This window comes from Xiphophorus maculatus, chromosome 9, assembly GCF_002775205.1.
Source record: "Xiphophorus maculatus strain JP 163 A chromosome 9, X_maculatus-5.0-male, whole genome shotgun sequence".
Taxonomy (NCBI): Eukaryota; Metazoa; Chordata; class Actinopteri; order Cyprinodontiformes; family Poeciliidae; genus Xiphophorus; species Xiphophorus maculatus.
Window position 1 is genome coordinate 2,189,311 of NC_036451.1, and position 107,153 is coordinate 2,296,463.

Sequence of the window (107,153 nt, forward strand, 5' to 3'; positions counted from 1 at the left end):
TGTTCCTGTAAAAATTCCCCTCAGGTTATTTTGTTGTTCTGTTTCCCCCACAGAGCCAACCATAAGGAGCTGAATTACTCCCTCTGAGAACAGAAAATACCTGGAGACCCTCTGATCACAGCTTTCTGCTGCATCTAAATAGGTCTGGAGGGAGAGCTGCTGCATGCTGATGACAAGAGACACAATAAACAAGGGGAGAGAGAACATGCAGGAAGAGAGGGCGTTAAATCTGAGCCACGTTTCAACAGGACGATCTTTCAGGAGCCCTTAGAGTCCAACATGAACCCACGACTTTAGACGGCAGGAAGAGGAAGCGTAGCTCCTGGCAGATGTCATGACCCATTTCATACTGATTTATTTTTACACAACTTCTTACAGGACTCATGTGTGTGAAGTAATTCTTACAGAGAAAACCTGTCGTTTAAAGGGGACCGATTTTGCAAAATTTTAATTTTTTGACATATTTGTTCTTCCACTTTCCTCTACAAACAGTTCACGTGCTTAAGAAAAACAAAAACACCCAGCTGTTTTATTTTATAGGTAAATGTTTTGTTCTTTTTGAGCAGCTACAAAAACCTACGGAATTATCCGTTACCTAGCAACCCCAACAGAACTCCGCCCATCACCTAGCAACCCCAACAGAACTCCGCCCATCACCTAGCAACCCCAACAGAACTCCGCCCATCACCTAGCAACCCCAACAGAACTCCGCCCATCACCTAGCAACCCAAGCTGAGTGCCTAACATTTTTTCTAAAATAAATTGTGTACATTATTTGTGTTTAAATACTGACTGAATTGTCAAAGTTTCAACATTTCCAGACATTTTAACTGCATCTCAAACCACGACTAGTTCAACATGTTGGCCTACATAAGTTGTAATTTTCCTGTTAACCCAGGAAACACGTAAAAACTCATAATTACTTCAATAATTGTACATTGAGTCTATGAAATTATTATGGATCCGATCACTTTGCAGAATAATCTTGAATTAACATCACATTTGTGTTGCTGCTGAAAGGAAAGAAGAATTTCTTCCAGGTGTCTTCCCAGGCGAGAGCATTTTTCTTTTACTTTTTGTTACTCTAGTAGAAGAAAAACTGCTAAACAAGACAGCAGACTTTTAGAGTTGAAATGGTAGGTCATTTCTTTTAAAAGAGCACAGAGGATAAAAATAAAATAGAAATGCTTTATAAGCTCACATCATGAAAATCCCTTACTTCAACTGAGAGCTTTGCACAATATGGACTCTAAAAGTAAACTGGAGTGTCTCAAATCCTCCATTAGGCAGAGATGGATAAGGACCTCAGCAAAAACCATGAAGTGTCTACAAAGCGAAAAAGGTGAAAGAGAGTTATGTTTTATGGTCCGTGCTGCTTCAAGCTGCTTCTGAAAGCGTTCTGATGTTGGCTGATCGCTGCAGGTGGTGCATTAAAACCCAGAGCTGGAAAAAGAAATTCCTTAAGTTTTTCATCACAAAGTAGAGAGAAAAGCAAAGAGAAGCTTTCCAAGCAACTCAACGATAAAGTTTTAGACTGACTTTAATTTGGTATTCATATATACAGCACATTTTGGAACAATTCTTACCTGTAACAGATGGATTTTATTTGATTCTGAGATCGTGCTTTGGCAGGGTTGTTCCATGTAAACCTGGCATAATCCATACTTTCATCTCCACATCTTTTTTTGGTTCTGGCGTCTCAGATTTACCAGACTCGTCTTAGAAAACTTTTTATGAATCTCCCCAAGCTCAAAAGTTTTCACTGCACACTGCAAAAACACAAAATCTTACCAAATAATTTTGGTCTAGTTTCTAGTGAAAATACTTTAGCACATTTAAATAAGACAAACGTAAAAGTAACTTTTCAGAAAGAAATAGAGGCTTGTTTTAAGTCAATAATTCCTTAATATTGATGAAAACGTACTAGTTTCATTGGCAGATAAATTAACTTACAACATAGAAAAAGTATCTTGTTACAAGTGAAATAATCTGAACTTTTAAGTAGCAAAATTTCATGTTTTTGTTTGCTTGTTCCTTAACTATTAAAATATTTCTGTGTGATTTTTAGTAGTTTATTTACTGATTATTTTTAGGTGGATTATTTCACTTGTAAAAAGAAATGTTTCTAATGTTATAAGTGAAATAATCTTCCAGTGAACTAGATATTTTTCATCATTAATTATTGACTTAAAGCAAGCTAAAAAGTTCATTGCAAGTTAATATTGATGAAAAAGTTACATTTTCACTTGCAGATTATTTCATTTATATCAAGACATTTTTCCATGTGAAATAATCTTAAAGTGGAACTAGAACTGGGTTGCTAGGTAACGGCCTGGACTTGGCTGGGGTTGCTAGGTAACGGTGTTTTTGCAGTGCAATGTTTATCGTTGTCTTTCAATTTGATAGAAAACTTCCGAAATGGATCTAAATAAGCACACAAATCACTACGAACTGTACAAGTTCAAATATAAATAATAAATTGAGTCCAATATCTCGGCCAGTCCGTATTTACAAAAATAAATAAATAAAACAAAAGGGGAAGAATGGGTAAAGCACTGTTTGGTAATTTATCCAGCTCAGTCCTTCGAGGTTATTTTGTGCTAAATGAAAAACTCCTTCTGGTTTTCACTTTGAACGCTCAGAGAGTCTGGCTGGCCGCTGAACGCGAACGCGCGGCCGTCACCGGGCTGCGCCGCTTTCACTTCCTGGTTCCGATACGTCTCCTTCCTGATGCAGATGAACCGAGCCAAGATGGCTGCCGCGCACGCCACGATAAATATGACCACTGCAATCACACCTGAGAACCACAAAACACACAGAGGTTTCATTCTTTTCTTTTCTGACTTAAATATTGAAATATTAATTTTTTTAAATTTTTTAAAAAATTAATATTTCAATATTTAAGTCAGAAAAGAAAAGAATGAAACTCAAGCATATATAAATTAATAACGCTATTTATACTTTTAGTGCTTTTTTCTGTTGGGTGTTATGACCAGAAAACAGAAATTTGGATTATCGGAAAATGTAAATATTGTATTAGAAAAAAATACCAATAAACAAATGTAGTTCTGTATGTACAACTGCGCATTGTAGATTTTATAAAAGGGAGACGTAAAAACTCAGAAATGTGATTAAGCTCAGAACCTTTCTAGAAAAAAAAAAAATAATAATTTTGTGTTTGAAAAGTAAAAAATTTGATAGAAAAAAACTCAGAAATTTTCAGGGGTACAAATTTGGACACCACTTATGTAGAGCTTAAGATTTTTGTCTTGAAAACTTTAAATTGGTATTTTAAAATATTTAAATCACAAATTTTGATTTTGATTAGTTGTGACCGATAGTAATCCATATTATCTCAGGAATCTTTAAGACAGAGTTTCACTATTAGAACTTAATTGCTAGAATAAATTGAATTATTGGTGGTATTCTAATTTATTAAGAAGGATTTGTGGAAGTAATTGGGTTTGTGCACCAAGCTGAAGGTTACTCTCTCTGGCTTGAAAATGTCTCAGCATCACATTAATGGTGGACATAATTGCAGTGGAGAAGTTTGATTTCCCCAGACAGATTTCAGCTTTTCTGACCAACCATCAGGTTTCTAATTGACATTTTTAGGGAAGCTCATGCATGACAAAAAGCTTTTCAGATGGGAGCATCAGAAAATGTTTCAAATCTGCTAAAAAAAAAAAAAATACAAAGAAATATTTGAGATGAACTGTTGTCATTACAGATCTGACTGTTTTACCTCCAACTAGAGCTGAATCAGTCCGAATGGTGTTGACTAAAGGCTGGCCAGGATCCACAGAGTGAGGCTGGTCTACAGAAAAAATAAAAACATTTAATATTAAGAAGCCAACAAAACCAAAGAAAGGAGATCAAAATACCTTGAAATAAAGATTTAGTGTGTTTTCACACTTAGTAGTTCGGTGGATTTGGTTCAATTTGGGACCAAAATTGTAACATTTGTTACATTTTCAGCTGCTGTGGTTCAATTTCACACTGCAGTGTGTTAAACAAACCAAACTAATGAAAAACCTGTTCACCTGCTCGCCTGTGGGGGCGCTGCACCAAGAACCACTGAAGAAAATGACATGTAAACCACTGAAGAAGACACTGAGCACACACTGCTAAAAACACAAAACCTTACCAAATAACTTCTGAGGAAGATACAGGAACTTCTTTTTAACTCAATAATTCTTAATATTGACATAAAAAGTTCTAGTTTCACTGCCGGATTATTTCTGTGGCGGCGTATTAGGGCCATTATAGATAAAAAACCCCAAAAAGTTCAATTTTAAATTTTTTTTAGATTAATTGCAGAAATTGTCTAGAAAAAAAACTTGAAACTTTCTGAGTTCAAAAGTAAAAAAAATTTCCAAGTTTCTTCTAACAAATTTCTGATTTTTCAAGCTTAGAATTTTTTTTCTAAAAGCTGGAAGTGGAACTAGAGCTTTTAAAACAAATTAATATTAAGGAATTATTGATTGAAAAGAAGCTCTGTTTTGTCTCATTTCAAATATTGTACAAGAAACTCGACCAGAATAATTCAGTAAGATTTGGTGTTTTTGCAGTGAACAAGCCTGAAAATTACAGTCACCTTGTTTATTTTTTGGATTTTGACAATCTTTTATGCTGATGACGGTGTTAATTAGTATTTTCTTTTTTTGGGATTAAGTGCACTTTCACACCTCAACAAATGAACCAAGATAAACTAGAGTTTGATTAATCTGGATTAAACATGGCGGGTGTGAAAGCAGCCTAAATGTAAATCTGTTTTAAAACAGGAGGAGTGAAAGTAGTTCCTGCATAAAGGTATTTCCAAAAGGCTGAAGAGATTTCCCCAGAGCTGCTTGACGACTCATCTGTCGCTGTGCCGACTCTCTGCCTGCTTACGGAGATGAATGCTTAATGAGCCATAAAAAACTTAAATCCTAATGGATCTCCATAGGTATAATTTTAAAAACACAGCAGACCAGGAAACACTGCTGTCGTACTGTTTTTACCTGATAGCGAATGTGTCGTTTCTGCTGCGTAGGAATCGGCCTGAGCCGGCGCGGCGCAGCTCGACCCGACGACGGCGCCGGTGACAGAAACGCGGCCGTCGGGTCGCAGCAGAGCAGCTTTCAGAGGACAGATGGAGCCGCAGCGAACGGCCGACAGACAACCGGTGAAACCGGCGGACGCCAAGCCGGCGAGATCCGCGCTCAGGCCTTCAGACTCTGAGCAAAAACAAATTACAGCGTTAAAATACAGAAACAATACAGCTCACTGTTTGTTCTCATGAGCTAATCGCTAATAAATGGCCTCAACAATTATGCTTTTATTACCAGATGGTGAAAAGCAAAACTAACAAAAAAGAAAACGTGTTTTTTTAGTGCTGAATGTTTGGCAACAAAAATGATGTGATAGCCAACAAAATAACAATAAAATAAAACGTCCAGCGTCCACCATGTAACTTTTTACTGCAGGATTTATCAACAGTAAATGTGAACAAAAATTAATAATTCTTAGCCATTGTTAGTTTAAACTGGTTTATGGGCACTGGAGTAAATTTCCATCACAAAATCACCAGAAAAAAAAGGAAATGTCCGAGTTTTAAAAGTCAAAAACATTGTTAGAAAAAAACAGAAACTTTGAAAATTTTAAACTTTTCAAACTCAAAAATTCCCAAGTTTGTTGTAGAAAATTTCTGAGAATAATCTCAAAATTCTTGCTTTTTTTCTAGCAAATTTTCAAACTCTAATGTTCATGTTTTTCCCCCTCAAGTTTCTGAAAATAATCTTAAAACTTCAGAATTTTTTCTAACAAATGTTTGACTTTTCAAACTCAGAAATGTCCATGTTTTTTCTAGAAATTGTCTGTTGGTGGAAATTTATTATTATTTTTTTAAATCTACAATGGCTCTGTCTGACATTTTAGTTGAACTAGAACGTTAGTTAAATTAATATTAATGAATTATTTATTTAAAACAAACTCCTACATCTAAAAAGTTACTTTTCAGTTAAGTTTGTCTTATTTCAAATGTTCTAACATATCTGCACTAGAAACTAGCATAAAAATACTTGTTAAGATTTTGTGTTTTTGCAGTGTAAGAACATTTTAACTGATTTCACTTAAATGGCCAGAAAAACATATTATTAATCAGTTTTTTTAGGACAAAATCATGATTTATTAGCAAAATCTCCTGCTATATACAAAGTCATGGTGGAAATTAATATATAATTTCAGCAATTAGCTGATGAAAAGTTACTAATTTTCAATTAAAAATGTAGATTTGGTATATTAAGACAATAAAAAAGTAAAATCTAGTCACGGAGGCTGATCCATTAATCCTTTGGCTGATTTCCTGTCAAAAGTTGTAAAACTGCTTCGACTGTTAAACGGGGGAGTCATTATTCATGAGGCTAAACAGCAGAAGCCAGGTTATGCTTTATTGCAGAACGGCTCGGCCATAAATACTAAAAGGTGACAGCTTGTCTTATCTGTAATATTAATACTTTAGGAAACACAAAAGGAATAATGAAATCACGATGATGAACTAAGTTCGGCGCATTAATCAGAAGAAGAAAACGTATTCTCATCTTTTCTGCTGCTGTGGATCTAAAGGGGGAAAAAAAGAAGTTTGTGGCTTTAAGTGAAGGAGATAAAAAATGTCACCAAGTTTAATTTTGTTAAAAATAATCAGATAAACAAATTGAAATATTATGCATCTGGTAACAGAATGTTAAATTTTTAATTAGAAAACAGGTGCTGAACATTAACTCCAGCAGCTTCTGCAGATATAAATATCAGAATAAAACACATTTATTCCTGCTGAGGTACCTGATTACGCAGCACAACGCTGCCAGCAAGCTAACTTATAACCAGAGGGGGAAAATATTCCATACATAAATATGACACGGCAGCATAACGTGGCTGGAGCGAGCATTTTATCAGCTGCTTGCTTAATCAGGTTTAGGGTTTTAAATTGCAGATGAGTGGCAGGACGTAATCCCCCACATCCAATCTGTAGGTTTTATTGCTGTTAGCAGCTCCTGCAGAGATGATTTATCAGGTTATAAAATCATATTTATTTCTGGTTTACTGTCAATATTTCTTGTTTAGTTGTTGCTCCAATTTGCTCTATAATAAACGGTGGAAATATCCTTTTGTCCTATAGTGGAGCAGAAAGCTGGAATAAATCAAAATAAGGTCAAAGTAAGTTTCTGAGAGAGTTTAGAATCACAGATTTGATTTCATGGTCAAAAATATACAGTTTGATGCCAGAATCAACTATGCTGTGGAAGTACGTATTTATGGCTAGATGTAATAATTCTATCCCTGATATGGCGGCCATCTTGAAAATAGGCAGCCATCTTGAATTTTAAGCGGTTTTTCAAAAGAGGAACATCTAAGGACCATCTAAGCCAAATCTGGTGCTTGTATCACCATGTTAAAGAATCTAGTAAAATATTATGTTACCTGCTGCATGATAACAGAAGAAATATGGAAAACAATCACGAAAATACAGACGACGATTAAAATCACTGAAAAAAAGGTATTCAAATTTAATCTTCAAATTCTAACTTTTTTTCAGAACTCTCACTTTTTTCCTCAGAATTCTGAGTTTTATCGCAGATTTCTGATTTTTTTTCTCAGACTTCAGACTTTTTCATAAAATTTTGACATTTTTCAAGATTATGACTTTTATATTACAATTTTTTTTGCCTTTTTTCCTCAGAGTTCTATCCTTTTCTCAAAATTCTGACATTTTTCTCAGAATTTGGAATTTAGTCTCAAAATTCAGATTTTTTTTCTCTCAGGAATTTTACTTTTTTTCTTCGACAGACTTTTTCAGAATTATTACTAATTTCAGAAATCTGACTTCTTTTAATTTGTACTTTATCTCCGAATTTAAAATTTTCTCCCCAGAATTATGATTTTAATCTCATTCTGACTTTTTTTTCTTCTTCTCAGAATTTAGACTTTTTCTCTGAATCCTGACTTTTGATCTTAAAAGAATGAAGTCAGACTTCTGAGCGGTACCTTTTCCCCTTTGGCCTTCAGGTTAGTTTTTTGGACAGTTTCAGATGATTCTGCTTAACAATCAGTGACTGATCAGTGACTGATCGTTGAGCAGAATCAGGTCAGTCACTTTGGCAGAAATGGAGCTGAAAGTGAAACTGAACAGTTCACTTTGAGCTGAGATTTACTGATTTATTTTCTGTTGACTCCAATCCTCTGAACATTTCCTGGTGTTTCAGCCGCCTTCGTCACAAACAGAAAACATCTGAAACCCTGAAAACGTTTTACTGCTTGGTGTTGAGCTGGATAAAAAACTTTATTTACCTGGAACTCTCCCCAGAATGATCGATTTAACGTTAAACTCCCTGTCAGCCGTCACGTTGAATTCCTCTCTGGCATTCTGGTCGATCTGAAAGATTATTGATTAGAAACAAAATCTAAAAGCAATAACAATCTGCTCAGAAAGGATCCTTTGTTATCCATTAAGAAGGATTAAATGAGGAAAGTAATTAAAGCACTTTGCAAAAGTTTTCATACGACTTTATCTCATTTTTGTTTTTTTAGTTTGTCATGGTACAACAAGACACTTTAATGGATTTCATTAAGATTTTAATATTTGCAAACACAATGCAGTGCAAATAGGCCTATCACAATAAATTTTACTATAAATTGTTTCTGTAATTATTGTGATAAATGAAAATATCATTGTTTTGAGACCATTTTCATGTAACATATTGATAATGGGATAATATTGCAAGTTTGCCCTCATAAAGCTAAACTTTGATTTTGTACCTCTAATTTTCTGTTTGCATTAAATTAGGACATGAAGTAAACACACATTCATCAAATAAAATGACTTAAACACAACACTTCTTCTGCATGAAGTCAACCTGTAAATTGATTAGTTTGAAATTGGATATAAATATAAATACAGTTTGAAATATTAAAGGGAATCTTTGTCATGCCCGTCGCTACCGGCAACAGCTTGGCTTGTCAACGAATCTAAAAACAGCTCTGGCCTGTCAGGTAGATGGGAAGGTGTGTGTGTGTGTGTGTGTGTGTGGGGGGGGGGGGGGGGGGGGGGTGAGCGGGCGTGTGTGTGTGTGTGTGTGTGTCTCTACCTGCATTGCCACAGTGTCTGCCTGCCGCCTGATGGTCACAGTGTGCAGACGGCCGTCAGCTAAGTTCATGACTCGGCTGCTCAACACTTCCTCGTCTCTGTTGCTGTGCAACTTGTACCTCACTTCCAACTCATCTACAAAAAAACAAACAAACAAGCAAACAAACAAAAAAGGTCGATGGAGACTTAAAGGTAAACGCACAAAATAAAAATTACAACAAGCAAATCTACCTTTTTGATCCTGAAAAAGGAACTATAACTACACAGGCACATCTAAAATAAGTTTAATATTCAGGAAAAAGTTCAATATTTTGGTCAAAATGTCAAACTCATAGTTTCATTAAACTCAGAGTGAAGTATTTAAAGTATATGTCTGCTGTAATTGTGAAGATTATGGCGTGAAGATTAAGAAAACCTTAAATTTAGGGTCTTGGAAAATTTGAAAATTGAGAACAAATAAAATATGGAAATTCACGGTGCCACCAGGTAATCAACTAATTAACTCAAAACACCTGATAAGATTCATGAGCTTACCTTTAATGTCAAAATTTTGACTTTTTTCTCAAAATTCTGAATTTTATTTTCTCAGAATTTTTTTTTTCCAGAATTCTTTCATTTTTCTCAGAAAAACCTGAAATTAAGAAAATCTTAAATTCAGTGTCTCGTAAAATTTTAATACTGTGAAAAAGTTAAATATGAAAACTCTCGGTGTCACCAAGTAATCAACTCATTAACTCAAAACACCTTAAATTTCTGACTTCTTTTCTCAGAAACATTTTGATTGAATCTCAAAATTCTGACTTTAATATCAGAATTCTGAGGCTTATCTCAAAAGTCTGACTTTTTTCCCTCAAATTTATGAAGTGAATGTCATAATTCAGACTTTAATATAAGAATACTGACTTTTTTCAGAAAATTCGGAGTTTTTTCCCCTCAAAATTCTGACTTTAGACCTCTGAAATAAAAGCCAATATTTTGAGGGAAAAAAAAGTTTTTTTTTTCCACCGGCCCTAATCTTCTGTAAAAATCCCACCATCCTTTACATAAGTGTATCAGTAAGAGAAGCTGCTGTGCTTCCAGATTGTAACAACTGCTGTTCTTTCAGAAAATACTTTTCATGTGTGAAAAGAATAAAACAAAGGAAAGTTTGAGTGATTGCTGCTAATATTTGAATATTCCTCCAAACATTTCTTAAACCTTTCTGAACTGATGTATGCGTGTTGAAATGGCTTTAGACAAGCTAGTAAACTGTGACAGAGCAAATCCATAAAACAGAGAAAAGTAGCTGAACAAACAAAAGGGCTATAAGTTATAAGAACTGAAAATCTTTGACAAAAGTCCTCACCATGTTTATTGATGAGCAGGATCAAGTATTGCCTGTAAAAAGAGCTGACATAGAGCAGCGGCGCGGGGCTTTGACTGGTCCTAAAGCTCAGGGAGACGTCTTCTCCTCTCAGTGTGATATCCGAGTAGATGGATGAGTGCAGAGAGCTGCTGTTCTTGCTCGCCTCATATGGCTCCTTTACGATATATGTGATGGATGTTGTCGGCTCAAAGCTGCCTGAAACTTCTGGAAGATAAAAAAGTCGGAGGCAGTTATCAGTGGGCAGGCTGACGGGAATCCTGCTAAAATGTAGCCACAAACTCCACAGGAGTTGGCGTTTCAACCGGGTTAGCATTAGCATTTTTTTCATCACAGCGACAACACACGACATGCATACGAAATGCAGTGTTGACGTGAAACATTTCAGCTCCTGAATTTTGATGGGTTTCTCCTTCTGAAAGTAAATGGTTTAATTGCACTAACAAGTTAATTTAACATAAATGGTTGCTAGGATTACATGTACAGCTGTAGATTTCTTACAAATATTTCTAAATCAACACCACAAAATCACAAAAACAATCAACGTGAAAAGATGCTCAATATGGTTTAATTTACCAAATTATTCTGGTCTAATTTCTAGTGCAAATATCTTAGTATACTTGAAATAAGGCAAAAATAACTTACAAGTATTAAGCAAGAAATAGGAGCTTATTTTAGGTTAATAATCATCTAATATTGAAAGTTCTAGTTACATTGGCAGATTATTTCAGTCATAAAATGTTTCCCCTGTTTTAAGTGAAACAATCTGCCAAAGTTACAAACATTCACCTAGTGACCCCAGCCTGTTACCTAGCAACTTCAGCAGAGTTCTGGCCGTTACCTAGCAACCAGTGCCAGCACGGTTAGTCGGCTGGGTTTATTGCTGTAATATGGCTGCTAGGAAAGACAATTGCTTCAAAGTCAACAGCTTTATTTAACAGTCTGGGTTTCCTCAATTTTTAGCCAGCTAGATTTGCACAAATAACACATTTTCTGTTTAGACGCTTAAGTCAGATTAAAAGTATCTTATAATTATATTCATTAAGTCAAGATTTATGTATTATGTCAATCTTAAAAGTTGTGTTTTTATTAGATGTGAGGAAAAAAATCTTCATTATTAGCAGAAATAAAGGCTTGAAAACAATATTTGTGTAATTAATTTATGGTAGGGAGGGATGTCCAAAGTGTGGCCTGGGGGCCATTTACAGCCGTTCAAATGATTCTGTCTGGCCCTTGTCCTCAATTTAAGAAAAGCACAGATATATTTCACCAGACTCTTCATGGTATTACCATTACAGCAAATTAAAGGAAAAAGAATAATGTGGACAAATTAAAATAGTGTTCAAATGGAAAACTTTAGGAACAACAAACTATTCAAGTTAACCTCATTTTTTGCTCTCATTTTCATTTAATAAAACGTAGCACCAGAAACACAAATTTCAGATTCTTTCCATATAGAAACCAGGTCATTAGATTTTATTAAAATATAAAGAATTTAGTTTGTTTTTACAGTAGAATTTTTTATTTTTACATTTTTCATAACAAAATAGATATTTGGTGACCCACAACTTATTTTAGCCTGACAGATGTGACCTCTTTTGGAAAAGGTTTGGTCTCCTCTGACCTGTATAATACACATCTCTAATTATATTCAGCTTTCCAAAAACATTCCTATTATTGAGTAATTTATGAGTTGGACTGCTATAGCAACTGGAACTGGTGCCTGGAGATGCCATTGATTTGAACTGGAACTTCAGAAAAACATGAACTGAATTATTGGGAATGTAACATTTCCAAACATAATAAACTCATAATGTTAATGTCCCGTGCTACTTTAACCACACAGCAGGCATGCTACTGAATTTATGGGATGTAGAAATCCTTTAAAGGTCATAAACCAATAAGACATACAGTAAATAAACACAAGTTCCCTGTGTTTTCTGTTGCCATTGTGCCAGTATGTTAAGATTAAATCTTAAACCGACAATATTTTCCGCTCTCTGTATTACATTTTAAGATTAAAAATAAAGATATCATTAATAAGATCTGTTAATATGTTCATAGAAACATGTGAAGTACCTCAGCTCATCATCTAATGTATAACAACTTTGAAAGAAGTAAAACAAAACCCAGCTGAATGCTGTGAGTGTGCCAGGATGTCGCTTTCCAGTGGAATAAAGTGGCTGTCAAATTCCTCTGAGAAGCTGGCTTATGTCGCTGCCTGTCACCACGTTATGAAACCGGCAAACAACAAATATTATTTTGGAGGGCCTCTGGAAAACATGTGAGGACTGAGCTGTCAAGATAAAATGCAATAAAATGCAGTAACATAGGTTGCTGTTCAAACACAGACTCATATCCGGCTATATGAGAGGAGCAAAGTGGCTTCTGAAAATAAAACAAGCCGGCGTAATAACAAAAGATGAAGACAACAGGAGGAGGAAACTTCTCAGGTGTGAAGTTTATCTTATGGAAGGTGACAAAGTAAAGAAAAACACGCAGGATATGCTTCTTTGAGTTCTATGGCCTATACAAAACATGTTTGCACAAAATCATCCTTAGATAATGAGATTCTTAGTTTGTTTGAGCTTCTTTCAGAATGAGCTGTTTTAGGGAGTCCTGTCTCTTTAAATCCAAATACGCTGCTGCTCTTGGCCAAGGCCCCAACTCAACATTTACACTCGCAAGTGAAAATGGATGCGCAATTGTACATCCATACAACTTTGAAAAGCAGAAATGGAACCTCCTGAACAACTAACAAGAATGCAGCAAGTTGTTTTCTAGATGGTAATTCAAAAAGAAAACACTTGTCTTTTCCAGCAGTCGTTGTAGAAGCGCATACAGCGGTAAAACCAGCTGACCAAACATTCTGGAGCATTGGTTGCTCGGTAACGGGCGGAACTCTGCCGGGGTTGCTCGGTAACGGGCGGAACTCTGCCGGGGTTGCTCGGTAACGGGCGGAACTCTGCCGGGGTTGCTCGGTAACGGTGCACTGCGACTCAACAATTGGGAGGGTTTCAAAACGGCTCGTTTTTCAGACACCAAAAAACAAATTTATTGCTAAAAAATGGCTGGATGTTTTTTTTAAGTGCTTGAGCTGTTTCAAGAAGCAGTTGAGACACAAATGGAAGTAGGAAAAAAAGAGTAAAATATAAATCTTTTTGGAATCTTATTTTCATAGGAATCTTAATAACTGCGTTTTATTGAAGTTTCTACTGTAACTATGAGACAATCAAATGTTCCCATTTTGCATATTCAGTTTTTCTTCCCCCTTGTGATAATTTGTGCCAGCAGGAGATGTGCTGCCCTACTTTAAGTCTTACAAACCTATATTGAACTACATGCTGAAATTATAAATGATCTCATATATCCAAGAGAATTAAATTGTCAAAGCAGCTGTAGAGATTAGAAACTCCAACAACCCCATTTTAAACTCTCAGTGGAGATTTTCTTTTAATTTCTTGAAGATATTAGACCATGTTTCCCCAAGGCTTTCTTTCTTTTGCTGCAGTTTGTGATCTGTCAATTAACATCCTGCCAATCTTCATATAGGAATATCTAGTGGATATAAATCTACAAACGTGTGAAAAACCCAATTCTCAATGTAGAAAGTTTTTAAAGCCTTCAGGGTTTTTTTTCTTATGAATTTCCTGGCAGAGTTGTCAGTGTGTCTGTACCTTTGTGACAGAAGGCTCCAGTGTAGGCAGAGTGGCTGCAGTCACAGGAGAACCCGCTGGCCCTTTCCACACATCGGCCCTGGTTCTGGCAGAGCGCTGCGTAGCTGCTGCAGTGCCCGGGGCAGCCGGGTCGGACGCCAGGTGTGATCCTTGCCCTCTCCTCCAGGTCCAGTGTTATGCCGTTCAGCTGCAGGGAGCGGATGCAGCCCAGAAAGCCTTTCTGCCGTGACGCGGTGCCTCCTGCCAAGAAAAAAAAGAACAGTGCTGCAGGTACACAAGCTCTTTTTTTCATGTTCCTTGTTAAATTTGAATGAAGAAAGCCAAAACCTGATTTGTACTCTCACTCAGTCTGTTGTAAACTTGCTTCCTTGAACAGGTTATTATAGATCAATGAGCTACAAAACATGGTGATTGGATGTTTTGGCACAAAAAAATGCAGATTTTGGTGTGCATGTTTGCAAACAGATGAGATATTATACACACATAGATCTTTGAAAAGCAGAAGTAGAGCCTCCTGCACAAAGAATAATTACGATTTTTTTTTAAACTTTGAAAATCTGACATTTTACATTTTTAGTTTGTAAAATTCTTCATGAAATTGCTGTTCCACGTCTAAGAAAACGTTTCTCTTTGAGATCAGATAACATGGCTAAAGCCATAAAGGCGACCTTCAGAGGTGAATGCAGCATCCCGAAATGTAGAACTGCCTTTAATAAAACTGTCGCAATTAAATAGTTTGCCAAATGAGATTATAGCATGTTTTAGTTATAAAGTGTTATTCTAATTAGAGATTTGTACTCTAGTAATTCTTCTTTCTTTTTTAATTGCCAGTTAGTTTGAAGTTTGATTGGTTTGCTTAGCTGTAGTGACACTTTATTTATGTAATTAATTACCAAACTGGCTTTTCACCAAGTTGTAATCTGTTAAATCATACTTGATCACCTGAACCTGCAGGTGGAAATTAGTTTTTTTTTTTTGGTATAACCTGGTACCATGCACCTCTTGGTTAAAAGGTTAATTAAATGTTGTACATTGTTTCTGTGAAATGAATATAAATTATAAGGCAGCAAGTTGTTCCTGTGTGGTAACTTAATGACAAAACACTTGTCTTTTCCAGCAGCCATTGTACAGTCCACACGGCGATAAAACCAGCTGACCAAACGTGATGGAACTGAGTTTGGGTTGCTAGGTAACGGGTGGAATATCAGGGGTTGCTAGGTAACGGGCTGGGCTTCACAGGGCGCTACATTATGGAGGTTTTTAAAACTGCTAATTTTCCAGACGCCAAAAATCATGAACTTTTTTTCCAAAAAACATCTGGGTTTGTTTTTAGAAGCAGTTAAGACCCGAATAAAAGTACAAAAATCTACTAAATAGAATTTTTTGCATAATAGGCCCCCTTAGTTCTCCTCCTTTCATGCTAATATGTTTACAAATCATTGCCTTTTTCTGTAGCATTATTTTTTGGCTTTTTATTGATTAACTACTTGGCTGATGGGCCATCTGCTGTGTGATAATAAGCCTGTACTCTGACAAGCGAAAGGAAAACTGACTCTCCTTCCACATGACAATTAACATTCAACGAAGCAACCAAACGCAGAGACTTGGCAAAATGACATTTTTCCTCCAGGTCCAACCTGCCCACCCTAATCTATGCATCACAGACTGGAGTTGGCTTCCGGTTTGAATTTGAAAAAGCTCGATATGCTCAGTTCAAACTTTCCGGCACCATTACTTTAAAAAATAAATATTGGAAGATCTAAATCTAGTGAATCTACTTCAGGTTTTGCTGTAAAGATTAGGAAGAAATAACAGTGTGTGTTGGAGAAAAGACATTTCCTAAGGGATGCAAATAAATGACGACTAAATGAGGGAAAAGGACTGAAGCTGCCTGGAAGACAGAAATGCTGTGAGTCAGACCCAAAATCCTGCATGACAGCAACAATTTCAGCCATTTAAGCTGTTTTACTTTCCTACCACACTTTGTTAGAGCATAAACCGGTTGAAACCGGTTGAAGGGCCTGTTCTGACTGAACAGATAGAGAAACAATTTACCATCGACTAGCATATGGGCTCTAAACTTTAGACAAAAACAACTTTTAAAGCAGAATAGCTGGAAATGAAGAAGAAAAACACAACACAGCCAAACCAGGCTAACAATTGGTCGATTCATATTTCTCTTAAAGTTTAAACTTTCTCCTGCTTACCTGGAAAATTTTTGACTTTTGAAACTCAGAAATTTCAACTTTTTCCCCCAAAATTTCTGAGAATAATTTTAAAAATGTCTTATTTTCTCTGCACTCCAACTTTTGTTTCTCAGAATTCAGAATTTTGATCCCTGAAGATTAAAGCCAGAATTCTGAGATTAAATAAAAAATTATTTTTTGTTCGCGTCCCTAATCCTCTCCCGTATAAATCCCGCTGTTTGCGGTCGAACATTCACGCCTTGAAGGAAACCGTTTGGTCTCTTAGAGTTGTGTAATTTCCACAGGTTGCAGAATCTCATCTCAGTATTTCTCTGCTTTGGTGAGAATCCACCCGACATCGTTGCGTTGCTTCCTCCAAAAGATGTTTGGGACAGGTGGACACGATTTTTGGGTTTTTCACCCAACTATACTGCTAAACTCAAAAATGTATTTTCTTTACAAGTGGGACACAATTTAAAGGAAAATAAACAACTTGCCCAACAAACACCCACTGTAATCTTTACACCAGTGCACTAAGCCATTTATCAAAGCATGAAATACTTTTGCTGTTTAGTGAGTTTTCTTTTCACACACGGATAAAACAACAATTCTACAGGAATAGAACTGTGATTCCTCAAATCCACCTTGAATAAGATCTTTGTCGACAGCACAATCGACGGCTCAGAAAGCTGTGGATCTCATAATCCCCACATTCCCACTTCCATTCAAACGTCCCATCAACGTGCCGGTAGTCGGCGATCAGACCAGTGGATTCTGATGAGTCTCTTCTTCATGGCTGCTGTCAGAGGATTATGAGATTAACCCTGTCAGCCAGTCAGTTCTGCATCTTTCCAGCTTCATCAATATTCAGCGTTGCTTTTATTTCATTCAACGTTCATGTGTGTAAATGTTCATAATATTTGCAGAGATAAATCCCTAAAACCAAGGATGGATTTCTTTCTTCTGTTAAATTATTGAGGAAAACCTCAACAGACAGTCAGTTTCCTAAAAGCACTTTGCTGATGATTCAAGGGAAAATTAAATCATCATCATTTATTAAAATAAAGGTTCAAGACGAAACCTGTGACATACTTGTAAAGAGTACAAAAACGTCGAAAATTCCCTTTTTCCACATCTTTTGAGCTTTCATTTGGGTTTCTACTGCTTCTAAAAACAGACCAAACACTTAAAAAAACACCCAACATTTCTTTTTGGCAATAAGTAAAAAAGTTAATGTTTTGTGGTATCTAGAAAATAAGCTGTTTCAAAAAACATTCAAAATGTAACGTCATTTTAGCAACTCCAGCCAAGCCCAGCCACCAAGCAGAGCTGCAGCACATTTGAGCAGCTGGTTTTACTGCTGTATGCACTGTACAATGGCTGCTGGAAAAGACAAGTGTTTAGTTGTTGACTTACCATCCAGAAACCACTTGCTTCTGCTTTTCACAAAAGTAAGGTTGTGTAAATGCAGCAATTTTCACATGTGAGTGTAAACATTGAGTTTACACTCACATGTGTGTAAACTCACACACCAATGTCTGTGCTGCTCGCTTCTCCTCTTAGGTCCATGCTTGTACATTTGAATTTTACAAGCATGGACCTAAGAGGAGCCACCACCCACCACTTGGATTTCAAGTGACCAGGCGGCCTACAACAAAATAATCAGTAGACTGAGAAGACTAAAATATCATTATCTAAGCATAATTTTGTGCAAAACAAATATAATAAATATGTTTTGTATTCCCCATAGACCTATTTTAACCTTAATAGGTCATCCTTAAATAAAAAAACAGTCTTTTCAGACGCTCGTAGTTTGCAGAAACCTTCCAAGATGATAAACAATCTCAAAATCATCTTTTTGCTTATAATGTGATCTGCTCAGATTTGATGAGAAACTGTTTATTTAAACTTCTGTTCACCTTGTTAAAGTGCAATGTTCTGCTGAAAGCTCGTCTCCACCTAAAGTGAGCATCACGGTTCGTTCTGTTGTCAACTCATACGGAAAAACTCCCACCTTTGCTTCTCACCTATAAATAGCTGGCTGTTGAGCTGCAGATGAATAAACCCATCAGCTGGAGCTTCTCGTACGGCAGCAGGCAGGTCGTCGACGCGCAGCGACGCCTCCTTCACGTTTCGCTCAGCTCTCACGCTGTGCCACCGGTTATCATTTAGCGGGAGGTCGGAGCGCACTTTGACCTCCAGAGGTCCGTTCCCCACATCCAAAGAGAAGACGACCTCTGTGGAAGCTGACGAAGAGGAAACAAAACCATAAAATAAACATTTATGCTTATAATTATTATGCCTTTTGACAAGTAAGAAATTAGCTGTATCTATTTTCCTCAAATTGTAATGTAGTAAACAGACACAAAAATAAGTAAAATCCTTTTTTCATAAAAAATAAAGACACTGTTTGTGAAAGTTGGTTAATTTCATTTGTGCAAAACAATTTCTCTCACAGTTTGATGCTGAGAAAAACAAGTAAATGTTCAAACAGCTCGGTGGATGAAATGTAATAATTTACTCTAAAAAGAAGCTTCACAATAATTTGAAAATAGTTTTTGTTCTTCTTGGACTCAAAGCTGTAAAATGAGAGCATGATGTGTGTGAAGTAGAAATACTGTGAATGTTTCCATCATACAAACATACAACGGAGAAAATAATATAAAATACAATTAAATTATGAGTAAAAAAGTAATAAAAGTAGAAAAACAAAGTCATAATATTATGGGAATAAACTCGTATGATAATGAAGTCATGATAATATGAAAATAGCCATAATATTTGAAGAATAAAGTCATAATATTAAGAGAATAAACTTGAATAAACAGAATAAATCCAAAACAATGAGTATAGTCAAACTATTATAATATTTATGAGAAAAACATTGAGATAATAATAAAAGGGTAGAATTATGAGGATAAAGCCAGAATATTATAACTCGTAATATTTCAACTTTATTTTTTTACAACTTTATTCTCTTAATTTTATGACTTTATTCTTGTAACACTGTAATGTTATTCTTTCTTCTTGTAATAATCAAGTTTTATTAAGCAGCACATTTTGCTTTTTAAACATTTATTATCATATTTCTTTGCACTAGTTTAACTTTTTAGTGAATTTTAAGGACAGTTTTCTCTAATCTGACTCCAGATTGCACCATTTTTAATAAACGTTTTGGTTGGTTGTGTTCCTCCATCATGACATGGCGAACTGCCCGTCTGCTGACAGTACAGACGGACAGCTGGACTCAGATCTGTGGGCAGGAAGCAAAGAGACGCTGCTACCAACATGTTTCTGTGTGGATGAGGATCTGTGCATCAGCCAGTTCTAATTTAAATAAATCCAGTTCATTTATATTACGCTGCTTCACAACAGACGTCTGAAGGAACTTGCCAAGACGAACAGATTTAGTTTAACACTGAAACGTAAAGTCACTTTAATTTAATCATATAGAAAGACTGAAATGCTTTCCACATTTTAATGTAGTTAAAAAACTTTGTTAGATTGCATTCCTATGACGGAGTACTAGAGCCATGCAAAGAAAGTAAAACATTTAACACAAGAATAAAGTTATAGTATTATGACTTTATTCTCGTAATTTTGTTTACTTTATTCTCATAATAGTGACTTTATTCTAAAAATATTGACATTAAATAATAATTTAAATAATAACTAATTTAATCATTTAAATAATGACTTCATTCTTTCTTTTTTACTATATTCTCATAATAATATCTTTCTCATATTTACTAATTACAATAATAATTGAATAATTTATTAACTTAAATGATTTTATTCTCCTAATATTATTACTTTATTCTTGTAATTTTCTTTTCTCTTAGTATGGCCCTAAGACTCCATAATACATTCAAAATATACAAACATATGAGACTAATAAACATATTTAATGCTGACTTTTTATCATTGTCCAAGACAAAAACCGATTATCTTGCCTAAGTGCAGGATTTCCTTATATAAAACTACATTTATGATTGTGATTTTCATTAAATATGTCCTAGAGAAACAAAAATAAAAAAACATTTTTTTAGATGGGATGGAAAAGCCATATGCACTTAAAACACAAAGTAGAAAGCTTTTGATTTAGCTCCATTTTTCATGGATGAAAACTGTTTTTCTCTTCATGTTTATTCATGAAGTATCACATAAGTACTGTTCTCACAGCCGGTGAAGGCGGATGGATTGATTTGTTGATGCCGTTTTATCCGTCTGCTCTCTGCATTGCAGTTAAAGTCCCACATTCACTAATTTTGCCTCCTCAACCCGAGCGACAGGCCAGGACTCCTGGAGCATTTCGGATCCGTCCTTCTCTGCATGAAGAACTATTTCTGTTGTGGATCCCAGACTTTTAATACTGATCATTACTTCACTTATATGATGCAAAATTCACATTTTGCACATTTTTGTAATTCGGTTTGGGTTTTTACTGCTTTTAAAAAAAACATGCTGCCGTATTTTGGCAATAAATTAATGTTTTTTGGTGTCTGGAATCATGAATCATTTCAAAAACCTTCCAAATGTAACATCACCAATCAGCAGCCACTGTGACCCTTCACCTAGTAACCCCGGAGCCGCTCAGCCCGTTACCTAGCAACCCCAGCGGAACTCTGCCTGTCGCCTAGCAACCCAAGCAGAGCTCCAGCACATTTGGTCTGCTAGTTTTATCACAGTCTGTTCTGGTTTGCTCTGCTTCCACAGAACCAGAACCAAACATGGAGAAACAGCATTCAGCTTCTATTCACCATAAATCTGGAACAAACCTCCAGAAAACTGCAAATAAATAATGAAATCACAATATTACGAGAATAAAATCATAATATTGCAAGAATAAAGACATATGTGAATAAAATCAAAATTATACGAGAAAAAAGTCGTAATAATATGAGAATAGTCGTAATAAAGTCAAAATAATGAGAATAAAGTTGAAATATGACATTATTCTGATATTATTTTGACTTTAGTCTCAATATTATGACGATAAAGTTGAAATAATACGAGAATAAAGTCACATTATGACTTTTTTACAGTTGCCTTTGATTAATGCAAATTGAACGCTGATCAATATAATTGACGGACATTTGCTTGATGATTATAATAAAGAAATTTGACAAAAAGTCATGTTTATTGCTTGTTTCATAACAAGCAATAAACTTGTTATGAAAGTTTACAGTGAACATAAAAATGACTTTTTTATGTTTTCATGACAGAAAATAAATCCTCTGATCTGCCTTGTTGTGGTTGAAATGTGCTACATAAATAAACATAACTTGACTTACAATGGCTGCTGGAAAAGACTAGTGTTTTGTTGTTGACTTAACATCCAGAAGCCACTTGCTGCATTCTGGTTAGTTGTGCAGGAGGCTCCACTTCTGCTTTTCACAAACGCAAAGTTGTATAATTGCACAACTGTTTGCAGCCATTTTCAAATGTGAAAGATGTAACCAGCAGCAGTTTATTTGGATTTAAAGTGACAGACTCCCTAAAACATCTTATTCTGAAAGAATCTCAAAATTAGCAGAAATGATAAAACTAAAATCTCAATATGTAAGAATGACTTTGTGGAGAAAACTGTAATGAACATGTTTTGTATAGACCTATCTTATACTCCCATCACTTGGGGAAACAAAAGCCGAGAGTTAAAAAACTGCCACTCTCTTGTTCTAGTTGAGAAACCATAGGCTGCTGTAGGACTGAGATAAGAATGAAAACACGCACAAGCAAGCACTCTCAAGGAATCATAACCTCATTTGGAAACAGCTGTCTGGCTCCAGTCATGTTATGAGTAATAATGATTCAGAGACATCTTAACTCCAGCTGTCACGATAACAACGCAGTGCAACGAAAACCTGCGTGCTCTGAGTTAACAATGAGTCTTCTTCATGGAGCAGCAGCAGCGTTCGACTCAATCTGTCTATTTCTGCAAGCCAGCTGCACTTTTGCTCACATGCCGAGTGAATTTCCAAGATTTAAGATCAACACATGAAGAAGTTTATATACAACTTAATGCATCCAGTATGGGGTGAAACACTCATTTTTTGTTTAGGCCCATATCCAAATCAGGTGGTGTTTTTTTGTAAATAATGATAAATAATGATTTATTTCCCAAGAAAAAAAAAAAATTGTAAATAATATAATACATATGTGTATTACATATGTAATACATATGTAATCGTGGGAGGAATTACATGTATTACATGTGTTACATATAATACAGATTATATGTAATGTGTTTTTTATGTAACATAATACCTATTATATTACATATAATATATGTATTATATACATTATATATATACAGTATATACATTATATATATACACATATATATATATATATACATACTGTGTATATATATATATATATATATATATATATATATATATATATATATATATATATATATATACAGGGGTTGGACAATGAAACTGAAACACCTCTCATTTTAGTATATACAGTATATATATACATATATATATATATGTGTGTGTGTGTATTATATGTAATATAATATCTATTATATTACATATAATGCAGAAATTATATGTAATACAATTTATTTGTTGGTTCTGGAGCTCCATATATTCATATGAATACCATAACATAGTTTTAATGACAAATTTCTGATAATTATTGAGTCGGTAAACAATATATTTCATTGAACTGAGAAAAGGAGTAGGATTAAATTAAAGTGTTCACTTCTTCCTGCTCCTTTTCCAACAGGAATGTTTTGTTAAGCTACATTGGTTTTGGTTATGTGTGAAAGATTTTTTGTTTTTTAAAAAACTGAATGAAATAAATAACTGAATGAATGAAAATGGAATCCGGCGATCAGTAGATATCAGATTTAAAACACAGCCTTACATATATCTGACTGTGGGGAACAGAAGAGAGTTTTTTGCTGGGATCGGTATGAAATTACAGAATGGGTCCCCGACTGTGGGGACTCCTGCGTCTTTTACGATCCAATACATCATCTACGAGCTCTGCAGAAAAATTCCACCATGAGTTTATCCTGGGGCCAACAAAAACCCCAAAACGAGTCAAGAATGCGGAGCAGAACGGCAAGAAAAGGAAAGACAAAACCACAAATGCAGCAAAATCTGCTATGCACACTTTAAATATCCAATGGTTTATTGAGAAGGGGATGTGTGCAGCTAAACGCTTCATGAGAGGGAGTTTCTGCATTTATAGCATGTTTTGTCAGCAAAAAGCTAACTATCCCCCGGAGTCAGAGCTCTTCAGTTTTATCTTTTGCAATTAGGGATCTTTGGTTTCAGCTAAATCAATTGAAACGTGACACGGAGGCCTCAGGCATGACATAATCAGCTGCTTCTTTTCCCTAAATGCTCCAATAAAAAAGCTTAAAACAGGACAAATATTTTTGGTAGTTTGGGAGGATGTTCTGTATTTGTGAACTCCAAGCTGTGGCATTTTAGAGTCCACAATATTCAAATCACAAGATATCAGAAATGTATGACTGTTTTTCAATGTGTACATACAGTACCAAAACTGCTGCATCTACACTGCAAAAATAGAAAATATTACCAAATATTTTTGGTCCAGTTTCTACACTCTCAGACAACTTACAAGTAATTTTTCAGCAAGATACAAGAACTTGTTTTATATGGAGCTAAATTGGAACCATAAAATTTGGTCAAAAGAAAAAACCCACTTGAATCTGAAAAGTAGGTTTGACCATTTTTTTCAGTTTTGAACTTTATTTTTCAGTTTTATTTATCTTTTCTTTTGAACAAACCTTATGGTTGCTATTTAATTACAAAGTTTTATGTCAATAATTTGCCCATCTGGCAGATGATTTTACTCTTTACTTTTGTCTTGTTTGAAGTGAAAAAATCTATTCTCTGCTGTTTACACTGCAAAAATGCAAAAAAGTTTATAGTGCAAATATCTTAGTACACTTGAAATAAGACAAAACTAATTTACAAATAACTTTTCGGCAAGAAATAGGCGCTTGTATCATATGGAGCTAAATTGAGGCCAAAAGAAAAAATCTTGAATCGCAAAAGTAGTTTTGAACATTTCTTTTCCCCTTTTCAAATGTTTGTTCACTTTCAATTCTTTTTTTTTTAGTTTTAAAATAAATTCTCATTGTTTTTTCTTCTGAACAACGTTTATGGCCTCAATTTAGCTCCATAGTTTGACGTCAACAATTCCTTTTTATTTATGAAAATTCCTAGTTCCACTGGCAAGAAGATCATATATTTTAGTAAAAAGTTGGTTTTGCCTTATTTCAAGTGTACTAAGATATTTGAACTACAAACTAAACCAAAAATATTTGGTAAGATTTTGTGTTTTTGCAGTGCAGAGCCTTTTGAATACTGAATATTGCACTGACAGCACTGTCTGCCTTATTTTATAAATTTTCATTGTTAACTCTAGAAAAAAATCAGAAAAAAGGAAGAAAGCAGCAAATACTTATGTAACTGAGGACATTTTGGTGAGTCAACACGGGTGGCTCAAGTTTTCTTTCTTCAACTTGTGCGTTGAACTTTAACTCAGAAGAAAGTAAGCAAGCAGAGAAGACCTTTCCTCCTCTGCAGTTCGATATTAAAACACCTGATTGCGAATCCTCTCAAGGGTTGAGCTCCAGAATAACGATCAGAGCTGCAGACTGTGTTCAGATGGAAAACAACACAAACCCTTTTGCAGAACAAGACAGCAAAAACATTGAGACGTCACTTACACCTGAGCTCTATTCGAATGAAGTCCTTGATGCCGAGGTTTTCAAGGAAAAGCCCAGAGGAAGACGTGGTCTTAAACAGATAGGAGATGTCTGCGTTCAGCTCTCCATGAAAGGTGGGGAAGTGAAGGTACGACGTCTCCTTGTCAAAAAACGCAGCATTCCAGAAGTTTTCTGCAAGAAACAAACAGTTTTCTGTTCCCATCTAGAAAAACTGAGGTACAACTTTCTTTTTTTTTTTACACGAGTGTCGCATATATCACATTGGAATAAAGCTCATTAAAGAGAAAACTCATTATGAGGGGTGTGTAATGGAAACCATGTAGTAAACAAATGAACCAACTGTTCGGCTAATTAGGCGAGGAAAAAAGGCACAACAGCAGCTATGCTATCCCATTTATGTTGATTTATCTTTAGGCATTTATTTACTAACTCATTAAACTTAATGGAGAAATTATAAGTATTCATCACAAGTAAAATATATCACCTAGTTTAATTTATTTTACATTTTCTATTGATAGTTATTATTATGTAGCATAAGGGAGCCATATTTTAGCGGGCTGTCTGCTAATTAGCAAGTTTAATTTGCTGCAGTGGAAAAAAAAATGGAACATGGAAAAAAGAAAGAAGAGAAGATGAAAAAAAAACACATAAAAAGAGGGAAAGAAGAAAAAAGAAAGGAAAATTAGGAGAAAGATAGAAATTCAAACAAAAAAAAGATAAAAAAAGAGAAAAGATAGAAAAACACTTTTACTGGAGTTAAAATATGTTGAAGTAGTTACTAAGTATAATGTTTGGGTCCCGCCTCTGCCCGCGCCCCAGCCAGTTCTGAGGCCACGCCCCTGGACTTACTGTCTCCATGGCAACGGAGAGCCCCCACCCTGTAGGCAGCCTCTGAACCCGGACGGTGAATGTCTCCCAGCACCAGCGACCGGACTGGGAGGCTCTCCTTATGGGTCAGAAGGTCAGAGTCCTCAGTCCTGACAAGGAAGAAGAGAAACAGAGAGCAGCAATCAGAAGTACACTGCAAAAACAGAAAGACTTAACAAGTAATTTTAGTCTAGTTTTAGTGCAAATATCTACACTTGAATTAAGACAAAACTTACAAGTAACACATAGGAGCTTGTTTTAAGTAAATAATTTCTTAATATTGATGAAAAAGTAATATTATTTCACTATTGAACTGCAGAGGAGGAAAGTAAGTACACTAAGTACAAGTTGAAGAAAGAAAACTTTAACCAGTTGGGCCAACTCAACAAAAATGTCCTCAGTATTTAAGAGTTTTCTGTTTTCCTCCTTTTTCCTGCTCTTTTTTGTACAGTTAACCACTATAATTATTGAATAAGGAAGCCATTGCTGTGTCTGTGCAATATTCAATATTCAAAAGGTTCTACACTGCAAAAACAGAACATTTTACCAAGTAGTTTTTGTCTAATTTTGAGTGAAAATATCTCAGCACACTTGAAACAAGATCAAATTAACTGACAACTTTTCAGCAAAATATAGGAGTTTGTTTTAGTAAATAATTGCTGAAGGTTGAAGAAAAAGTAGTACACTGCAAAAACACAAACACTTACTAAGTATTTTTGGTCTATTTTAGTGCAAATATCTTAGTACAGTTGAAATAAGACAAAACTAACTTACATGATATATAGAGTAGCACGTTTTATGCCAATAATTCCTTAATATTGATAAAAAGTACTGGCTCTATTGGGAGATTATTTCACTTATAACAGGGGAAAAATCTCTTGTTATAAGTGAAAAAATCTGCCAATGGAACTAGAATGTTTTTTAAATAAATATTGAAAAATTATTCACTTAAAACAAGCTCATACGTCTTCTTGAAAAGTCACTTGTGAGTTAGTTTTGTCTTATTTCAATATCTGCACTGGAAACTAAAACAAATATATTTGGTAACAAACTTTGTGTTTTTGCAGTGTAATAAGAAAAGGTAAAAGTTTTCCCACAGAAAGTCAAACTAAGCTAAAAAAGTGGAAGAAATTACGTTTGGAAAGCAAAAACTCTGCTTTGACTAGTCATTTGTTCTCACAGGGTTAGTTGAGGATGTGCTGACTGAAAAAAAAAAAATTTCAGCTGACACAACGTCTTATGATGTTATGTTATGTGTTAGCTTAGTGATTCATTTGCACATCCAAGCCAACTGTTCTGTTGCTGCAAAACACAAGAATGAAATAATGTGGGATTTGATCTGATAATATACTGGCAGCAACAAAGTGAAGCAAAATTTAACAACAGGAGATAATCTGGGATGAGATTATTGTTCCTGGAATAGAAGAATCCTCAAATCAGAAAGTAATTTATGAGTTTAAAAGTTTCAGGAAACACTTTTGTTATCAAAACTGTTTCTGTTTGGGCAGAACATTAAGATTAAACAATGAAGTTACTGAAATGGTTTCATCCAGTAGTGGGCAAACAGCAAAATCTGCGGAGGCGTTAATAATGGAGCCATTTTTTCTGTTTAGCAATTTAGCTAACTTTAGCACATTTCATATCTGCTAATTACATACATACCGGTTAAATTCTAAGGTGGTAATTATTTGTCTGTTTTGTAAGTTAAGTAAGTTTTGATTAATATTTCTTCTGTTCAAGTAGACATTTATATTCATGCTTTTATTTTGAAGGACATGAAAGCTGTTCATTCGTCTCTTTTTTCCCCAATAACTTTATTTAAAACAAGAAACTGATAATATAAAACATAAACTAAAGAGAACAATATATAAACATAAATGCAATGTCTAAATGTATTTTATAACATTTAGATTTTAATGTCAAAGTTCAATTAATTCTTGAGCGGTTGCAGTCTGGTGATTAGCTTCTGCTATGTGTTGACCATATAAGTGTGAAATTTTACATTTTGAAAATAAATTTGTCTTAATGGAAACTAAATAACCTTGAAAAATGTCAAGTTTTTTGATAAAAAGTTGTTTTCTCGGTTGTGTCAAAATTGGTTTATTTCAAAAACTGCAACGGAAACACTTTTTTTTTTACATCACGAGTCACATGATCTACAACTGGCTGTTACTACTTGAGGAAACCACAAAGAAGATGACAGGAAGTAGTTGGGGGATGATGATATGTCATGTTTTTAATAATTTATTGCGTGAAGAAACTTATTCACGTGTGATTTTAATTGAGTTTCTTATTCAATGGAATCACTGCAAAAGCAAAATTAGTTTTTTTCAACATTGGGGCACATTTGTAATGGAAACACAGCTACTGTAATGCTTTACCATTATCAGAACTAATGTTAATAATTAGTGCCTTGGAGTTAGCTGACTCTGTAGTTAGCAGTACCCACCACTGGTTTTACTTTAAAAAAACCTTCAAGAGAAACTCTTACAGGTCTAAAGACAACTTTTAAGGAGCTGCATTTCCTACGTGTACAAAACTTTGTCAATATTCCGCTAATGCCAAAAAACCACACAATTTTGCAATTATGATGTTTGCATTAAATAAGAAACGCAACTAAAATCACATGTGAATACGTTAGTTCACGAGATAAGTATTCAAAAAGCCTGCTCTGCCATCATCCCCTAACCACTTCCTGTCGTCTTCTTCGTTGTTTCTGCCAGTAGTAACATCTGGCTTTTGATTATGTGATTCATGTGAAGCAAAAAAGTATTTTCATAGCAGTTTTGGAAACATAAACCAATTCTGATTACCAAAAAAACCACATCATCCCAGCACAAAAATATTTTATCAAAAAGTCAGAATATAATTTTTAATTGGCATGTTCCTATTAAGTGAATTTAATTCCAAAATGTCTTATGATCAATAGAAATGCAGCTGCAGAATAATTCGGCGTACCATAGGTCATAGTCAGCATCACAGTTGCAGTAGAAGCTCGAGTCGAGGCAGTTGTCCTGCAGACCACATGCGCACTGCTGGCTGCCGGGCAAAGCTCTGCCCCAAAAGTTCTGGATCTGACCCGAAGCCGGGCCGCCGACCCACCAGCTGAAAGGAGTCCCATCTAAAACAAAAACAAAGCAGACATCACTGGTTCACATGCAGAAAAATAATGGAATAATTTACATTTATTTAATAGTTTAACATTTTTAAATACAGATAAAAGATATTAATTTAAAAAATTGTGATTTGATAAAAAAAAAAAAAAATTGTGATAGGAGTAAATTTTTTATAGGAAGAGGCAAAAGCCCAATGTTTGAAACAGAAAAAAATATGTGAAAACTTCTTTTTTCAGTTACAAAATAATTTGACAGTTTCAAATTTATTCTTTCCAGGTTATTTTTTTTCTTTTGAACAAACTTTATGGCCCCAAAGCAACTCCATATAGCTCCCCTGTATGAAGTAAGAATTAAACTGCGCTTTTGATTTAAGGTAGTGACTACAATGCATTGTTTCAACTTCTAGATTGTCATAAAACATTGTAGACTCTTAAACAGAGAAGACTAATAAACATTTTATATAAATTCCTTTGGAAGGTAGAAATGATGCAACTTTATTCCCCTAACGGATTAACGGATTCTGTTTTTAAGTTCACAGAGTTGGAAATTAAAGCAAATGAGCTCAGAAGACATCTGTTAGCAAGAAATGAGTTAAGTCACAGTAAAAACTCAGCTTCTCCCAACAAACACACACACACACACACACACACACACACACACACACACACACACACACACACACACACACACACACACACACACACACACACACACACACACACACACACACACACACACACACACCCTCTGATGCAATGCTTTTTGAACAACTAAAAAGAAACAAAGAGATTTACAAGGACATTTTCTTGGCATCAATGTAGTGCCACTGCTGTGTGAAAAGAGTCAATCAGTGACATAACATTTTCATTAATTCATGTTTTTTTAATTCTCCCCTAATTAACAGATTTAGCAAATGAATCTCTCCAATATGCATAAAATATTTACCCAAAGCAGCTTCTACTTGTCTTGTCTGCCAACACATGCAAGTCTTTAAGATTTCTGGCATTATTGGATTGCCTGCACTTCAAAAACAAAAAGTATTTCTAGTGTAAATATCTTAGTACATATGAAATCAGATAAGATTAACTTATAGGTAACTTTTTAGAAAGATAAAGGCACTTGTTTTAAGTTGATAATTCTTCAGTATTGTTACAAATTTTGAGTTTTCACTTATAAAATGACACTTTCTCAAGTTTTAGGTGAAAATATCTGCCAATGGAACTAAGTTTTAATTAATATACAAAATTTATTGCCTCAAATCAAGCGCCCATGTCTGGTTAAAATGTTACTTGTAAGATTTTATCTTATTTCCAGTGTGCTAAGATATAAAGACTAAAAAAAATAAGAAGCAAAATGGAGTAAATTTTTGCCAAAATACTCAGGAATTTGTTTGAGAAACCTTGGAGATTTCTAAACGTGAAAAGCTGAAAATCTGCTAAAAAAAAAAAACAAATAAAATTTTAAGATTAATCTCAGAAACTTTCTAGAAAAAAAATTCTGAGTTTGAAAAAAGAAATTAAATTACTTTAAACAATGTTCTGAGTTTCAAAAAATTATTCTCTAAATTAAATTTTTTTCTCACAATTTTTTGACTTTTCAAACTCAGAAATTTCAGTTTGTTTCCAGAAAGTTTCTGAGATTATTCTGAAATGGAGGTTTTGGTGAAAATTTACTCCCTTTTCATTTTTTGTTTCTTGAATAGAGGCCCTAACATTCTGCCGTAGATATCTGCATTATAAACTGGTCTAACCATATTGTGTAGGATTTGGTGTTTTTGCAGTGCATTTGAACCTCGACAGGAAATAAGTGCCGTTTTCTCCCCCTCAAGCTGATAAGAAGCATTTTGAGAAGAAGTTCATCAGACTCTGTGCTCTTTAATTCCTTCCAACAGCCTTCAGCTGTGTATTTAAATCCTCGTTTAATAAAAGAATAAAATCTGATGATTTCCAAAACAAGTAGGTGCTGTAAAGCGGCGGAGATAATAAGGAAGTGAAATTTAATTAATGTTTTAAATAGTAACTTAACGGACTAAATCAGCAGTTCCCTATACTCTGTCCTGGTTTCAGATATAGAAAAGCTTACTTTGCAAAGATGTTGCCTCCAGACATCTCTTTATTTTTTACTTTTCCAGATCTTACCCAGGCTGTTGGAGAGGCGGGACTTCCTGCAGTGATAGGAAAGCTCCTGCTCGCAGTGCTCTGATTGGCTGATGATGGCGGAAAGCTGCTTCTCTTCAGACGGATACAGGAAGCTGACGAAGTGTTGGTTAGTGTCAGCGGAGGCCTGGACTGGAGTCAGCTCTGTGTTATTATGCTGGATTATAATCCACGTCTGGTCCTCTGGAGGACACAAACCAGGAATAACGCAGCTTATTAAACGTTTGTGTGAAATGAAAAGAAATCTACATTTTTAATTATGTTTTTTTTACCTGTCATGTTGCAGTAAACGAGCTGGGGTTTGATTGGTCCGCTGCCGTCCACGTCGATGTGAAAGTGACCCGATGGGTCGCCTTTGTGTTTGTAGACCTCACACGACTGTTCGTATTTTGCTACGGAGAAAACATAACATAACGTTACAGAAAGGGATAAGGAACACTGAAAGGAAATTCTCACTTTTCTTAATATTCTAATCTTTTTTTATATACCACAATTTTGACTTTTTTTCTCCAAATTCTAACTTTTTTGCCCAAAATTTTTTACTTTTTCTTAGAATTATGACTTTTTTTTCGCAGAATTATTACTTTCTTCCCCAAATTCTGACTTTGTTTCCCCTCTCAAAATTCTGAGATTAAAGTCAAAATTGCAAACAAAGTTAATTTTATAACAGCTGTTATAATTTAGAGAAGTAAAATTTCTTCAAATCACTTTCTTTCAGTATAAAATTCATAAAGCTAACAAAATTTTGTTAAAACAAGTTTGTTCTTCATCCACTGAAGTTACTGAAAGTTTGCACAAGTAAAAGCACACTGCAAAAACAGAAAATCTTAGTATTTTCGGTCTAGTTTATAGTACAAATATCTCAATGTATTTAAAATAAGATAAAACTGACCTAGAAGTAGCTTTTCAGCAAATATAAAAGGTTGTTTTAAGTCAATAAATTCTTAATATTGATGAAATAGTTTCAGTTCCACTGGCAAATTATCTCATTTACAACACTGGATGCATGTTTTGTTATAAGTAAAATTAGTTTCCAATGGAATGAGTCATTTTTCCTCAATATAAATAACTTATTTACTTAAAACAAGCTTATCCTGCTGAAAAGTTATTTGTGAGTTAGTTTTGTCTCATTTCAAGTGTACTAAGACATTTGCACTAGAAACTAAACCAATAATACATGATACGATTTTGTTTTTGCAGTGCAGTAAAAAATACTCCTAAAAGTCTTTTATTGAAGAAAATTTAACTTTTTTCCCTAAGACTTGCTATCTGACTCTAAATGTGAATTTTTCCTCCTGCAACTTCCTGAAAAATCAGTACAATGCCCTTTCTGTGCCTACATGTGTATATTTAGTGCATTTTTTAGTTATAATTTAAATGTAAAAAAATTACCATCCAGTATTTTTTTCTCATGTTGTAATTTTACCTTTACATTTACAGTTTCTTATTGAGTGTTTTGAGTTTTGTTTGTAACTTTGTGTAACCCTGCCTGGTCACATTGCTGCTGTTACACCTGAATTTCTCTGAAAAATGGACAATAAATAATATTTCTGTTCTATTCTACACATTTGTTTTTCTGTTTCAAAGCTTCGCAGATACAGAAGGAACATTTAGCCCACTGTACTTCGATCCGTCTGTGACTTCAACACCGTCAAAACTACAATCCTGTAGATAAAAATATTAAATAAATATGATCGGTTTTGTTCTTTCAATGGGGAAAAAAAAGTATTTAAAGATATTCTTAGCACTTGAAAGTCTTTGGTACTTAAAAATATTATGAAAAAAGAAGCAGCATTTAGGAGCTGGGAATTGACACGGAGCTTTTCGGAGCGCTTTGAAGACAGAAGTGGGAGAAAATTGTGGCTTTCATCTCCAGCAGGATGCCGTCCCTTTGTTCTCTCCTCCGCTATCCCCCCGTGGAAAGGTGACATTTCATTCCTGCATTATGTATCACCAAGGATGATGCTATTTTTTGCTAAGAAGCAAAGTATAAAATTTAGAGCAAACTTATCTAAAAGTCTCCAAAGACCTGCAGGTAATGCATCACTATCGGTAGGTTTGCAAATGCATTTGTAAATAAAACATATATTTAAAACAAAATTATTTAACTATTCTGTAGAGTAAAGCAGTACAGAAACTCAATAAATCGATTTGTACTAATTATTTACAGTAGGATATCTGCAGGTGAATATAACAAGAAGAAATCTTTAAAAAGTTTAAATTAAACCAGATTGTAATTTACAAAGCATAATAAAGTTTCACCACTTTGTTTGGTCGATTCCCGAATGAACGGAGATAATTACAGGTTTTAAAAAATGGCATAAGAAGAAATGCACAGGAAAATTGACTGTTGAGGGACAGACTGTCTAATTAAAGTAATCTCAATAAAAACATGGCTGGGATAATAACAGTCTCTCTGTTCACATGGTTTGAAATATAAGAACAAATATTTATACATCAGCATTCATCATGAGTGTTTAGACAAATGTAGAGGAAGATGCAGATTGGAAGAATTCATTTTCTTTCTTTACATAAAAGAAAATTTTAAGTTTAGGTTTGAAAAGAAGATGCATCTTAAAGTATTTATTTTTAAACTATGCTTCGAATAAAGTAGAAAAAGAGCTAAAATATGACCACTCCCTTAAATGTTAATTCAATAATTTTCACTTTTCATGTAAAAAAAATGTATATATTAAAAAAATAAACACAAATAAAAAACATAATAAAATAATCCTAAATTATAAATAAAATACAATTATAAAAATTTAAATGACTAAATGATTTTCCCAAAACAAAATAAGAACAAAAATGCTTATGTTGAAAAAGTAAAAAAAAACCTAAGAAACATCCAGTTTTTTTTCTAGAAAATTTCAGAAATTTATCTAAACATTTTTGGGTATTTTCTAGCAAATGGCAGATTTTCAAGCTTAGCTGTTTCCAAGATTATTCTAGAAATCTTCTGAGATTAATCTCAAAATTTCTGAGTTTTTTTCTAGCAAATTTTCAACTTTTGGAAGAAAGAATTGTTGCGAGAAACTCAGAAATTTAGAGAATAATAATAATAATCTCATAAACTTCGGTCTCAGAAATATCCAAGTTTTTTTCCAGAGAATTTTTGATTGAACTGTAGAAAAATGTAGACATTTGGAAATTTCTGAATCTGAAAAGTTGAAAACCTGTAAGAAAGTCTGAAATTTTGACATTTCAGAAATTTTCTAGAAAAAACAAGAACATTTCTGAGCTCCAGAAGTCGAAAATTTGTGAGAGAAAAACTCAGAATCAAAATTTTGAGATTAATTTCAGAATATCTCTAAACAAAACTTGGAAATTTCTGTGTTTTAATAATGAAAAGCTTAAATTTTTTTTGGAGTCTACAAATATTTTGAGATTATTCTCAAAATTTGAGTTTCTTTGAGAAAATTTTTGACTTTTAAAACTCAGAAATTCACAAGGTTTTTCTAAAAAATTTCTGATTTCAATCTCAGAATTTCTGATTTTTGACAGAAATTTCCTCCAAAACGCCATTGTACGCGTTTTATTTTAAATATTTTTTTATATGAATGCAGAAGAACCTCAGTATTAGCATAAGACTGATTTCCTTTTTTACAGAGTAAAGTAAAGTTAATCTGCATTTTTCGCCGTTTCTCTTCCTGCTTCGACGCTTACAGCTGTGGCAGGTGGCTCCTCGGTAGCCGCTGTCGGAGCAGTTGCAGTGGAAGTTACTCCAGGACTGAGAGCATCTTCCTCCGTGTTCGCAGTGACTCGGCAAGCACCTGCAGGGCAGAAAACAGAAACTCGGTTTGAATCTTCAAACTTAGAAATTTCCAAGTTTTTTCTGGAAAATTTCTGAGATTAACCTAAAAATTTCTGAGTGTTTTGCCAAAATGTTCTCCTTTAAATTTCATTCTGTCTACAACAACCAAAAATGCCATTATAAGTGGATTCGGATTAAATGGGGACCAAAGTTGCAACATTTGTTACATTTTCAGCTGCTGTGGTTCTCTTTCTCACTGCAGTGTCAAACAAGCCAAACCCTTAGAAATTCTGTTCCCCTCCCCACCTGTGGGGGCGCTGCAACAAGAACTACTGAAAGAAACGACACAAAAACCTCTGATGACGACACTGAGTGCAACTTTCTTCTTTACGAAACGTAAACAAAAATGTAGTTAACCACAAAAATGTCAGATTTTAGTGGTTGGAGGATTTTTCTTTTGCCTTTAGCAAAAGACGACAAGTTATGTTCCCCGCTAGCGCTAGCTTAGCACGTTTGTTTTGGTTGCATTTACCCAGAATGCATTTAAAAGGTTTAAAAGACCTGAGAATGGAAAGGAGTTTCACCTTCCAGAAGGACAATAAGACAAAACAAACAGCTAAAGCTACAACCAGATGGTTTAAATCAAAACATATTTATAACTCTGAACAAAACCTAAACTTAATTCAGAAAAGAGCCCAAAATTAAGATTTTCACAAGTGTTATAACAGAAATGTTAAAAGTTGGAGGAAAATGAATATTTTTGCGAGGCACTGCGTAGCAAGACACAAACACCAGACTCCAAACTTCTCAACTTTGTTTAATGTTTTGTTTCAGAATCTGAGCTCAGAATGCGACTGGCACTGCTGACTTCATTCCCTGCAGAGCCGTTTGTGAGCTGCTGCCATTACATCTAATTACGTGAGTCAGGTGCAAGGTAATAGTTAAGTTTATTAAGGTGGGCTGTTGCAATTAATCACGCTTTAGCTTCATGCTAATGACCTAATTTGCATAAGGAGTCTATGACATACATTTAAACTTTTATTTCTTATGTATTGTTATGTCATTTCACATTCACAACCATTTATCGCGGAAACAAAGTTAATGTGTGATTTTAAATGTTTTTCTTATTAAATTGAAACACTGCAATTGCAAAATTGTTGTTTTTTGACATCATGAGAATACCAACAAAGTCTTGCTCACACTTGTAATAGAAACGCAGCTAAGGAAAAATTTTCTCTTTTTGTTCGTTTTGCTTTTTTGAAACAAACATAAATAATTGGTTTTAAATTTATCCAACCAAATGTAAAGAGCAAAGGGTCTAAAATGGTGGAAAAGAAAAGCAGAACATGTGGAAGGGAATAAGTGGGACTGAATGGAAAAAGGTTCTGACGTTCAGGAGGAAACCGGGACTTTTAAGTGGAACAGAGCAAAAATAGTGCTGGCACGTTTTCCTGCACTGCAGTTTTATGACCTCGATCTCTGATCAGAATTACCAATTTTTTATTTTTTCTTACATGTCAAATTTACCGAGCTTTTTATAAAAATATATAATTTTTTTTTCAAATACCTTTTATTTTCTTTTTAGAATCTGATAAAAGTGACCTCTGAGGTGAAAAACATAGTAATGTCATCAAAAACACACATTGCAGTTAGCAAAAAAATAAAAATAAAATAAATAAAATGTTTTGGAAAAACAGACTTTTTTGTGTTTGTGAGAGAAAAGAACAAAGTCAGTAATTCATCTTTTTTCTGCACACTTGGCATGTTTTAGCTGCGACCTTGCAGAGAGTTTGAAAAATGAATCACAAAACAGAAACAACGTCCATCATGTGACTCGGATTTTTACTTGAAGTCTTTTCTTAAAGGATCAAAGTTCAGATTTTTTTTTCTTACTTCAGGTCATTACAATTTAAAACAAATCAGAGATGTGTGTTTAATTTTCCCTTAGCAATTCTTTTTACTTTAGTTTAAGGTAATACTATATACACCTTTATTAAAAAAAGCTATTAAAATACGAGTTGTTTTTTGGCTGACATTTAATTAGCAGTGCATTAGACAACATGGCCAACATTACTGCTAGAAGCTTAAAAAACTGACAAATAATATTTATTTTAGTAATTGGTTATTCTACCAAGTATTATGACAGATGCTGGAAATTAGGCGTGGGCATTTATCATATCGTTTATCATTCATCGTGATCAGATGTTCATTTATTGTTGTCACAATAAATTCCAATTAGTTATGTTTAAAGCCCCCAAAACTGTCCTTATTGTCAGGATTGAAAGATTCACAATTTTTCCACAGTTTGATAAATAAAAGCATCAATAAATAGAAATAAATTTTAAAATGAAGTTATGGTGATTAGTAAGTCTGTTGCAATAAGCAATAAATCAATTATTCGCCAATTAAAACAATCTAGGTAATCACCACCTATTATTTTTCTTACGTCTCTCTCTCTCATGCGAGCTTAGTGCTCTTGGAGGCCCCTGGTGGTGCGGAGGACATAGGCGCAGCGGCTTGACTCGCATATTCTTTGGTAATGTGACCTCAAAGGGCAACGCGTACAGTCTGTTTACCAAATAATTGTGTTTAAAAATAATAACAGATAAGTGGCTTCAGACCGAATAACTAAAAAAAACCCAACAAAAACTGAAGATACAGATGGAAAGAAAACAAGGAATATTCATATGAACAGAATAATTATTGCCTTATCTGGTTTTTTCATATCAGGTTGTAAATATTAAGATAAATACAAGGTCAATTTCAAATCATTTGTCAAATGGGTTAAGTGTTCCTCAGCGTGAAGAGGTCTGAGAAACACTGATCTAGATTTATGCAAAATTCAGAAGATTAGAAACTAATTTCCATCAGTGTGTCCCGCCTTTAGGGTGATTAACGTTTTACACGCGCCTCCATCATGCTGCAGTGTTAGAAAATAAAAACTTTCTGCTCAGGTTTGACTCTAATCTCTCCTGGATTACTGAACTTCCAGGTCTCCAGTCTTCTCGGTTTCTATCATCGCCTCCGGCTGAAACAGCGCAGCAGCTTTCCCTACATGCTCACTGTCACTGGTGCATTCTGGGAAGACTTTAAGCTATGGCAGCTGAGAATCCAGGGCAGGAGGGAAGACGTGCTTTTCTGTTTGAGTTTCTGCTGCTCCTGTTCAGGGATTCGCCGTCTCGTCTCTCTTTTATTCACAAAGTGGTTCAGCTCAACATGCAGGGCATTAAAAGTGCAGCTGACTGACCAAAAGACTCCCAGAACACACTTTGCTCTGGACAAAGTTGTATGTGTTGAGTTAAAACTACATTTTTCTTACTTCCTAACGGTGAAACTATTTCTGTTTTATGTAAATTAGATTTTAGAAAACTATTTCTATGTCCAGAATGCCTGAAGAATTTAAGAACCTTTAATTATTTGCTCCAATTTTAGAGGTTTACATACACTAACATTACTACGCCTTTAAACAAACCCATTCTGCTGCAAGTTGGCTCAATTTTGACGCTCAAGACGTAACCGGTAAAATCCGGTTTAGGATTTTCAAAATAAAAGATCCGGAAGTAGTTCATTATTTCTTGCGCAGCCCGGTACCAATTGGTCCGCGGACCAGTACCGGCCCGCGGACCGGTGGTTGGGGACCACTGTTTTAGAGTACTTGAAATAAGACAAATTAAAAATAATTGAGTTTCAAAATTTTTCAGTTTCAAAATATTTTGTTTTGAAAAAACTTTATGGCACCAATTTAGCTCCATAGATTTACGTGAACAATTCCTTAATATTGATGAAAAATTCTAGTTACACTGGCAACAAGCTCTTATTTTTTGCTGAAGACTTAACTTGTAAGTTAGCTTTGTTTTATTCTAAGTGTAATAAGATATTTGCACCAGAAATTAAACAAAATAATCGGTAAGACTTTGTGTTTTTGCAGTGTAGTACTTTTTAAAATCAATATAAAGAAATTATCAACCTAGAACATGTTCTTACATCTTGCTGAAATATTATTTGTAAGTTAGTTTTGTATTTAAAGTACAATAAGACATAGTTGGAAAGATTTTGCATTTTTGCAGTGCAGTCCATTAAAAATTAAGTTTATCCAAGTTAAGTTTAAGTTGTCATGTTAAATAAAAGCAAATAAAAAAAGATTAACCAACTTAACCTGATTACAAATCAATTTTTTTAGGTTGGAACTCCATTCTCTTTTTTAAGTGCACACTAAGATATTTATACTAGTAACTAAACAAAAAAGTACTTGGTAATATTTTGTGTTTTTGCAGTGTGTTCATCTGGAATCAGCACAGGGAAAACTGTTCAAACTTTAGCTTTACAAACCTGTCAATGATGCCACACATATCAATCTTCAGGTCGCCGTAGTTTCCCAGCCGTCTTTCCTGCACTTTTATCAAATCGACCGTTTGGCCGTCCAACTTCAAGAGACGCATGCATCCCTGAAACCCCTGAATCGGGTTTCTGCAGCCCAGCCCGCCTCTCTGAGCAGGACAGCCTGAAGGCACAAACACAAATGAGCTGGATGGTAAGAGAAACATGTGAGCAGGAAAAAAGGCATAAAATAGTGATGATTTGTAGTGTTTATTAACAAAGAGGTCAAACTAACTTTGTAGTTTCTGATTGAAAAAAATGAATATTTCTGATATGAACTCATGTGTAGCCAAAAAAGTAAATATTGAGCCTTTAGCTGCGTTTCTATTGGTCATATAATTGAACAATTAGAAATTTCACAATTAAATTTGCCTCATGATAACAGTTTCAAAAAAAACTGTTGTTTTTTGATAAAAAGTTCTGAAAGTAGGATGAGGTGTTTGTTTTTGGCTGTATCAACATTGGGTTATTTCGCAAAACTGCAAAGAAACACTTTTTCTACAACCGGATGTTACCACTGGTGCAAACCATGACAAAGAACACAACAGGAAGTAGTTGGAGGATGAGGATTTTAACAAATTCTCATATGAAGACACTTATTCACGTGGAATTTTGATTGCATTAATTGGAAACACCGCAATTGCAAAATTGTGTTTTTTCGACATTAATGAAATGTTGGCAAAGTTTTGCAAACATTTGTAATGGAAACGCAGTAACCACTGAATGTGAAAGCTTCACTACATCTGGTTGCTGATCACGTGGCTCTTAATGCGAAAAAAATGTTTCCATTGCACTTTTGCAAAATCCATTTATTTAAATAAATTTTTATCAAAAAATGGCGTGTCACTAGCTTAGCCATTGCCTCCCTTTGCAATTTCAGCAAATTATAATCTTGTTTTACCAGCTGTGTTTCCATTACAATTGTGCTCAAAACTTTGATGATATTCTGCAAATGTCAAAAAAATATAATTTCACAATTGTGGTGTTTCCATTAAATAAGAAATACGATTAAAATCACATGTGAAGAAGTTTGCTCATGCAATAAGTCATTAAAGAAACACGCTGCGCCATCATCCTCCTACCACTTCCTGTCGTCTTCTTTGTCATTTCCTCCAGTAGTAACATCCAGTTGTGTGGAAAAAAAATTCCATTGCAGTTTTGTAAAACAAACCAATTTCAATATGGTTGAAAATTCCCCTTATCCTTGTGTAAAAATGTTTTCACAAAAAACTTGAATTTTTTCGAAACTGGCATGTTTCCATAAAGCAAATTTATTTTTGTAATTTCACTCCTGGATATTACGGTTAATGGAAATGCAGCTATTTTCTGAATTGCAGAACTATACTCATATCGTTGAGAAAGACCAGCTTTTTTTCTACGTTGACAAATAAAAGTGTCACATAAAACCAAAGTAAGACACATTGATGTTTGTGGTGATAATGTTAAAAAGTGCAAAGCAAATAGATGCACAGTAAAATTCCCAGAAAGCAACATCATAAGGTGAAAGCTAAACGGTTACATCTTTGTTGCAGTGTGATTTCTGATCATAAATTGTATATTTTGTGTTCCTGAACAAGTTTAGACTTTATCCTGCTGCCTGAAAATCCATTTAATTGCCATATCAAGCAACTGCAGAGAGAGCTGGTACAAAAACTCTGACATGTCAGCAACCCTGGAATCTTCTTCCAACTTTAAAATCACCAAAATGTCGCTTCAGCCTAGAAGAGACTATTTGTGATGGATCTCTTGCATTTCGAGGATTGTTTGTTGTCTTTTGAGGATCCTCTACAAAAAAGTGTAAAATCAAACCGATATTTTTCTCTCTCTGTTGTGTTTAATTCAAATTATGCAAGCACTTCATGAATAACTGTCTTATTTTATTAGCTGGTTTCCCTCAAACACCTTTCCTATTATCTCTGCCTGTGGGATGTGTTTTTTCGTTAGAGTCCTCTCTGCCTCCAGGCACAAGAAGAGTCTTATCCTGTGTGGGAAAAAAAAGCTACGTGTATTATCCTTCAGAGATTTACGCTTTAGGTTTATCCTGGATGATGACACAGAGTGGCCAAATACAGCGACTTCGCTGCAGGCTCTGCGCTGCTCCAGTTAAAGACGGGCTGTCAGGAACACAGTTCAGCAGAAGAAAACAGAAGAAGAAGAAGAAGTGAATAAGATGACACACTGCTCTGTGTCACTTTCAATTTTAGAAACATAGAAAGAGAAAAATGGCAAATTTCAAAGAGACATGTTACACTGAGTTAGGTGGAAAGTAAATACCTCTTCATTTACGATTTATGAGTTAAATGATGGTCCAAACACATACAGCATATTTACCAGCTGTAAATAATTGGAACTCCTCCCAGGTTAATCAATAACTGTTTAACACTTAAAGTACATTATTATTATCCATTTGGCTGTCTACACTATCAAATAAATATTGATAAACTGTAACTTAGAGTCTCATACTCCCCTCCGAAACTGCTGCACTCATTTGTAAAGGTGTGTAAAACATTCATTTAATGTTCAGTAATCATTAATTCAGTGGAAAGAATGAAGTGCAATCTTACAGTATGGATCCGTCGCATGTTATTGTTTACATCATGAAATCTGGCAGATGGGCACAACGCTGGAGGGCAAAAAGCTGATTCTTTTACATGTCTTCCATAACCGCGGTGGAACGACTCTGTTAACTAAATGAAACCCGGAGATGAAGGTATTATTAATTTTGTGCTTCGCTCCTCAGCAATGTAAATATAAGGCAGAAAAAATGTTAAAGAATAACTGAAATACACTTTTTTCCCTCACTCCCTGTGTCGGCTATGCTACACACAGACCTGTTGCTATAGCAACCGACAACAACGCCACTGTACCTATTTATCAAGAAAGCACTCAAACATTTCCCACACAAAGAACAGCTTCATTTTTGCAATTATTAATAGGTGATCGCTGTGGTAGCTTAGCTAACGCTGCTAATAGCTAAGCTAGCACAGCGGTGGTGGATTAGCTAATTTAAACATCTGCTCTACTGGTGATCTGTCAGAGTTGATGTCCGGGTCGCCTTTTTTATTTTTATTTTGTAACTGTGTTTGAAACGAAACACACCAAATTCCACACCACATTTACATGTTAAGGTTGTCATAGTCAAGCTAGCATAACTAGCAAGATCCTGCAAAACACTGACTTGTTATTTAGTGTGCAACATTTTGCTCAGCAATTTTCTCATAAGGGGATATGTGCAGTGACTTAATGTGCTACAAAAAAGTCCTAACTAAAGGGAATAGTAAACGGAAAATGGTTTAACCCAATAATTGCATCACAAGAAAAAGCAGCACAACAACATCTGTAGATTTTACGTCGCCGCTGTTCAAAAACGTCTTTCTGATAGAGTTTGTCTCGGTTTTGGCTCTGCTATCAACATTAATTAATTAATCTGCATCAAAACAGATAAAACATGTTTCTTTCTGTTTTAATTTTGACTTTTGTTACCTCAGTAAACAAAAGTAGGAGAAGTTGTTATTTTAATGAGAAGGAATAAAGAAAGTATGCTGGAGTGTGATGCATTAAATTAGGAGCGAAAAAGAAATTGCGTAAAGCCTGACTCACTCCAACCTATAAAAGATAATTGTATCTGCAGTACAGGCTTACATTTTAACCAGTGCCAGCAGTTTTACCATCTTTCACACTGAAATACTTCTGTATAAAACATAAAAAAGATGTTTTTTAGACTCTTCCAGCCTGTAAAATGCATTAAATACCAAACATTAATCAGATCTGTGATGTTTTTGCTCTCACCGCCAAAGAAGAGCTGACTGTCTGCCGCGGGAAGAAGAGGGATGCTGGTGTGAGCCGTGGCTCCTTCGTCTCGGTCCACCGTGATGCTCAGACGGTTCTCCATCGAGTTCAGCTCCACAGAATGCCACTGGCCGTCATTCAGACCCGCACCTGAACGTACGCACCCAGACAGAAACAGCAACGCTTCGTTTACAGCAACAAGTCAGACTTCTGCACCAGATCTTCATCCACAACTGTCACATTCCTGTTTAATTTAGCTTTTTACTCAATAAGCTGCAACCTATTTTCACTTGGCTGTTTGGTTATAAGCAACTTTGTTAGTATTAATCAGTAAGAATGAATTACTGATAAACTGTAACTTAGAGTTTCATACTAACCTCCGAGTCTCATACATGGTCGTTAACTACTTCTACTAACTTCAACTAATTGTGCTAATTCATATATCGAAACTTTCTGCTTTTTCTGGACATTATTGCTGTGTCTTTTGCTAAACTTCACTATTTAACTTTTTGAAATATTTGTGCTTTTGTGCAAATTTCAGCCCCATTGAAATACATTGAAATTCTACAAAATTCCACAAAATTCTGCTAAAATCTTCTGCTTTTTCACAGCTTACTACTTCTGCCTACTCCAACTTAGAAACTCCATTCAACTTTTAAACAAGTCACAAGACTTTAAACTATATTCAGATGTCTCGGCTATTTGATATCTCATACGGTTTTTCCACATTTGCGATTTAAGTTTTATGCAGATTTTTGATGGTGTTCAGGTTTACGATGTCATCCTATGGTGGAATGTTATAGTGTACACTCTAGTGACGATTTTTGAACTTTTCATGCTTTTTGACAAACAAAATGATGCTGTTTATACATATTTAACTGTACAGGAATAATTTATGCTTTAAAATGTAGCCACACATGTCTACTTTAAGGAACTATTACTATCATTGCTACGGGTCTTACTGTTTTCTGTCAAACTCTTCTGGAGTTCAGACATGTCACACCTTCTCCTATTCCTTCAGTGTATTTCTCTGTTGTGATCTGTTTCTATCTGTGCGTCAGTATTCTGCTTGTCTACCTTTCTGTACATGCCTTACTGGTTTTACTGGTTTTACTGTCTAGAAAGGTCTTCAGCAAACTTTAATCAATTCATATATCAAAATGTTCTGCTTCTTCTGCTAATTTGTGCTTTTTTTGCTATGTTTTACTTTTCAACTATTTCAGGTTTTATACTAATTTCTGCTTCTGCTAATTTATACTATTTCTTTTGCTATGTTTTAGTTTTCAACTATTTCAAATATTTCAGGTTCTTATGCTTTGTTCTGCCTTTTCTTGCATTTCCTGCAGCAATCATTCTGCAAATATGCATTCTCATGGCTGTTTCGCAAGGAACAGCAATTTTTCTAGTTCACATACTCCTTTCTCAACAAGCAATAAATTAATTAATGGCATGAAAGATTAAAACAAGGTCAATAATTACAGGTTACATAATTTATCATTTTTCTTTTTCTATCAAAAACTTGATGATAAAAATCTTTAGTCTGGTGTTTTAGTCTCAACTAGTGCTTATTTTGATGGACAGGTTTTCTAACAACAACTTCATAACTGATTTTATTTGTTGTATCTATTGTTCTTCTTTTATTTAGGACTGAGCGCAAAACTTTGTTGATATGACGCTAATGTTGGAAAAAAAAACTATTTTACAATTGCAGTGTTTCCATTAAATAAGAAACAAAATTAAAATCACACGTAAATAAGTTTGATCACACAACAAATAGTTTTAAAAAACATTGTCGTCCTACTACTTCCTGTCTTGTTCTTTGTCATTTCCACCAGTAGTAACATCTGGTTACGCATTTGCAAAACACACTATTTTTGATGCAGCGGGAAAGGCTCTTATAAAGAAAACAGTCATTTTTCTAAATTATTGTGTTACCATGAAGCAAATTTATTTTTGTATTTCCAATTTGTACAATTTTGAGATCAGTAGCTGCGTTTTCATTGTAACTATGCGCAAAACTTTGTCGATATACCACTAGTGTTGAAAAAATAAAATTTCGTAATTGTGGTGTTTCCATTAAATAAGAAGCATAATTAAAATCACATGTGAATAAGTTTGTTCACACAATGAGTCACTGAAAAACAATGCACAGTCATCGTCCTGTTACTTCCTGTCGTCTTCTTTGTCGTTTCTAGCAGTAGTAACATCCGGTTGTTGATCATGTGACTCATCTGATGCAGAAAATTTTTTCCATTGCATTTTTCATGAAACAAATTAATTTCGATACAGCTGAAAACCCACCTCATCCTAAAAGAAAAACGTTTCATCTAAAAACGTCCGGTGTTTTTTCCCCCAAAATTTCCGTGTTTCCATTAAGCAAGATTATTTTCGTAATTTCAATTTGCGCAATTTTTCGTCTTTTTTGCCAGCAGTAATGTACGATTGTTGATCACGTGTCTCGTGTGAAGCAAAAAAATTAAAAATTGTTTACATTGGAGTTTTGCAAAATACACAAATTTTAATTCAATCTAAGAACAAAAGTTTTTAGTGAAAAACATGAATTTCTCCAAAACTGGTGTGTTTTTAATCAAGTGAGTTTATTTTCGTAATTCCAATTTGTGCAACTTTTTGGTCATTGGAAATAAACTACCATGAAAATTCCCTCAGTTTGTTTGTAGTTTACCTGACATTGAAGCCAAATGAAGCTGACAGGATCCTGACTTACCGGTGCTGAGCTCCAGGAGAGTATTTCCCTCTTTACTGATCTGAAGGCGAAGCCTGGCTTCACTGACATACACGAAGACTGAGCCTTCCTGCTGCTGGAGGTCAAAGGTCAGCAGCAGCCCTGCCTTGTTCCACGTCCTGAACTGTAGCGCTATGGAAACGACCCCTGACAGCCATGATGTCAGCACAGGCAGCTGGAGGAAGCTGTGAGAGTCAGTGAACGTCACGGCGACAAAAACCGGCTCGCTGCAAGAAAAGGTCATGTTGCCCTGCAGAAAGAAGAGACGGGGAAACGACTATGAAGCAGATGACAAACATAAATATTCATCAGCCGCAGCAGCGTAATCAGTCTGACTGCATGTCACAGAGGTCTCATCTCGGAGAAATGACACCTGTACCGCCATATTGATATTAGCGTCAATTAAAAAGATGAAGGTTATGCACAAATCTCAGGAAACATTGTGTCCTAAATCTCCATAAACTATTACAGAAACCAGAGAGTCATGCCTGAGGCGCTTTAAAATGCTTTAAAAATTAATTTTAGATATCATATCTAGAATAAGTCATAAACTTCTGCCTGTTTTGGTTCCTTCTTTGCTCCTTCCTTTGCTTTGGGCTTCGACGATAATGAAGGAGAATATGATGACATTAAAGACACTGATGATGATGGTGAGTATAAATAAAAAAAACTAAATAATAATCATGATGATGATGTTCATGGCTCTGACCATTAGCATAAAAATGAAAGATGGCGGCTGATGCGGTTAAGCTAGTCCAGAGTTTCAGATCATGATTTCAGGTTAAAAAAAATACAACAGATCACACCAAACCAGGGGTGTCCAAGCTGTGGCCCAAGGGCCGACTTTGGTCCTTGTACTCATCTTTTGTGGCCCCAACTGCAGCTTAAGAACATGTTTATTGAACTTTTTATTTCTAATCAGGGTAAAATTATTACTAACATCATTTTATTTCAATGAAAAAAAAGTAAAAAAATGACATCTTTTTAGACTTTTGTAATAAGTAGAACCACATTTAATAGTTTTTTTTTTAATGAAATGTAAAATTGTATTTAATTTATTAAACTTAGCAAACCATAACAAGGGTTTTGAAATCCTGTTCTCATAACAGGATAAATTTGTTCAACCGATCCTAGAACGGTTTGAAAACGAAATGACCTTTTTATTAAAAACAACAAAACAAAATAGTTTTAAAAGTTTGGATTTACAATGAATAATGTTAAATAATAAACTACTTTGATTGACTTTATTTGTGTGTTTGTTTTTTCTTGCAGTAAACGTAGTGGATAAAAATGCTTGGGGATTTGTAATTTAAGTACAGATAAATCCATAATATGATTTTCTGAGCATTTTGATCCATAACATAACATTACATAACATAACACACAAATCAAATAATTTTCAGTTTACAATTGGCTTAGTCTGGAAGATAATACAAAAGTGTAACAAATATTTTCACCCCTAAATGTTTTCAATGGATCTGGCTGCTTTTAGGATTCAAATGTTATTAATTATTACATTATTTAATTTGTAATAATTAAATAATGTAATTATTTACATTATTTTAAAAGTGTGCAATTTCATAACTTTTGACGGAAATCTGAAAATAAAACACTATATTTGTGTTTATTCCAATGAGAGTTAGATCATTTCTAAATAGGAAATCATAATAAAGTATTATCATGGAAGTGTAGCCATCTGAACAATGTAAATTGAAGATTAAACCGATGTTAAAGCCAACAGAGTGACTTACCAGTGCAGCGACCTGTGGGCTGTTCTGTTTGGCCAGTTTGATCAAATTAAGGTCGTTGTATAAAAGGTTTTCCAGGCATCCATGGAAGTTCCTGTTGGGCAGGATTGGAGTTTGGAGTCCATGGCTCTGAACAGCTGCCACACTAAGCTGAAAAAAACATTCAAAAACTTACAAAATGTTACTCAGTTTTATAAATTTTATGTAGAATATATTGAAGTCGAGCATTAGAAAAAATATTATTGAGACAAACAAAAAATAAATACACTTCCCATCAGTTCAGGTGGATTTTATCTGACTTATTTTCATCAGATGGACAGTTTTGGTTTGACTTATTTAAAACAAACTGAAAGAAATGTAATGCTACAATACATGTTACACATTAAAGGTTTAAGACCACTAATAATAGGTCTTAAACTATTTTTTTCCTCTTTTTTGTTGCTGCTACGCCTGTCACAATAACAAATTTCCCTGGATGATAAAATGTCCGAGAAATTGTTGCAATAAACAATAATATTGTCATTTTGAGTCTATTTTCATTTCACTACTACAATAATAATGGCATATCAATGCAAATACACCCTCTCAAAGATAAAAAAAAAAAACCTTTAACTTCTAAATAATGTTTAACAGTAGAACTAGAAAACATTTTAAATATCCAAAATAATAAATGAAAACTAAAATAGCTTTTCAAATATTAATGATTCAGGTTTGACGGGGAAAACAGGCAAAAGAGGCAGGTAGTGCAAACTGACTATATTATTCAAAATGGCTGCTCTTCAACAATACCAAAAGAGGGAGAATATCTCTGACGATTGTTGTCCATATGGAAATGATGGACTTCTTTTTAATTTATCATGCAATTAACTGATTTATTGCTACAAAGTGTCAATTTTTCTGCTAAATTAAATGCACTTTCAGGTGCAACAAACTCTTAGGTGGTTTTATATGAGGCAGTAGTCGCTTGCTAATTGCAGAGTTGACTTTTGACTTATTACAATTATTCTCCTGCTTTACATGTGAAAAAACTGAGTAATGACAGAAACACACTTGGTTTCAGTTTCTCTCTGTTTGGATGTAATGAAGTCCTTGCCGGTTCTGTTTGTTGAAAGCGTTGGCTGCGGACGCCGTCAGATGTTAATGGTGAGCTTATACAAAATGCATAATGTAGGTGACAAGCAGGGGCAAATCTGACTGGCTATCAAACATAATGAAAACTGTGTTTCTATACTTTAACACCATCTGCGATGCAACAGCTGCTGCTTTTTCTGCTTCGTCCTTCATATGAAACAATCACTGACCTCTATACTACGGCTTGATGTTTACCAGAAACATCATTCAAAAGATTTCTGTGACCCAAAGTCCAGTTTCAATACTTAGCTAAAAAAATAATTCTCATTAATATTAATCAGCACTTACCATTTTTATTTATTTTCATGTGTGGCTTGCATTAACATAATTAGGTTCTTATATAGATGATGTGACTTTAAGTAGATGCCACTTTGACTTTTCTGATGATGTCATATGAAGTTTAATCTCTAACTGTTTTTGTTGCGTGACTTTCGTGACTTAACGTTGCAATATTAAAACATAAAGATGCCCTGAAGAAAACTAAGTAAATTTACCATAAATGTTACTGAAATTATCCAGTAATGTTTAATCTCACATTACATTATGCAGAAGCTCTGTCTGCACTAATGAATTTTTATTCACTTTAACATTTCTAATGCTTTTCGAGATGTTTTTATACGAGTTATTAATAAGTCTGGTTACTATCAACATGCAAATCCACCGTTTATCCAAATTGTAAAATTTACCAAAAAAAAGTATGATTTTGTTTATTACAAAATAGTTCAAACTAGGATTCAAAGACTGTAGAAATCCAAATATGATTTGCAACACATTTATACATTTACAAAACAAAAAGCTGAAAAAGAGATGATTAAATTATGGAATGATGAAAGCATGAATTTAGGAGAGTTTTCAACAAATTGATGCAAAAGAAAATATTTGAAGTTTTTTAGCATAGACAACTTGAAATTGTGTTGTATCTTTTGGTTTTGGATTGTTTTCTTTCCTGTTGTGTTTCTTGTTTACTGGTTTACATATAAGAAGTGATAAGTTTATTTTATATATTGTAACAATTTATAAAGAGGTAATTCAGTTTAATTTGATGATTGACTGAATAAATAAAAAAATCTATCAACCGATCCGACTAAGATAATACAAGTTTGATCACTTATTGAGAGTTCAACCTTTAGAAACCAGTGAAAAAAGTGGGAAAAACGTAAAAATAACTTTTCTGTCATAATATAGCAGGAAATTGTAAATTTTTCTTATTTTGTATTCATAAATGGATTGAAATTACTAATTATACTGTCCACACAAAAAACTTTGAACTGTTTCTTACATCCAACCCTTAAACCCTCACAAATATTCAGATTTAAATTGATTCTTTGTTGATTCCAAGTATTTAAAATAAGGGGTTTGATAATCTGAAAATAGACTTAATTTCTTCACATTTAAAGCCATATAAATTGGATTTCTTATATGTCAGGCTTCATGGTAGAAACGACACAGTATGATAGCTTTATAGTAGATGTTAACTGATTATTTAAAACTCTCAGCGGGACGATATACGTTTTATGGTGCTAAGAAAGAAAGCAGCAAACACAAAGATTAGCAAATCAAAGTGTATTAAAGAGTCTGAGGATTGTCGTAACAGCTTTTGAAAAAAGCTTTGTGGCAACACAAACTATTAAAACTACACTGTAAATCGTTTTGCGTCGTACCGTGTGAATGTGCCAGTGGCTGAGCTCGGCTGGGACTTGAACCTGCTGCATGTTTTTATCCACCGTCAGGTTGAGGTGAGAGCCGAGCCGCTCCAGCTTCACGTGATGCCAGTGTTGGTCGTCCAGCAGACTCCCAAGAGAAACCAGAAGTTTGCCCCCAGAGCCTGAACTCACATCTGCAAAGAAAAGGTTGTCAAGTTAAACAGAAGACTGACTAATGATACAGCACTGAATCTGCAATCTACAGTAAAAACTGTTTTTCAAAGTCCTTAAAATTCCCATTTTACATGTTTACACTTCCATTTGGGTGTCTACTGCTACTTTTATTTGATTAAATATTTTTTATTCACCAATTTGTGTGTAAATTGGTGAATAAAATATAACAGACTAACAAAAAGCAAAAGAGGTATTGATCTACAAAATAAATTACTTCCTGAAAAGTTACTTATGAGTTAGAAGTAGAAAAGAGAGCAAGAGAAAGAAAGTAAGTAAACAGATAAATAAATAAATAAAACTATGTGCCAGAACAAAGAATAAATAAATAAACTTAATTCAATACATGTTTGGTGTCTGAATAATGAGTCTTTTCAAAAACTTCCAGTGTAATGTAATGTCAAAAATCAGCAGGCTCGTCACCTAGCAACCCCGGCCAAGTTCAGCGGGTCACCTAGCAGCCCCAGCCAAGCTCAGTCCGTCACCTGGCAACCCCAGCCAAGCCCAGCCCGTCACCTAGCAACCCCAGCCAAGCCCAGCCCGTCACCCAGCAACCAAAGCAGAGTAACCAAAGGTTGAAAAGTTTTAATTGTAATTTCAATGGAAGTATTAAGAGTTTGTGTGATTTCATCAGGGAGGAAAATAAACTTTAACTGCATGTACATGGATACATGCTGTTCCAGAAATGACAACATCAGCCATAAATAATACCGCTTCGTACTCAGCTCAACATTTCTTTCAATCTGAGTATGCTATTTTTAATAACTGTACAGTATTTTTCTTTTTTTTATTTTATTTTACAACCTTATTAATTTTGCCAACTGATTACTTTTCTGTTTTATATTTTATACTTTTCTACGCCACTTCACTGCAAAAACACCAAATCTTACAAAGTAATTTTGGTCCCATAAAACAAATATTTTAGTACACTTGAAATAAGACAAAACTTACAACTAACTTTTCAGTAAGAAATAAGAGCTTGTTTTAAGGAAATAATTCCTTAATACTGATGAAAAAGTTCTAGTTCCATTTCTCAGATTATTTCCTGAGACATTTTCCCATGTTTTAAAAGTGGAATAATCTGCCACTGGAACAAGTAAAAAACATTTTTAGCAACATTAAGGCATTATTGACTTAAAACAATCGCTTCTCTTGCTGAAAAGTTACTTATAAGTTAATTTTGTTTTATGTCAAGTGTTAACATATTTTCACTAGAAACTAGACCAGAATTACTTGGTAAAATCTTCAGTTTTTGCAGTGAATTTGCTGCTAATACTCCTGAACCTATAGAGGGAAAATAACTGATATTCCTACTTTACTCTGTTCTCTATTGCAGAAAAGTACCATGAAGTGCAAGTTTGACTCTGGGCTCCTCTTAAACTCTTATGCAGCTGTTTACAAAGAAAATTCCTGGAGGCTCCCAATAAATCACCAAAGACATAGTGTAATAGAACAGGCAATTGTGTCAGTAATAGCCACAGTCCATTGTCTTCTACTTTATTTTCTAACTAGCTCAGGGAGAATCATTCCAGTATCACTGCCTGGATGCCCTCTGGGATGGTCTGGTTGTAGCTTTTGCTGCTTTGAGTTGAGAATAAAAGTGATTTTTGTTGCTGTTACGCATTAATATTCAGGGGTTTTATTTCTTCAAAGCACAGCCAGGAACCGCAGCATGTCCTTAATGTTGCGAATGCAGAATAGAAAGTCAATTACTTAACAAGCGGCTGGACCCATGCGCTGCTCTGATCCCATCCTAATTTAGTCAGCAATACTTAACATCGTTCGTCAGTGGAGGAAAGCGCCGGAGCAGGACACAGTTGCTCGAAGTGCAATCACCGCTGCGCGTTACAGCTTCCCAGAGACAAATCACAATTGAACTTAATCATAGAGCAGCAGGCTGCATTAAAGTCAGCTGCCATTTTGATAAATGTGAGGAGGAAATAAGGTGATTTTAAAAACGTGGACATAAATCTTAATGAGTGACTCAATTTACTCCAACTGCTCAGTCACCCACAAGCTGGGAGGAAAGGTCTAACTACTATATTTATTTGTTTGTGTGCCTGTCTGCTAATTATAACTTGGTATTTGTTGTGTTTTCACTGAGCCATTAATTTATGCAAATTTGTGTTTAGGACCAAAATATATCTTCTCCTGCTGAGTTTTGTGTTGTAGTTTTATATGGCTCAGTTGCACAGTCAGCCGTTATTAACCATCTTTAGCTACAATCTCCTCAGTTAGCTTGAGATCCACATGACAGTAAGTAGCTCTACTTCCATTAAAAATGTGCACAAAACTTTGTTCATATTTTGCCAATGTTGGAAAAATACAATTTTGCAATTGCAATGTTTCCATCAAACAAGAAATGCAATTACAATCACACATGAATAAGTTTGTTCGCGCGATCAGTCATTAAAAAAAAACATGGCACACCGTCACCCAAAGTGTTTTTCCATTGTAGTTTTACAAAATAAACAAATTTTGATACAGTCAATAAAAACACATCATCCTAATGGAAAAGGGATTTATTGGAAAATGTGTTTTTTCAAAATAGTTGGGTTTCCATTAAAAAATATCTATGTAATTCCAATTTGTGCAATTTTAAGGTAAATGGAAGCACACCTTATGGCTTCCTTTCAATAACAAATGTGCTCTAACCCTCGTGAATATTCCACTAATGTCAACAAAACACAATTTTGCAATTTGGTGTTTCCATTAAATAAGAAACATGATTAAAATCACAAGTGAATAAGTTTGTTCACGTGATAACTCATTACAAAATGAGCCATGCCATCATCCTCCAACCACTTCCTGTTGTCTTCTTCATGGTTTCCACCAGTAGTAACATCCTGTTGTTGATCATGTGACTTGTGTGAAAAAGGTGTTCCTATTTCAGTTTAGATATGGACAAAAAAAAAAAACACATAGTCCTAGTGCACAAACTTTGTCGAAAAACAAGTTTTTCCAGAATGGTTGTGTTTCCGTTAATTGAATTTATTTCCAAAATGTTGCTATGACACGGTCAATGGAAGCGCAGCTTGTGCTAAAGGGAGCAGAACGACCAGCAGAATCAGGTTGGGAATGTGAAAGATAAGCAAGAGGAGCCTCAGAGAATATCTCACGCTCTCCTACGGAGATAATACGCTTTAACCTCTGGGTATTATCATCACTCCGTTAGTTTGATCTTCTCCTTTCTTCTTTAATCTTCTGTCATCTTTTCCTTTATTTCCCTCTCTTCTCTCCTCTGCCAACCGCTGACTGTGGAGGGGCTTGCTGTGGCTCATAGTGAATGCTCGCAGCTATTGATCTAAATTGCACAGTCTGCAAACTCCTGGGAGAGTCATATGGAGGGAGGAAGTTTGGTGCAGCTGTGAGAAAGAGAAGATTTTCAAAGAGCATGCAATTTAAAAAGGGAAATCAGTGAAAGGAATGCAGAACGACTACGGTAAGGTCAAAAAAGTACAACTGTATGAGTTGTCTGTGTGGTGATGAAGGAGGCTGTGTGGCTGCTAAGCTAGTTTAGATTCTGATTGCTAACCCCAAACTTTGTTTGATTTTAAGAAAAGCCTTTAAATTTCTCCAAATGTTTACAGAAATCTGACAGGGTTATTGTTTTCAGTAGGTACGTTTCCATTGACTGTATAACCGCGCAAATTGGAATTACAAAAATAAATCTGCTCAATGGAAAAATGTCAATTCTGAAAAAACTCAAAATTTGGAAGTGGTTGTTAGGTTGTGTCAAAAGTAAAACACTTTTTCACATCACGAGTCCCATGAACATGAACCTTCACAGCCACATAAGGACAGATACAAAGTCGGCCTTCTGTCACCTGAAGAACATTTAAAGGACTAGATGACTAATGTCTCAGCAAGAGAGAAACTCATCCATGTGTTTATGTTTAGTTGCATTAATTACTGCAACAGTGTCTTCACAGGTCTGATTTAAAAAAAACTAATCCTCCAGCTGATCCAGAATGCTGCTGCTGGCGTTCTGACTAAAACCAGGAAGATAGAGCACATCACCCAGTTCCACTGAGAGAATAGACTTTAAATACTGCTGTTAATTTACAAATCACTAAATGGTTTAGCACCACAATACATTAAAGACCTGCTGTTGTCATACCAACCTTCCAGACTGCGCAGGTTGGTATGGCAACAGCAACTCTAACCCTTATGAAAGGAAAGGAAACATTGATCAACATCTTGATGTGTAATGTAATGTTTCAATTGTTGATTTTTGTGTTTTTATGATGTAAAGCACTTTAAAATAAAAATTGATTGATTGATAGCAGTGAAATCTACAATTTTCCCAAAAACCAAACTGTGTGATATTTCCTTTGAGCTATGAGAGAGTTATGAATAAACAAGCAGCATAGAGAGGTAACTGGCAAGACAGGAAGAAGCACAATTCCCCCGAGTTTCTTCAAAATTGGATCAGCTCTAACTGAGATCAGATCTGACAAATGGCATTCGGATAAAACTGCTTCCGACAGCTCGCCTCTTTTTATTTAAGGAACAAAACTCGCAGAAGGTATTAAATCCCATCTATGGATATGAGAACAGGGACGCTCTGCATAATTGCTGTTCAGCTTAGGCATTTAACTGACATTTGCTCAGTTATGAACAATGAATGAATAATGACTGAACAGAGATGGAGCGTCTGCAGACGAGAACTTCAAGATTATTTGAATTCAAATATTCAAAATCTGATCCGCCATTCATCACGTCTTCAACAAAAACCTTGAATACTGATTACAGTTTTCGCCCTAAAGGGAAAATCTCACAGTAGGTTGTTGCATTATTACACATAACAGGCAAAAGAACAGTCTGCATACTCTAAAACTTTATAGAATGATAACTGCAACGCAAAGATCATTTTTTTGAAAAGTAATTATAATCACACAATAGTTAATTGGACATTTTGGCTACATAACTTAAAATCTAGCAGTGATAAAAAAAAAACATCTAATAATTAGGGCAGCGTATTAGGGTCATTGTAAAAAATAAATAAATAAACGAAGAAAAAAACTTTGGCCAAAAAACTGAAATTTTGAGATTAATCTTTAAAATTTTCTTTAAACAGCTTGAAAGGAACCTTTTTATTTTTCAAAGATTTTCATGTTTTTTTCATAAGTTTCCATGTCTTTTCTTGCAAATTTTCAACTCATAACTTTAAAAAAAAATTCTAAATTTCTTTTGAGTTTTGTTGAAATTCAAAATTTCTACTTTTCCAACTCAAATTTTAAAAAAATTTCTAGAAAATTGCTGAGATTAAACTGAAAATTTGTGATTTTATTTTCCTCACAAATTATCAACTTTTCACTCAGAAAATTCTTTTAAAGGAAATTTCCTCCTCCTTTTGTTTTTCATCCGTCTATTATGGCCCTAATTCACAATAGGAGCCTAATTGATGCCAATGATGGTTTGTTTTGAACTCACAAGTCAAAAGTTCATGTTGGAGAAAATCAAACAGAATTCATGCCAAAGTCACTTTTATCAACATCCAATATGAAACACATATAAAACAAAGGGAAATTTTCAGGACTGAAATGTTTATATCCTCTTTAACAAATTGTCAGAAAACTTCAAAGATGCTGAAACACTGACTTTGTTTAAATAAAGGCCAAAACCCCAGTTTGATTAACAATAACTAGAACATTGATCAATATATCAGATGTATATTTAATGATGATTTTGAAGATGGCATTAGAACCTCTTCTAATGAGGAAACTAAAAAACACCTGATAGGATGGGAAAAAGGAAAGTCACTACTGAATGATTTCAGCTGTTTTATAAAAAATAAAAGGCTGAGTGTAAATAAACAACCTGCTGAGGTTGGTACCTTGCTGGTGGTGGAGCAGCAGCTTTCCTCTCTCCAGCGCCAGGTTGAGGCTGTGATCCCTCTGTCCATTTGCATGAAGCAGCGTTCCTGAGTTCTTCAAGGTTTTAAACTTCAGAGAGATGCTCTCCCTCGCTGTCCAGCTCGTTCTGGCACTCAGTCTGTAGACGAGGTTGCTTCTCCCATCAAAACGTGCCACCTCAGAGGCTGCAAAACAAGAGCAAAGCAGCTTTAAAGGTTTGATTCTTTACTATTTAAATCACATTAAATACAGCAAACGATGTGGATGGTAGGACATGAATTCAAAAATACAAACACAGATGGTGCAACTTAATTTGCAAAAGTTAATTTCAAACAATATTTTTTTTGAAGAGTTCAATAAGGAAAAATAAAGAAGAATTCGTATTTAAACACAGAGAGCATTTCTGCTGAATGTTTTCAGGAGTCACAAACCAGTGGTAGATATTTTCTGCCACTCTTCCTCTGCTGCAGCCAAGCTCTTAAAACTTGCATGAGTCCTTCGGTGGACAGCTGACTTCAGCTCTTACCAAAGATTTCCAATAGAGCTCAGCAGCTTGATTTGTGCCAAATGTTTCCCTGGTTTAAGACCAAACAGTTTTTCCTTTGTTTCTGCTACAGAAAAACATCCTGGTACTTTTTATGAGTCATCACTCCTTAAATTTATTATGAGGAACAACATCATCACCTCCACCATGTTTTAGAGAGAAATATTCAGAGTAAAGATGTATTTTTCACACAATTCAAGAGAAACAAGACATCTTGGCACTTAAACTCCAAGCTGCAGACCAATCTGTGTATTGGTGCATCAATGCGTGTGGATTTGAGTGCAGTTGGGGCTGTAATATATTTGTAGCCCAATCAAACACTTCCCAGATAGAATATGAGAACTTATAAATGTCACTCAGTAGCAAGCTGCTGAATTTGTATCTCTTTTACTAGAACATAAAAATAAAATAAACCCTCACTTTTCACTCAGTTTTGATCTAAAACTGAATTTCTGCGGCGTTGTCTTTGTGCCACCGATTTGAATGTGAGCGCATAAATCTATGTAAACGGATAATAACTAGTGATGTTAAGCATCTATATCTAAAATTCGGTTGCTAAATACGCATCTGACACGCGGTCCACTATGACATTGCAGCTCCTTGGGTATGGAACACCAATAGAGGCAAAGATTTTGTAAAATTTTATGTGTCTTTCACACACAAAGTATGTTGTTAACATGCAAATGACTGCATTCACAGCTGTAAATCAAAGTTTCACATTATATTATATAGATTCGTTGTGACTTTTTGTCTAATTCATTTAGTCTTAGTTTTTAGAGTGTGTTTGCTAGTTTTTATTAGTTATTATGGAGTGCCATAATTTGCCAACAACTGACGTAAACCGCTTCAGTGGGGAAAAAAATTTTCACATCAAATTGGAAAATTGCATATTATATCTATTATTATAGTATATTTTAGTTTATAAACACACGATAGAGTTCCAGGTAGTTCTAGTTTTTCCCAATTAATTATTGTTTTTATTTATTTCAGCTAATGAAAATGTTTTCTCATTTTCATTTTTTGTTATTTTATTAGCTTTAGTTTACAACCTTGATGTAAATAAATCACATATCTGGCCAATCACAGACAGATCGTTTTCATCCAATCAGAGTATTTTTGGATGAGAAAGAACCAATCACAACCAAGAAGCCAAAATACTCCAAGAAGTGGCAGAAATACCCAAACAAACTGTAGCCTTTAAGAAAAACACAACATGATACTCTTGAATTTTGAAACCTAATAATTTGTAGTTAAGCAAACAAATTGTGCATTTCCTCAGGATGCTATAGTTACTGTAACCACACTCACTGTATCTGCAGCCGTATATTTCCAGGCGGAGTCCGATCCGCCCGGTGGGGTTCCAGTCCAGTGGGATCAGGCGAAGGTAGCGGGCGATCACTGGCTGATCAAGTTTGTACTGGACCACAGAGTCTGCGTTGCTGTTACCTGGAAACGCCTGAAGCAACACACCTAGATGTTAGTTTTTACACACAACTTGGATGTTGTAACAATTTTGGATTTTCCATCAGCCTGTTCATGTGTGCCATGGGCGCCAGTTTATGTTTCAGCTGTTGGATGCTAGCTGGCTAATCAGCCACCAGGCAACTAGAGCTGGGGGATATGAGGAAAATCTAATATCCCGATATATTTTTTTGCTATATCACGATACACGATATATATCACGATATTCTTAAATGAGCTCCAATGTTATTTTTAACTATAGATCCCTTGCAGCATGATGTCACCCACGCACGTTCCGCCCCCTTTTCCCTGCTAGACTTAAATGTAAGCTCATATAAAAAGGGATGCAGTGTTTTGCTATGGACTGTCTACACTATGACTAGATAACAAGGTGAGAAATAAGTTTTAACTAAGAAAAAAAAATAGCGAGGGAGAGGGAAGTAGGTCAGTTATCCTCGACTTTGACAAACTTAACAAATAGATGTGCTGTGGAATAAGGTGTGTTTTGGACAGATCAGTAAATCAGGTGTTTAAATTAGCTAATCAACCACTGCTGTGTTAGCGTGGCTAATAGCAATGGTGGCTAATCTACCACAGTGATCACTTATTAATAAAAGCAAAATACCTCATTTAGTTCGACATCCTCCATATAAAATCCAAACTACTGCCAGATTATTGATCCAGCGGAACTTGACTAGTTCATCTGATTCGTCTTCAGTTACCGTCTCATTCAGCCGCCGTCACCATGTTGTTTGTTTTCTCCCGCAGCGTGATTGGTAGAACAATTTCAGGCTGGGAGGGGCTAGTGATGCATTCAAAGGGTGTCGGATAAACCATACTCGCACGTTTGGTCAGTTGGTTTTGACGGCGAAAGTTACACTCGATACATCGCCCAGCCCTACAAGCAACTACTTATTAACAACCGCAAAATAAACATCAAGCCTGAAAACTGTTAAAACTGTTACCTGCTCAGTTAACAGAACAGGTGATGTTCCTGACACACTAGAAAAGTAACCTATGATCTGTCCGTTTGCGGAGCTGTTGTCAAGCTGGTTGCCGAAGCAACCGGCATGCGTGGACTGAAGCCCACCTGCAGGGAGCGAGGACAAAAGAAGAGTTTGAATGGGTTTTTGAGTTGTTCTTCACCTGTTTTGGGGCGTCATTTTTCACTTTGCTGTGGCAAACTGCAGCCACTGCAGTTTCTGAAAGTAATCAATAAAAACAGGACTGCACAGCAGTAAAACCAACTGACCAAACGGGGTCTGCTTGGGTTACTAGGCAATGGGAGGAACTCGGCTGGGGTTGCTAGGTGACAGGTAATCTTTGCTGATTCGTGACGTAGCATTGCAGAGATTTTTGAAACGGCTCATTTTGTAGACACCAACAATCTTTACATTTTTTCTTTTTATAATCAGTAGAAACCCAAATGGAAGTATGGAGATGAAATGTGCATGAAATGCAACAAAATGTGAATTTTGCATCGATAACTCGTCAATTCAAAGGGATTCAACTATTGTACCTGTTATGTTTCTTCTCATAACTTAACTATATAAACTCAACAGAACCCCAGTGGAACGTGACTTAGTTTATTGAACATTTTTCCCAAGAACATAGTGAGATCAATGTGCTGATACCACAATTGGAATTCTTCCACATAGTACACAAAATAGTGCCATTGGATAATGTATTGTTTTATCACATACATAACAGTACCGGTTCTATCATTTTGTGTAGACATAAAGTCTCCCCAACGCTCAGCCTTGAGCCAACCATCTGCATTCTCCAACTTTGAGCTAACAGGCCATTGATCCCACCTGCTGATGACGCCTCCCCCTCTCTGTCCAGTGATCAATAACCCTTGGATCCCATTTTGTGTCCGTACTGAGCCTCTGTTAGAAGACTAATAGCTTCCATTTCCCCCCAATCAGCCGCCTTTGAAAATCCAGCAAGGTTGCCTGTGTGACAGTTCCCCACAGAGAAACGCCTTATTTCGAGACGAATCCCCTAAACACCAAACTGACTCTTACAAAAAGTTAACAGTTGTATTTTTGCATGCATGCATTTGAATGCATTCGCTTTGCTCCATCTACTGAACAGCTTGTGACTTTGTCGGGGTGTGTGTGTGTGTGTGTGTGTTTGTTAGCTGATGAGCCTTTGTGAGCACGATTAGCTTCTCTGGAGCTGCATAATTGTGATCTCGTTGCTTTGAAGGGTTGAGCCTGCTGGGCAGCCGAGTGTTAAGCTCAACAAATGGCTCAGTTTCCTGCTGAGAATGCCGAGGAACACAGCATCTCGTTTACTCGCCCGAGGACCTTTAGAAATATGAGCTGCTTCTGACAAGCTTTCAGTCAGGGGAGGAGAAACAGAGATGAAGGAAGGATGAAACTTTAAAAAAAAGGATGGGAGGATGGAGGGATTAATAACAGAGCAACTGGGGGTGAAGAAGTTCTTAATAAAAATATAATAACTTTCAAGTCTTTCATGAAGTCTACATGAAAAATTCTGCTGAATCAGGCGCAGCAACAAATTTTAGCGAGAAACATTCATGCAGTGTAGTTTGTAGGCCTGGACAATATGGCTGAAAACCTATCACTTATCACAAAATACGGTTTCATATTGATATCGCTAATTATTGTTTAGTTTTTTATTTTAAATATCCAAAATACTGCCATGCTAGTCCTCTTTTATTCTGTTTTTGTTTTTTTAAGCACTTATGAGGCATTGTTGTGAAACTTTAAACTGCTGCTGTGCAAATTAACAGGTAGATGATAGGTAACCAAAGAATTAAATAGTTGCTAGTTAACCAAGAAGTGATATAGTTGCTAGGTAACCAGAGAGTGAGATAGTTCCTAGGTAACCAGAGAGTGATATAGTTCCTAGGTAACCAGAGAGTGATATAGTTGCTAGGTCACCAGAGAGTAGTTGATACCATCAACTTTGTTTAGCTAGTTGTGAAAGGTGGAGCGGCAAAAGCCTTTGCTCTGCCTACATTTCCCAGAATGCTGTCCGTGAATACCAGTCAGCATGTTTGACTGAGGGAAACAATTTAAACTCAAAACAGTGACAGTATGTATTTATGTATTTATTTAATGACAGTAGTATTTATAACATGTTTGCTATGCAAAATTCCATTTGTAAAATAATTTTGTACTTCCATTTTGATTTCTACTGCTACTAAAAACAGCCCAAGCACTGAAAAAAAACAGCAGATTTTTGTCAATATGTTGATGTGTTTTGGTGTCTAGAAAATGAGCCACTTCAAAAACTTTTTCAATGTAACATTACAAATCAGCAGGCACACATTATATGGGCACTGCATTGTTACCTAGCAACCCCAGCCTGTTACCTAGCAAACCACGCTGAGTCCAGTACATTTGGTCAGCTGGTTTTATCACTGACAAAGTGTTTAGTTGTTGACTTACCATCCAGAAACTACCTGGTGCATTCTTGTTGGTTGTGCAGGAGGCGCCACTTCTGCTTTTCAAAGATGTATGGTTGTATAATTGCACGTCTGTCTGCAGCCAATTTCAGGTGCGTAAATGTTGAGTTGGGGGGCGTGGCCAGCAGGAGCTTATTTAGATTTAAAGAGGCAAGACGTCCTAAAACAGCTCAAAATACTTAAAATGTTACTAAGAATGATTTTATTTTAAAAAAAAATTTGTAATGAATATGTTTTGTTTAAGCCATAAACTTCTCCTAATCTGTTTAAGGAAGCATAACAGATCACCCTTAATTTTACCAGAAAGTTGGTTGCTAACTATGTTGCAACCAACTTTTAATCCTTTTTATACTATAACCATATGACTGAAAAAGGTTCAAATAATATTTTTAATATTGTACTTAGCTGTCAAGTAAAGGTAGTGATAAAGTCTCCAGTACTTCAGAAAAGTAAAACTCAGATGATTTGATTTTTCTCATTGAGGATAAATCTGAGTCAGGAGGAAGCTGTGACTAAAGCAGCTGTTTTTACAGTTAAACTCACCTTTTCTGTGACACTAAGCCACTCTGACTAATACATGCAGATTTAAGAGCAATCTGGCAGCTGATGAGGAAGCACCGCCTCTGTCATGATTTGTGATGTTAGGTGGTGAGTATTAAGCGATGAATCCAGGTCGTTGAGTGAGAATGATGATTTAATGGTGAAAACGTACAAAAATCCAAAGTCCAGGCAGCACAGAATGAGTGGAAGGCTAAGAGTTCATATCTGGTAGCAACTGGTAGAACAACTGACATCTGACGACTGACTGGACAGCAGACAAGACGACTAGACAAGACGACTAGACAAGACAAGGACCCGACGAGGAACAAGGAAGACAGGTGGGATTAAATACACAGAGAGTAATCAGGGAGCGAGACACAGCTGGGAACAGTCAAGGGGTAAACAGAACAACACGGAGACTCAATAGACACAGAAACCTTAAATAAACACAAAGAAAACTCAAATCTTCACAGCCTCACACGCCGAGTGTCAAATCAACTCGTTTTAGCGCTGAAGAAGTCATACCTTCCTTTTTTCAGGTGATGTGTCCTGGGGAGAGTTTATGTTCTTCACACGGTGTGAAAATCTTCTTTGCAAGTCTGAATTACAAGTCGCTCCACAGGAGGATATAGTTTGAAGATGGGTGTTCCCTTTCTTCTTAAAAGGAAAAAAAGGATGCCTGGAAGTTTCCCGAATAACAAATCAAATAGTAATCGAACTGCTGCACACGTACTTACAGAAAGTTATCTTCTCTAACTCTTAAAGGTGACTAATTATGCTTCCTTGAACAGGTAAAGATACACAAAATGTTTATTACATTCTTTGCACAAAATCCTTCTTAGATAAAGAGATTTTGAGTATTTTGAGCTCATTTCAGAATGAGTCGTTTTAGGGTGCCCTGTCACTTTAAACCTAAATAAGCTGCTCCTGGCCACGCCCCCAAACTCATTAACACTCATACCTGAAAATGGAGGCGCAATTATAGAACTGCACATCTTTGAAAAGCAGACGTAGAGCCTCCTGCACAACCAACAAGAATGCATCAAGTGGTTTCTTGATGGTAAGTCAACAACAAACCGCTTGTCTTTTCTAGCAGCCATTGTACAGCGGTAAAACCAGCTCACCAAACATGCTGGAACTCGGCTTCAGTTGCTAAGTAACAGGCACCCTTGGTGGGGTTGCTAGGTAACAGCTGATTTGTAACATTACATTCCGAAGGTTTTTGAAACGACTCATTTTCCAGACACCAAAAAACAGTTGGCTGTTGGCTTTTTTAAGGCATTTTGGTCGTTTTGAGAAGCAGTAGAAACTCAAATGGAAGTACAAAAACTTGCAAAATGTGAATTTTGCACTGGTATGTCCCCTTTAAAGTTGTTTCCTCATTAGAGACGAGCATTTTGAGCTCGAAATATTATGAAACTGTACGTTATGGTTGTAAACAAATGAACAGTTGCACTCAGTGAGGAATCAACATGATACTTTTGTCCCTGCTTGCTGCAGATTTATATTTTTAGCTCAATCCTGACACCGTTATGTAGACGGACTCTCAGTGAACGTGTTAGTTAGGGTTCATTCAGCAACTCTCTGGAAGACGGATTTGGAACGGACACCTTTGCTGCCGCAGGAATTAAACCTGTGACATTTTGTGTGGCAGGCAGTGTTTTCCTACATTAGTGTCAACCTCCAATAAGCAGAAGTTAAATTCTCTGACAGCAGCCAGATATGATCACACGACCTGTGGGTTTCCTTACGGCTCAGTTTGCTGTTAGTATTTAGAGAATGTGTATGGTTCACCATGCGTTACTATTTCCAAATATCAAATTTCTTTTGTCAACTCAGAATTCAAAAGGTGTTTTAGTGTGACTTATTTCATTTATGTAGAAGTCTGGATTCCAGGCTGAATGTGGAACAGCGAGAGTAAGGATGGGTGACATGGCTGAAGAATAAAATCTATAATTAGTTTTATACCTGAATTCCTCAAAATTCTGACTTTTGATTTAGAAATTCTGAGATAAAAATCAAAATTCTGACATTTTTTTAGAATCTCAGGATTCTGAAATAAAAAGTCAGAATTCTCAGAATTTGTATATTAAAGACAGCATTCTAAAAAAGTCAGAATTTTGTGATTAAAATCAAAATTTGGACTTTTGATTTCAGATTTCTGACATCAAAATCTAAGAATTTCAAAATTCTGAGGTTAAAGTCAAAATTCTGATTTTGATTTCAAAATTTTGAAATCCAAAGTCAGAATTCTCATTTTAATTTCAGAATTCTGACTTTTTTTTTTTACTTTGGATTTCAAAATTCTGAAATTAAAATCAAAATTTTAGTTTGAAGAGTGGTGTTGCCTTTCTTTTTAAAAGGAAATGACGCCTAAAAGTTTCCCAAATTACAAATCAAATACTAATTGAATTGCTGCACATGTGGTTACAGAAAGTTATCTAGATTTAAATCAGAATTCTAACTTTAATCTCAGAATCCTGACCTTAATGCTCATTCATGAGTCGTTACAAACTTTACCCCCAAGCTGTCTTCCTGCCGGTGTTGCCTCCAGTTGTGTCCCGTGTCGCTGAACATCAGCAGGTAGGACGTCAGCCAATCAGAGCTGCCGTAGCGGCCCTGCGTGGCCACGGCGGTGATCTGGGTTCGTCTCTGCAGATCCACCTCCAACCACTGGTACTTATCTGACCAGAGAGGAGACCAGCCTCCAGCTCCTGGACAAGTTACACAGAAAAACAACAATTCAGTTCAGATTCTTTCATCCAGTTTCAGTCATGAAGTAAAGATATTTATTGAGTTTGAATTCAATGACTTTAAAATCTGCAGCACACACTGTGTTGAGATTTTGCTGCGCTCGTCTTCAGCTCAGTATTCTTATTCTGGGAAGCCACCCAAGCTGTTTACAAAGCTCCACATTTTATCCACAAGCCACCAGGACTGAGCACAATGTGGTTCAGAATAACTGGAAATCGTGTCTATTCACATTTCCACGCCGATATGACGGCAGTCACTGAGCTGCAACATTTGTCCTCTCCACAGTGATTAGTAGAACACGGTCGAGCCTCTGGAGGGAAACGCGCCTCAGTTCATCCTGACAGCAGCTGGAGCAACAGCTGGAGAGGGCATCCAGCTATGTATGAGGTTTGTTCACACCGTGTTCGCAGTGCTGGCTGGCAAAAATCCCATTAAAACTTAAGGAAGTGTGAAACGAGAATACACTGGTATGGTTTCTGTTGGAATAAAGCACCAAATCGGCTTATTGTTTTAATCTCAAGAGTATCACTTACGTAGTTTAGCATATAAATACACACCCTCATTTATTGAATATGACTGTATTGACATTAAATTAAATAGTTGACAAGGAAAATTCATAAAAAGGAAAGTATTTGGTAAAAAAGTCTACTCAAGTACTGAGTAACTGATCCAATTATCAGTCATTTAGTATCTAAAAATTACATAATTAGACGAACCAAAATATAAAGTTAAGCTAAATTTTTGGTATTTTAAAGACCAAAATGATAATAATTTAGTTAAGTAATAAAAATAATAAAACAGGCAAAAGAAAGTTTTCCAAATAGGTTATTTAAATAAAAAACGTATGAAACTATAACATGTGTGTGTCTGGTGAATTTTTGGTTAAAACATGTTTGTTTTTCATTCAGTGGGCAGAAAATCCAGAAATTTTACTCAGGTAAGAGTAGAAATACTTCATGATAAAATTACACAAGTAAAAGTAAGAAGTACAGCACAGTAAAAATACTCCCAAAAGTACTTTTTTCCCCATAAAACATTACTCAAGTAAATGTAATTGAGTAAATGTAACTAGTTACAACCCCACTATGAGTACAATGAAAGGTAGTGAAGTTTATTTTCTTTTAAGACAAAAATAAAAATCTTCTTATGATACTTGCTCTTCTTTTCAGCTCATATTTTATTAGACAAGTTTCTTAATTGTTTGTTTTGTTGTCTCTCTTGTAAATGAGGTCAAATAAAAAAATATGCATACAGCTCTGGAAAAAAAATAAAAAATGATCAGTTTCTCTGATTTTACTTTTTATATGTAACTTTTTATATATAACTACTGACAACATGTCTATGAAAGTCCAAGCAAAGATTTAGTATTTATTTGCAGAAAATGAGAAATGGTCAAAATAATGAAAAAGATGCAGGACTTTCAGAGCTCAAATAATGCAAAGAAAATAAGTTTATGTTCATTTAGAAACAAGAATGTCAATGTTTTAACTCAGGAAAAGTTCAGAAATCAACATCTGGTGGAATAACCAGGAGGTTTTTAATGGGTTCAGTGCAGTCGACTCTTCACTCACATTTCTTGTTCACATTATGAATATCAGTGTCTCTAGAAATGTACTTGATTTTTAAAGCTTTTTTTCTCTTTTCACTTCAAATTGTGATCATGGTTTGGTTGATTTCCATAATAAATCCACATTGGAAAATAATTTTTCATCACTCTGAGATGCAAAGCAAAGCAATCACTTTTGTCAATATGAAAAACAAATACAAGCAGTTTTCTTTTTTCCTTTTGAATAAAAACATTTTAGCATGCTGAAAACACGAAACAAGAGCTTTTCAATGGACGAGGCTTTGTCTCAGATTCTTTTCTTCTCTTTCCTGCTCATTATGGCATCTTTTAAAGGTCAAAGCTAATAAGTAGCTCAGTAAAAGACACAGACACTGACAGCTCAAGTGAAGAGCGCAGACAGGCCGACCTTTACTCATTACAGCTGGACTGGAGGCGACAGACGCAGAAAGGAAGAGGATGAGAGCGTGACAAAGAGAAGAGGATCAACCCATGGCTACAGAAACAAGGAAAGCGTCAACATTGCCCTGATGGGCAACACATGAGCAAATCGACTAACATCAAGACTCTGAACAGAGGCTAAGCTAGCTAAGCTAGCACTGAGAGAGGCAGGTGGCAACATTTTACTAAATATCAGAGAAATTTGATTTAAACAAATCAAAACACCACAGATTATAAATGATTTTAACTACTAGCTGATGAAGTTAGAAGTTAACTTAACTGAATGAGGTCACTGACTTTTACTTTAACCTTATGTAATCTGAATATTTCAACATTATTCTGATGCATTTTAGGAAACGTTAAAAAAAAAAAAATAACCCGGTTCAAGCATTCTTGTTTCTGCACAGATTAATTAATTGGTTATAGCTCATCATACAGATAAATAGTTTCCCAATTAAAATCATGCTTTTGGTCAAAAAACAAGCATTGTAGATGTTTTATTTATTTATTCTATAGATGTTAAAACAACACAAACAATAAAACAACCCTTAATAAACTACACTGTAAAGCATTTTAAGGTGGTTTAAATTGAAAATGAAAGTTCACCTACTGCCTTGAAAATAAAATTAAAGTCAGCAAGAAAATTACTTTCTAACGCAGTTTAACGCAGACATTAATGTTCGCAAAGTAAATTCAACAAGAGATGTCTAATCATTGTTTTTAAGTTCTGATAGCTCGTTAATGTTCAATTGTCAGTTATTTTAATTTAATTCTGTAATTTAAATCAAGTCATTATTTCACAATATGCAATAAAACTGACTTCATGTAGCTGAACATGGGCTACATTTTCTCTCACTCTCTCTGCTGTTCTTATTTATTAGCTTTTTGTTTGTTTGTTTGTTTTTTACCAGTTATTTGTTAATTCTTACATTCTTACATTGTGTGTGAATTGTGATATATGCACTGACTGATGGCACCTTTTAAATTTCGTTGTCCTTGTGACAATGACAATAAAGATTTATCTATCTATTTATCAAGTTAAAATAACTGTTTATTTTAAGTTTAAAGAATTTAAATTATGAAGATATCTCATTAGGTATTTTATAAAATATTTCACTCAGGAACACAACTCAAGCAATTTGAAAATAGATTTTCCTCAACCATTGCGAACTGATGGATGCATTAAAACAAATATTTGCCTTAAAACATACAAGAGGCATGTCAAAGTAATACACATCCACCTCACTACAATGCAGGACACAACAACATGCCACTAAGTATCCTGGGGAATAGTCCCCACCCTTTCAGTTTCCTTTAAGCACTTGGACTGTTTTTACTTTAAATCCAAATATGCTGCAGTTCAGTTTAGGTTGCTAGGTAACGGTCAGAATTCCACTGGGGTTGCTAGGTAACGGTCAGAATTCCACTGGGGTTGCTAGGTAATGGGCGGAATTCCACTGGGGTTGCTAGGTAATGGGCGGAATTCCACTGGGGTTGCTAGGTAACGGGAGGATTCCACTGGGATTACTAGGTAATGGTATAGCCTCCACAGGGGTTGGGCAGTGGGGAAGGTCTTTGAAACTTCTCATTTTGCAGACACCAGAAAACATTAACTTACTGCTGAAAAACAGCTGGATGGGTTTTCTTTATCAAGTGAGCTAGTTCTTTTTGTTTTGAAGCAGTAGAAACCCAAATGGAAGCGTAAAAATGAGCAAAATGTGAATTTATTCACCATATATGTGACCCCCAAGAAGTATATTTTAGTGGAAAATTGTTGAGCAGCGAGAAAATGTTCCAGGTCAGGGTAACTCAAGGACTGATGTAAGACACTAAACAGCATCTGATGCACTGGGAGCTAAACTTACACAAGTTTGTTTTCCCACACTCCCAAACCTGCTGCCATTAAAAGTCATAATCCATCACTAACACCACCAGTTCTTGGCCTGCGTCCCAGCAAAGAGCCAGGAGGAAACATCAAAATAACACTGCTTTAATGCCATCATGGTACCCCACATAAATACACACAGAATCAGTTGCAGTGACATATTTACTTACAGGACAGGTTGAATTAATTATAGGAAAGCTTAGTGTACCCTCAGTATCTAGCCTATATTTTTACACTACTTTAATTTGTTTCAGACGTTGGTTTTTTTTCTAACAGGCAGAGGCGGGTAAAGAACTAAAAAACAGAACTCAAGTAAGAGTAGCACTACTTCAATATATGTTTACTGAAGTAAAAGTAAAAGGTAGCTAACCAAGAAATGACTTAAGAATAAAAAATATTTGGTAAAAAGTTTACTTAGTAACTGATCAAATTATCAATCATTCAATATTTTAAAATTACATAATGAGATGGACCAAAATATAGTTAGTTTGAAATTTAGGTAATTTAAGGACCAAAATGACAATAATTCATATAAATAACAACAAATAAAATCAGGCCAAATAAAATTTTTACCCTAACCCATTGTAGATAGTTAAAAAATAGGAGGACTAAATTTCCACAGAGATATTTTCAAAAAAGAATTTTTTTTTGTGTGTATCACATTTTTGAGTTGAAAATTTGGTACTCAAAAATATCTAAGTTTTTTTTTTTTAGAACATTTCTGAGAGTCATCTTAAAATTAAAAACAATTCTAGCAAAGTTTCAACTTTTCAATTTCAGGAATTTACTTGTTTTTTCTAGAATATTTCTGAGATTAATCTCAAAATTTCCAATATTTTCGAGCAAATTTTGAATTCTGAAACTGAAATTTCTGGGATTTTATGCACATGAACAATGTGAATATGATACATCAGGTTAGGAAATTCTAAAGAAAAAAATATAACCAAAGTCAGCTGAATCTAAAGAGACAAACTGAGAAGGTTTGGAAGTATCTGTAATGTGAATGTGAAGTCTAATAAAGAGGATTACAACCCGAGTGGTAAAGTTACTTCATGCAGGACAGAAAACCCATAAAGACAACTGAAAACCAGCGATCAGCCCGAAACCTGGGAGTAGTGATGGACTCTGACCTGAACCTCCAGAGCCACATAAAGACAGTTACAAAGTCGGCCTTCTATCAACTGAAGAACATTTCCAGGATTAAAGGACTAATGTCTCAGCCAGATCTAGAGAAACTCATCCATGCGTTCATCTTCAGTCGTATTGATTATTGCAACAGCGTCTTCACAGGTCTGTCCAACAAATCAAACAGCTGCAGCTGATCCAGAATGCTGCTGCTGGCGTTCTCACTAAAACCAGGAAGATAGAGCACATAACACCAGTTTTAAAGTCCCTCCACTGGCTCCCTGTAGCTCAAAGGATAGACTTTAAAATACTGTTGTTAGTTTATAAATCACTGAACGGCTTAGCACCACAATACATTAAAGATCTGCTGTTGTTGTATGAACCTTCCAGACCTCTCAGGTCTTCCGGTTCTGGTCTGCTCTGCATCCCCAGAACCAGAACCAAACGAGGAGAAGCAGCCTTCAGCATCTATGCACCACGAATTTGGAACAAACTTCCAGAAAACTGTAAAACAGCTGAAACACTGACTTCTTTTAAATCTCAACTAAAAACCCACCTGTTTAGGATTGTATTTGAAATGTAATCAATTACAAATTTATTGATGGAACTTGACTTAATGCTTTGTTTTGATTATTGATTCTATATTGCATTGTGATTCTGTGTTTGTAATGATGTAAAGCACTTTGAAATGCCTTGCTGCTGAAATGTGCTATACAAATAAAATTTGATTGACTGATTGACTAGAGAAGCAAGTCTGTTAAAGAAACAGGTACGGTGAACGCTGCTTCAGCCTCCGACTGCAGCAGCAGCATAAAATCAGGACTGGCCCATAGAGACGCTAAGCATTCTGGGAATTTCACAGGCAGAGATGCATGATGGGAATCAGATGAAGATGGAGGTTATGAAGAAAAAACGCAGAGAAGTTTGTTTCAACAACACAATTGTTAATTATTGAATGGAAATTCAATAATTTCCATTTTGATTAATATTTCTTTAAAGGCAGTTTTGTTTACAGACTTTATAATTTATTTTATTTGTGTGGTTTTTATTTCCATTTTATCTACTGTTTTGGGTTTTTAATTTTTTGGTTATTTAAATTTTTATTCCAGTTAAAGTGTTAAATGTTCCTTGCAAAATTAGAGCGTATTTGAGAATTAATTAACTAACAGCAATATTATTGTTAATTGCAATAATTTCTGGGACAGTTTATCATCCAGCAAAATTTGTTGTTAAATTTGACATTTAATAATGGTTTTTATTTTGACATATTTAGTTAGATTTCATCTGTGATTCACTAAATTGAGTGAAAATATATTATCAATGTTTATGTTTATCAACCTTTGATATGCATTTATAACAATTTATTTCATTATTTTGACTAAAAATGCGGCATAGAAATAGATATCTTACGTTACGATATTTTCTCTGGGATTATCCAAACAGGATATTTTTATTTCCCTGAATTCACACAGAGGAATTTTAAAGCAGTACTGAAAGAAACCCTGGATAAATTGTTGTTAGTTGGATTTCATGAAGACATGAGGTGATATTTACCAGAATAATTAGATTTGTGGTGAGTCTGACTACCTGGGATTAAGAGGATTTCTGTGTAATCTCACCAGAAAACGTGATTAAGAGGAGAATCTGGAGCATAAACATCACACCAAGATCAATACCTGATTCTACGGCTTACATCGCCTTCGTAATTTAAACCTAGAGGCCATGTTAATGTTACGCTCGCTTTTTAAATCTAAATTAGAGCTTCCAGAAATTGATTGGTGATCACTCCATGTATTTGAAGCCTGTTGCAGAATAATTAAACTGGTTTAAAGGTACAACAGCCCAGTTAACTTGTTAAAACGACCATTAACATTTGCCTATAAATGTTAAATGTTGTCATTAACATTTAGCTACGAGGCAGAATTAAGTCATCTCCATGTTTTCTCTCCAATGCACACAAGATTAGGCTATAAATATGATTAAACTATGTTACGGCACATACTATCAGCAATTTTGAGAGTAAAAGGGGAAAAAAATCTCAGGTGAAAAAGTCACAAAAAATAGATTTAAATTACCTGATTTTCTGTTTTTATTCAGTCGTCAGGTTTTGTCTTATAGAAGAAAAGCTTTTCTAAAACATTCTGCTGCTGCGGATGTGAAACGCTGCTGCTTGATGATTTATTGAAGGGAACAAGACAATTTGTTCCTCTGAACTGGTCCAAGATGGACCTGTAATAATCTATTAACCTTTCTGACCCTCTAGGACCAGACTCTAGAAGTAGCCATGATCTTCAGCCAGACTGACCAATAACTCAAAATCTAAAGGGATCAAAGTGACCCGACGTGCGGCGCCAACCTCATAATAAAATAATAATAAAAACATTCTTTAAAGAAATAAACTGATTTATGGGAAAAACCTGTGACATCAAATCTGCTAACGATGACAACCTCTTTTGGTCTTTTAGCTGGAAATGATCCAACAAGTTGTATTTTCTTTGAAAGTTTCTGCTCTTCATCTTCCCAGAATTGAGCAGGAAGCTGCTCAGGTTCAGAATCTGTTAAACAAACTAAATAACACGAGGTGCTTTGGTTTTCAGTTGCAAATCCTGCAGATAAGTGTTTGTATCCTCACACACCATTCTGTGTTTTTCCACTGGGATACAAATCCGGAAGGCTGTGGGTAAATAATCCTGCTCCACCGGCTATCTGTGCATCCTACAGTGAAGTGTAATTCAGAAAGAGCAAACCTCAGACTAGCAGACACAGTTTGTGAAGTTTGCTGCACATTTGATGAGGCAACAATAAGGCAACGAACTAAACAAAAACAATTTGACCGAGTCATACATCAGGGCTGGAGGGCGGCGCATTACGGTGTAGATCAGTCGGTCCTGGTGGGCCGGCGTCCTGCGGCGGTTTAGTTCTCTCCCTGGTTTAACCCATCAGGATCAAACGATGTTTCCACCACCAGGGAGAGAACTACAACAAGCAGGACGCCGGCTTTTACTTTCAAAAAGTAAATTTGCAATAAAAAACAAATACAATTTTTTTTAGATTATTCTCAGAAATGTCCTAGAAAAAAAACTAGGAAATTTCTGAATTCCAAAAGTAAAATGTTTTTGAGAGAAACTCAAAAATTTTCCATTTTCTGTCAGGAGAATTTCTGAGATTAAATTCAAAATTTTAAGTATTTTCTAGCAATTTTTTTTTACTTTTCAAACTCAGAATTTTCTGTTTTTCCTCTAGAAGTTTCTTGAGAATAAACTAAAATTTCTTCTTTTTTTGTGGAAAATTTCTGAGATCAATCTCAAAATTTCTGACTCGAGTTTTCCGGTGAGACATTTCACCTTTTTTCTTAGAAAGAAAATTTCTGAGATTTTTGTGGAAATTCACTCCTTTTTTAAAATTGTCCTAATACATTGGTGTACGGGGCTGCACAGTGGCGCAGTTGATAGCACTGTTGCCTTGCAGCAAGAAGGTCCTGGGTTTGATTCCCGGCCGGGGTCTTTCTGCATGGAGTTTGCATGTTCTCCCTGTGCATGCGTGGGTTCTCTCTGGGTACTCCGGCTTCCTCCCACAGTCTCGCCCGGAATGTAGCTGGAGATAGGCACTGGCACCCCTTTAGGGACAAAGGGTGAACAGAAAATGGATGGATGGACATTGGTGTACTTCACCAGTCATTATGTAACCTTTAATAATTCAGAATACGCTAATTTAAATTAATTTACTGCTTTATTCTACATCTATTTGACGTATTTTATAGAAAACACATGGAGGTGTGTTTGTTTCTCTGTCTGTGGAAACATATTTAACATCTACAGACACATTTTGGGTCTAACAAAGTCCCAAAAACGTTGAAAAGACTGAAAACTCTCTGCTGGTTGTGTGTGTTTCTTCTTTTCCTTGCTCATGGCAAAACAATTGCTTAGCATAATGAGAGCAGGTTGGTCTTTAAACCAGAGCCTTCTGCTTGAGGGCTGCGGCTGATCTCTGACTCCGGCCTTCATCCGTCTCTTCGGGCCCTCGGCTCGGCTAAAGGAGCCGACTCTCTCTGTTCTGGGTCTGGGTCCCGAGACGCATGAATTATTCACCTTCACAGATGCGAGGCAGCTGCTTCACAAACTGCACATGCACAGAGGGATGCGGCGCTGCGAGCTGCAGCAAGAGATTAAAGGCCAAAGTGTGTGAGCTGTCCAACCAGGACACGTCCACTTATGGGGACAAAACCACACATCCAGGACAGTCCATGATCTCCAACATCCTCGCTGGCTCCTTTACATCTAGCAGTTTGTTCATGTTTTGTCATCAACAGCTGTTAGTCAAAAGTCAACTAGATAAGGATTTAGTTCTCAGCTTTTACCAGATTTATACGGCAGCATGTCAGTGACAACGCAGATAGAAAACAAAAAGGAGGAGTAAATTTCTGGCAAAAAACTCAGAAATGTTCAGATTAATCTCAGAAATTTTCTAGAAAAAAACATGAGCATTTCTGAGATCCTTGTTGGTTGTGCAGAAGGCTCCACTTCTGCTTTTCAAACATGTACAGTTGTATAATTGGCATCTGTTTGCAGCCATTTTCACATGTGAGTGTAAATGTTACGTTTGGGGGAGAGGCCAGAAGCCTATTTCGATTCAAAGTGACAGAGAGGAGCTCAAAATATCAAAATCAAATTTTCTAAAAATGATTTTGTAGAAAAACTCTAATGAACATGTTTTGTGTAGACCATAGACATATCCTAATCTGTTCAAGGAAGCAATAGGTCACCTTTAAGCCACTGTCAGCAACTGAGCTCCATAAATGGGGAAAGTTGCAGAGTGGCCTCCTTAAAGAAGCAGCCAAACAAACTCTTCACAAAGCCCGCATCAGCATCCAGCAGAGAGTTCAGGCTGGATTTTTCCCCCTGCTGTTCATGAATCACAACTCAATTTTATTCCCTTCAGAGATGAGATAGCGCTACGGCGTTTTTGATGTACTAGTCTAATAAAGTTTCTATGAATTCCTCCGTGCAACACGAACGTTTAGCAGCGACAGTCAGCCGTAGTATCAATCTGCACGCCAGCCTCTCCGTCCCTCGGAGCGACCGCTCCGGCTGCGCGCCTGCAGTTTAGCTTTGTCTTTCATGTTTTGTTTTTAGCATCCTGGGAAAAGGCACACACACTCTCCGTTTGCACCGCTGGGAAAACGCACAACTGCTGCCAACAAAACAGAGCACATCTGAGGCGAAGAGCACAGAGTCAGTCAAGGTGCATTGGCTTTTCCACACTCTGCTCCGAGCGCTGCACAGGCCTGAAGGTTGCTTCTTTAAAATTGATCCCAACAATCGGCCGAGCCACAGAAACTGCAAAGTGGCACAGATCTCTGTAGTTCTACATATTATCCTCACACAAATGTGGAAAAAACAAAATAAGCAAACAGGAAATTCAGCCCTTTGTGACTAAAACTTAAGTAAAATTAGGAATGATTACTGTATTTTCCAGACTATGGAGCGCACCATACTATAAGCCGCACCTACAAATATTTAGAAAAAACCTGGAAATGTACATATATAATCCGCTGGTATTTCTGCCGCTCTCGGTTTTCCATAAGGACCCAGTAGAGGCTGCATCCTAATAAATCTGCTGGCTTTATTAAGGATGCAGCCCTTCGTCTCCAAAACCAAACCAGGGTTTCGTTCACGCCGAGTTTACGTGCAGCGGCTCTATGTCCCTCCTGTGCTGCCAGATCGATGGCCTCAACATTAAAAGCTGCATCATATGAGTTTGAAGAAATTTCTCTGCCGTGCCTGCTGCTAGCATGTGCTTGTTCTAAATGAAAATTAGCACTTTCTTCTTTGATTTCCAATTTTGACTTTCAATGATTCACTTCCTGCTAAAGAGCCCTCTGGTGGTTGAAGAAAAATCCACACAAAAGACGCACCAGGCTGTAAGCTGCATGGTTCAAAGCCTGGGGAAAAAGTAACGGCTTATAGTCCGAAAAATAAGGTACTTGTTTCAAAAGATATTCTTGATAACAAAAGGAAACTTAAAAGAGGGTTTACGTGTAGTTAGAATAAAAACATCAGTTCTTCAGTTATTACAGCTAAAAACTACTGATCACGGTTTGAAATCTGTGATCAGTAGTGATGACCTCTGACCCGAAACTTCAGATTCACATAAAAACAGGATTAAGTACTGAGAGAAACTCCAGTGTGTCATCACAGATCGAAATGCTTTTGTTTATAAAAGAGTACATATATTGGCTTAGAGTAAATCAGTTTAAATTAAAGATCTGCTGTTGTCATAGCAACCTTCAGGACCCCTCAGGTCTTCCAAACACGGAGAAGCCGCCGCAATCAGCTTCTATTAACCACAAATCTGGAACAAACTTCCAAAAAAAAACAGCTAAACAGCTGAAACACTGAGTTCCTTTAAATCAACCTGGTTATAGCTGCTTTTGATTAAAAAAACTGGAACATTGATCAACATACTTGATAAGTATTGATGATTTCGATGATCACACTTAACAAAATGTAATTTTTATTGATTGTTTCACAGCTATGAGGTAAAGCACTTTGAGCTGCCGAGTTGGACACAAATGAACTCGAAGTTGTAAGACAAATAAATATTGGTAACTGATCAAAAAAATCTACCTGTTTTTAATCTTCTTTTCTTTGCATATTTTTTATGTTAAAAACAAAAACTTTTCATCATCCACCTTAATTCCTATTCAAAGTTTAAACATGTTCTTAACGGAAACATTTTAAATAAATAAGCATTATATTCTTATCTACTAAAAAAGATTAAACTCACAGGAAAATACATGTTTTTATTATTATTTTTTACCTTTTCAGTACTTCATATAAATATTCTCTCCCACATTTTGTAACAATCTCAGTATGATTCATTCTGCTTATTTAATAAAATAAAGTGCCTTATGGTTTTACACTGCAGGTAGCTGAGGCAACCATTCTCACGCAGAAAGAGAGAAATTGTGTTTCCACTCGAGTAAAACACAAAAGTATTTACATTTTTCTTCAAAAGCAGACTGTGTACTTATTAAAAAGGCAGCCACTGAGCGTAAAATACCGACTTCGCCCTGTTTATGTGAGCCGTGACGTTAACTGCATGATGCAGCTTTTCATTAAAATGCACCCGAGAGGTCGGGTCACATTAATGCAAATCAATTTATCTGATTTTTTGTTGTTGTTGTTGTTTACAATGGAGATTGAAGTCTGTGAGTTTAAAGGGAACATTGTCTAATTAATGACTTCATACCCTGAGAACATTTTAAAAATGGTGTCCATTACTGCGATGTAACAACACAAAGAAAGTTCTGCACATCTGTGAAGTGGAAGAAAAGTTTTCTAAATTTTTTCACAGCAAAAAGTGTTGAAAGCAAATTTGTTTTGTACGGAAGCATTTAACTGCCATTACTAAGACAAAAAAAAAAAAAAAATTGGTAAAATAATAAAGCTTCTGATGGTAATTAGATGTAAAACTAGAACTTTTCTAATTATAACAAGAAAGATTTTTGTTTTAACTACAGATGCACTAATCCACTTTCCTCACTTACGATACCGATACCAATATCTGAGGATTAGTATCGGTTGATACCGATCCAGCACAAAAAAATGGTGCAAAACTGACTTAAAATATTTACTTATTTAAAACACAGAAATAAATATATTTTAACAAATTATAATAAAACTCCGAAAGTGACAAAAACAACAGGTTGATTGGCCAAATAAGTAAAAATAAACTGAAACAAACCTTCTTTCAAATGATTCAGAAACTGCAGTTAGGAATTATAAATATAATGTAAAATAAATAATAAAGTGCGACTTCACTCAGAACATGAAACATAAAGTTAGGCTGCATAGATACGCCCTTATGGATGGGGAACATTGTCATTGATACCTGATCTAGAATTGTTTTCCACACTGGGATGAATTCATATTTCTAATTTTTGTGCTTTGCATACATGTGTTTAATTTAGATTCCAATGAAACACATTGACAGATGAAAAGTTAAAGGGGTGCAGAAACTTTTGGAAGGCACCGAAAGTCTGACAATTTAATTTATTAAAGCTACAGCTTGTGATATTTATCCTAATAAAGCGTCTGAATGCAGAATGTTTTATTTTGTGTTAGTATGGCTGCCCTCTCCTGAATTACATCAGTGCTGAAAGTCTGTAGAGACGAATAACTTTTCCCAAAGCCGGGTCTGGCAGAGCGTTGCAGCTGGTTTTTAACTGCAAGCTGTTTCAGAAACCGCTCACCTTCTCTTCTGTTGACTTTGGCGAAGCTCGGTCCGTGACTGGTTGACAGCTGAGAGGAGCTCCTGAAGGACGACGGCGGCAGATTGGACACCAGAGGGTTGTCACAAACTTCTGCTGACCAATCACACGCCAGAAAAGACAGAAGAGACACAAATCAGTATTTAGCATCAAGAAAAATCATTTCATGAAACTTACAGGGCCACAGGAAGAAGAAAAATCTGACTTTAATCTCAGAATTCTGATACTAATTCCACAATTTTGACTGTAATCTCAGAATTTTGACTTTAATTACAGAATTCGATTTTTTCCCCATCAGAATTCTGACAAACTGAATTCTGACTTTAAATTCTGACTCTTTTCTCAGACTTTCTCAGATTTTTGACTTTTTTCCTCAGAATTCTGATTTTTTTTTCAGAACTCCGAATTTAATTTCACAATTCTTACTTTAATCTTAGAATTTTAATTATTTTTCAGAATTCTGACATAAAACTCTGAAATGCGACTGTTTTCCTAGGAATAATAATTTTAATCTAAGAATTTTGACTCTAATCTTGAATTCCAATGTTTTTTCCACAAAATTTAGATTTTTTCTTCTCGTATTTCCAAGGTTTGTCCTCAGAATTCTGGCTGTTGATTTCAGTAACTAAAATTTCCAGGCTACAATGTGAAATGCTTTTTTTTGTTTTTTTGCCAATGATTGCCGATGGATGAATAACGATTTCTTGCTGGATAAAGTAAAACACATTTTCAACAAGTAGCACAAAATGATCATTGGTGAAAGTTTAGCAAATGATTGTGCACAAAACAGACAAATGGGCAAAATGGAGGAAAAGTTGATGTATGAATCAGAATAAACTAAACTGTAGTTAATCGTTCGTTACCTGTAGTAATTCAAATTAACTAAAAAAGGTTTCAACACTGTTTACCAGGTTTTGAGAACAGAGTAACATTTGGCTCTGGAGCTCTACTCAGTAATAGCTAATTGTTTATTTTGTTAAAAAACACGTTAAAGCAACGTAACGTAGTGAAAAGAAAACTATGGCAGAGGAACTGAAGTTTACTGCTGAAACGCACCTTATTGTTCCTCCTGGAGCTGCAGCCAAGTGAAGGTGAGATAAGGTGAATTTAGCAAATGAGTCACACACACACACACACACACACACACACACACACACACACATAGAAAAAATCCACTGATGGGTGAAATGAAGAAAGGAGTTGATGGTGTCACTGCATTACTTAAAGGCAGCAGCAATAAATGCCCAGATGAGGCACTGAGCCAAACTCCTCTGCATTTCTGCTCATATTTTATTCCTTCTTCAATTAACTCCAGGAGTCCTCCTCTGTTCACCCTCCTCTCCCCCAAAGACATACAGCGACCTCTGACCTTTCTGTTTATTTTTCACAACAAGTTCGAATCAATAATAGAATAGATTAGTATATGACAATCACATTCCTTCTTTTACAATCAGAGACGACTGGCAGCAAAACGTGTAATTGCTGCCATATTTTAAACTAAATCGATAATAAGCTGAACTAAGATAAAACATAATATATTTAAATCAGAGGTTTGATTTGGCCTTCATGTTGGCGCCTGACATTATATAGAGAATTGAAGACCAACACATTTTGAATTCATCCATCCAGCAGGTTCGATAGAAATCAATGAACAGTTTAACCCTTTAAGACCCAAACAAAGAAAAACATTAAAAAAACCAAAAGGTTCAGCCTGGTAGACGGTTTTTGTAGGAGTAATTTGGAGATTAAACCATGTTTTCATATTTTCTTGTTTGTTCTTGTACAGTTTAACTAAATATATTACTTTACATAAAAATTGCACGATAAATTAAAACAAGCTCAATAATTTCCGTTAGCATCATTTTTTGATTTTCTCTTTTCTCTGTTTCTCCCCAAAACTGGATGATAAAAATCTTTTCTCTGTTTCTTTGGTCTCAACTAGCCTTTGTTTTGTTTACAAAAACTTCATGATTCATTTTATTTGTCGTTTCTGTGGTTTTGTTTATTTATTCAGGATATTAAAAATATCTTCCAGTTTCAGTGTTAAATGTTTTTTTTGATCCTTGAGAATATGTTCTTGCATCATTACGCTGTTACGATTATATTACTTGAAAAACAACAATATTATCGCAACTACTAATAATATTAATTGATTTATTTTTATTTTTAATATTGAAAAAATGAATAACTTTTTTTTCTTTTCTAACAAAATGGCAGCGCCTCTACTGGCTGCAGGAACCCATGTCTTATGTTGTTTGTGTTTTTATTCCCATTCCTGTTGTGTTTTATTTTGGATATTTTAAATATTTTCCAGTTGAAGTGTGATGTATTCTGTACAAAATTAAACTTTCCAGGACTTTGCATTGGCCTAGATACCATGCAGCAGCAGCAGCAGCAGCAGGTTCAGGGTTTGATTAAAACTTTGCCTCCTCTCCATGCGCCTGTGTGGATTCTCTGCAGGTTCTGCGGTTTCCTCCCAGTCCGACACATGTGGGTCGGGTTAATTGGTCTCGCTGAGCTGCCTTTAGGGAGTGAATGTGTGTGTGCGCATAGGTTGTTTATCCTGTGTGTCACCTGTGATAAAATTGCAGAAGTTGCTAATTTACGGCTGTAGACACTAATGAATCTTTGCAGCTCAAGACTGAGTTTGTTTGCCTTTACTAAGATTTGGAAAATCTTTTTAGGAACTTTAGCTGAACTTTTAATCTCTGTAGGTAAAAACAGTTACTGATTTAGTTAAATCTGTCCCCACAGAAACAGAACCAAACATGAAGAAGCAGAATTCAGCTTCTCGGACCACAAACCTGGAACAAACTTCTAGAAAACTGCAAAACTGCGGCAACACCGAGTTCCTTTTGATTCCTAGTAACTGGAACATTGATCAATATATTTGATGATTCACAAAACGTAATTTGTTTTTGAAATGTACTATAAAAATGAAACTTGACTTGATCTATTCACTTTTTTACAGTAAATACACAGTTAAAAAATACACTGTAAACCGTTACTTTGTATTTACTTGAAAAAGGTGAGTGATTTCGACATGAATTTGGTTGAGACGTTGCTAACATTCAATTAAACTAAGTCCAGTGAATCTTTGGGTGCATAGTGAATTACAAATTTGACTATAATCAAATAAATTAAGTGGATTTAACTTTTATTGCGTAGTTATACTTAATATTTACTTAATATATTCAATAAATACGAGGTTGTATATATTTTTTTTAAGTAAGGATGACTAATTAGGTTTTACAGCGTGCATTTAAGACAAAGTATATTTAGAATAAAAACAACATTTTAGTAAAAGTATTAAACATCAAAATGAAAAAGCCCTGGGAAGGAGAAAAGCACCTTATTATCAGACGTTTTTAGCAAAACCACTGAAGGACAACATGCTGATAAATTGAGCTTAGATTAACTAAAAACATTATTTCTTCATAATTGTTTTTTATGTAACTTCTTAGAATAATCAAATATGTTTTACATTTCAGCTCTGTAAGAAAATTATTTTTCTCACACAGCTCATGTTGCTACACAACGATGACACGATAACAGATTAAACTGAACAATAAATTGTCCCAAAAAAATATTGCGATAAATAATATTGTTGTTTTGAGACCATTGTCCACTAATAACGGTGTAATAACGCCAAACACTTATGCCTGGCACAATAACTTTCACTGGATGATAAATGCAGCAGAAATTATTGCAATAAATGATAAAATTGTCATTTTGAGACAATTTTCTATAAAATATAACAATAATGGAAATAATAATAATGCAAAAACACAGAGGAATATCACGATAAACTTTGCTGGACGATAAATTTACCCAGAAATTATTGCTTTAAATGATAATATCATTGCTGTTATTGGTGTAATAACACAAGTACAATAATGCCTGGTAAATTGTACTGGATGATAAATTGCAGCAGAAATTATTGCAATAAACGATAATATTGTCATTTTGAGACAATTTTCTATAAATATAACAATAATGGAAATAATAATAATGCAAGTACGGAGGACTATCACGATAAATTTTACTATATAAATTGTTACAAAAATTAATATCATAAACGATATAATTATTATTGCTTTGAGACAATTTTCAACTAACACAATGACATTACTGTTATAGTGCAAGTACATCTAGGCCTGTCGCAATAAACTACTGCAGTAGTTTTTGTGATTAACGGTAATATTACTGCTTTGGGACCATTTTCCAGTAATGTACTGATGACGATGCAGTTTTCCCTCTCAAACATTAATGAACTTTAATTTTGTTCACACTGGAACTGGAAGAAATTTTAAAACAATAAAATAAAAAGAAACCACACAATCAAAATCATAGATAAAATGGATTATGAAGTTTCTGCAAACAAAAGTGGCATTAAAAGTATGAATAATCAGAATGGAGAGTAATGTGCTTTTTTTTAATGCAGCATGCGATAAATTGATTAATTACAACAGGCTTATTTCTACTATGTTGCCGTTTCAGAAACTGTTGCTGTGACTTTAGCAGATTGTGAGTGATACTGGAGCTCACAGCTACTTATCTGACCTAAAGACAGATAAGTAGCTGGTTTTTAAAGAGGCGGACTTCCACACCGGAGCCGGCCTTTTGCAAACACAAAATACCCCCGGGTCACAGAGGCAGACGGATGGCGGGCAGCTCTCTGTCACTTTTATCGCTAAATTATTTGTCCCTGAATTAATAAATCCAGACTCATGAATGGCACCACAAGCCGCTGCCACCTTTATGCAACCTTGATTTAATTGGAACCTTTTATGACTCAACTTCTGCTGAACACATGACATTAAGTGAACTTGATTTATACCACACAAGTATGCACTGACCTCTGATTTGCTCTCCAAAAGTCGTTCATCCGATGATGGAGCACGAGGGACAGAAAAGGTTCAGGCAAAATGTCTCTCCCATTCAAATTAAATAGAATTTATTCACAGGTTTATGGTCTCTCTATGCAAACCAGCAGTCTATTATAAGTCCTAGAGAGGCAGAGTTGTTATGAAGCGGGGAGATAACCTCAAATTGAAACCAACTTCTCTCCCAGCATGTTTTTTTATCCACCTATTTTCTGTCAGGCTGGGTGCAAGTGGAAAAAACAACAACTGCTTAGAGTTATCCATGCAGTCGCAAATTCTTAAACAATCAAAAAACCAGCCCACATCCTTATCCACATGAGCATTACCCAGGTAACCCTGCTGCATCTGCAGAGCAATAATCAACCTGGAGGCGGAATAATATATTATTTTAGAGTAAGCAAAGTATACGTCTAGCTGCGCATGAAAGCAGGTTGGGATGGAAGCAGAAAAACAAAACCAAACAACAGAGGAGGGAGATGTAAGAATGACGAAAATCATGATCACCTCGTTGGATTTCATGGGGGCAACGATACTGACACAAATCAGTAAGAGAAAAATACAAAGGTCTGTTAGTTAAATGTCCGTCTGACAAAACTTTTCTCATCAAGTGGGTCCAATCAGCTGGTGGGAACCGACTCTGGGACAAGTTTGTAAATAAAATTAAAATAAAAACATTTTCATGTTTTAAAGCCATAAAACGGTAAATAAGTGGGTTTAAATGCTCTAACAGGATAACACTGAATAGATGTTACTGTTGCTAGGGACTGTTCACTTTTTACACTTCGGATACCAATAATTTGGTCAAATATGTAAAAACACCACAACTTCCGTTTGTTCAGTCAGTGCAATTATGAGTAAATGATTTCATTAATTGGATTAATCGTGATTAATCATTTGATCAGGGACTAAATCTGGTCTAGAATGGCCAACTAAACTTAAAGAATGGCCTTTTTTCAGTCTGTATGCTCCAGTTAATGATTAATTGATCAATGAATTAGTTAATTATTATTTCAATAATCAATTAATCACAATTAATCATTTCAGCCCTCAACACTTTTGTTGATTGGTCAATTTGAGAGAGCAGATCTGGACTAGAGTGGCCAACTAAACTTGTTGGATGGCTGTTTTTGTCCTCTACAGAATGATTAATTGATCACCAACTTAGTCAGTGATTATTTCAATAATCGATTAATTATGACTAATCCGATAAATCATTTCAGGTCCTTAACACTTCTGTGGAAAAGAGAAAATATTTCTCAATTTGAGAGAGTAGATCTGGACTAGAGTGGCCAGTGAAGCTTGCTGGTGTAAACAGAAAGGGAGGAGATGATGTCAGGTGTTTTATAGAGGAAATAATTGCCATCTGTTGCAGGTACAGTATGTCTGATGGGAGAGCTGCATGAAAAAAAGAATGACTTCACAAGTCTGTAAATGTCAGTGATGCACACAAGGTCTGAAGAAGAAAAGGTCTGGCAGTGAAACGTCTAGCGACGCAGCGCAGGCTGCGACGACGCAGCGCAGGCTGCAGCGACGCAGCGCAGGCTGCAGCGACGCAGCGCAGGCTACAACGACCCAAGACAGACGCAGTACGGATTATTTACCCAACAGGCTTGTTCAGGTTCAGATTTACAAATCCACATGATTGAGCAGCTCAAGGAGGAAAAGCGTCAGTGTGGATGTGACTAAAAGGTATTACACAGATCTAGAGAGAATACACTGAAAAAAAATCTAGAGTGACATTTACGCAGAAAAACCTAGGCAAGTTTTTACACTTGGACTTTTTGAAGTGAACATCACAAAGATTTTAATTTTGCTTTGTAATAAGACGCGTTTTTAACAAACTTTTAGGTGAATTTTAGTTGCATATTTGCACAAAATAGTTTCTTGTTTTGGGTCATAAACAGGAGTAAATTTCTGCCAAAAATCTCAGAAATTTTTAGATTAATTTTCTAGAAAAAAACTCAGACATTTCTGAGATCAAAACCTTGACATTTTTCTAAAAAAAAACAAAACCCACAAACTTTAAGATTAATCTCAGACATTTTCTAGAAAACTTGGAAATTTCTGAGTTTCAAAAATTTGATCTCAGACATTTTCAAGTTTTTTCAGAACATTTCTGAGATTAATCTCAAACTTTCTGATTTTTTTTTCTCGCAATTTTTTTGACTGAGAAAATAGATGAAGCTTTGACCCTTAGATGGATTAAAACAGTTTTCTGTGACAAATTAAGACGAGGTTTAAGTAGTTGGTGCGGCTGGTAGCACAATGCATTGTGGGATACCTTGCCAGCCAATCCCTACTGCCACATACTTCAAAACAACTAAGTTAATTATTAAAATGTGTTTTATAAGCGCTTAATGTAACTATGTTATAATTTATTGAATTAATGTCAACATTGCAATCCCTCTTGACCAAAATCAAGTTTTCAAGTATTTATCTTTTTCAATTAAACACAGTCTTAAAATTTACAGTGTTTTGGACATTGTGAATTAATGTCTGGTTCACTTCTACAACACAATTAAATCTTACATGCATTCGTTAAGTTGATAACTTATTAAAATAGTTTAGTTCCTTCTACTTTGCATGTCATATTAAATTTACTTGCTCTACTTTTGTGTGATACAGATTTACTAATTAATTCAAAGTAACACAATAAATTTACCATGCCATTTTAAAGTAAAGGTGCTAACATTATAATTTGTAGTAAACTTTACAAAATGGGGCCAAAAAGTATTTTTTTCAGTGTAAAACTGAAGGAACTTTCCACCATTTTTGTGGCTTTATCTATCATTTGATTTCCAAGCTCTTTTATTGCCTCTAAGGATTAATCTTTACAACAGACAGATAAATAAAAGCTGTAACTGACTGCAAACGTAAATACATCCTGTGAAAACCACCAGTTATTGTTTGTAATTGTTTGTTATGGTCTTCATGTTTGAGTTGCAGAGGAAATTATAACTTAGGGAACCTAATTTACCTGTTTGATAACACTGCAGATCAATTTCAGCCCATGATATTTCCCCTTTAAAAGCTGTTATCTCTCCCAAACAATCAATAAAGCTAAGAAATAACAGAGCCTATCGATGCTTCTCTTCCCCGTCCTCCTCCTGGATCCATCTATCGATTCCCACAATCGATTTCAGATCCATCTCCAGCTGATTGAACACTTCTGAAAGTATTTTGATACAGTAATCATTAGATTTCACTGAGTAATCCCAACTGTGCAAGTCTTGAAACTATGAGTCCAAAACCTCCCATGTTAAAACAAAACAAATCACAGGAATGTAGAAACTCAACAGAGTAAAGATCCATGGAGAAAATAAAGTGGTTTCCTTTAAAATAATCCCTGTCCTCAAAAATCAACTCACAAGGTATTTTCTGGAAGCTTATTAGAGTATAAAACTGGAGCGAAGCAGCAGAAGAATCCCCCTGTTAAATCTTTACTCATCTCCTCTGACAGACTCTCTCTTTTTCTTTCTCTCTCTCTCGCTTGCTGTCGAAGAAAACATGAAATGTTTCAAACAGAAACTGCTTTTATTTTTGCTTTAAAACTTTCAGAATCAGGTCACTGACCGAAGAGCATCTCTTAAGGCTGCAGATTAGATCTGTCTCTAATCTGAAGAATTAGACAAAATTGGTTATTCTGCGATTAAAATTCATGATACATCTGTTTCTGCCAAAATTTGCAAGATGTGAAATTTTTCATTAAAAGAGGGACATTCAGAAAGTACGGGAGAGGATTAGAGCCAATAAAAAAAATACAAAAATGTAAGTGGACATTTTCTATCCAAGTTTTAAAAATATTTAAAAAGTTCTGACTTTTAATCTCAGAAGGTCAAAGTCAAAATTCTGAGAAAAAAAGTCACAATCTTATGACTGCCTTAAAGGCAGATGCAGGATTTTTTTCAATGGTCTCATATATACAGCATAGCCTATACACTGTATATAATTTATTTTGTTTGTTTTTAGCATCCGTAGTAATTGAATGTACTCAATGCTCTATTGTATCTTGTATCGAGTCATTTATATCGTCCACCTGAACTTAAATCCTACTTTGGTAACATAAATTACCTCCCAACCGCCTTAAAATTACCCAAAAAGTTGCGTGAATAACGAGCAGCACCAGAAGCGCACGAGCCGCTCACCTTCTCCATGTGTCCCGCGTGATCCAAGCAGCGCTGAGGCGACAAACGCGATAATCCCAGCGAGAATTTGACTCCTCGGAGACATGCTGAAGCGCCAGGATGCTGAAGAGCGTAACTCCGCTTGTCAGGAGGCAGCCGATCCGTCCGCCGCTGCTCCTCTCCGGCTCCGCTCCCGTGCGCCGCGCCGCGCCGCGCTGCAGCAGAGCCTGCAGCAGGGTGTAGAGGCTGGCCAGCAGCCGGGCAGAGGGACGGATGCTCTTACACCGACTACCTTGTGTCAATTAGAGCACGCAGGGAGAGGCAGGGGGGTTTATGAGGCTTTGGCAGGTCCGAGCCAAAAGCACAACCGCTGCTCCCGAGATGCTGGCGGATTTATGACTTCCAGTCAGAGAAAGTCCTTAGTTCAGCAGCAGGCAGCGCTACCTTTAACTCTTTAGGTAGCTCCCAACGGTGTGTGTGTTATACAGAGGTGGGCAAAGTACCCAGAAATTGTACTCAAGTCAGAGTAGAACTACTTCAACATATTTTTATTCATTATAAAAAGTAGCCATCCAAGAAATTACTGAAGAGTAAAACAGTGTTTGGTAAAATGGGAAGTCAAGTGCTGAGTAACTGATCAAATTATCCATCATATCGTTATAGTTACATTTACTCAATTACATATACTTTAATAACTTTTTTTGAAAAAAGTTAACTTTTAGGAGCATTTTTGTACTTTTTACTTGAGTAATTTTTATCACAAAGTTTGCTACTCTTGAGCAAAACTTCTGGATTTTCTACCCACAGAATGAAAAACAAACTTATTTTAACCACAAACATGGGTGGATAATTTTAAAATCCTACTGTGTGAACCAGACATGAAACTGCTGCTGCGCAAGTTAATCAACAGGTTGTTGCTAGGTAACCAAAGAGTGAGTGAAAAAGCTTACAGTAACTCATTATTTATTTATTTGTTTATTTAAAAAAAATGTTATTTTATTTTAGGAGTTTAAGAATTTGTTTGAAGTTTTCATTCTTTTCTCTGTACTATTTTAAATTTGTATTTGTTAACTGAAATTCATGAAAAATGTTTGTTTATGGTCAGAAAGACTGTAAAAAAAAAAAGTTTAATCTTTTTTGTGGTCCACAAGAGAAAAAACAAACTGAAATACTATTATATTGATTTTCTTTTTTACTTGTACATAACTTCTAAGGTCACAAAAAAAGAAAATTAAGTCAGACTTTGAAATGAAAATCCAAAAATATTTAGTTTTGCCTTTTAGGGATTCTTTAAGATATAACTGTGGAAAAGTAATCCGCATGTTCAAACCTCAAGTTTGTAAATTTACCATAAATGTGCCAGTGGGGTTTCAAAATACATCTTAAAATGCAGATTACCTGTCATTCCCATGCTAAAATAAGATTATTTTTAGAGTATATATTTTATGGGTTTTCAGCAGCCATTATGTTCAGAAAAATTAACGCTACAACGAAAACAAAGTGTTGAAATTACAAACATCTTCTATCACTTTTTGCACAGTTTTCCTTAAAAATATTGAGTTAGAGAAATAAAAGAAAAATCTTAATTTTAAGTAGTGAAGACAGTATTTAATCTACACAAACCAAAAAAAACAGAACTCTGGAACTGTCACCTTATCAAGCATCACTTAGGATGTTTATCAGCGTCTCTGTGTTTATTTACTCTAAAAAGCAACTTTATTCATGTTTTTGCTACGCAGACCTGGATCAAACCCTGGGTTGCTTTAACACAAAGAGATTGAGTTTTAGGTTTATGGTTTTTGGCCCAACATACTGGGTTAGGATTTTAATCCAAAGCTTGTTTTGTGTCAATAAGTCAATAATTTCTTAATATTAGTGAAAAAAGTACCAGTTCACTAGCAGATTATTTCACTTAGTATTTTTACACCAATATTGGGGAATTTTAAACTTAAAATAAGTTCCCATATCTTCCTGAAAAGTTACTTGTAAGTTAGCTTTGTCTTATTTCAAGTATAATAAGATATTTGCGCTAAAAACGTGACTAAAGATTCTTGGTAAGACTTTGTTTTTACAGTGTGTGTGTGTGTGTGTGTGTGTGTGTGTGTGTGTGTGTGTGTGTGTGTGTGTGTGTGTGTGTGTGTGTGTGTGTGCGTGTGTGCACATTTTTGTTGTTTTGGTTTAAAAATGCAGAAATCCCATCAAATCTCAAAAACCCACACCAGGTGAATGTCTGCACTGGTGCATGGTTTACAAATATAGATAAGTGATAAATGGTTCTGAAAACAGAAAGTCAAACATCCTGCTGACCTTCAGGTTGAGTGGAAACAGTGAAGGTCATGAGTAGGCGTGTCAGTCCTCTAGCTCTGCTTGTGTTCACTTCCTCTGATCTTTGTCTGCCTCAGCAAGGTTAGGAATTATTTATGTTATTTTCAGAATAGAAATCACAAAAAATGAACAAAGTTTGTTCTTTAATAACAGATGAAACTGGATTAGATCTTTGGATGAAAGAAATCATCCTGTTTTCTGCAGTTATTATGCAAATCTAAGGTATTGTAACACAAAAAGGCCCCTGATCAAGAGCTTAACAACTTCACTGCAGTGCGAAGATAAATCCTCAAAAGATGCACCTCAGTTCTTTTGGAAGAAATTTTATTTAATCTTACAAGGCTCAGTACTCACCTGCAGAAGTAAATCTGCAGACTGGGATTTTATTTCTCTCATCTGGCGTCCTTGTCTGAAAAAAACAGAACAAAAACTGTAGTTTTAGTTTTGCAAAGAAAACATTCTGACTTTTGAAGTTCAGTGTTCAAATCCAGCCAGTCTAACAATTTATAAATGACAAAAAAAAATACACAATGCTCAGATTTACTTTCAGAAATAGAGACAGGAAACACTTACAGCGTTACCAAAAATAGTTTGAAACCCCCAAAACCCACAAATCCAACCGAAACCAAAGCAAATCTTTCACACATTTCTTCAAAAGTCCATATTAACGGCATTTAAACTCCAGGAAATAAACTCAGGAGCAGCAAATCCTTAAAATGAGAAACTTTCTTGTTATAGTGAGACACAAAAATCCAGAGTTTTATATCTTCTATAACAACATACATATCTCCTTAAAACCAAAATAGGTTCTCATTTGAATGAGAAAAGCCGTCGCAGTAAAACGGCAGCACCTCATGGGAAGATCATCGTCTAGAAAAACAAAACAGTAAGAAGGTTTAGAGTCAGAGTTTAGTTATTTTAATAAGATACAAAAAACTCATTAAAACAGAAACGTTATAACAAGATGATAAAACTTCTTAAGACAAGAAATCCTTTTAAACAAATGATCTTGTTGTAATAAGGAAGTTTTTTGTTCTAGTTGAAATTATTTGCTCCTTGTTGGGTCCTTGTCTAATCTGTCTTGCTGTTTGTCAAGCTGTCAGTTATTCATTTGTACCAGTTGCTACCAGTTGTTAGCATTAGCCGTCCGCTCATTCTGTGCTGCCTGGATTTTGTTATCATTTATCATTAAATCATCATCTCCTTCACACCAACCTGGGTCCTCTGCGTCTGCCTCACCACCTCCAACACGAGCAGAGGTCCAAGCAGCGGCGGCCTGGCTCTCCGGGTGAGGCAGGAGGGAAGGAGCTTCAGGGCAGGTTTCCCCTCTGAGCACCAAGCGCTGTCTGGAAGGACGGGACGGCCCCGGACTTTGGAAGGAGTCACCCCGGTCCTGCTCAACTTTTAACCCACAGAGATTTTGTATTTTATAATTCTTGTTCTTAGCTTCTTTTAGTCTGAACTGATGATTTTGTAAGTTCTTTGAAAATTTCTGTATAACTGAAATAATGTAATTTTTTTAATGTTTACAGTAACAATAAATATTTTTCGAAAGAAAAAAACCCACCTCCAACCGCATTTCATGACATTAGTCAAAACAATTTTGCGAAAAGAAAAGAAGAAAATTTGTGAGTTTCAAAAGTAAAAAAATGCAACTTTTGAAACTCAGAAATTTCTAAATAGAACATTTCTGCGCTCAATCCCCAAATTTCAGATTTTCTGCCAAATTTTTGACTTTTAAAACTCAGAAATTTAGCAGTTTTTTTTAGAACATTTCTGAGACCAATTAAAAAATTCAGAGTTTTTAGTGGAAATTTAGTCCTTTGTTCCCAGACTACAGTGGCCTTAATAAAGAGAATTTAGAGAGAATTTATCTAACATCAAAAAGCATCAAATCACAATTTAATAAATCTATAAAATGATGAGAAACAAAGACAATAAAATCTATTAGTCTGGAAAACTATTTTCAAAGGTTTTTGATTTTGATTTTAAACGGAGTCCCTGCTCGAAATTCTGTGAAAGATGTACGGAGCCTCATGCCAGAAGCCATTAAAATGCTGTCTACATTGTTTAAAACTGTGTGATTGTGAGCGTTAGTGGGAATAAAAATAGCAACAGGTATTTTGTTCCATATAACACAGTAGGAGTGTAACAGGTAAACCTTTTATGGATCCAAACTCGACTAAAAACCCACCTGTTTAGGATTGTATTTGAAACGTAATCAATTACAAATTTATTGATGGAACCTGAATTAATGTCTTGTTTTGATTGTTGATTCTATGTTGCATTGTGTTTCTCTGTTTGATATGATGTAAAGCACTTTGAGATGCCTTGCTGCTGAAATGTGCTATACAAATAAAATTTGATTGATTGATTGATTCCAAAGAGCAACAGTGAGATTTAAAAACCGCAAGTAGAGAAAACATGGACCTTCATTGAACTTCTCACTTCTATTAATTAAGTTGAATGTTTGTGACAGAACGGTAACAAAGAAACCGGGCTAAAATAAATATGCATGAGACAATTTTGGGGCAAAAACAAAAAAAATAATGTTGTTCAAATAAACAAAAGAACATTTCATGACTTTTGGGAAAACATTCCTTGACCTGACGAGACAAAAGTGGAAATGTCTGGAAGATGCATCTTCCATCAAATTTGGCATAAAACTGATGCAGCATTTCAGGAAACACGTCTTATTAAATATTGTGATTACAATGTGACTGTTTGGTGGTTGCTTTGTATTTCATTTGTAAAGCATAATTTAAATCCATGCATCATTTTTTTATGTATATGGTTCCTTCTGCTGTTTTGTCACATATAATCTCAAATGAAGGACATTGAAATTTGAACAAAATGGAAAATGAAAAAAAAAAATTCACTGGATATGTATGAGTCCTACTTTTTTACACAGCATTTTGGATCTTTAGCATATGAAAAGCTTATTTCTAGTTTTCCTCATGTTGAAGATGGATCCTCTCTAATAAAAACCAAATAATCTCTTTAAAATAGCCAGTTTTTAGTGTGATGTGGAGGAGTTTAAATTAAATGCACTGGGGATGCGATCAGTCTCATTCCATCTATGAAATAAGCATAATGTGAGCAAACTACAATGATTTACATATCATTTGCATATGCATGGCTATACAGGTGCAGAGCGGCTTATTTTGGCATGAATCTACTCCACATGGCTCTATTTCCCTGCAGTATGTAGCCCTCAAATGAACACTAACAAGACCTGGGTGCGAAGCCAGAATGAGCTGTGTGCCGGCTGGTTTGTTTCCCCGCTGATACAGCGGAGTGCCAGCAACGATAAAGCTGCTGTGTGATCATATTTAACAAAGCATGTAGGGTAAGGGATGATGGCTGGCAGCAAAAAATGAGAGGAGGCACCTGTTCATTTGCGGTACGATGAAAGAAGAATGACTGAAGTGCTACGTAAGAAAAATACCTGCAGTGAAATACACCAGGTAGAACGAAGCCTGTGGACAACAGCGTGTAGGAGTTACAGCGGCAAACGCACGCTTAAAGGTGACCTATTATGCCTCCTTAAACAGTGATTTTAACAGGTAGGGTACTCTTTTTATTTTCTTGCACAAAATCACTCTTATATAATGAGATTTAGTTTGGTGAGCTCCAGTCAGAATGAACCATTTTAGGGCGTCTTGTCCCTTTAACTGCAAATAAGCTGCTTCCAGCCACACCCCCCAACTCAACATTTTACTTTAAATCCCTTTAAATTTATCAAGGGGCTGAACGTTAATGAGTATAAAGGTTAAGAAATGAAGACCAACAGTCAAACAACATGTGGGTCCAACACACTTCCTCAAACTAAGTTTTTTTTTTCCCTTGGTAAATTTCACAATTCTCCCTAAACCCATATTGCACATCCTTGTGACTACTTGATGCTCTCTCTCTTTTAAATATGGACAGATGTTTAGATTCCACATTTTTAAGTGTGGAAAATAGGATTTATCAACCAAAGTGGACTGAAACATTATTGAACAGTTGAGGCTGTTTTACATTGGCTTTAAGGACAGTTTTCTGAAACTATGCAGTTTCCTCTCAAATTATATTTCATCTCTCATTTTCCCAAAGTTCACTCAACTCCAGCTGGAAGGCGGCATCACCTGTCACCAAAAGAGCCTTTTGCAGTCTGATTCTGCAGTAAATGGGTTGATGAGGAATGTGATCCGAGGTCGTTTCTCTTTCAGGTCACACACCTCAAAAGATTTGCAAAGCACGGCGTTCTCACTTCTGATGCTCCAGAAGCTTCTAACAGGTATGGAGATGTGTCAGGTCTTCCCTTTTAAGATGGGTGGAGAAGAAGTGGAGGTTGTTAACAAGTGTGAAAAGCAAACTTTCCACCAGGTCAGGAAGCATTTTTAAACTTTTCTCACAGATCTATATGAAGTTTGTTCAGATGATTCAACGTATTGACCAGAAACTCCACATCTGAATTGTACTGGGAGTCATGATGGCTTGGATTTTGCTCTCATCAGTCACCTGACCTTAAGAGTGATTTCACACCATCCCTGTTTAGTCCGCTTCACTCGAACTCCAGGAAGTCCAGTTTATCTGGGAATGGTCTGAATGCGCAACTGAACTCTGATGAAAACCAAAACAGCAAACTCTGGTCCGCCTACAAACCGAGGTCTTGGTTCAGTTGAAGTGAACTCTGGTGCGGTTCAAATGCATATGTGAACGCCAAACTGCTTCAAAAACAGGAAGTGGACTACAAAGTAAGGCATGCTGGGTAAATACAACCAAAACAAACATGTGAGTTTAATGCTACTGGGAGAAATAACTATTTTATTTTTTTAACAAAGACAAAATAGAAATTCTATAACCGCTCAAATCTGACGCCACTTCATTTTTGCTTACATTTGGTGAAGAAGGAAGTTGTGTTCAGTGTCTTCTTCAGATGTTTTCATGTTGTTTCCTTCAGTAGTTCTTGTTGTAGTGCCGCCACAAGCGAGGAAGGGAACATGTTTTTAAATTAGTTTGGATTGTTTGACACAATGCAGTGTTAAAGCAAACTGCAGCAGCTGAAAATATAACAAATGTTACAATATTGGTCCGCAATAGAACTGAATCTACCAGACTATCAAAAGAGACAGAGACCAAAGAGATACGTTACTCTTTACAGTGGCTGACGTCTTTACAGTTTCGTCAAAGTTTCTGTTGGCCTGTGGGATCCAAGGTAGTATCTATTTTCCAAAATGTTCTGGTGTAGTGTCCGTCCCAATGTCTCCCTTTTGACAATCTTAGATTATTGTGATATCAGAACCGTTCCGGTTTAAGATTTAACATGTTGGATCGTCTTGGCCCGATATTGCAATGTGTGCGGTGTTCTAACTCACTCACTCACTCTCTGGTTGCCTGGCAACTCACTCACTCTTTGGTTACCTAGCAACAACTTTTTTTAGTGGCATGCGCAGTAGCTGTTTAAGTTCCTGGCCTCATAGCTGCTTAAAAATAAAGAGAATGCTGTGGAGTGAAAACTGTGGATAAAAGAGGAAAGGTCATGTCAACAGTTTGGCAGTATTTCACATATTTAAAATAAAAAAATAATCAATAATTATCAATATTGACTGATATTAAATGATTATATTGTGATATGTTTTCTAGCCAGACCTACTTGAGCCTGACTAAAAAGTAGACAAAAATCGCATTATGGAGAAGGTATGCGTCTACCCAGTGGTAACCATGGAGACAATGTCACACCGTCATGTAGCCTAGCATGTATGAAAAAACTGGTTAGCATCTCGTCTTTTGTATGTTTTTAAGGCTGCTTCGGTGTAAAAGGAAACTACTTTTATGACATAGTGATATAAATCATGTGGTGTGAATTCAGGCAAAGTCAGTAATTTGATCAATACATCAGGAGGGAGGAGGTACGGGTCGGTTTCTAAGCTAGCTGTGTCCAACTTCTGTAAATCCCGCCATCTGTGAGCCCCAACCAGGTGTGTTACGTTCACAGACAAATTAGCTCGACTCGAACAGGTAGAAACCACAAATAACCTGGCAAAAACAATTTCAGTCGCTCTGTTCAACACTCTCGTCCCTTACTTCCAACTTCCATCATGACGCCTTGAATGGTTTAGTGACATAGTTGCAAAGAGAAAATTTCTTCATGCATAAATTTTTATATATTATGTATGCAACCATTTAAGCCTTTCATGTCTCCTTTGCTTGAACTACTTCGTTTGCATTCACTTTATAAAAAAGTAACGCATTTTGTTAATCTGCCCACTTAAGAAATTTCCCTGTCCTCTTTTCTTCCAAATATCAGGACTGGCAGTAAATCTGCAGATTTGTAATTGCCAGTATTAATTAGCCAGGCTCCAGTGTTTACGTTTATACTCAAATATATGCTAGGTCAACTTGTTCTTTTAAAATAAATTAGAACAGAATTAGGCAGCTGTTTCTGGCACAATATGCTGTTTGTATTTATTAGTTTCTCACCTGCTGTTAGTCACGGTAGGCTGATATTACAAAAAAAAACTCTCAGTAGAGTCCGTCACAATTATTCACTCACTTATACAGTCAACCGCTCCCCTTTGATATTGAAATTTCTTTCCTCGTTAATATGTAAACAGATTCACATGACCATGCTCCCCGATGTAAAGGCAACGCAAGCACATGAACAAAAGGAAAACAATTTTCTTATCAAAACAATGCTTCTGTTTATCGTTTGATTGTGAGCCATTAATCCAGTAATGCCGCCTCCCAGCAGGACAAAGAGCTTATTGATTGAATTTTTGTTTTTGTCACTCATTTGTTTTTGTCTTTTACTTCTGCAACCTTGACACGCTACAGTGTGACAGTTTACCAATTCACCTTTAGAAGAGTTTCTAAGAATGATGAATATTCTGTAAGGTAAGTGTTAAGTCTTTAAATCTGTTAGTTATAAAATGAGCAAACACCAAAGTTTTCAAAGGTTACCGTTTTAAAACTGATAAAAATTTATAATCAAAGTATTTTTTCCAGCTGTCTGTTTCCAAAGTGAAATGAGTAATAGAAAAATCTGTTGAAAATCAATTAAAGACAAATTACTTATCATAATCACTAGGATCTAATTACTTATTCTACAAAAGAAGAATGACATTTGCTTGTTACATTTTTTTTGAGAAGCATATTTCTCGTTTTTCAAAAAACATTTTGGCGCCAAGATAAGGTGGGGTTTTGCTAGGATCAAATTGGTTTATTTCAGAAAACTGCAATAGAAACACTTTTTTCACATCACACAAGTTACATGATCAGCAACAGGATGTTACTTCTGGCGGAAAATACAAAGACGACAACAGGAAGTGGTAGCAGGCATGTTTTTAATGACTTATTGTGTGAACAAACTTATTAATGTGTGATTTTGTTTGTTATTATTTTCTAATTTATGGAAACACTAGAATTTCAATATCGTGTATTTTTCTTCAACATTGGTGGAATATTGATAAAGTTTTGCACACACTTGTAATGGAAACGCAGCTATAGATCTTTTGGAAGCAGATATCCATCCATCCATCCATCCATCCATCCATCCATCCATCCATCGTCTTTACCAGCTTACCTTTGGTCCAGGTCCACAGTTCATTGCAGGGCAAACAACCAAACACACACACAAACTTACACACTCATATGACCCTGCAAGGACAAGTGGGTGTAGAAAAAGAATGGAGAAATAAATGAAGGGTCAGGTTTCAGATTTCATATCAACATTTCACATATCCATATTGAGTAAAAAAAAAAAAAAAAAAAAAAAGGAGCACAGGACATTCAACTCACATTTTCTACAGTTCTGTCTGCTGAGTCCCATTCTGAATATTGATAGAAAAAGAGGTTATTTCCCCTTCACTGTCCTTTATGCTTGAGTTCAGCTGATATGAGATTATTAAATTTCATACTGGAGCTTATAATGGTGGCCGTGCCTGTCATCACAATTGGACTTGCCTGGGGGCAAACAGTAGGTGTGTTGGTGTGTGTGTGTGTGTGTGTGTGTGTGTGTGAGGGAATAACTTCCCCTGAAAAAAAGAATATGTCCTCATGAAAGCTTCTGCATATCAGCAGTCGCTGCTACTGTACTGCGAAGATGGCATTAAAATAATTCCCCCACATCAGATACTGCCGGCCATTCAGCAATATTCCTAATTTAATTATTTGACTTGTTGCTTAGCCTTATTGTATGAAAGACTGTGAACATATTTTTAACACTTGCCACACACTCTTAATTAGGTTTGGAGAATCTGAGCACTGCAAAACCACAAACTTTTACCAAGTATTTTTGGTCTAATTTCCAGTTAAAATATTTTAGTATACTTAAAATAAGGCAAAACTAACTTCTAAATAACTTTTCAGCAAGATACAGGAGCTTGTTTTAGGGAAATAATTACTTAATTACAGACAGAGATGGATATTGGGCATTTACTCAATTACATTTATTTGAGTAAGTTTTATTTGTGTGTGTGTTGTTTGTTTTTTACTTTTAGGAGTATTTTTACTACACTGTTCTTTTTACTTTTACTTGAGTAATTTTATTATGAAGTATTTCTGCTCTTAGTTGAGTAAAATTTCTGGATTTTCTACCAACTGAATGAAAAACAAACATGTTTTAAAAAAATATCCACCAGATACAGACACACACCTGTCTTCACAGTCTTTTATTTAAAGAAACTGATTTTGAACATTTTTCTTTTGCCTGATTTTATTTTTTACTTGTATGACAATAAAGTAAAGTAATTTCTGTACTTAAAATGCCTAAATTTCCACTTAACCTCATATAAGTAAATCAAATGATTGATAATTTGATCAGTTACTCAGTACTTGATTAAACTTTATACCAAATACTTTTGTACTCTTACTTGAATAATTTCTTGGACGGCTATTTTTACTTGAATACAAATGTTTTTCGGTTCTCTACCCTCCTCTGATTACAGATTTTACTCACAAGACATTTTCCCAAAAGTGAAATAATTTGCCAGTGAAACTAACAGTTTTTCACTAATATTAAGAAATTATCTACTTTCACAATGTTTTTATTCATTTATCAATAATTAGTACATTCATTTAGCATAAATGCTGCCTCTCCATCTGATTTCACATTTTCATGAGTTCTGTGGTGGAAAATACAAGTTTACCAGATAATACAAGTTTTTATCACAATCCCCTTTTTATATCCCCTATTTTATATTAATCTCATCAAATTTTACTTCATTTCCACAACTTCTATGTTTTTTTTGCAGCAGTGTCTTTTTCTTGTCAGAAACTTTTCCATGTCTTGCTAGCTACGCTACCTTGAGGAGCAAAGCAGATTGATGAATTTGATTGGCAACCAATCAGAAAGATTAGTGAACCGTCACACATATTCCCAATAAAATACATTGAACTATTGGCTTGAAAATAATTTGGTTCTGTACTAAATCTATTACTAATATAATAAATGTGCTATTCCAGGAAGGTCAAAGCTATTTCTAATGCAATATGGCTAGGAAACAAATGCTGTTGTAAATTCAATTAATTCCTGAATGCAACCCAGAAGAGCCATGAATGTTTTTGTTCATTTATGCTTTTTATTTTCAAAACCAACCTCCACCTGTCTGGGTCGCCATATTATGCAGTGGTAATTTTTGCTTTTATCTTAAAAATGAATTACAATAATTCAAGGTTAAGGTGACACTGGACGTTAGAAAAATACTCCGTCTCATGAAGGTTTATTGTAAAATCGAGAGCGGCTTCTCATCCTCACACATTGTGTCTTGTGAAAACAAACGCTGTTACTTATCTTTTGGGACAACTTTAACTTTGAGAACATATAGAAAAACAAGTAAGGTCAGACAAGAGAAGATTAAACAGAATAAATAAGCTTTGTCAGTACTGAAATATTCAAACAGTGCAGAGCTGCAAGCAGTATCTTTCTCCATTCCAGTTATTCAACTTCTTTGAAAATACTGTTGCCTCTTAAATGTTTTATTATATTTATTGTTATAATTTGCTGCAAGCTATTGTTTTAGAGAAAGCTAAACGCCTCTGAAACTTTCAGACTACAACAATCACAAACATGCAAAGTCTGAAGAAATGTGAGCCGAAACTTGAGCATTTAACTAACTTGTACACAAAAATAACTGAAACGTAAAACCTAAAGGTGTCGGAAATCAGGATTTTCTGAAATAAACATGTAATACTTAGAAAACAATGGTCATAATCAATAAGTTATGAAATCTGTTCTGATGAAGCTTGATTATCAGATTAAAAGTGCCTAATAGTTTAAGGTATTAGAAATAGTTTACATTAAACCTATATTTTAATGGTCTGATGAAATATTCCAATCTTGGTTTCTAACATATTTCCATAGACTTGAAAACATAATTCTAGGTGTAATTAAGCTATTCACTTATATTTTATTGATCCCAGAGGAACAATAAATATTTACAATGAGCAGATTATTTTCTTAATGTACTTTTTTATTGTCTGTTTCTGTACATCCTGAATACACAGTTATGCAGAGTGGATTGGAAAGCAGAAAAGGCCACCAGGCCCATAAAGTCCAAATGCATCATCTCTGTGCCAACGAAAACATTCCCGATAACCTTTATGACTACAGACCAGTCGCTCCGACTCAAGTTGTCATAAAGTATTTTAATTAACTGGTTCTTCGGTACATTAAATTCAGGCTACTGGCCTCCTTCAATCAATAAAGGTTCCACTGATGGTATAATCCACACCGTACTGAGGCATTTGAAATGGGTCAGTACATTCAATTCATTGTTTATTATAAAACATTATGTACACGGGCATTTTATCTAACCACCTCCTCTGATATTGATATTAGACCTACATCTCTACATAAATAAAAGTTTTGCTTTAAATACAAACATTTTGTACTTCTATTCGGGTTTTTACCGTTTCTAAAAACAGCTGGCTTTTGGCAATAAGTTCATGTTTTTTGGCATCTGGAAAGTGATAATTTTCTAAAACCTTCCAAATGTAACGTCACAAATCAGCAGGCACTGACCTTTCACCTGGTAAACCCAGCTCAGCCCAGCCCGTTACCTAGCAACCTCAGCAAAATTCCGTCCGTCACCTAGCAACCTAAGCTGCATTCCAGGACATAGTAACACTTTATTCGAAGCGGTGTGCATAAGACTGACATAACATCTGTCATGAACATTAAGGAGTTTTCATGAATGTTTATTACTGTAGTCATTCGGTAAATAATGACACTTTTAATGCAAAGTTGACACTTTTAATGGACTTAATGCAAGTTTTTATGCAACTTTGCTTTGAAAGTGTCATTTAAAAAATCTTAATTTTAAATTTCATGACAGTCAAATATCCACGAAGACTCCTTTGTGTTTATGGCAGTGTCATGTCAGTTTTATGCACAGCCCTTCCAATAAAGTGTTATCCAAGTCATTTACTCAGTTGGTTTTACCACTGTATGCACTCTACAATGGCTGCTGGAATAAAACAAGTGTTTTTTGCTAACTTGCCATCCAGAAATTACTTACTGCATTCTTGTTGGTTGTGCAGGAAGCTCTAGTTCTCCTTTTCAAAGATGTACAGTTGTGTAATTGCGCGTCTGTTAGCAGCCATTATTTATGTGCGAGTTTAAACTTTGAGTTTGAAAACATAATTCTGGTGTAATTAAGCTATTCAATTCAAACTCAGAAATTAATTTTGTTTATTTGGGTTTAAAGTCACAAGGTGCCCTAAAACTGCTCACCTTGAAAGTAGCTCAAAATAGGCAGGACTGACCAAACTAAAATCCTATTATCCAAGTAGTCCACTGCTTTAATAAATATACAAGAATAAGTTGATATGAGTTTATTCTCATAATATTATTACTATTCTTGTAATTTTATGACTTTATTCTCATACATTTATTTTATTTTTATTAGTATGGCTCTAGTACTTTGTTGTAAAACTGAAATATAAATGAAATATTTATAATATTATTTAAAAATTATTTAAAATATTTATCCCTGTGAAAAGATGACCATTTAAGACCTGACTTTTAGTCACACATTTTTTAGACTGAAGCCAGGAAAAGGCCAAACCCTTCTTGTAAATACACAAGCACACCCACACCAGGCGACACATACAGTTGCAGTGTCAGGCTATTTAAGGTGGGACACATTCCCGTCTGGCAGAAGGACTGTGACAGTGTCAAACCCCGTGGATGACATTGGCTCTGCAGGATTCTGCTCATTTGTCAGCAGCAGGTTAGTCCAGGACATCATGAGCCACTTTCTGGCCAGAGCACAATAAATATTAACCTCAGTCTGCTGAGATGCAGCCGTTTCACCGACAGCTTGGTTGAATCAAATCTGCTCCAGAAATGAGCGAGGAAGTTTCACATGTCAGGACTGGTTTTGGTGACAATGGCTTTAAGGTTTAAATTTTAGATTATTAATTGCCTCCCCATGTTTCCACGTTTATTTTTTCCTCTATATAAATACAAAACCGTGCAGAAAAAGGCTAAAAGAGGAAGATATTTTAAAACATTTAGACTGAAAATCATTTTCAAGTTCTAACAGTTTTACAAATATTTAATGATAGATGTTTAATTAATATGAACTCAAGGTACTTCATTACATACATGTTTCACTTCTTTGACACAAATTATGAGTTAATTAATCACACAGTCATATATGTCAGCTATTAAAGCACATAGGGCATTTAAATATTTCTCCCAGAAAACTTGCTAAGCCTGATGGTAGTTTGGGCGCGAAGGCAGTTTGAGTGAAAAACTGTTTAAAGATGACAAGAAATTTGAAAATATAAGTAGGTAATTGACAATACCAAAGGCAAACATAAAGAAACCCAATTAAAATAAATATAATTTTTTTTTGACTTGGGTTGTTTTATCCAAAATGTTTGCATCCTTTATCTGTGACTTGTCATTTTATTAGCTGAAGTTATTAGCGTGTAGACAGGTGAAGACAGGAAGTAGTTACGGAGTCTGGGTGAATTAAATAAAATAAAAATAAAAGACATCTCACCTCATTCTCTCTATGTGTTCACATAACAACCATACAGTGTTCCAGCCGCTTCACCACTCTTTAACCTTGGTTGTTACTGGGGCATGAAAAAAAACACCTAATAAATACATAATGCTGTTTTGTGGGGTGCAAGTAAAGCCTGGTGGCCCGCCAGGCTTATAATACTCTGAGAACATATTCTCAAAGATCAATAAACTTTAAATTCTAATAAACATTTAACACTGGAACTGGAAGACATTTTAAATGTCCAGAATAAATAAACAAAACAGAAGAAACGGCAAATAAAATGAACTATGAAGTTCCTGTAAATAAAATTATCCTTCAAGCAAATGGGAAGTTGAGACCAAAACACCAAACTGAAGACTTTTGTTATCCACGTTTTGGTAGAAAGAGAGAAAAGAGAAACATGATAAATCATGCAAATGGAAATTATTGAGCTCCTTTTATTTATTATGCACAGTAATTGGTTGTTTATTGTGACAGACCTAGCTGTGTGATTCAACATTCTTCTAATGCGCATGAGTCGGGCTTATTAAGTAGTATAAACAACCACGCAAAAACAAAAAAATATTATTTCAGAAAGAAATCTGCTTTGTAAACGTAACTAAATTTTGTAATTTCAGTAAATTCACCTTAATGAAAATAGAAACTGTGAGAAAAAAGCAACATTTTATCAATGATCTCCTTTATAAAAGTGTTTACCTGCTCTGTACATTAGAGAATTACTGCATGCATTATTTGGCTTTCAAAGGAAGTGATGCTATTAGGAGGAAAAAAAACACAAATCGATCGTTGAAGGAAATGGTTAGAGCTAAAATCGAAACTGACTGAGAAATTCCCCTCAAATTACAAGAGAGTTTAATTAGTCTGAACATTATCACAGAAGGGACCAGGTGAAGAGCAGTTCAGGCATGAAAAGTCTCCGCACATAAAACATCTTGGACCACAACGATGATATCAAAGACAGGAGCTGAAGCTTTTTTTCTTTTTAACAAGAGAATCGTAGGATTTCTAGGTGCTGATATTAAGTGTTTGATCAGCTGACATTGTTCTTTAGTGTGTGAACAAGAGGAACATGTGTATAATGGCAGACATTGAGCAACAAGGATGAGAGGAAGAAACTGCAGGGTATTGAGTGTGTTGTGAAGCGTGGTATTAGAACCAGTATTTTACCACAGAGAAACCTCTGAGCCATAACGACCCGCCAGACTCCCGGGTCCAGCGGATCCGACAGACAGAAGTGATGGCATCAAACTTTTTATTTAAACGGGGGTATTATGAGTTTTCCATTTTATAACACAATCAAGTAGTTATGTTACCTGTAGTTGTTTTTAAAAATAACTTGGGGAGTGTTCACACTGGCCCAGTTCAGTCTGTTTTAATCAAACTCAAATCCGTTCAGCTGGAAGGTTTGGTTCATTTGGTGTAAATGAATTCTGGTCCACCTAAAAAACTCCGTCTGTTTGGTTGAAGTGAACTCTGAGGTGGTTCCAATGCATATAAGTACACAAAGCAGCCTGGAAACCGATCCAAAAGCAGGAAGTGGACTGCAGCGCAGGGCGTTCTGGATCAGGTGTGAAAAAAATCCAGTTAACGTCAATTTCTCTTTGATGCTTTGAAATTTGGCATCTGTCTCTTTAAGACACTTTCCGGCACGCCGCCTCCAGTTCATCATCATAACAATGCGCCTCCATTATCCCGTTTACAACCGCTCTTAGATGTGAGTAGTTCGTATAAGATCAGCAGATGCTCAGTTCCAACAGGTTTTTGTCAATTGCTGCTGCCGCTGGTCTGAAGACAACTCAGAAATTTTGGTTTCACTTTCAAAGTTTTTTCAGTAAATTTGTTACATTGTAATTGTAATTGTAACTGACAATCCCAAAAATACAGACGGTTTCACGGGTTTTAAAAGTCATTAACTGGAATTTATCAAAACAATAATAAATCAAAATTCTTCGAATTTATCACAATAAAACTTCTGTGACTGACTTAGGCAGCAGGCCTGCATGAAAGCAACTTCTAAGCTTGTTGGTTTCCATTTACAAGGCTAAACTCACAAAAATAGCCTTTTTTAAACAACTTATTAAAATATCTACTTGCACATTTAAATGTGAAATGTATTTTTAAGAGTTTAAAATTATTTATGTGCATCTGCTTTTTATCAGACAGCTGTTGCTTCAGACAGGTGAGCATAATCAGGTAGAAAACATGCCAAAATTATCTATAAATGGAATATATTCCCAATGTTGATGTTACAGCAGGTTACTACTGCTTTTAGTGTTTTTGACTTGCACAACAGTGGAGACCTTTTAAAATAATTTATGTGCATTTTTACACCAGTCATTTTGAGTAAGGTTTTCCTTCCCCTTAAAAGCCCATTTACATTTGGATTAATGTATTCCTGAGAAAAGTAAGACTCCCAAACTGACTTTAAATATGTTTTTCTATAAGCCAGAACAAACTAGAAAGTGAGCATTTCCTATGAAAATGCAAGTGTGAATGCTGAATGTTTTTTTTTTAAGCCAACTGCTGAAGACTTGCAGAAAGGTAAGAAATTGTCCATGCAGTGTGAAAAACCCAAGTAAAAGCCAAAATTAGCTAAAAAGCTAAAATACTAATGTTTAGATCATGGAAGTTTATCTTAAATTGATGAATACTCATCATTATGTAAGGCTAGTAAGAGAGTGGTGCTAATAACGCCAAGGTCATGGGTTCAATCCCCAGACTGGCCAATTGAAACATTAAGTCTTTTGGAAAATCAACACTTCAAAATGAAAAGTGGCTGGAAAATAAAATCAACACGTCAAAATACCAGAAGGCTTTAAATTAAGCCATTATGCACATTGATTTTGAAAGACAAAATACTAGAAAGTGTGCATTTCCTATGAAAATACAAGTGTGTGCTTTAGGTGAAAATGGCAAAAGCGTTTGAAGCCACCTGCTGAAGACTTGCAGAAAGGTAAGAAATAGTAACGCAGTGTGAAAAACCTACGTAAAAGCCAAAATTAGCTAAAAAGCTAAAACTAGCTAAAATACTAATGATAGCAAATAGGCTACCACTAGCATGCTGGGTTACAGTAATATATTCCATGAAATGTAAAAAAAGAAAAAAAAACTCATATAAACCCTAAAATCTGAAAAGGACAGAAACGTTCTGCTATTCCTTCTGATAAAAAAGGTGGTTGAATGAAATCCTAACCTTTTATGGTTCTTGAGATCAACATTTGCTTGGAGGCATCGTTTAGCGCGGTGACTACAAAAAACATGAGATTGTAAGATGATTATTTTTATGCTACCTCAAAAAAAGAAGAAAAGAAAAGAAAAACTCTGATTAGAATTGATTTATTGTAAAGTCGGAGTCATGTTTGGTTTATGCTAAAAGATTCAAGCTAAATTCCAGCTGCTGCAGCTCCAGTTTTACTTGTTTCACTTGTCAGAATGCTGGATGACAAATTGAATAACACAGCAGATGATGAAACATTAAAGTCGGTGGAAAGAGAAAAGATTTGTAGGTTCAGCATCTACCTGTCTGTCAAATCCTTTTCTGTGATTCTTTTTGCGCTCAGTGGAGCAACAGTGGCATCTACACCGAGTTACAGCCTCCAAAAAGATTAATTCTTCCTTTATGGCAGACCGAAACCAAACTAAACAAAATACAAAGCAGTGTGATGCTTTCTTCTGGGCCTGTACAGAAAAATCTGATTGTTTTGTGTTTTTTACAGGGTTCCTACACATTTTGTGATGCCAAAATCCCTTATTTTAAGGAAAAAATGTCTAATTCTCTTTACTATTTTAAATCATTTAAAAATTTGTAAGATTTATTAGGTGGTGTACATAACACAAATTACTAAATCTCAAATTACAGTGGAAACTAAACCAGTCATGATAGATTTTACTGGACGATAAATTGTCCCAAATATCATTACAATAAATTAGAATATTGTAATTTCATTTAATTTAATAATAATAAAATAAAAATCCAAGTACTTCCAGACCTGTGACGATAAGTTTAACTTTATGATAAAACAATAATATTACTATTGTTTGTGAGACAATTTTCGACTAATATATTGATAATGACATAATAACTTAAGCCCCTCAAAGATTAATAAACTTTAATTTTGTACTGGAAGAAACTCTATAACATTCAATTAAACTCCAGTGAATTTTTGAATGCATAGTGAATGACTAAGATAACTTTAATAAAATAAATTATTTGGATTTAGCTTTTTTAAAAATGCATTTATACTTAATATATTCAATAAAAACTAAAAGATTGAGGCAATGACTTTACTTACTTTTTTAAAGTAAAG

General features: G+C 35.3%; 1 protein-coding gene across 1 annotated transcript; it reads right to left on the reverse strand.

The window, feature by feature from the left end:
• Positions 1-2,306: 2,306 nt before the first annotated feature.
• On the reverse strand, positions 2,307-87,920 carry LOC102228376 (contactin-associated protein-like 4). The gene is made up of 24 exons (XM_023340179.1): positions 87,542-87,920; positions 78,493-78,603; positions 64,990-65,183; positions 58,338-58,485; positions 56,467-56,670; positions 50,415-50,590; positions 47,626-47,772; positions 45,857-46,124; positions 43,132-43,281; positions 39,295-39,466; positions 34,878-34,984; positions 31,484-31,603; positions 31,194-31,394; positions 28,898-29,060; positions 25,922-26,049; positions 25,073-25,243; positions 18,378-18,596; positions 14,165-14,404; positions 10,470-10,694; positions 9,126-9,259; positions 8,329-8,413; positions 5,004-5,219; positions 3,746-3,817; positions 2,307-2,797 (listed from the first exon to the last, which is right to left on the reverse strand). The coding sequence occupies exons 1-24, from the start codon at positions 87,624-87,626 to the stop codon at positions 2,601-2,603; spliced, it is 3,933 nt and encodes a 1,310-aa protein (XP_023195947.1). The 5' UTR covers positions 87,627-87,920; the 3' UTR covers positions 2,307-2,600.
• Positions 87,921-107,153: the final 19,233 nt, after the last annotated feature.

What these genes read in the sequence shown, in the direction of transcription:
- LOC102228376 (XM_023340179.1), bottom strand. Translation starts at nt 87,626, where the DNA reads ATGTCTCCGAGGAGTCAAATTCTCGCTGGGATTATCGCGTTTGTCGCC. An exon ending in GGCAGGAAGACAGCTTGGGG is followed by an intron (nt 58,486 to 64,989) that starts GTAAAGTTTGTA and finishes GTGTTGCTTCAG; the next exon opens with GCGTTTCCAGGTAACAGCAA. An exon ending in AGGAGCCACCTGCCACAGCT is followed by an intron (nt 31,604 to 34,877) that starts GTAAGCGTCGAA and finishes TTTTCTCCGTAG; the next exon opens with CAAAATACGAACAGTCGTGT.